This window comes from Perissodus microlepis, chromosome 19 (assembly GCF_051167445.1).
Source record: "Perissodus microlepis isolate ML-2025 ecotype Zambia chromosome 19, ASM5116744v1, whole genome shotgun sequence".
NCBI lineage: Eukaryota > Metazoa > Chordata > Actinopteri > Cichliformes > Cichlidae > Perissodus > Perissodus microlepis.
Window position 1 is genome coordinate 28,731,473 of NC_140479.1, and position 127,620 is coordinate 28,859,092.

The 127,620-nt window shown below is 40.1% G+C and overlaps 7 protein-coding genes, 2 long non-coding RNA genes and 1 pseudogene across 17 annotated transcripts; 6 read left to right on the top strand and 4 right to left on the bottom strand.

The window, feature by feature from the left end:
* Positions 1-15,229: 15,229 nt before the first annotated feature.
* Positions 15,230-17,177, bottom strand: LOC146366291 (uncharacterized). Its single transcript, XR_014798600.1, has 2 exons — positions 16,114-17,177; positions 15,230-15,710 (listed from the first exon to the last, which is right to left on the bottom strand). It is a non-coding gene; the product is annotated as an uncharacterized LOC146366291 (long non-coding RNA).
* A 1,370-nt stretch (positions 17,178-18,547) lies between these two features.
* Positions 18,548-20,607, top strand: LOC146366292 (interferon alpha-inducible protein 27-like protein 1). The gene is made up of 4 exons (XM_084914801.1): positions 18,548-19,011; positions 19,125-19,148; positions 19,400-19,567; positions 19,770-20,607. Exons 1-4 carry the CDS (start codon positions 18,993-18,995, stop codon positions 19,871-19,873), a joined length of 315 nt encoding a protein of 104 aa, XP_084770927.1. The 5' UTR covers positions 18,548-18,992; the 3' UTR covers positions 19,874-20,607.
* LOC146366293 (uncharacterized) lies at positions 19,188-24,857 on the bottom strand. Of its 2 annotated transcripts, XM_084914803.1 has the most exons (5): positions 24,737-24,857; positions 24,588-24,617; positions 22,721-22,882; positions 21,214-21,319; positions 19,188-19,562 (listed from the first exon to the last, which is right to left on the bottom strand). In XM_084914803.1, exons 1-4 carry the CDS (start codon positions 24,744-24,746, stop codon positions 21,219-21,221), a joined length of 303 nt encoding a protein of 100 aa, XP_084770929.1. In that variant the 5' UTR covers positions 24,747-24,857; the 3' UTR covers positions 19,188-19,562; positions 21,214-21,218. The 2 variants fall into 2 exon arrangements, with proteins under 2 accessions (XP_084770929.1, XP_084770928.1); XM_084914802.1 differs by lacking the exon at positions 19,188-19,562 and having other exon boundaries at positions 20,900-21,319.
* Positions 24,858-36,080: 11,223 nt separating this feature from the next.
* LOC146366294 (uncharacterized) lies at positions 36,081-37,746 on the bottom strand. Its single transcript, XR_014798669.1, has 2 exons — positions 37,136-37,746; positions 36,081-36,667 (listed from the first exon to the last, which is right to left on the bottom strand). It is a non-coding gene; the product is annotated as an uncharacterized LOC146366294 (long non-coding RNA).
* A 1,199-nt stretch (positions 37,747-38,945) lies between these two features.
* iars2 (isoleucyl-tRNA synthetase 2, mitochondrial) lies at positions 38,946-53,853 on the top strand. The gene is made up of 23 exons (XM_084914526.1): positions 38,946-39,375; positions 39,877-39,999; positions 40,699-40,852; positions 40,945-41,093; positions 41,347-41,396; positions 41,475-41,584; positions 41,663-41,750; positions 42,054-42,169; positions 42,397-42,566; positions 42,995-43,085; positions 43,244-43,395; positions 43,528-43,688; positions 43,847-43,949; positions 44,709-44,802; positions 49,361-49,472; positions 49,551-49,653; positions 49,937-50,059; positions 50,142-50,273; positions 50,351-50,457; positions 50,534-50,679; positions 50,771-50,961; positions 52,057-52,201; positions 52,548-53,853. The coding sequence occupies exons 1-23, from the start codon at positions 39,097-39,099 to the stop codon at positions 52,691-52,693; spliced, it is 3,045 nt and encodes a 1,014-aa protein (XP_084770652.1). The 5' UTR covers positions 38,946-39,096; the 3' UTR covers positions 52,694-53,853.
* On the bottom strand, positions 53,846-75,347 carry rab3gap2 (RAB3 GTPase activating protein subunit 2 (non-catalytic)). 7 transcript variants are annotated; one of them, XM_084914520.1, is made up of 36 exons: positions 74,960-75,347; positions 72,738-72,826; positions 71,926-72,043; positions 70,611-70,692; positions 70,095-70,142; positions 69,937-70,012; positions 69,557-69,658; positions 69,280-69,379; positions 68,500-68,520; positions 67,886-67,984; positions 67,374-67,522; positions 67,194-67,273; positions 66,430-66,522; positions 66,184-66,323; positions 64,075-64,270; positions 63,832-63,975; positions 62,183-62,265; positions 62,016-62,080; positions 61,494-61,584; positions 61,260-61,381; positions 60,939-61,149; positions 60,753-60,850; positions 60,208-60,316; positions 59,791-59,951; positions 59,510-59,684; positions 59,001-59,177; positions 58,240-58,346; positions 57,780-57,846; positions 57,603-57,673; positions 57,469-57,504; positions 57,260-57,349; positions 56,517-56,732; positions 55,853-55,942; positions 55,551-55,757; positions 55,223-55,387; positions 53,846-54,402 (listed from the first exon to the last, which is right to left on the bottom strand). In XM_084914520.1, exons 1-36 carry the CDS (start codon positions 75,066-75,068, stop codon positions 54,250-54,252), a joined length of 4,140 nt encoding a protein of 1,379 aa, XP_084770646.1. In that variant the 5' UTR covers positions 75,069-75,347; the 3' UTR covers positions 53,846-54,249. The 7 variants fall into 7 exon arrangements, with proteins under 7 accessions (XP_084770646.1, XP_084770647.1, XP_084770645.1 ...); XM_084914521.1 differs by having other exon boundaries at positions 57,275-57,349; positions 72,738-72,829; XM_084914519.1 differs by having other exon boundaries at positions 72,738-72,829.
* A 2,724-nt stretch (positions 75,348-78,071) lies between these two features.
* LOC146366297 (uncharacterized) lies at positions 78,072-89,688 on the top strand. Of its 2 annotated transcripts, XM_084915120.1 has the most exons (18): positions 78,072-78,223; positions 78,484-78,536; positions 79,771-79,846; positions 83,080-83,219; positions 83,499-83,582; positions 83,681-83,737; positions 83,855-84,055; positions 84,270-84,464; positions 85,479-85,533; positions 85,631-85,721; positions 85,811-85,952; positions 86,370-86,474; positions 86,660-86,768; positions 87,027-87,258; positions 87,619-87,693; positions 87,869-87,971; positions 88,577-88,683; positions 88,948-89,688. In XM_084915120.1, the coding sequence occupies exons 1-18, from the start codon at positions 78,073-78,075 to the stop codon at positions 89,090-89,092; spliced, it is 2,121 nt and encodes a 706-aa protein (XP_084771246.1). In that variant the 5' UTR covers position 78,072; the 3' UTR covers positions 89,093-89,688. The 2 variants fall into 2 exon arrangements, with proteins under 2 accessions (XP_084771246.1, XP_084771247.1); XM_084915121.1 differs by lacking the exon at positions 84,270-84,464.
* A 24,886-nt stretch (positions 89,689-114,574) lies between these two features.
* On the top strand, positions 114,575-116,388 carry LOC146366298 (nanos homolog 1 pseudogene; annotated as a pseudogene).
* A 2,985-nt stretch (positions 116,389-119,373) lies between these two features.
* neff2 (neuronal intermediate filament family member 2) lies at positions 119,374-122,403 on the top strand. Its single transcript, XM_084915742.1, has 3 exons — positions 119,374-120,545; positions 121,018-121,142; positions 121,298-122,403. The coding sequence occupies exons 1-3, from the start codon at positions 119,538-119,540 to the stop codon at positions 121,356-121,358; spliced, it is 1,194 nt and encodes a 397-aa protein (XP_084771868.1). The 5' UTR covers positions 119,374-119,537; the 3' UTR covers positions 121,359-122,403.
* A 1,559-nt stretch (positions 122,404-123,962) lies between these two features.
* On the top strand, positions 123,963-125,691 carry mrps26 (mitochondrial ribosomal protein S26). The gene is made up of 4 exons (XM_084915743.1): positions 123,963-124,351; positions 124,624-124,770; positions 124,883-125,006; positions 125,092-125,691. Exons 1-4 carry the CDS (start codon positions 124,131-124,133, stop codon positions 125,221-125,223), a joined length of 624 nt encoding a protein of 207 aa, XP_084771869.1. The 5' UTR covers positions 123,963-124,130; the 3' UTR covers positions 125,224-125,691.
* Positions 125,692-127,620: the final 1,929 nt, after the last annotated feature.

The following is a 127,620-nucleotide window of genomic DNA, read 5'->3' on the forward strand; positions in this document are numbered from 1 at the left end:
CCTGTGCTACTGCGAGTGTAACTACCGCCCCTCCCCCCTCTTCCCAGCACAAAGCACAAGGCTCGCGTGCGGACTTAAGTGGAAAAAAGTGCGAGAGAGAGGGTGAGAGAAAGGAAAAAAAAACAACCCACGGCTCGAAATAAGGAGCCGGCTCGCGCCGTTCACGTCAAAGATCTGGCTCTAAGAGCCGTTTTGTTCGCGACCAACACATCACTAGTTCTCACTGTGTTTAATTGTGTCCTTTCTGTGTTTGGAGCGAGAGATATTTCGAGTCAAGTTATGTTATGTATATATTCAGATGGATGTGTTGGTTTATTTCATTGAATATTTTATGTTTATCTTAGTGAAGCTGTTGCTGTATATATTTATATACTCATGGCAATTTGTTTGTTACTACAGACTGCTGGCAACACTGAGCATCTTGGTGGCAATAAAACAGCTGGCGGTGACAATCCAGCAAAGTGGAAGCCTCTTGTCCTCTTTCCTGTATCCTGACCTATACACCATCTTGTTAGCTGCTAAACCTAAAAGAACTAGCCCTCACCTAGTACTCCTCAACAATACCCGAAATGAGTAAAGAAAATCAACAGCCTATTTATGCAAGATTATTCTTAATTTTATTGGGGGGGGGGTTATATTGGTTGGGTCTGATTATTGGGGGGGTCATAACCCCCCCTGGAAATTACACCCCTGATTCAATGTCTTACAAATAAATGTATCAAACAAAGAAATGTTTTGGCTGTGAGTTCTCAAGGTGGATAAATGAACATGCTAACAGTTGCTGTAATCATGATGGTGATAATCTGTGAGGTGACATTAAAATGGTCAGGCTTCCTTTTAACTGTAAACTAAAAGAGAGAAAAACTAAACACATGGCAGTTATGTTCATTTCTGACTGCACTCTTAAACCTGCCTTATCAGTTGTCCATCTATAAGAACTTGTATTGTCCTTGTATTTAAGTTTAAGAGTACAGTTAGTACTACAAATGCTAAAAAACAATATTATCACTGAAATCACCTAGAGTTTAAATCTTTGAGTTGTCCGAATTGATCAGATACACAGTAATCTGTCATCTAAAGTCGAATAAAAATTAACATCTGGAATCTGCTCTTGTTGGGTTCAGTTAGGATCATAAGGGGAGCGGCAGTGGTGAGGAGAAAAACCTCCATGCAAAATGAGACACTGACAACGACTTAAAGGAAAAAGTGATTTGAGTGTATTCAACCATTTGTCATGCAACACAGAGCACCTGTATAAAAAAGGCCAAAGCCGACTACTTCCTCAGGAGGCTGAGGTCTTTTAACATCTGCAGGAAGCTCCTGATGATGTTTTACCAGTCGGTGGTTGCTGGAGTACTGTTCTATGCTGTGGTGTGCTGGGGGAGCAGCACAGCAAAGAAGGACTCATCCAGGCTGGAAAAACTAATCAGGAAGGCTGGCTCTGTGGTCGGCATGAAGCTGGACACTGGTGACAGTGGCAGAGAAAAGGACATTAAAGAAACTATAAACAACAAAAATGCTCTGATGTCATTCATGAGAGACATGTTTCAGAGGTGTTTGACAGATTAAATACCAGCCATTCATTATCAACAGTTTAAATACTGGAAATCATTTTTGGCAGACCATCAACACATTTACCATGTCTGAGATGATAAGATATCACTTTGTTATCAGTGCATAATGATGCAGTGAAAAAGTAAAAATAATTTAAGCAGAATTTGTGTCATGTGTGACACTCAAAGTGTGTGATCACTTTGAGTTTTCACCTCAAGCCTTAGTGATCACTTTATTTCTGCCAACAAGCAAAATATGTCAGGTTTCAGACCCAATTATGTAAAAGTTATGTCACATTTATGTATCTGTTATCTGAAAACAATTTAATAATAATATATAACTGTAATATTAAAAACAACGAGAACACAACTTTAACCTCCTAAAACCCGAACTCTTTCATGGCATAAAATTTTAATTTCTCTTTGATATTTGGGCTGATTGGGACCCGATTAATTTAAAAACAAAGAATTACCAGATTTTTATTAATTTTTTTACCTGATTTTTGTTTCTAAGAAAAATGAGAGCCACATATTCATATAAAATTTAGATCGAACATTAGCAGTATAATGTCCTTGTAAGTGGATATCAGGCCCCTGTTGAACAAAATTGAGTATTTTGGTCTAAATAACCCAAAATGTGATCTCCACAGATGTGGACGCCAGGTCCTAGGAGTTTAAAATGCTTTCCATTAATTTATTAGGGCTTTATTCAAAAATGCACTATTTGACCGAGTTCATGTGTTTTGTAATAAAACACCACAGCATTAGAAGCACTCAGATTTCAGCCAAGCTTTACTGAAGCAAGACGCTGATACTATTGGCAACTGTTTCCAATTGACAGCAGTATATATATAATTTATTATTATTATTTTTCATTCTAATTTCCATATTGAAGAAGACTACATCCACAGAAGATCTGTGTCTAATTCCCCAAGATGTTTGGAACAACCTACCACCTGAGTTCCTTCAAAAACTGTGCAAGTGTACGTAGAAGAATTGATGCTGTTTTGAAGGCAAAGGGTGGTCACACCAAACACTGATTTGATTTAGATTTCTCTTTTGTTCATTCGCTGCATTTTGTTGATGTATGAAAATGAATGATTAGCACTTCAATTTTTGAAAGCATTCTTTGCTTGCAGCATTTTCCCACGCCTGCCTAAAACTTTTGCACAGTACTGTATGTCATATGTGACCTGATGGAAACAAGCACTTTAAAAAAAAAGTTTCACTTCATAAGAAATGGTTGTTGTTGTTGCTCTAAGATAATGCGGTTGTCACACCACTGTAATGACGATAGCAGTGAAATATGTTATCATGATGCCTGACTCATACTTTACATATGTGCGTCATACTTTACGTGCAGGGATGTGCTGATTAAAGGATTAGGACCAGGTAACCTTAAAAAGGTATTCTTGGCATTACTGAAACAGCAGAAAGTAGCGTGCTGCTATAAAAATGGCGAGAAAAGGCCAATCAATAATGGAGGCGAGACAGACCATCACAGCACTTCATAACGTTCACAGGACCATAGCTTCAAGCAGAGCTGTGGTTAGAAGGAGGTTCATTTTATTTGAGCTTAGAGCTTTTTGATAGATTCAGTTCTATCAGACAAACATCCAGAAACATGCAGGAGTTAAATTAAATTTTTAATATGAAGCTTTTTGGGAAATTGCTCATTATTAATTAATTACTTAATTAATTTTCATTTTAGTTTGCAGGGCAGGAAGAACTCATTACTGTTTCATCTGTCAGTGAAGATTAACTTGTGAGAGAAACAATACCCACCTGTACCTGTCTGATGAACCAGGGTTGAAGGTTCAGGAAGCAGTTAATGAAGGTAAAAGTTTTAAATATGGTGCTAACTTAAAGGGGTCCATGTCTTTATCTGCTCTGCATCTGCTCTGAAATGGGCTGATTTTTATAGCAAGAAAAGTTTCCTTTCCTCCCAAAAAAAGCTTTATGTTCAGACCTGAACAACAGAGGGCGACAGAGATCAACACAAACTGTAGAGTGATTTCTCTGTATTTTTGTGTTTTGTATCTTTGCTTATATTGGTAAATGCAGTGCTGCCAACAGGATTTACGAGGGGGTCACATGTATAAAATAAAGAAAACAGTATCTTTGTGGCTATAGCTTCTGTTCTTCATAACAATAAATAAGTAAATACATAAAATAAAAAGGCTTTGATTCCATTAATGAGAGAAATGCTTGTGATACGACTTGTGATACAACCACAAGTCGGCTGATGAAGTCGTACACGAGGATGTAACCATCGATAACCTCGCATCTGTCCATTACCAGCTGTGTCTTTTTGTACAACCTAATACTTATCACCACACTGTGTTTATGGGACAAAAGAGAAATCATATCTTTCTTTCTTACTAAAACTGATTCGGATGCACAATTTCACAAACTCAGATGAGATATAGTAGCAACTGTGACAGCTTGTCTTGAGACTTTATTCTCAAAATGAATGATTGATAATACTTTTCTTAACGTGGCCCTAATAGTCCATCGTATTATTCTCACTGCAACACAGTCGCATGTTATTGTTTCTTGGATCTTTCAGGTTTACAATAATAAAGCTTTTGAGTCATGGGAAAATTATTATTTATTTATTTTATTGCTGGCTGCTGTTAAATATCAACACTTCACCGAGTTCTTTTGATTCCTCAGAGGCATCTGATGGAAGACAAAACACTGCTCAGTAGACCATTTAACACTTTATTTCTCTTTCACATTACTTCTAAAAGGGAGATGCATCCTGCATGACACGTTGCTGGAGATCTCAAAATGGTGGTGTGCCCCTGACAGTTTTATTACAGAAGTTCTCTCATTCTAGTCTAAACAACAGTGTCTCACTAACTTTCCACTAGACATAGCAGCTGCAGACAGGATGGAGCCTGCAGCTATTCCAGCTGAGGTGAAACCTACAGCCCCCAGGACAACAGGAGCAGAGACCACTGCTCCACCTGACAACAGGAAGAAACACCTGGTTACTGATCATCAGGATGCTTCAAAATGAATACATGTATGGTATGTGTGTTATAGAGATAAAAATAAATAAATAAGCAAACAGGTTTGTCACCTGCATCGGCTGTGACTGTCACTGAAACACAAGAAAGAAAACAAAAAATCTTACCACAGCTCAGCTGGAAATATTAAGACATTTTCTGTCACACTAGAATCATGAACTTATATGATGTAGGGTAGATTTGAAAAAGGCATCTGTACTCACACAGACCCATTATTTCACTCAGGATGAGGAGCCTATAACTGGACTGCGTCTTAAACGGAAGTGTGAGGATCAGCTGTTATTTCCTGGGAAATGAAACTCTTAGAGTGAACGTCACTGGGTCTGTAAAGTAAATAAACTCTCTTCAGTCATCATGGAACAAGTGATTGTGAGGCTGGATTTCAGGGGGTTTGACATATCTGGTTATCTGTCATTTTTCTTATTATGCATTTCTTTTTGTTTTACTCCTTCTGTTGAATCACCTTGCTTAAAAAGGATGTTATTATATGAATATTACTTGTTACTTATGTATAAATGTTACTTGTGTCACTGAAAATGTTTCTGTATTATGTGTGGCAGCAAAAATGATCCGTGGCAGAGCTGTAATGACGGCAGATATACTGCGCTTCTTTAAACTTCTGACCTTCCTCAGAGAAAATTAAGGACAAATTTTAAATAATTAGAGGCCAAAAAGATTCTTCCTCTTGTCTGCTGGTGGAGACAGACACCAACATGCATTTTGAAACTGCTCGATTTTTAATTTCAAATGCAGCATTTTATATCTGTACTATTAATAAGCAGTGTCCTAGTTACTATTTTCTCATCAGCAATTTAAGTTTTTTTTCAGTCACTACTGGAACAGTTCTTGGAAACCAGAACAGAAACGTCTTTATTGCCTTACAAGAAATGTCTTAGGTGACCTGATTTAAACAAGCACTTTGGTTGTTGTGTATTTGTTGCACAAAAGTTTGAGTTTGAGAGTTGTCACACCACTGCAATGACGACAGCATTAAAATATGATGTCGTGAACCCTCGCCCATACTGCACACATGGGCATCATACTTTACATCAAGGTATGTGATGATTAAAGAAATAGGACTCTGTCTTTTCTCATGGTAGTAAAGCTCAAATTTCCTCCTGACATTAATGTGAATCAACACAGTGTAAGTTTAAAACAGGTCAACCATAAATGATGGTTTACAGGCTGTAGCTCTGCCTCATGGTGCTCTAACAACCTCATCTACAGACTTACATTTATCACAATATTATCATAATTAAAAACATGATTAAAACTCACTAAAGGTCACTTGATAGCAATCTGCATAATGACTTCAAACTGTTCTGTATATAATGCAGACAAGAGGTCAAAAGTTATAAACAAAAGGTTGTAAAAGTTGTGTTGGAACATATTTTGGTTCAATATCCTTGTGAACGTTATTTAAAAGGTACTGCAGTGAAGAAAGTAGTGCTGTTATAAAAATGTTGAGAAGAAGCCAATCAACAATCATGACTATCACACTGAAAACGTCATAACACTTAAAGGTTTAAGTCTTTGCTACAGAGAAACTGCAAGTGTTTTTATGTAACATACACACACATGCATCCGAGAGCAACTTGGGGTTAGTATGTTGCCCAAGGATATTTGGGTTATGCTGATGCAACACTGCAGGTAAGGTGAAAAAAACAAAAAGCCTGTCATTGTACTCAGGGTTACTAAAGGTCATTGAAATTCTGCAGATCACAGCTTTGTAGGGAGGGACGCTACAGTACTGCACTTGGGGAAACTCGAGTTATGGTATGTTAAACAACATCGGGTATGAAACAGGTATGATGCACATATTAAACAACTTTATTTTTGGCTGCACAAAAGAGTCACTACCTGTAAATGTACATATATATTCAGTCTGAACCACAGAGCCCGTCATCATTGCCATGTTGTCAGGACTCCTCTTCAAGCAGCAGAACTCTGGACCTGCTTTGTCTTTTTGACCTGGTGGCTGTGTGGAGCACAGGTTGGGAGAGTCTGTACATAGGTTACCAGCCTGGGTCCTGAGTCCTGTCATGGCAATTTTAAATAAACTACAAACACCTGATGAGCATCTTTTTGAGGTGCGTTTATTCACATGTTGCAGCACGGTGAGAGTGCTCTGGCCAAACTGGTCTCTAACAATGGCCACCACCATTGGTTGGTGTGTCGCTGGGGTGTTGGGTTGGTGCATGCACTGGAGCCTGGCCCTGGCACAGGGACTTTCATTGCATCGGTGGAACTCTTTAGTTCTTTTAATTTAATTAATGACAGAAATGTTTCAGATGTGTTTGACAGATTAAATGCCAGCCATTTATTTACAACAGTGGAAATCAGATCATCAACGCATTTATCATGTCTGAGATGATACTGTTATCAGTGCATAACAATGCAGCGAAAACTTAAAATAATTTAAGCAGAATCTGTATCATGTGCGATACTCAAAGTGTGTGATCACTTTGTGTTTTCACTTCAAGCCTTGGTGAACACTTTATTTCTCTCAGTTATAACAAGCAAAATATGTCAGACATATGACCCAAGCATGTAAAAGTTTTGATATATTTATGTATCTATTAACTAAAAAATGCAATAATAAAATATAAATGCAATAGTAAAAATAACCAGAACACAACTTTAAAATGTTTTTCCTTATTTTATTATGGTTTTATTCAAAGTTGCACAATTTGACTGTGTTCATGTGTTTTGTAATAAAACACCACAGCATTACCAGCAATCAGATTTCAGCCAAGTACGATACTGATACTATTGGCAACTGTTTCCAACAACAGTAAATATATCCTCAATTATATATTTGTTCACTCTACCATAATTTCCTGGTCTCAAATGAGAGCAGCCAAAAATCCCACAGCTTCTCAACAGAGCCCACGGCTTGGGTGGCGGCCCCAGACATACCTGCCATACCTGCAGAGAGAAAACAGGCTTCAAAATACCAGACAGCTGATCGAGCAGTTAGATCAAATAACTGAGCTACAGAGAACACAGAGAGGCTATTAGAGCCACAAGAAAATAAATTATTGATCATTTTGTGAAAAAGTCAAAATGTGGACATTACTGTTTCACACACATGGGTTATTTCAAGGTTTTGGAGATTTGAGATTTGCACCTGTGATTATTTCTTTTCTTTTCTTTTGTTTTCTTTCATTTTCTATGAATAGAACAGAAAAGAGCTACATAAATTATATATATATATATATATGTGTGTGTGTGTGTGTGTGTGTGTGTGTGTGTGTGTGTGTGTGTGTGTGTGTGTGTGTGTGTGTGTGTGTGTGTGTGTGAATGTATTGTTTTTTATTTGTTCATGATAAGAAAACTGATATGTGATGCACACAACCTGATGTAAACATGCACCTTTTTAAAGATCGTTTCAGTTCATAAGAAATGGTTCTCATAGTTGCTCTAAGATAATGGGGTTGTCAAACCACTGCAATGACGACAGCAGTGAAATATGTTATCAAGACGCCTCACTCATACTTTACATTCAGGAATGTGCTAATTAAAGGATTAATACCAGGTAACCTTAAATAAGTATTTTTGGTGTTACTGAAACAAGTTGTACAGCAGAAAGCAGTGTGTTGCTCTGAAAATCGTGAGAAAAGGCTAATCAACAATGGACGAGAGACAGACCATCATAACACTTCATAACGCTCACAGGACCACAGATCGTAGTAAGCATGGCTCAATTTCAACTGTAAAGAGAAGAATTCCAATTGCATCTTTGACAGGTCAAGTTGTAGCAAGACAGCAAATGCTTAGACATCAGAATAAGAAAGAGCAGCTTGCCTGGGCCTTGAAACGCCAAGAATGGACTACAAATTGAAATTCACGTAAAATTTCATCACAATCTTGAGTCGTACCCTGACTCCAGTTCGATTTCTGTTAAGAAATAAAGTCAGAAACAGAAAAAGAGATAAAGTGGGAGAGCATAAAATTACTGCAGACGCAGTAGGTGAAACTAATTGGCAGTAGCACTACTTAGCTTGTTGATTACAAGGAAAATTCTATCATTTTCATTAAAATCTTATAGGCACTGATTTAAAACAAAGCACCTTACCAACAAGTAAGAAGTGCAACAAATGATTGAGATATGATACATACTGTATGAGTGTGAGGTCAAATAAGAAACAAATATCTCAATTTCACTGATACACCCGGCTGTTTGATAGGATTAGATTTGCCAGAAAACCCTGCTTGTTTTATCATTAGTTATTAGAATGTTTATTTTATTTGAGCATACAACTTTGTGATAGATTCAGTTCTATCAGACAAATATTCAGAAACATCCAGGAGTTAAATTAAAGGAGGGTTTTTGATATGAAGCTTTTGGAAAATTGCCTGTCATTAATTCATTCTTGTTTGCAGGCCTGAAAGAAATCATCATTGTTTCATCAGTGAGGGAAGATCAACTTGTGAGTGAGTTACACCGAAAAAACACTCACCTGTACCTGTCTGATGAATCAGGGTTGAAGGTTCAGGAAGCAGTTAATGCGGGTAAAAGTGTTAAATGTGGTGATAACTTAAAGATGAAGTGCAGTCTGTGCTGTTGTACTTCAATTACTCTCTGTGTTACTGTGAATTAATGCCCCTGCATCAGGTATAGCAGCTGCTATCATGTTCACCCCAACAAACATCATCACAGTGTCTGAGAATCAGCTGAGTATTGCCTTTGATGGCGACGCTGTCCTCTTCTCTAATGAGTCAGAGCTTGTGTGATGGACTACAAGGATACTTGAAGAATGAAAAGCAAAATGTTGAAATTCCAATGGTATGATAGTTGTAGAATATATATACTGGAAGTGCTGGGTATACAAGTCTGGCCTAAATCTTTGGTCAGAAAGACTGCAGCAGTCCAGGAGTTAATTTCACTGTCTTTAATTAAGCTCCACAGAAGAATTGGTTACATCAGAGCTTGCCATGTTTACTCCAAAGCCAGACATGAACTTATTGTTGTAGCGGATGCTTCATTTACCAATGTAAAGCTGTTTAGAAGCTACTTACAATAAGCTGTCTATTCTAAAGAGCTTGGAAAGAAAGCATGTGGACTTCATTAATTTTCATGAAAACATTTCACCTCTCATCCGAGAAGCTTCTTCAGTTCTAAAACAAGCTGAATACGATTAAATGTTGAGGATTAACCGTCCTCCTGAGGTCTTGACCTTCTCTCTGTCAGTCAGATGACTTTCTGACTGTGACGAAATCCAGCACACCTCAGAGCTTCATTAGCATCCAAACACTCAATATATTTTATAGAGTAATTCAGATGTTGACCAAGTCCTGTGTGAAAGTGCCTAAATCTGTAACATTATGAATTAACTAATCCCTCTCTGTCTTTCACTGGTAAATATCTTAACAAGCACATTGTGTATTTCATCCTTTAATCACATTATCACTATACAAATAATAAATGTCTTTGTTGCCACAAAATCTAGATGTTCAGTGTTTGCCCTTAATTATGTGTGACTGTCATCATATGGAGATAAAAGCTAACACATGAATGAGCCCACTTCTGCACCCTAATAAGTATGAAGGATTAATTTGTTACCCAGATCATTTCAATGGAGAAAAATGTTCTTAAACTACTTAAATTAGCCACTGTGACCATTGCTGCAGAGCACACTGAAAAACACTGATGGGGGCCATGAAGGTTTGTAGTTAAATTCCTGCTCAGTAAGTGTCTATTTAAGATAAACATCATTAACAGAAATTTTAATTAGCTGCTGACATCAAAATGGACCCCCAACTCTCCTGCAGCATGACAGACCTCCCTGATTTAATATACCATAATGCTCAGTGTTATGTTGTCATGGCAATATGAAGTCAAAAAAGTACAAACACAAATGACAGCAGGTTGTAAGAAGATTTCAAGCAGGAAAACTTTTGAGGATTTCTCTTAAATTTGCAAATTTAGATAACAAAACTCGAGGTGGAAATAAGGAAGCAGCTGGTACAAATACATCTGAGGAAAGGACACATGAAGGTGCAGCATGAGGAGACATACAACAGGAGAGAGATGGTGCAGAGATCATCGTGGACCAAGTAAAAGAAGCAGACAGCAAACTGTGAGTAGACAAAACACACAAAGAGCTCAAAATTATTGTGCTGATTGAAGAAAAGTTAAATTTGGTTAGTTTGGGATCTGAAGCTCCAGCTGTGTGGGTTCAATTGTTTTCAAAATGTAGATGAAATTATTTTTAAAAAGAATTGGAGACATATGTGTGAAAATGCTAAAACGCAGAAGGTTTTGAACACCTGGGTGGTTTATTCACAATAGAAAAAGAAAATAGGATGATGCAGACATTAATGTGGCAAAAAATGTCTTGTTTCCTTAATCAGCATAATGGTTTTGGTCTCAACTAAAAAACTTGGGTTGCAGTTTGGTTTCTCTTATGCTCAGTGTGTCAGATGTTTAGTCAGTTCTCAGCATTATTCAATGGTAATGGTACGCTTAATTAATGTAGTTTATTTGAAACATTGTAGGCCTTAGTGAAACTGAGACACAGCTCCTAAACTTTGAAGACAAACAGAAAAATTAGACAGCTTCTGAAAATGTTTAAAGTTGCTTCGGCCTGCTGAGCTGCAAATACAATAACAAACATAAAAATTTGTAATTGAGTTAATTTTGGGATCTGGAAGTTTTGTTGTTTTTTTTCTAATACAGTGTTAAAATGGGTCAAAGTAAAGGATTTTTAAAATTATTTATCAGAAAAAATTGGCTTTTAAATATGAAAATTCTTTCATGAGTGAAGCTGATCAAAAGCTGAAGGTAGTGGCACACCCAAATGTTCACATTGTTTATGGAAAAGTGCCAACTTGGTTTAATCAGTGTGAAAGAGAAAATGGGATGATCCACACAGTCATGTGTGAAAATGTATTATTTTCTTAATCACAAAGTAGTTTTGGTCTGTGCTGATATCTTTGGTAAAAGTTTTCTTGGCTGATAAGTTGGGATTTAACATGATAAACTTACAGTAGATAAGACAATGTACCCCTGGAAGACAGGAGGTATTGTTGGTGAAAAAGGACCTGTGTACACCTGTGTAGATATTCCATTAAACCTCATTCACGATTTATGGTCAGTGTTACTATTAAGCATTTATATTTCTTTACCTGACTGATTAATGTTGTGTTACTCGACATCAAACTAACCTTTATTTTCTTCATAAATCAAGACATTTCTGAGTGGATTCAAACTTTTGAGCTGTAGCGTACATGGCAGTGAGAGTCCATGGTTATTGATTATAGCAGATGATGTAGAGTATCAGGACAGGGACAGACTGTTTAAACGTTATGAGCTGTCTTGCTGCAGAGAAAGTACAGTTAGTATTACCAATGCTAAACTGAGGACACCTTGGGTTTAAACCTTTGCACTTTTTTTTATACTTAATTTATAATAAGACAATGAGGTAATGAACATTTTAAATGCATTTTTATTGAAGCTGGTATCATTTTCATCTAAACAAACCACAAAACCTCTGGAACAATGTTGTTTGGACAGGCGAGACCAAAGCGTTTCTGTCATGGAACAATTCATGGAGGTCTGAGCAGAAACTTCACTATTGCCTTACAAATTGCTTCTTAATACTTTTTCTAAATATTAAAGCTTTTATGAATGTTTGACATGTTTGTTGTTGCTCTTGTTTATTTATTATTTTTCCTACTTATTCTATTTACATTTGTACTATTTCTATTTTTGAAGCACTTTTTAACTTCTGGTAGTTGTTCAGACATAATTGTGACGTCACACCACTGCAGTGACAACAGTAATGGAATGTGATGAAGCCTCACCCATGAGCAGTCCTCCTTTACATTCAGGAATCAAATGAATAAAGCATTAGGGCCTTTTCTTTCTTACTTCAAAACAAGTTCTGTACATTTAATTTGTCAGGGCAGGTTAGTTTGAATGACCTGTTTTTCCTTTTGTTGTATGTTCTGTTTGCTTAGGAGGAAACTTCTCCTTCCATTATTATGAATCAGCACAGTGCTGTGTGCTGCAAGCTGTGGTGCTCTTACGTCCTCATCTGCAGACTTATATTAAACACAGTATGATTAAAATTAAAAACAAGATTAAAAATCCCACTAAAGGTCACTTTACTGTGCGTTCATTGTGATTTCAAGTGTACTCCGGGGTCTTTCACCTGAAGTTGACTGCAGTGCCACAGTTCAGCTAAGAAAAAACACCTTGTGTTGATGTTTACTGAGGATGTTTAGTTTCCCTACAAAACTGTGTACAATGTCTCACAGTTTTGCAAGCAGGGATGGAAGAATACTGTACTCTGAGGAGCTCGAGTTATTGCATGCTAAGCAACATCAGGTATGAAACACCTGTGAAGCACAAAATAAAGAAATGATAGATTGCTTGATAATAACAAACTGTCACTTTATTTTAGGCTGCATAAAAGAGTCACTATCTGTAAATCTATAACTTTATCTATTCTCAAAAAATCCTTAAAAACAAACAATTATAATGTAATCTTAATTGTTCAAGTCTTTGGGGTGTGGGATGTAATACAGGAAAGACAGATGGTACCAACTAGTGTAAAATTTCTTCACATGCTTGAGTCATACCTCGATTCTGGTTTTAAGCCTGTTATGAATAATAGTGAGAAACGGAAACAGAAATAAAATGGGAGAGTATAAAAGGCTTATCACAACAAACACTAGAGCAGAAGGTGAAATGAGTTATAAGAACAACCAGTGATTGAGGAGACAGGACAGGAGATCCTACGAAATGGCAGCACTGGAGATCACGACAGGACACAGTTTCATGAAAGTGTTATTATACTGCATTTAATCCTAATCATTTTCACCTAATCTGGAGTGATGGACTACAAGGATACTTGGAGCATGAGAAGCAAAATGTTGAAAATCCAATGAAGGAGAAATGATAGGAGCACATTTCAACTTCTCATGTTTTAAAACTATCTATATGGATATAGTTATGTTGGGTTTCTGTGATTTTTAATCATTGAAATCTCAGATAGATTACATTAAAATAAACTGATATCAGCTAAATTATCCAAATGGTACGAATTTGATAGGTACAAATTTTCCCATTTGTACCTACCTTGTGACATCTTGAGAGGCGGACTATGGCATCTACAGAGCTTTAAAAACTCTGTACACCTGTGGTATGGAGCTTGATGAAATTGTGTTTGAGGGACGGACTAAGAAAGGTCCCACACTGGAGAAGATCAGGCCTCATGTCTTCTTTGATGACCAGAAGCATCATGCTGACGCTGCATTGAAGGCTGGCACAGTGACATGCCCGGTGCCCTCAAGTAACAATGAATGGGAATTTATTCATTGGAGCCATGGCTGTGTGTGCTTTGAAGTTCTTGTCTCACTAAGAAAAGATTCTGGCACTCTGTCTTTGAGGCGTCCACGGTGGTACAAAAGCAGACAGTAATCAGAAGAGTCATGTTCTCAAAATAGACTGGTGTTAAAGTTTTTGTTATTTCAGCATTTTAAAGTGGTGTAAAGCTACACGGTTACTGAAAAGAAGAAACATAATTTGTAACTATATCATTTAGAAGGTCATATTTTATTCTCAGTCAAAAACATCTGAGTTGTGTATAGCACATGTTAAAGTACCATCGTCACCAGAGGGGCATCTTCTGAATCATGTCACTGCAAAAATGAGTGTAAGACATTATACTGCATAGGACTAATGTTCATGTTAGATAATATATCTTTATAGAAAGTCACCCAGCATTTCTTAAGTCTTTAAACTCAATCATGGTGTCCAATTATCTGATGAGAAAAAAGAGATTGTAACCTGGGAGTGTTATTGGCAGAAAGTAAATCAAGCCTTTTTTTAACATCTCTGAGATGCTCGATCATCACCGCAAATGACTTCATGTGGAACATTGCAAAGGGATATGTTTTTTGTTTTTTTATGTGGCAAAGACGTTTGTGCTTCCACAGCTATGAACCATACTTGATAACCATATTTATTTTATTTCTTTAAAAACTACATCCCTGTGCTGCTCCTCCTTTATCTGGTTTGTATTGTTCCTTTAGAAACGGGAGTCACAGTTCTTGCATAAAAAGCAAAAGACATACATCAGGTATGTCTTTATATATGTGCAGCTGAGCTCTTGATCGTTATCTTTGAAAGCATGGACATGCAAGACATATGTGTATATCTATATATCTATACATATACACAGGGACGAGTGGGAATTTTTTATTTATATATATATATATATATATAGGTTTGAGGTGTGGAATAAACTGCAAAGGAGTTTGAAAACTGGTTTTAGGATGTGTTTATGCGGGGGGACGATTTTCTTGTAAAACAAAGCGCGGTCCTACCAAAACAAAATTGGTAACCACTGCTGTAACACAACATAAGAACACTGGGCCATAGCTCAGCTGGTTTCTATCAAAGACGAATGGCTCACCAGGGTCCATGTCTTTATCTGCTCTGTGTCTGCTCTGAAACGGGCTGATTTTTATAGCAAGCAAAGTTTCATTTCCTCAGAAACAAAACTTTATGTTCACAGCTGAACAACAGAGGGCGACAGAGAGCAACACAAACTGGAGCGTGGTTTTGACTGCAATGTTCTTTCTGGCACAAAACTGCTCAGATGTCATTAATGAGAGACATGTTTCAGATGTGTTTGACAGATTAAATGTCAGCAATTTATTTCCAACAGTTTATATAGCAGAAATCATTTTGGGCAGACCATCAACGTTTTTAACATGTCTGAGATGATAAGATATCACTTTGTTATCAGTGCATAATTATGCTGTGGAAAAGTAAAAAAAATAATTTGTATCATGTGTGAACACAACTTTAAAATGCTTTTCATTATTAGGGCTTTATTCTAAGTTGCACAATTTGACCGTGTTCATGTGTTTCGTAATAAAACACCACAGCATTACCAGCGCTCACATTTCAGCCAAGCTTTACTGAAGCATGACGCTGATACTTTTGGCAACTGTTTCTAACAACAGTAATTATATTCTTTGTTGTTATTATTTTTCTTTCTGATTATCATAATTTCCTGGTCTCAGATAAGAGTAGCCAAAAATCCCACAGCTCCTCCAACAGAGCCCACGGCTGCGGTGGCGGCCCCAGACAGACCTGCCATACCTGCAGAGAGAAAACAGGCTTCAGAACACCAGACAGCCGATCGAGCAGTTAGATCAAGTAACTGAGCTACAGAGAAGAGGGGGAGGCTTTATCCTCACTGCAACACAGCGACATGTTATTGTTTATAAGGCCTGTCCGGTATATCATACTAAGGGGTTTTTTTTGTTGCATGCTTGCAACAAAAAATGCTTGCAGCGTAGGAGCCTGCAGCTATACCAGCTGAGGTGAAACCTACAGCCCCCAGGACAATAGGAGCAGAGACCACTGCTCCACCTGACAACAGGAAGAAAAACCTGGTTACTGATCATCAGGATGCTTCAAAATGAATACGTGTATGATATGTGCAACTTCTACCAGCCTAAGTGATAATAAATTTAAAAAAACAAACAAACAGCTGTATTACCTGCTGCAGCTGCGATTGCTATAGCTGTCACTGGAACACAAAAAAAGAAAGAAAAAAACATCTTACCTCAGCTCAGCTGTAAATATTTTGACATTTTCTGTGATGCTACTATCATAAGCCTATATGGTGTAGTTATAGATAATATTAAAAAAAGGCAGCTGTACTGACATAGACCCATTATTCCACTAAAGGATGAGGACCCTAAGATTAGATTGTGCCTTATAAACAAGTGGGAGGGTCAGCTGTTATTCCTAGGAAACGAAACTCTTAGAGTGGGCGTCACTGGGTCTGTGAAGTAAACAACGCTTCCTCAGTCATTTTGGAACAAGTGATTCTGAGGTTTACTGAAGTATTTCAGGGATTTTGCAAGAGAGGAAGTTGCTTAGTCACCCTGCCTAAAATTTAAAAAAAACAAGTCATTATGGAGAGCTTGTATGGACTTCACTTGGGTCATTGCAAATGTATTTCTATGCTATTATGTATGGTAAGAAAAAATAAATACAAATAAATTTACAGTAATTATACCCAAAAGTACCACATTGCAGTATTGTATTTTTTCCAGTCCATGTTACCTAGGAGGTAAGCACCACATGATTCATTCATTTCATGTTTTTATGTCTCTTTGACCTCCGCGGGGACTGCAGATGGAAACTAGCTCTGACTCCTTCTGTTCTGGCTGAACTGAGGTTCTTTTCAAGTGGAATAGCAGCAGGATCCAGTACTTCCAAACTGATGTCATATTTTGCTATATTTTACAAAGGTGCAGTTCCAGTGAGTGTCATAGCAACCTTGTAGTTCGCAGGTAATATATTTTCTGTTTTGTTCTCTCTCTTTGTTTAAACAAAACAAACAGAGAGAGGAAACAGCAGGAGCGCCTGGTAGATTTAAATATATTCAAATATATATTCAAGTGTTTTAGTTGACCTTGAGGTAGAATCCAACAGAAGGGAAAGCTTTATCCTCACTGCAGCATAATGACGTGTGTCTATCTGTGGAACCAGCACCCCAATACAGGAAGTCTGGATCAGCTCTTAGTTTAAATGTCTAGTCATTTATCCTTCGGGCCTTACCCAATACGCAGTGTAGAGCCTAGATGGAGCCGATGATGAAGGTAACTCACCCTGTTCTAACTGCCTCAAAAGCCCTCTAGTTATTTACTCCATCCTGATAAAAACAACAACAACAAACAAATGGGTCCTGAGTAGCCTTCTGGACCAGTTTTACCAGTCACACCAGTTATGGCAGCTCCCCTCTACATCTGTGCATCTGGTAATTAACTGGGTTCAATTTAGTGGCTTCCACGAGTAAGTTCCAAGGGTCTGTTACTTTTAAATGACTTGAGTAACTTGTAAAAGTTATTTACACAAAGATTTCTACCTTTACTGTTTCACAAAGAATTAAAATGGTGACATCCACAATTTAGACTTTGTGAATAAAGGATATTTTATAAAAGCAATTTAGCAGAGATGTATGATATCAACTATGACTTCTCCCATGAGCTTGAGTGATAAAAAAAAACCCAAAGTAAGGTTAAGTGTCTTACCTGCCACAGCTGTGATCGCTACAGCTGTCACTGAAACACAAGAAAGAAAGAAAAAAACATCTTACCTCAGCCCAGCTGGAATTATTTAGACATTTTCTGTGACGCTATAATCATGAGCTTATATGATGTAGCTATAGACGATGTCAAAAAGGCAGCTGTACTCACTTAGACCCATTATCTCACACAGGATGAGGAGCCTAAGACTCGACTGTGCCTTATATACAAGTGTGAGGGTCAGCTGTTGTTTCTTGGGAAGTGAAAGTGATTCTGAGGTTGGATCTCAGGGGCTTGACATCCATCCATCCATTTATTATGCTTTCACACATTAAGTGGTGTATTTCTGTGATTTTGCCTGAGCTATAAATGAACAAAAGACAGGTTATTATGCAGAGCTTGTATGGACTTTATGGGCTATGCAAATGTATGTCTCTACTATTGTGTATGGTAGGAAAATACAAGTAACTAAATACTAATACAATGATAATATTTTTACCCAGAAGCAGCATAGTTGTTGTGGATTTTTTGAATGACGTGTATACTGCATATCTGCAGTAAACATCATCAGATATTTGTTCGCATGTAGCAAAATCAACACCTGTCTGCAGTCAGAAGTAATGTCATAAGATTATGCCACTTGCTGATGTATGTTAATGTGTGACTTTTGACCATGATGTGACCAATTGTGATAAGGCAAAGCAAAGGGTTAATCAAAGGGTGCCCCTCTGCAGACGGCCCTTAGCCAGAGTCCTGACTGGCCCCTGCCTGTATCTTGGTCGGTACCTGACCCTGCTCTGCTGTTTTTGGCTGGAGGACAAGTGGAAAGTTACCCAGCAGCAGGAGGTGGGGTTACTGGCCCATAAGAAGGGGACAGAAGAGTCATCAGGGCTTTTCCCTGCTGTCTGTCCATTGGGGTTGGTCCCAACCTGCATGCGCCTATGGCAAACACCCTAGGGGAGCTTTTGCTTTTCCTTCTTTTTGCTGAACTTCACTGTTGAATAAAACAACTGGCATAGACCTCTGCTCTTCTCCTGTGATTTTTGTGGTTTTTGACTTTAATTGGAATTTGGGAGCTGAAATCAACCTTCTTCTAACCTGAGGAATTGCTCACACAACCTCTTGAAATTGCGACCCCACACAGTGCAGTGGTGTATTTTGTCCAGTGCTGCTGTTCACGTGTGGGCAGTTAGTATCATTTACTGAGAAATGAAAGTGAAACTTCTATCAATAATTATAAAAAGGAAGGGGGAGGTGCACTGGACAAAATATACCACTGCACTGTGGATATCTGCGCATAACTAGGGATACACTCTCTGTATCATCTGAAGGTGGATATATCATGGACTGGGAAGAAATATGTAAATCCTTCATATTTTACTGTTTATGTTATTAATTATTTTTCATGCAGTGTAATTTAATGAATTTCTTACTCCATGCGCAATTTTGTTCACTCTTTGTCTTTCAATAACAGGTAAGGGAGTCGTTATAGTCGGAGGTAAGCTGTCAGATGACGTGATTCACAATGCAATGCAAGTCTTATAAACGTAAACTTTATTCACAGTTGAACAACTAAAACATTTTACTATTTCAAGAAATGACATTAGCTCATTTTAAATTTCATGGCATGACCACATCACTGTCTTCTGTTTTTATTTACATTTCACAATAAACTTTTTTGTAATTAAGGTTGGTTCTTGTTACTTCTTATTTGAAAATCTTTAAATATATATATAAAATAATATTCAGGAGGTGCTGGCACTGTGGCTCTGGCTCCAGCCATTCTGGCTGCACTGGGGTTCACTCCAGCTGGAATAGCAGCAGGCTCCATCGCTGCCAAACTGATGTCATATTTTGCGGTTGCTAATGGAGGAGGAGTTGCAGCAGGAGGTCTCATAGCAACCCTGCAGTCCTGGGGTAAACCAGATATTTTGATTCACTTAGTAAATTATTTAAACAATATTATTTAGATGTTGCAAAGAAAATTGCTTACATATTTAAATATATAAAACAGATATAATGCAAATCATATACCGTACAGAGAAGCATCAAAAAGAATAGCATAAAAGCTTTACACATGAATAACAAACAGCTGATGGCGTCTATGATTTCACTGTAGGTGTGGGAGGTCTGACGGGAGCTGCCACTGGAGGTTTTGCTGGTGCTGGAGGAACAGTGGGTTGGCTGCTCTCAACCATTTGTAACCAGACTGGAACACGTTAAGATTTACACTATGAACAAATGTTTAGTCATTTGACAGATCTCAAATGAAGCATCATTATAGAAACGTCACTCAGCTTAAAGCAAAATTTGAAAATTAAGTTAAATATATGGTGGATTAAGATTACTGCTATTTTGAATGCATCATTTTTAGGTATCATTGTAGAGCATGAAGCTGTTCGATCTGAACCCAAGACTGATACGATGCATTTTCTGAATTTAATGTGAAAATAAAAATCCATGCAAAATAAAAGCATAGTTATTTTTATTTTAAACATCATAATGTAATGCAGAAATATCAACCACTCCATAAAAGTCCAGAAAATGTGCCAAAATTCTGACTGGGTTGTAGGGGATCAAATACCAGCTTCGCCCAGTGCTATGCAAAAACGCAAAATACAAAACAGGGAAAGCAAAGAAAGTAGAATGAGTTATAGAGCCCACGAATGCCTCAGTTTCCAGAAAGTTTACAATAATCTCCACAGAAAGACTCCTCATAATACATGCATTGAGCTTATCTGCTGGTAAGATTATGGAAACGGGTGCAAGGCTTTAAGAAATCAAAACATGAGCACCTGAATGCTAAAAAATAAATAAATCAGACTCACCTTAGTGAAGACAAAGGCATTAACACCATTCTGAAATTTAGAACTACAATTTCCTACAATAAAGTAATCAATTGATATGAAAATTTTAGTGTAGAACATTAAAAAACATCTGCACATCCTTAAAAAAAAGGGGGGGAAAAGATTGTGTTATTACAGTTTATTGTGTGAGGATTAAATCTTTAAATAATCTTTTGTACCATTACAAATTTTAAAAACACTGGAGCCAGCAGAAACTTTGAAATGCATTTTAATTAAGTTAATTTCAGTTACTCTTATTTAGATCTTTCAACAAAGTAAAATATTGCTTAGAGAAGGAAGGAAAGGGTTTAGTGAGTTTCCATTCCTACACCTGAAGTGATCAGTGGCAAAGCTGTAAGAACGACAAATGTACAGCACATCTTCAAAAATGATAACTCTTCACTCTGGTTTAATATCTTCCTTTATTTTGAACCTTGAATGAATAAACGCTAGAACACTCTTTAGGTTAAACACTTCAGTAACGTGGTATGACCAAAAGATTTCGTTAAATCCTGAAATTTTTACAACACTCTGAATTTGTGGAATTACTCTTTGGTGCACTGAAATGAGGTCAGTGACACGCAGAAACACTTTCACTCATTCACTGAAACAGTTAAAAAATGTATCACTCATATTTCTGACATCACAACAATGCTCATTAGTAGGAAGTGCAGTGGCAACAAATATCATTAGAATTTGCCATGTGAGATTATTTACATTTTTTATTTCCGTATGACACCTGCCAGCAATTTCAGTCCTGCTCCTGCAGCAGCTCCAACACCGCCCACAGCTGCAGTGGCAGCCCCCGACAGCCCAGCTGCACCTTCAAGAGGGAGGAGGGAAAATATTCACAGCTTCAATATGTTGCATCAAGTCAAGCAGCTGAGTTTGCTTATAACTTTATCAGGAATCAAAACAACTGACTGCCACTTAATAGTGGCATCACTGCCCCCTAGTGGTGTCAGATTTTAATAAACTAAAAAAAATGCCCTATGGCTTATAACCAATACCACACTTCTTTTCTGTCAGCTGCTCACTCATGTTGTAGGCACTAAAGTCCTTTTAAGGGTCTGGTAAATGGCCTGCATTTGTATAGCGCTTTACTTAGTCCCTATGGACCCCAAAGCGCTTTACACTACATTCAGTCATCCAACCATTCACACACTGGTGATGGCAGCTACATTGTAGCCACACATAGACACTGGCGCAACCGGGCCCTCTGACCACCAGTAGGCAATGGGTGAAGTGTCTTGCCCAAGGACACAACGACCAAGACTGTAGGAGCAGGGGCTCGAACTGGCAACCTTCTGATTACAAGACAAACTGCCAACTCTTGAGGCACGATCGCCCCACACCACAAGCTTAGTCCTGTAACACAACACAGGACACTAAGGCTGTGTCCTGTAACACAACACAGGTGTCCTGTAACACAACACAGGTGTCCTGTAACACAACACAGGACACTAAGGCCATCCCCATTTAAGTCTGTAAATAGACTTTAAGCTGAATCAGTGTGTACATTTGTAAATGTGTTATCAGTCATTTGTATTGAATTATTCAGTCCCCGAGTATACATATACTGGTCACCACCAACAGGAGCAAGGGTCACCTTTTCTTTGGTTCCTACGGTGGCCCTGAGAGGCCAAATGGACTGCAACTTAAGAAAACACCAGCAATAAGAAAAACGCTACAAAAGCACACAAAACACAACGGAAATAGGAAAAACTAAAACAGAAATAGCCAAAAACACAAAGGAAGTGTTTCTGGGGAGACAATAACCCGACGGACCAGTTGCAGGAACCCAAAACATGGTAGGCATGTTTTATCACGATTCATATAATACTGATGACGGATTTTTAGGCTAATAGTTAGGCTAACACACTTACCTCTAATCTTTTCTTTCCTCACAAAACCGATAGATCCTCCACTTCTTTTAAGTGTCTCCCAGCGCAATTCTTAGCATATTTTGCTAAGAATTGCAAAATATGCTAAGAATTCCAAAAGCACTTCCCTTGTGCTTTTGGAAAATCAGTTTTTTCCTATTTCTGTTTTAGTTTTTCCCATTTCCGTTGTGTTTTGTGTGCTTTTGCAGCGTTTTTCTTATTGCTGCTGTTTTCTTAAGTTGCAGTCCGTTTGGCCTCTCAGGGCCACTGTAGGTTCCTAATAAAGTGAATGTATACAGCACTATTGATGAAACCACAGTAAAGTCAGACAACAAGCCTACCTGCTGACTGCAAAACAGCCACCATGCCTCCAGCTACCACTCCCCCTCCATTAGCCACCGCAGCAGCAGACATCATGCTTGCAGCGTAGGAGCCTGCAGCTATTCCAGCTGAGGTGAAACCTACGGCCCCCAGAGCAACAGGAGCCAAGGCCACTGCACCTACTGCACATGGCCGAGAACACCAGCATCAGTGTGGCTGTTACAAATGATATGCCATGTAAAAAGTTTTTATGTAAGCAGAGGCCTGAGGTACAAGGTAGGATTACATCTTATCCTGGGCTCGCTTTACATGTTAAAGCAAGTTTAGCATATCCAGGGTATCTTTCAGTTATCTGGATTCACTTACCCCAACACTGGCAATCCGGATAAGTGGTCACATGAAGCTGTTATGAAACAAATTAAGTTAATCCAGGGTTCACCCTTCTCGCTCACGTAAAAGGGCTGGTGCTGTTGTGAAGTGTAAGTGTGAGAGGAAAAAGTAATTTACAGTAGTTTAGTATTAAAAGTGCTGTATGAATGTTTGTGCCCTCAAAGGACTTTGGACAGCATGACTGGAAAATAGACATTATATAAATAAATTCTGGCCTATTTGAAGCCAGGAAAGCTGTGTAAGTTTATAGATTCAATATCACAGTTCTGTGTTTGAGGCACAGGAGAATCTGATGATTATAATTAAGGTCAGCAAATACAAGTTTGTGTCCTGTTTCACAATCATGTATTATTGCTGGAGAACAAAGAAAATGTTGTAAAACATTTGCTTCCAACAGGAAAACGTAAAGTAATAAAGTTGTATCTAAAGATCTACATTTATTAATGACATCAGGGAAAAACGAACACAAACTAAACACATACTAAAAATATGAACAGGTTAAAAACATTATACAGATACTGAACACAGCAGAGTATGAGAGTGTGTGAGAGGAAAAAAAGTAATTTACAGTAGTTTAGTATTAAAAGTGTTGTATGAATGTTTGTGCCCTCTAAGCACTTTGGACAGCATGACTGGAAAATACACATTATATGAATAAAGTCTGGCCTATTTGAAGCCAGGAAAGAAGCCAGCAAAAGTTAAAAGATTCAATATCACAGTTCTGTCTGTGAGGCACAGGAGAACCTGATGATTATAATCAAGGTCAGCAAGTACAAGTTTCTGTCCTGTTTCACAATCATGTATTATCGCAACAATAATAATGTAATTTTTGCTGTTGGAAGCAATAAGGTTGTATCTAAAGATCTACATTTATTAATGACATCAGGGAAAAACGAACACAAAAACATTAGATCCTCCTACTGTCCACACACAGAGGTCTGAGGGACTTCCTATGAACAGTGACCCTATTGTCTGGATGATGGTCAGGAGGTGGTGATTTCATGCATAATCTTTATATTTCATTTGAGAGCATAAGTTACAATGCAATGCATTCCACAGGGTTCAAGTTATGACTAAGGATCAGCAGGTATGAAACAACGCCTGCTGACTAATCGGTGTTCTGAAAATAACGTCACTATTCATAGAAGATCCCTCAGACCTCGGTGTGTACAGACAGTAGGACGGACTAAAGTTTTTCAAAAGACTCTAAAGTTTTGGTGCTTTCCCTGAGGAGCATCAGTAAAAAATATATATTCTTACATTTCACTTTATTCCTTGACATTTTTCTTTTCCCTGTTGGTGGTAAATTGTTTACATGCTGCCAAAAACCATCCCTGTCAAGCGTCAGCCCCAATCAAGCCCTGGGTTAGCTTATCAAGCCGACAGCCAGCTTTGTGTGACCGCTTCTCCTGACTGCAGGGTAGTGGATCAACATAACAGAGAGATACCGTGGGTAGGTTGAACCCCGGTGACCACACAGACCGTCCAAAGCCTTACCTGCTCCCCCTGCAACAGCAACGATCGTCCCTGAAACACAACATCAAAGCTCACATCAGCACCGACATTAGCTATCATCATGGCACCGTCACACCATTAAACACATGAGTATCGTTATTTTAAAGTAATACGTGTATTAAAATACTCACCGACACGCATGTTTACGGAGTTCCGCTTTCTGTGTTGAACTGTCTCAACAATAGACTCTGCCACGGAGACACTTCCGGTATTTCTATGCTAACATGAAAAAACAAACTTAACGTTTCCGTTTATGTATATTGCATGATTGTTCATATTTTTTGCAATTCAGATTTGTTTTTAAATCACATATAAAAGATAAATTATTTAAAGATTTTCCCAGTGAATTTTGACATTTAAACAAAGCACAACAGATAATGGAAAATAAATATCATAGTCATTTCATTATAGTCATAATCTCATTTGAGAGCAGTGTTAATCAGAAACCTTACCTGAGTCAGGTGCTGTGATAAAGTGAAGGCAGGCAGTTTTTTGTTTTTTTGGTATATTTGTTCGTCATTGGAAAATACTGAATAGAGCTGTGCTTTTGTTTCTAGTTTTATCAGCACGATTAGAATAATCTTATTGAGGAAGAATAAACCTTCCTGTCGAAAGCTAACACTAGCTTTGTGTGTACCTCTTCTTTGCCAAATGTCACTAAATATCTGTTCAGATAAATTTTAATTATCTTAAGAGTGGGAAATGTTGTTTGTTGGAGAATTTGCAGAAGATGGGTAAATAAAATGCTTTGTGAAGAGAGTCTCATGGTATTCTGTCAGGCCAAGCAAGGCAAACAATGTTTGTCCAGTTAAATGTAAAAAAACAGACCTCAGTTAAAGTATACCAAAGTAAAGCAATCACTCTTGTTTCAGCGCAAACAGCATTCTGTCATAAAGCTGTACTCATAACTGTCTGCGTCCATCCTTTACATCACTGCCATCCTATGGCCACAGTTGGCTATTGTCTCTGAAAGAAGACTTGACACTGCTTGATTATAGAGCTACTGAAATCAATATATGGTAGGTGTCCTAATCAACATCTGTGCCCAGTTAATCATGGCTGGATCTTGTCAAGCTAAGAGGACAGCAGTTTGTAGCTGATTGTTTGTGCATAAATCCATGTTGTGGAAATCCCTGAGATCAGTTACAAGTTGTGTATTGTGTGGAAACAAAGCTAGCATTAGCAAGTAAACAAGTACTCTCATTTATCATCATAATTAGTTTTCTCTTAGTAAAGACCTGGACCAACACGTGTGATATATGAACCTTTTTTTACTTATTTAACACATTAGTAATAAAAAGCTGTGATGATGGAGAGGGGAACCCCTGTCATATATGACTTCATAAGGCAGGCAAGTTGAACAGCTGTAGCCTCCATCAGCACTTTCAGACCAACATCTCTGAGAAATCACTTGTAGAAAATTTAACCAGCTGTTTAAAAATTAACCAATCTCATTGTAGACACTGATAGTTAACAATATCACCTGCAGCAGTAATACTGATCCAAGTAACACCGATTTCTGCAGAATAAATACTTTTATTTTTGATATATTACATAGAATTTGCCAAAAAATAAATGCAGTTTTATGTTTAATGAAGTGTCTGCATAGTATTTTAAACATAAAACAATGATTCTAAAAAAATTTTAAAAAATCCTCAACCACTCTTCATTTTGAGCTAATAATAAATAGTTAGCTGTAGTAAGTAATAACATTTAACAATTCTACTGCCAGAAAGAAGTGCAGAGAGGTGAAGATGTTTGAAACTGGTCAAAATTCTCTTGTTAAAGACTAAAGTAAACAAATGAAGAGTTTCTAGACCGTTTATAATATTTTCCAAAGAAAGTTTTCTCATAGTTGATGCACTGAGCTGATCTGCGGGCAGGATTATGGAAATGGGTAGAAGGTTTTAGGAAATCCAAATAACTGAATGTTACAGTGGCAACAACACCATTCAGAATTTTAGAATTAGGATTTCCTGCAATTAGATCATTGATTGAGATACAAATTTTAGAAAATGTAGGAGAAAAAAAAATCCACACTTGCTTAAAAACAGTCATGCTTTTCAGTCATATGTAGTTCACTAATATTATACCAGCATGCACAGAAAAAGTCACCCAGAGGCACAAAAGGAATGATCAGAATGACACCATCAGAATCCACAGCCTTCAGGCAAAGTGTGAGGACAGTTCAGGGAGCCTCGGGTGTGGTGAGTTTCCTTTCCTACACCTGAAATGATCAATTCCGCTTTCTCCGTTGCTCTTGTGGTACTGCTTCCATGACCCTAACACTGACACTGTCAGAGCGGCACACTTACTGTATTTATAGGTCACGAATGAAAAACGAAACTTAACATTTCCATGTACCTTTCATCAAAAGACAAAACGAAAAGAAGAAACTAAAACATGGTGCAGTTTCCTCAAAATTAATATTTGAATATCATCAGTTATCCGTTTTGGATCATGATTGTTCAGATGTTTTACAATTTCAGATAAAACATCACAGCGATTTTAGCCCATTTTGGGGCTAAAATGAATCAAAGAACCCCCAAATATTTCTTACTTTTTTGACAATATTTGCTGTTTGTGTGACACACTACTAAAAATAAAAAAAGCATACAGTACTTGGTTGAGACATAACATTTTAACAACAAAAGTATAGATAACCCCCCCCCCCCCCCCTCCCAAAATGGTTTGTTCCAGCTCGCCTCTCCCCTACTCTGGCTCTAGCGCTCTTGCTGCCAGAGCGATGGTGGCTGAGACACAGCGGAGCAGAGGTGTAAGTGCCTGGCTTAAAACAGGACATGTTAGCTGCATTTAACCTTCAGTTACTCTTTATATAGTTGGTAGGAGTCAGACCATGTTTCTTTTTAGCTGAAAAACATTACACCAGGTAACCTGCAGTGTTGGAAACGTGTTTTCCGACAATGTTTGCTACCCTACAATCTGTCCTGCTCTGTAGTAAAATCAGCAACATTTGACTGTCCTGTTGCTCCCATTGAAATGTATACAGCCTATTTAAAATCTAAAATTTTAAATTGTCCGCAGCCTGCTGTTGTTACCACTGTCCTGTTTGAAATGGATACTAACTAGCTAACTGACTGAATGCTCATTAACCTTATAACTCCTGTTGTGTGTGTGTGTGTGTGTTTGTGTGTGTGTGTGTGTGTGTGTGTGTACAGAGAGACAGCCAGGTTCATAATGGATATAAGGAAGTTTTTTCAAAAAAAGGAGCCACATTCAGGTAAAAGTGTAAAATCAAATGAAACGTGAATCAAGAATAATGTTGGATCAGTGTTTCAATGTCTTTTATTATATGTTCGTGTGGTTTGGTTATTTGCCTTTTGGTTGAAAGTACACTGAGAGAGGACTTTTTGTTAGCGATCTTAATAGAATTCTTTTCATATTAATGTAATTTTTCATCTAATTGAATACAATCTATTTGTGTATGATTGTCAGTCCAAAGAGGGAGAGAGGAAAGAGGGAACGTGAGGAGAAAATACAATGTCAGGAAGAACCAGGTAAGAAAACAGACAGGGAACAGTGACAGGCAGAAACTGTTAAACTGACAAAGAGAAAAAACCTGATTTTACTCACACAGTCTGGAAGTTGTGTCCTCCCGATATTAAAGCTGCTATACAGAATCTGCTAAACAAACTGGGTTGAAACATTTTGACCCTCTTTAACAACATTCCAACATAACATTATAATTGATTGGGGAGATTAAAATGAATGATATATTTTTATGTGGTTCAGCCACAACTCTACTAAAACCTCAGCCAGTTATAGGTAGGCCAACTTTTGGACCGTCCAGTTGTCTGTATGACTGCCGCAGTACGTACATCACATTTGCACACTATCAGAAAGAGCCAAACAGCCCTGGTGGAGTGAGGAGCTGTACAGAGAAGCAGATGCTCTCTTTATATTCTAAAAATGTTTTAAGCTTGTTTCAAAGATTCTGTACAGCAGCTTTAAATGTTTTCCAAAACCACACATACACTTATCAGTGTTTCTTAAACTTTTTACAGTGTGGACCACCTGATAAAATGTCAAGCTCTCCCAAGGACCACTATGAAAGCATGAAACTCATAAATCTTACAACACAAAATTAGTATTATTAAATTAGTAAAATTAGTATCTGCAGTAAAGATTTTTATTTGTAATAATTTATTTGTAATAATTTATTCTGTTTTGGGAGTGTTTTTTATGTATCTGTATTATATTATACATACACATTAAAAGTGAATCTCTGTCCAAAAAATGCACTCAGTTTACTTTTTACTATGAGCATCATTCATTATTCTCCCCCAGTAATTAAGGTTAGGAAATGTATTTTTTCTATTCCAATCCATTCTTCTTTTGCAGCATTTAAATAACCTTTATCAGATTTGATGGTTTTGTTACAAACTTTTCAAAAAAGTGTTTTGCTTTTCTTTCACAAATGTGGGGATTAAATTGTGTTAAAATGTACAAAACAGTGATGTCATGTTTTGAGGACCCAGGCACAGAGAGACTTGATATGATTTATCTTGCCTGGCTGGGCAGCTCTCTGGGTGCTCAGTACCCCCAAAGCTCTAACCCCCTAAGACCCGAACTCTTCCATGACATGCATTTTTAATTTCTCTTTGATATTTGGGCATATTGGGGCCCAATGAATGTAAAAACAAAGAATTACCAGATTTCTTCTTTTTTTTTTTGCCTTATTTTTGTTTTTAAGAAAAATGAGAGCCACATGTGAGGATATTAATTTAAAATTTTGATAGAACAGTAGCAGTATAATGTCCTCGTAAGTGGATATCAGGCCCATGTAAAGCAAAATTGAGTATTTTGGTCTAAATAACCCAAAATGTGATGTCCACCTATGTGGACGGCAGGTCCTAGGAGGCTAATCCTAGAATCGCCCCTGGTTGAGACGTAACATTTTAACAACAAAAGTATAGATACCCCCCCTCCCAAAATGGTTTGTTCCAGCTCGCCTTGAGGCGACTTTTGTTGTGATTTGGCGCTATATAAATAAAATTGAATTGAATTGAACTCTCCCCTGCTCTGGCTCTAGCGCCGTTGCTGCCAGAGCGATGGTGGCTGAGAAGGAGCGGAGGTGTAGCCGTCGCATTGAAATGTAATTATTATGTGATTGCAATGTTCAAAATTTGGTGTTTAATCTGGATTCATGTTGTGTTGTCGCCACCTACTGGTGGGCCTGAGTGTGGCGCTTTGTGGTGCGCATGCTTTGGGGTGATGCTCAATTAAGCGCGCATGTCACCAGAGACTGAAGGCTCGAGCCAGAAAGAGAATGCTGGCTTGTGTAAAAGGTGGAAATATAGAAGATATGGACTACAATTGCTCATGAATGTTCAGTAGAAAGGCGCACACGGTATGTTGGTGCATTTACTTTGTGTGTATGTTTTATTTGAGTTGTAATTTTTGTTCTGCTGATGTAATATCCGTGTTTTTCATTGATCATTTCACCATAGTTTTTCACGGTGTTTGCTGGTGAAAAGTACTGGCTGAACATCAGTTGGAGCATGGCCCTTTATTCTACTTCGAACATGAAAAACCTTCAGGAGCAGTTACAGGAGGTGTTAGTGTCTGGCTTAAAACAGGACATATTAGCTACATTTAACCTTCAGTTACTCTTTATATAGTTAGGTAGGAGTCAGACCATGTTTCTTTTTAGCTGATTCACCCAGGTAACCTGCAGTGTTGGAAACGTGTTTTCCGACGATGTTTGCTACCCTACAATCCGTCCTGCTCTGTAGTAAAATCAGCGACATTTGACCGCCCTGTTGCTCCCATTGAAATGTATACAGCCTATTTAAAATCTAAAACTTAAAATTGTCCGTAGCCTAAAGTTGTTACCACTGTCCTGTTTTAAATGGAATGAGAGAAGCTGGTTATTTTGTCATATGTGCCGACATTAAACCCAGGAGCCACATTCAGGTAAAAGTGTAAGAACAAATGATCCGTCAATAAAGGATAATGTTGGATCAGTGTTTCAATATTTATATCTTTTATTAGATGTACATGTGGTTTGGTTATTTGCCTTTTGGTTGAAAGTAGAGAGGATTTTTTTTTTATTAGTGATCTTAATAGTATTTTTTTTTTCATATTAATGTAATTTTTTCATCTAATTGAATACAATCTATTTGTGTATGATTGTCAGTCCAAAGAGGGAGAGAGGAAAGAGAGGAACGTGAGGAGAAAGGGCAAGGTCAGGAAGAACCAGGTAGGAAAACAGACAGGGAACAGTGACAGGCAAAACGAACTGTTAAACTGCTTGAGAGAGTTGACCACCAAAAAGTGATAGACAGATTTGCCAACTTCAAGGTGAGGCGACATAGGATAAAATAAAAGAAATAAATCTGCAGAGCCATAGTAGTATCTGCAGTAAAGATATTTTCATACATTGTACCATAGGCAAAGTTGCCTCCATTTTTATATTTTTTTATCAATATTTTGTACATTTCAATGACTCTATTTTTGGAGTGTATTTTTATATATCTGTATTGTATTATACATACACATTAAAAGTGAATCTCTGTCCAAAAATGCACTCAGTTTACTTCTTACTCACTATCATCATCATTCATCATTTTCCCCCCGTAAAGTAATTAAGGTTAGGATGTGTGTGTTTTTTGTTTTTTGTTTTAATTCCAATCCATTCTTCATTTGCAGCATTTAAATAACCTTTATCTGATTTGATGGTTTTGTCACAGACTTTTAAAAAAGTGTTTTTCTTTCCTTCACAAATGTGGGGATTAAATTGTGTTAAAATGTACAAAACAATGATGTCATGTTTTGTGACAAGGACCCAGGCACAGAGAGACTTGATGAATTTAAGAATCTTATGATTTAATAAAGAAATTTGCAGACTTGCATAGAGATGGTAAAATTATGATGACTGATAATGGAGATGAAGACAACAGACGATGAGGACAGGGAGGAACAGGGTTTAAATGCACCAAGGAGACAGTCAGAGGGAACTTGGGACAACTGGAGACATTTAAGGATGCAGGGACTGACAGAGACAGGGAAGAAGTCTCATTGTGACGAGTAAAGTTTATCTTGCCTGGCTGGGCAGTTCTCTGGGTGCTCAGCACCCCCAAAATCTCTGATCCTAGAATCACCCCTGCATCACAGCACGTCAGATAATGGGAAATAGAAAATAAATATTATAATCATTTCAATCTCATTTAAGTGCGGGGCTAAGACTAATTTAATAATTTCTTCAGTTTCTTCTGGCGAGACTTAACTTTGAGCAAACTGAGAACACGTGACTGTGTTGGTTAGTGTTGTTATCACGTGGTGGGATTTTGTACATTCACAGGAGAGTCACAAACAGGACCTCTTTCTTTGCACCTTATATATCACATTTATTATTATTATGATTAGACTTCAAAAATATGTGTAATCACAGTATAAGATCGGGAGAAAACCCTTTTGTAACCGAAAATGACGTATAGCTTATTTCCTCTTTCCTTCTGTAACATCTAAATTACACCATAAATTGCAAAACTGTATTCAAAGTAACGTAACTACGTAACATTAGTGATTTAGCCCTCCTAATAGCTTGCCTGTATTTACACTGTATTGAATTTTATCGTGACATGCACTAAAATTAGCATGACAGCAGTGTTTATATACTTGTTGCTGTGCCAAGTTTCTACATCCTTTAATGAGGCAGAACTGGACATGGGATAGTGGAGATCAATATTAAACTTTAAATTGTACTATAAACTGGAACTTCAAGTTTTCATTTCTGCTAATGTTTTACACTCTTAATGATACATTTGACCTATCAGATTGTTTAGATGAGGTTCATGTATCCTAAAATGAAAATGTGAATAACAACACAAATAATGAAAACAATAGACTTAAAATAAGATCTTTAATCAGTTCATCTCCGCCAACTTCAGGAATATTAAAAAAATATACAAACAGGCACCCCTAAAGTTTGTATTGTGGGTATACTGCAGCGTAATCTCTTGCATTGTGTGAAAGCGATATTAAAAGACATGCTGTATTTTTTTTGTTTTGTTTTATAAAGCTCGCCACCACTAGAGGGCACGATGACACCATTAGTTGTTTTTAATCAGAAACCTTACCTGAGTCAAATGGTAAAGGCAAACCATTTTTGTGGTGTCATTGGAAACTACTGAATGGAGCTGTACTTTTGTTTCTAGTTTTATCCGTAAGATTAGAATGAGAATAATCGAATTAATTAAGTTAAATATTAAACCAAAGTTGACTTTTTTCAAAAAAAAAAAAATTTTAACTATCATAAATTTTGGTTATTATACAGCAGTATTCCACATCCAGACACTAGAGGGTGTTTATAATGCTGCTGGGGGCTCAGAGGAAGAATAAATATAGCTTCATGTGTACCTCTTCTGTTCTTTACCAAATGTCACTAATTATGCATAAAAATATATTTTAACCTTCTAAAGCACGACAGAAAGCTTTTTTTTTTTTTAAAGTCTCATGCCCATTACGTGTAAAGTTCAATAGTCCAATAAGATGTGGCAGTCACTATTATGAATGAGTTGAAAGGGTGGTATCTTATTCTTACACATGGTCACAGGATCGCATTGTGTGTGAAGGAGGTAAGAATGTTTGGCCTCGTGTTTGCATTGTGTTTTATTGCTAAAGCAGTGGTTCTAAAAAAAATTTATCCACCACTCGGCATTGTTTACTAATATAGGAAATATCTAACCAATTTTTCTTTTTAAAGACTGGAGAATATAAGGAACAGTTTATTTCATTTTATTATTTATTTACTTATTTGGTTGTGAGAGGAGGAAGCACTTGCTTGCCTGTCTGTAAATATCATCGCACACCGCTGTTAAATGGTGGTTTAAGGTTGTATGTCTACGGTTTTCGTGTAGTATGTTATTTTCTGGTTAATATTTGTAGTGAGGGGACATTTTTATAGGTCAATATCAAATTCAGAAATACAATATTGTAAGGTGGCTTGGTGAGTCACCAACAGACTGTATATAAAACATTGATTTAGCCACTGGGATGCCATCAATTGTTCTGTGGACTCACATTTTGAAGTCTCAATTTGCTGGGCTGCTGCCATGATTATTTCTTTCTTTATTAAGAGAGACGTGACCACATTTAGTATAATGAGTGGAAATCTAAGTTATCAGCTAGCACTATCTATTTTTTAAGTAAATTGCATTTTTACACAATATGGGTGCATCACACAAGCACCACAACCACTACATAATTTCCTCGGGGATTAATAAAGTATTCTTATTCTGAATTATTGCTATGTAACATCCAAATAAAATACTAGAATTTTATTTAGCAAAAAAAACTTCTTGGTTTTGGATTAGTGCAATTAACTGCATAGCAAATCATACCATTATCCCTCTCCTGGTTTCTTTTTCAGGTGAAGAGCTGGGCCGGCTGCGTGGTTGCTCAAACTGTGGGTGAAGCCCTTCTGTTCCTGGGCTCTAGCTCTCATATCTGTTGCCACTTTTAAGGCCCAGCTTGAGGGGCTTTTCTCTGCCAGATTGCAGGTGCATCATGGTGTGAAATGCCTTGTTTAAAAGATGGTTGGAAAACCTACTTCCACAAGGAAGACTTTCACTCATTTGTAACTACTTACCAGGCTGGTCACTTCTCACAGCATGTAAAAGAAAAGTAATCACAGAGTCCACCCAGAACAGAGTATGTGTATTTTTTAACATAATCACATTAACATTCCAGTTTTTAAAATGTGTTGCACCAAATTAAAAAAGTTTTGTGCAAAACCCATCTCATAGTGCTTCATGGGGCAAAAGGATAATGACCCAAACCCTGCTGCAAAAGCAACCCAAGAGTTTCTTGGTACAAAGAAATGGGATATTCTTCAATGGCCAAGTCAGAAACCTGACATCCAACCAATAGAGCGGGCTTTTGGTGAAACTGTGAATGTATGTGTGCTATCTTATATGACGTGTTTCCCCTGTTTGTCCAAGATAAATTTCTCCCAAGCGAGACAATAACTGCTGATCTGATCTGATCTTTTCAGTTACTCAGTCACCTGTTGCATGATTTTAAATCCAATATTGAGGTATAAATGGGAAAAATGACAAATCGAGTCAATGTCCAAATACTTACAGCCCTACACGTATCAATTTCACTTACTTTTAACAGTAAATCCATGCTTCAGAGAGCAGCCATCACACTTTGATGATATCATCTGCACTGTTTCACTTCCTGCTTTTCTTTGTCAGCCTGATGGTAACTCTTTTCTAAACCTTACCAACAATTGGTATTCAACACACAGAGTTAAACAAAAGATGCTTAAAGATACGTTACAAATTAATAATGTTAACATCATATATAACAAGCCAAAGACCAAAACCTTGTTTTTGTTCCAGGCTGTAAACATGTTTAATTCTGCTCCAAAATTGGACATTTAAACATGGGGGTTTATGGGAAAAGACTCACATTTGGAGCCGGTTGTTGAAAGAACAGCAGTACTTTGAGTCCTGACGTGTTTTTGTCATTTTTCAGCCTCAAAGGTTTCCATTTGTTTCAACATTCAAGTTTTGAGTGCATATTGCTGCTCAGAAAGAGCCTGGGAACAGGAGAAGTGGCTGAATAGCTCAACTCTGAAACTTGTCCTTCACCTTTCCCCCCTCTCCCTTCTTTCATGTACCCTCACCCACCTTTCCCACAAGTGACCAAACACTTTACCTGAACTCAGGTTTCTGCTTTTGTTCCAGATGGTAAGAAATGGGAGGATGAGAGACTTAAGGGGTCACACCTCGGTGGTGAATGTGGCCTCTTCGGGTTTCGGATTATCAAGCAGGAAGAGGAGAAAATGTGAAGATCAAGGAAAAATGCTTATGCAGTTAAACTGCAGCACCTGAAGTAGGCCCTGATTTGAGTTTAGCAGAGAATGAGCTGGACAATGCGGCCTTTGTCTCGTGATCAAAGGGGGAAATTCCCACACAAATCGGGAGGGGGGGGGGGGGTCTCAGGTGAATTCCATCCAGCCGCCGACCTTCACAGATAAGCAGGCGGCTCCTTTATGGCTAAGCCCCTGCAATAGGTGGAGGAAGGCCTCGGCAGCCCTTCATTTATTTACTTGCTCTTGATCAGTTATTAAAATGCCACCAACGTCTTGCTTTGTGAGATACTGTTGCCAGATTGTGGTGGATGAAGAAAACCACTTCTGAAATGTCAGTACCCCACACACTCCAGATGTAATTTGTGCTTTAACCAAACTGAAATAACCTCGCAGCTAAAGCCAGTTGAGAATTAGGCCACACCCCTTCAGCGTATTCTTTTCCCCTTCATCCAAAACGTAAGATCCATCGGAGTTTGAAGCAGAGCCAGGGCTGCATCAGTTGTGGACCCTTGATCTGATTCTCTTCATTCTCAGCCTCCCCAGCTTTATTCAGTTTTAATTTGATGGCTCTATAGTCTACCCTGAAAACTTTAAACACTCAAAGCAGGAAAGAGACGGTCAGTCACGTGGTCTCACAATTTAAAGCTTTATTTAATCTACATAAAAATAAACAGTTCAAGTCACACCCTGAAAGTACAGTGGTCACAATTTAGCTCATTTACAAATCACGTTCAGGCGAATGAAACCAGAATCAAAGACGGTGTACACGAGTCTGAGGTGTTCTCCCACTGCACGCAGGAGTAAAAGGGCCGGTGTGGTGCCAAAGTAGTTTTCAGAGTCCTTGCAGAGCCAGTACAGAGGATAGAAAGAGCAGAATGCTTGAAAGTGAGCGTCGCCTTTTAAGACAAGTTTTCCCACCCAGCACTTGAAAAGTAATTCCAAAACGCGTTTTTGGCTGTTTTTGAGTGGGTGGGTGGATTGAGAGATTAGTGTATTTAGACTAAGCCAGCACTGGATCCACAGTGTAACCTGTGCTGGCTTTTGTGTCCAGCGCGGTCAGTCCACTCAATCAGGACCGGTGGAGGAGAAGAGCGGTCAGAGCCAGCGGGGGGAGCAGCACCATGAAGGCGGCGGTAGTCCCACAACAAGCCCCCGTGGAACTCGGGGTGGTGATGTTTGTGTTGTCCGGATTCGTGCCGTTATTCGCCAGGGCCACCTGAAACACATTTGTATTTAATTAAGATGATTCAGTCCGGGTGATTTCATTTTTAAACAAGAATTTAACGTGCGAGGGAGAAAGTTAATCAAAATTCAGCGTCTGGAGTCATTTCGTTTCCATTTTAATTTGGAAAATAATTTAAGATAAGAGCTTTAAAGCCTCTGTTCAAGACCTAGCCCGAAACTTCTAGAAGTTTGCCATTGTATCCTTATTGCCGCCGTCTGTTCTGCAGGGGACAAACTGATTTTTATATTCATGACTTTTCCCCTAAACATACGAGATCGTAGATGCACTCCAAGCATAACGTTTTAACCTCCCTAATTGAACATTTAGCTCATCTGCGCCATTACAGCGTTTCATGCGTAAACAAATTCCGTTAGCTACAGTTGATTCCCACCTTAACCTAAAAGGTTGGTGAAAGTATGAAGAAACAAAACAAAAAAAGGAGGTACGGATCAAACTGACCTGTGATGTGAGATGGAAAGCCAGCAGCAAAACTCCGACGACTGCGACGCACAGTTTCTTCATGATGGATGGGATTCTGTTCTTCTTGGTAGAGAAAACGTGAATGAAACAGGAGACCAAGCCTTTGCTTTTTTTTATACCTCCCAGTGACGTCATCAACCACGCCAAAACACCTGCCTTTATGTATCATTCTGCAACAAATGCTATTTACTTTTACTTAGCTACGAATTATGCATTTTGCGTTATAGTAAACCGGATAAGAAACAAAAACAAATGAATAGCAAAATTACTTAATGCATATTTAATAAATTAGAGATATAGCTGCCATACTAATACTGCACTATTCCCTGTTTTATATGTGGTCTTTGATGCATTGATCGTGATTTTACAGTGTTCTCTTTTTGAGTGGAGAGCGTTAGATAATGCATGAAATAGCTCAGTAAAGCTTTCTCAATAGAGTGATTAAAACAAGGCTGTCCAGGCTCCCCATTTCTATCTTTGCAGGTCAAATTAAATTCAGTTTGAAGATGAATCACAAGAACCAATTTTTTTGTCTCACTTCCAGACTCTAATTTATCCCTCACACATTATTTAGAAGTTATACCATTTCATATGTGGGGTGCGAATGGTTGTCTGTCCCTGTGTGTTGGCCCTGCGACAGACTGGCGACCTGTCCAGGGTGTACCCCGCCTCTCGCCCTATGACAGCTGGGATAGGCTCCAGCGCCCCCTGCGACCCTGAAAAGGATAAGCGGCAGCGAATGGATGAATGGATGGATGGATGGACAGAACAAACCTCACCCTCTAAAAAAGACATTTTATATAACGGAAAATAGACTATTTGTTAATCATAGTACTAAACTCAACTGGAAAATGTGAATACTACACAAAAATTATAATTACATCTATCTATCTATAAACAGATAGATCTATCCGGAGCCTATTCCAGCTGTCATAGGACGAGAGACAGAGTACACTCCGGACGGGTCGCCAGTTTTTCACAAGGCTAGCCCAGAGAAACAGGCGACCATTGACATTTACACCTATAATCAATCTTAGAATCACCCCTTTAACTATATGTCTTTGCAATGTGGGAGGAAGCTGGATTACCACAAGAGAACCAGACATGGGGAGAACATGCAAACTCAACACAGAAAAGCCCCAGACTGAATTCAATTCAATTCAATTCAATTCAATTTATATAGCACTAAATCACACCAACAGTTGCCTCAAGCTTTAATGTAAGTACCCTACAAAATACAAAAAAACAACAATCAGATTACCCCTATAAACAAGCACTTTTGTGACAGTGGGAAGGAAAACACAAAGACTGCTGTGGAAACACTCAATGGATCATGGGAGTCCACCTACCTGGATTCAGGGTCACCTGCTCCAACCCTAACAATGTGCTTTGTCAAAAGGAACGTTTTAAGCCTTAAAAGTAGAGAGGGTGTCGGACTCACAGCTGGTTTCACAGAAGAGGGGCCCGAAAGCTGAAGCCTCTGCCTCCCATTCTACGTCTAAATATGCTATGAACCACAAGTAAACCAGCAGTCTGAGAGCAAAGTGCTTTGTTGGAGTAAAAAGTTACTATAAGGTCTTTAAGGGGCCAAAATATCAAGATTTGAACCCCAGTGAGGCATAAGTGATGAGCACCACTCCATATTCTATATACATGAAAAGTAATTTATGCGTAATAATTTATAGCAATGTCTTTCTTTCTGCTGTCATGGTTCAAAATAAACAGCGCCACCGGGGGCATCTCGCTGTCACAAATGCGAAAGCTTCACCCATGACCCCGCTGGGTTTCCGTAGCTGTCCTCTCCTGTATTTCTTCCGAAGGAAACAGAGCACGCTAATACAGAAGGGCGGACTAAAACAACACGGAAACTTCACGCAGAAACAACAAAGCTGTCTGTTTTTGCGAGTTAGCAGCTCGGCCGCAGAGCTATTCGTCTGTCCATGCTGCGCCTGCTGTGCCGGAGTTCGGCGGGGAGCCAGACGCTAGTGCGATGGGCACGGAGGTCACAGCGGGGAGGCGGTCTCCTCCTGCACGGCGCTCGGTCTTGCACCTCCAGCCGCCGCTGTCACGGTACCGGTTCGGGTGAAGTTCATGGTCAGCCCGCAGAGAACGGCTCCGGTAACGCACTGTACCGGGATTCAGTGCTTTTGCCCAAGACCGCGTTCCCGATGAAACTGACCGGACAGAAGCTTCTGGACCGAGAACTCCAAATACAACAGGTACAGCAGGCTAACGAAATCTCATTCAAAAATTGTCAAATTCTATTTTTTTTTAATGTCGCTTACTAAATGGTTTCGATAAAGTACAACACACGAATAGTTTATACTTTTGTTTAGCATTTAGTCTTTAATTCGGCATTACTGTTCAGGCTCACAGCTATACCATTGTTACTTTTAACTAGTCCTGATTTCAATTTTGAGCTGAAACATGCAGATCATTGCAACGACAATGCAGTTTAAAGTGCTATTCATGAAATATTAAAGGGATTACTGTAACGTGATTAGCACAAGACATTATAAGAAATTTTACAAAGAAAGTAAAAGAAGAAAATAAAACTATTTTGACTTGAGAAAATTATAAATTAACACAAATGAGTAAAAGTTACAGGAATGGGATTACTAAGCCTGGTCACACGTGATAAAATACTTATATCATGCCTTCATACATATTGGAAATAGCTCACTCAAGATTTAATAGATATTAATTTTTGTTTTTTGCAGGAGTGTGGTTTTGCAGATTTGTACTCATGGCAGCGGGAGAGGAAGGCCAAGAATAAGTTCTGCCTTCATGATGGACCTCCGTATGCTAATGGAGACCCTCATGTTGGACACGCTCTCAATAAGGTAAAAGTGAAACCTTTCAGCTTTCTATCATCAAGTCCTCCTCCAATGAAAATTGGTTTGCAAATATAATGTTATACCACAAAACGCGTGTAGAATAATAAGTGCATTTTACGAGGAAAACAAAAGCATCTTTGTACATAAGGTCACATTCATCCATTCATTTTCTTTCACTTATCCAATTAAGCATTGTAGTTGAGCTGGAGCCTACCCCAGCTGTCACACCCTGGACAGATCACCTACCTGTTGCAGGGCTAACACCATCTGCCAACCAACCCTGACCCACCTTTAGCCTTTTTAAATCCAAAAATTGTGTCACTGTTCATTATAAAAGTTATACTAGTCCTTTAAACATCAACTGTTAAAGATAACATTTTGTACTCCAAGGTTTCTCCTGGATGTCTCTGCATAGTAAGAATCCTTTTTGATAATAGGTTTACAACAAAAGACATCAAATTTATTCTGTTAAAGGAACTCTGTCTGAGCCCAGTTAAAAGGAAATACATTCCAAAGGAATTTGAGACTGGGAAGGTTAGAGTAACATGGAAGTGGTATATTTCACCTACTCTTCCTCCTATAGTGAAAGTTTCCCCAAGTAACAAATTTTTAAGACGGAGCTTTTGGATGCGAACAACGGCGTATTTATTCCTGCCCTCATGATTTGTAAATATTTACTAGCTTCTCAATTATTATTCCATTCAGATCCTGAAGGACATCCGTAACCGTTTTGAGATGCTAAGAGGGCGGCAGGTGCACTACATCCCAGGGTGGGACTGCCACGGCCTCCCCATTGAGCTGAAGGCTCTGGGAGACCTGGGGACGAGCGGCCTTAGTCCTCTGCAGATCAGACAGAAAGGTGAGAAGAAGAAGGAGGAAGTAGAAAGAGGGCTTTTTCTGGTGACTTTTATTCAGATTTTATGCAGCTGCTGTTTGGTTTGTCTCATCCAGCGCGGGAGTTTGCAGAGGGAGCGATAGCCCGCCAGAAAGCTGCATTCCAGCGCTGGGGGGTGATGGCTGATTGGGATCAGTGCTACTACACTTTTGATGGCACCTACGAGGCTGCTCAGCTGAAAGTCTTCCAAGAGATGCACAGTAAGGTGGGTGATGATCTGATCTAAGCATCAGGCAGTGTCACAGTAGAGTGATGTACCTACAAAGCAAGTTCAGCATGACCAGGCTTTCTTTGTGTCAGCTGGATTAACAGACCCTCAAACCCCAGTCAGAGAACATTTTATTTATTTATTTATTTTTTAATTTGTTTATTTAATTTAAACATCAAAATGGGACTCACTGAGATATCTTTAGCTTCCAGTGTATGGTCTAATGTGGTTGTCCCTCTTTGTTCTTCAGGGGCTCATTTACCAGGACTACAAGCCTGTCTTCTGGTCTCCTTCATCCGGGTAATGCAGTTTATTGCAGTTATTACATCTTTGTAATAATTTCTTCTAATCTTGAATCTATTGCTGCAAATCTTACAGAACAGCTCTGGCAGAGGCGGAGCTGGAGTACAACCCCGAGCATGTGAGCAGAGCCATCTATGCCACATTCCCCCTCGTCACGCTTCCACCAAAGATCGCTTCACAAGAAGGTGAAGCACACACGTGGATAAAGCTTTTAGTCATGTTTCACCTGGTATGAAATCTCCTGACTGTGTGTGTCTGTGCAGGGATGGAAAGTGTCTCCGTGTTGGTGTGGACCACCCAGCCTTGGACCATTCCTGCTAACCAGGCTGTCTGCTACATGCCAAATGCCCAGTAAGGAACAGCACCACACACTGGAGACTCGTCCAGCTTGGTCTCATTGCAAAATGTGACAGTCGTGAAAAAAGCAAACGATTTGTTTCTGTTTATAAGATGTCATCATGACTTTATTACCTAAACCTAAGAGATGCGTTTCCATTTCATAACTATAGAGGGTATTTGTTTGTTTGTTTGTTTGTTTGTTTGTTTGTTTGTTTTAAACCAAACATTGTCTAACCCAGGCACTATTATTATGATGTCAGTAACGTGGATAGCGTGGTGGGGTTTTGAGTGAGTTGTTTTCTGTCTTGCTTGCAGGTATTCTGTGGTGAAGAGAGCGGACAACTCTGAGAAGTTTCTAGTAGCAACTGAGCGGACGGCCAGCATAGCAGCACTGCTGGGCACAGACCTGCAGACTGTAGGCACCTTCACAGGTAACACACAGTGTCTGAAGCATCACCTTACCAGGTGCAGACGTGATACTTCCTGCAGTGGAAATGAGCTTTTAACAAAAATAATCCAGGTTGAATTTTGGGGAAATAAAATTCTTCTCTGTATTTTTCCTTCTGCGTCCCATCAGTGGACCCTGCCCCAAAGTTTGAGAACCACTGCTGTTTGAGAAGATGAGCAGAGTTGTTTCTCCATCTTTTTCCTCTCCTAGGCTCCCTGCTTGAAGGTGGGATCTGCAAACATCCCACGATTCCTGACAAACAAGTGCCATTGCTGCCAGCTAATCACGTGACCATGGTGAAGGGAACTGGATTGGTTCACACGGCACCGGCGCATGGGATGGAGGACTACAGTGTGGCCTCGCAGTTTAAACTGCCTGTGGTGTGTTCTGTGTGTAAAAACTAAAAATGCCAACAGTCAAGAAAAAACTTGTGGGTATATGGAGGCCCCAATGAGCCAAAAGTAGGAAGAAATACAGAAAAAAAACATATTTCTGGGGAAATAACTAAGGTGAAAATACAGAAATATATAAAAAATCCAATTGGAAATGTATTTATTTTTTTAATAATTCTTTTTGTACACACACACAGAGACATAATTTCTTAAGTTTTGACTTTTGAAAGCTTTGTGAGTTGGCTGAAATCTGTGAAAAGCAAAGAAAATACAAAAAGGGATTTTCATTAATCAGTATGGCCAATATACATGCAAGGAGATTTTTATTTAACAGTTTGGACCATGTTTGTTGAATAATGTGGCTACAGTATATGATAAAACCTGATGTATTTGTGCACATTATTCTTCTACCAAAGGAATGTATGGTGGATGAAGATGGGACATTCAATGAATTAGCTGGACCTGAACTACAGAAGCTTTCTGTAATGACAGAAGGAAACGATAAAGGTATAAAAACATGGAAAAGAGGGCAGAACACGGGGTTTCTACAGGCTGCTAAAAAGAAATAATTTTTAATAGTATTGTTAATCAAGATAGAAAAATGTTTTGAAAATGAGTTTGTTTCTTGTTTGATGATGGATGTATCTGATGCTTGCTTCACTCAGTGATTTCAATGCTGAAGCAGTGCAATGCTCTGCTGAAGGAGGAGCAGTGCGTCCATAGTTACCCGTATGACTGGAGGACAAAGCAACCTGTAGTCATCAGACCCAGCAAACAGTGGTTCATCAACACAGAGTCACTCAAAGACAAAGCAAAGGTAAAATACATTCAGATGATTTGGACCAGATTAGTTTTTTCTTCTGTACCTGACACTTCATTTCTTCCAGTGAGCGGGAGTGCTTCACATTTCCAGTTTTGTCTAAAGAAGTATGTGTGTGGGATTTTGTAGGAGGCCCTGCAGAAGGTGCGTGTTTTGCCCGAGTCGGCCAGGAGCAGCCTGCTCACCATGCTGGACAGACGGACATACTGGTGCATCTCCAGGCAGCGCAGCTGGGGCGTCCCCATCCCCGTCTTCTACCATAAAGAAAGTGGAGAGGCTCTCATCAACAAGTAAAGCCAACAAACGCATTCATAATAAAACACACACACCAACAGCTGCGTGCACATATTTACTGTATTTGCTTGAAATCTTTTTTTTTTTTTGTTCTTTTTTTTTTTAAACAGTATTTACAAACTGGCAAACATCTGTGATTCTTTGACCTTTACAGATACACCGTGTCCCACATCGCACAGCTCTTCAAAGAAAAGGGCAGCGACTGTTGGTGGGAGCTTCCCATTGAGACTCTGCTGCCTCCCGAGGTGCTCAAGAAGGTGCGTAAACTAATGTGTGGAAACGGCTAACAATCAGATATTACTGATAACAGGGTTCTCACTGTCATCCATGTCATCATTGATGTCATTGCCAGAGGCATCCCTTCCCATCCTCAAGCATTTTTAACTTTGCCGTCCCACTTTTTAGGCAACGGCATTTTGTAAAAACTACAACAACTCTAGGAAAAATGTGCAACAGTGTTACAGCCCTTCTGGGTTCTATTTCTAAACCAGTGTACAAGCTTAGGAGCAAACCTACTGGTGCATCAAACCCAGTGTGTGTCCACACAGGGGGCCGTAAATCAGATTTTTCTTGGATTAACAGGCCTCCATGTTGGGACCCGTTTTTATTAATGACATTTGCAAGGACATCTAAGCAAAAATACACCTCTATGCTGATGATGGTGTCATTCATGCATATGCTTCTTATCTATATCTATAAACCAATATTGGGTAAATTTCCACTTTACCTCTACACCCTTCTGTCTCTACTCCGGTAAGTTACCAGCTACACTTCAAATGGTGGCTGGACTTCGATAAGTCTGGGAAAAGCATTTTCTTACGTACTGTGGACAAGGAAAAACTGAAACTATATCAATTAAGGATTTTAAAGGCATCATAGGGACTGTAGTCAAGGGCACATGGCTTTACTCTTGGCAATGTTTTTTACATTTTTTTTCTCTAAGAGAATATTTGAGATGTTTTTCTCGTAAATGTAAAACTTATCACAGTTTTTCTGTGAATATATATTTGTCTCAGAGTAAAGCAGGTGCAGTGAGTGATTATGTTCGTGGAGAAGACGTTCTGGACATTTGGTTTGACAGTGGAGCGTCGTGGGCAGCAGTGCTCGAAGGTACATTTGAAATTTCTTCAATTTGTCCTGTTATGCAGATCATGTAAAAGTATAGATAGATTTTGTTAATTTTGTAAAAACCTCTCCGGGGACATTGAAAATGATCGTCCCAGAGCAGCAGCACACGTCTGTGACTGAAGGTTTCCAAGTGCCTCTAATCAAACCTCCTGTTATTAGCTTTATTAGCGACAAAGCTACTTGAAGCTACTTTATGTAGTCCCACATGCCAGTTAAGCTGCTTTGCAAAGCATCATTAGTGAGAGTGGGATAGTCGGAGTCCTGGATTAGCACACGTCAGCACATCACAGACACCGGACAAGGTGATTGGATTTATTTGTCTGTTTTTAGAACTGGAAGAAATTCCTGCTCACTGTCAGGGTCAGAAGTAGGAAAAAATGAAAACCGGTTAATAAGTATGACTAAAAGTTAAAACTGGTAATAGTATGGAAACAGTTAACTAGGTGTATATATGTTTGGATAAAGAAGTGAAATCGTTCACTAAACACACTGGGTTAAAAGTTAAAAGTGGGGTGGCTGTAGCTCAGGTGGCAGAGCAGGTCAGCCACTAACCAGAAGGTCGGTGGTTCGATCCCAGCCTGCCTCCTGGCTGCATGCCAAATATCCTTGGGCAAGATACTAACCCCGTAGCAGTCAAAGGAGCTTGCAAAGAAAAGCGTCTGGACTTCTTTAAGTTTGCCTTATAGTTTGCCTTCAAGACTTTGAAAAGGACAAAATTATTGACCGCCTTACATATCACCGCCTTTACCCAGGGGATGCCATACCCTGCATCTACGGACTTCCTAAAATCCACAAGGAAGCTGTCCCACTCAGACCCATAGTCAGTAGCATAAACTCAGCCACTTATAACATTGCTAAACACCTTGCTACCATCCTTGCTCCTCTTGTGGGGAACACCCCACACCACATCAAGAACTCCACCGACTTCACTGACAAGGTCCAGAAACTTACCCTGGATCCAGATGAAACCATGGTGTCCTTTGATGTAGTCTCTCTCTTCACTTGCATACCCACCACGGAGGCAGTGGAGACTGTCAGAAAACGACTACAAGAAGACAGCTCCTTGGAGGACAGGACCAACTTCACACCCGATCAGATTTGCACACTGTTAGACCTCTGCCTCACCACTACATATTTCAAATACAACGAAGGCTTTTACAGACAAAAACATGGCTGTGCCATGGGCTCCCCCGTGTCACCTATTGTAGCCAACCTTTACATGGAGGAAGTGGAAAGGAAGGCTCTTGGCTCTTTCAAAGGAAGAGTACCCAGCCACTGGTACAGATATGTGGACGACACCTGGGTCAAAATCAAGACACAAGAAGTGGAATCCTTCACTGCGCACATTAACGCTGTGGATAAAAACATCAAGTTCACCAGGGAAGACACAAAGGACAACTGTTTGCCTTTCCTGGACTGCGCTGTGCACATTGAAGAGAACGGCAAACTCAACATCGAAGTTTACCGGAAGCCCACACACACGGACCAGTACCTCCTCTTTGACTCCCATCACCCTCTGGAACACAAACTTGGAGTAATTAGGACCCTACACCACCGGGCAGAACATGTTCCCTCTAAGCCTGAAGGGAAAAAGAAGGAACACACACATGTAAAGGAAGCACTCAAAACGTGCGGCTATCCTAAATGGGCGTTCTTAAAGTCAGCAAAGAGGCACAGAAAAGAAGATCAGACACCAGCGAGGGAGGATAAGAAGGACAGACGCAACAACATTGTCATCCCCTATGTAGCCGGTGTATCAGAAAAACTTAGGAGAGTTTTCTCCAAGCATGACATCCCGGTGCATTTCAGACCCAGCAACACGCTCAGACAAAAACTGGTTCACCCGAAAGACAAAACGCCAAAACACAGACTTAACAATGTGGTGTATGCTGTACAGTGCAGCGAGGAATGCCCAGACCTCTACATTGGAGAGACCAAACAGCCACTTCACAAGCGCATGGCACAACACAGAAGAGCCACCTCCACAGGACAAGACTCAGCAGTCCATCTGCATCTAAAGGTCAAAGGTCACTCTTTCGAGGATGCCAATGTTCACATTTTGGACAGAGAGGACAGATGGTTTGAAAGAGGAGTGAAAGAAGCATCTATGTCCACTGTGAGCGACCATCTTTGAACAGAGGCGGGGGTTTACGACACCAACTCTCTGCCATCTATAATCCAGTTTTGAGATCCCTTCCCAGACGCCTTAACGCCCACTCACATCCTGGGCCATCTGACCTCAGGAATTCGCATGATAAGGTGGGGCCAGGTTTCACAATGAACACACCCGAAAGTCTGGCTGATTGGGACCCACACCCAGTTTCACACCTTGGCTCAGGCGATTAGAGGATCATCAGGGGGTCCTTTTGTCCCTCTGTGGGGGGATACTCCCACTAGGTTTATATCTGGGACTCTCCACCATTTGACCTTAGAACTGAAGAAGCTTCTCTGATGAGAGGTGAAACGTCTTCAAGTAACTTAAAGAAGTCCAGACGCTTTTCTTTGCAAGCTCCTTTGACTACGATGACCTGGATGACTGAGAACCTTCACAGACATAACCCCGTAGCACTTTGGGGTCCGTAGGGACTGAGTAAAGCGCTATACAAATGCAGGCCATTTACCATTTAAAATAGCAGAAATTACACACTTTATTAGGTATACCTGTTAAACACAAATATCTGGGATAGGATCAGAATTTGATGTAAACAACATGAAATCAGGGGTCCATCCTGCCTCATGTCAATGGTTCAGGCTGCAGGTGGCGTAATGGGGTGGGGGATTATTATTCAGCACATTTTGGGTCAAAATTTGCCAAGGGGTGTGAGTGGAGTTAATGTTTTTTAATAGCAATTCAACCAATATTAGAGTTGGATCCTGCTCACTTTAAACTGTCTGCATTTTGAAGGTATTTTTGAACTACTACCACATGGCGCAGTAGCTTTGTTTTGCTCCAGGAGATTCAAATAGACACTTATTTGCTGAAGTATGAGAGTTTTTCCATCATCTGTGTGGTTGTGTTGTCATTTGTAGAGGAAATGGAGGAAAACTCTGATGAGCCCGAGTCACGTCTCAGATGGCTCCCAGCTCCAGAAATCTCTGGTTACAGGTTGTTCGATCATTCAGCTACAGGGACAGGCACTCTAGTCTTTGTATTATAGTCATTTATTTTCTTTTTTGTCTCTTCCATCTTCTCTTGTACTTTTTACCTCTTTTTACCTTTAAAATCTTTTGGGATATTTGGTAATGATGTGTTATCACTTACCAGCCAACCCATTTCTTCCTTCCACTCCACCGCAGTGCCTCAGTACTGCCAGTACTCAGTAATGTCTTTTGATGAACATGTCTGTGAAGGTTCTCAGTCATCCAGGTCATCGTAGTCAAAGGAGCTTGTAAAGAAAAGCATCTGGACTTCTTTAAGTTACTTGAAGACGTTTCACCTCTCATCCGAGAAGCTTCTTCAGTTCTAAGGTCAAATGGTGGAGAGTCCCAGATATAAACCTAGTGGGAGTATCCCCCCACAGAGGGACAAAAGGACCCCCTGATGATCCTCTAATCGCCTGAGCCAAGGTGTGAAACTGGGTGTGGGTCCCAATCAGCCAGAGTTTCGGGTGTGTTCATTGTGAAACCTGGCCCCACCTTATCATGCGAATTCCTGAGGTCAGATGGCCCAGGATGTGAGTGGGCGTTAAGGCGTCTGGGAAGGGATCTCAAAACTGGATTATAGATGGCAGAGAGTTGGTGTCGTAAACCCCCGCCTCTGTTCAAAGATGGTCGCTCACAGTGGACATAGATGCTTCTTTCACTCCTCTTTCAAACCATCTGTCCTCTCTGTCCAAAATGTGAACATTGGCATCCTCGAAAGAGTGACCTTTGACCTTTAGATGCAGATGGACTGCTGAGTCTTGTCCATTTGACCTTAGAACTGAAGAAGCTTCTCAGATGAGAGGTGAAACATCTTCAAGCAACTTAAAGAGGTCCAGACGCTTTTCTTTGCAAGCTCCTGTGACTTTTGATGAACATGTTGTTCAGTTGGAAGATTGTAACTGATTAGCACAGCATGAATCTCAGCACCCTGCCTTTTATGACTCCCTTTCAAAAACATTCAGGACACTGAGAGTGTTGAAAGGTTCATTTGCTACATAACTGGATAAACAGCCGAAATAGTGCGAGAAGCAGTAAAAACTTGAAAATTCCCAGCTGTTATCTAAAAGTAGGGATAAAGAAATGAAATTATTAGCAAATAAATTGTTAACTAAACATGCTTCAGTCATTTAAAATGCGTAGTTAAAATTATAAATAAAGTCTGAAGTTATTAGCTTAAGTTTTGCTAGGAGTTGAAATTGCTAGCTAAACATACTAGATAACAATGTATTAGTCATTAAAAAATTCCATAATCATCTCATTGACCCATGGGAGATTAATTTGTAAAGGCTTTAAAGATGTATTAAGAATTTGTTATTATTGTTAGCTTAAAATAGCTTGCAAATGCTGAACTCAAATTTTATACAGTTTAGCTCAGAGCTCAGCTTTTCTCTTGCAGCGGAGTCGGACTCTCGGGCTGATGTTTATGTGGAGGGAAAGGACCAGATTGGAGGCTGGTTTCAGTCATCGCTGCTCACCAGTGTGGCTGTCCGGAACAAGGCACCTTACAAGTGAGCGTGCCTTCCACTCGCCACACAGATGATAATGATACATGGAAAGAAGTGTCTGAAAAATGAATATTGTTGCAGGTCTCTTGTGGTCCACGGCTTTGCAGTCAGTGAGAAAGGAGAGAAGATGTCCAAGTCAGTGGGCAACGTTGTGGATCCTGATGTGGTCATTAATGGAGGGGAGGTAAAACGGATGAAGACTTTTCAACCTGTTCTAGATTTAAAATTAAGATAAAGTTAAATAAAGGACAATTGTTCACTACAATCTACATGTTGTGTCAGAGCTACACTCTGCAAATATAGGACTTCACGCATCAAAGATTTCCAATTGTGATTCTTTGATTTTACCATTTCCTTGTTTGCCACTTTAAAAAACACACACAAAAAAAGATTTTAAATGAAGCTGAAACTGAGAAGATAAATTTGCATTTCTGTGTAGAAACTTTCTAAACTGTCATGTTTGCCAGGGCCCCACTGAGCCGGCCTACGGGGCAGACGTGCTCCGCTGGTGGGTGGCAGAGTCGAACGTCTTCTCTGAGGTCCAGATTGGCCCCTCTGCGCTCAACTCAGCCCGGGACAGTATCAGTAAGGTACTTTAAGGTGCAGTTTATCTGCTCACCACATTCATCTCACCTGCTGCACCTCCTCTCATGGCTGTTGTTTGCCTTCCAGCTGAGGAACACTCTGAAATTCCTGCTCGGAAACCTGCAGGGCTTCGACCCACGACCGCAGGCTGTGGATCCCAAACAGATGCACTACATCGACCAGTACATGCTGCACCTGCTGCGCGAGTACAGCATCAAGGTGTGTTTAAGGTGTAGTCCATCCAACTAATGAAACGAGCACATTTGTGCCCCCTGCTGACGTCTCTTTGTTCCCAGGTTACGGACGCCTACAGTGAGTTTGATGCTGGCAGGGTCATCCGTGTGCTGCAGGCCTTCATAACCAGAGAACTCTCCAGCTTCTACTTCAGTATCATCAAGGACAGGTAACATGTCAGAACATGTTAAAGATTCCTTTGCCTCCAGTAGCTTTGTTCATGTCTTTGTCTCTCCGTCGGTCAGACTGTACTGCGATGCAGAGGACTCGTTGGGTCGAAGATCCTGCCAGACGGTTTTAGAGGAAGTTCTGGATGGCGTGACGAGATCCATCGCTCCGATCTTGCCACATATGGCTGAAGAGGTGTACCTGCACGCACCAGGACATGACAGTACGTGTCTTTCGATTTTCTGTGGTTACTCTTTTACTGCCGCATGCATTCTCCACCACACAGCCTTTCTATGTTTTCTGTGTTTCAATAGAAGGGGAGACATTATTTAAAAGTGGCTGGATTAAAAGCAGCTCTGTGTGGCGGCGACCAGGATTAGAGGAGGCTGTGGAAGGAGCGTGTGCCATCAGGGACTCCTTCCTGTCTTCCATTCCTGGCAAAAACGCCGCCAGGTACGACCTCACTGTCGCCATCGAACCAGGTCTCCTGTTCGAACTCATGGAGGTAAGCTGGCTCTTCATATAAACTGAACGGAAGTGTGTGCGACAGTGCAGAAGGATTGTGTGACAGAAACTCCCATGGGTTTGTTTTTGTGTTGGTTTTGTTAACATCAAAGAAATAGATATAGACTTTAAACTGACCTAGAGATGCTGTATTTGGGTCATCTGTTGTAGTGTACTGCACTAGTACTAGCCCTCTGGTGTAGGATAGTATGTGTTAGTGAACAACCTGCTGAGCTCAGAAAGCTGTGAAAGAAGCCGGCTGCTGGAGTGAAGGGACGTCCATGATTACTCATTTCTTAATCAATTAAATTTAGACTAGTAAACTTGTTTTAAAGGAAGAAGACCCCCCCAGGTGAACATCCACACGCGCTGTAACTTTGTAAAATGTTACAAATAAATGCATCCATAAATTTAAGTTTATAAATATATACATCATAAATTAGTTAATCAGCTAATTTAGTTGCTTTAGTCTGATTTCAGCTTAGTGTGAGAGTCTGCCAACCTCAAAACATTATTTATGATGATGCCAGTTTCTCCTCATCTCATTCATATTCTCACCTTGAAGCAGAGAGAAGAGAAATATTAATGAATTTGATAGGAAGATGTTGCATCACTCTAAGCATGATAAACGCTTCCCAATATACCCGTCTCAAGCATAACAGTGAGAAAATAAATTGTCTGAGTTTCTCACTCATCTTGATTCATTTTGAGCAGAGTTTGGAAAAACGTTTGAAGTACTCACGAAACAACTTGGAATGGGAGAGCAAAGATTGGCCCATCATCACCAAAACCCCATCCAGCTTTTTTTAACGTCACAAACGGACTGAAATCCAATTTAAATATCAATTAATATCTGGCTGATTTTACAAGCTACCATGTCACTTTGCTTAATTACGGCATCAATTACAGACATTACCTTTACCGGGACAGCTGCTGTTGTGCACTGAAATTGAAAAACTGAAATTGTATTTCTGGTGCCTCATATTAGCACTCAGTTAAAACATTGTGCATTTTTTGATTTGTGAAACACTGTGCACTACTTTGTACTTGAATTTTTTAATATATATACTCCTGCCATCATCCACTTTACTTCCAGTCTCTCCAGGAGGAGCCCACCTCCACCACCTCCCAGCTGGCTGAGCTGATGATGGCAGCTCGGGTCAACCTGGCCACAAAGATGCCTCGAGACCTGGATCCGGAGGCTCTGCTGAACCATGGCACCTTCCTCATCAACCTGGAGGGTGAGGACCTTCAGCCTAAAACTGCCAGATAAGAGTAACAGCAGCTGATAGCTGTCACAGCAATGCTTTTTCCCTACCTGTGTGTAAACATGTTTATTTCTGTTTGGAAGTTAACATGGAAGCCTGTGTAGACTCACTCATTCAAGTGATCATTAGACATTTTTGATTCCTGTGTTGTTTTTTCAGTATGCAACCATAGAAATATATATTTTGTCACATAAAGTAAGATTTTGGTGTTGAAATTACTTTTATTCAAACTGCTTTGACAGGATTTTTGCATTTCTATACATTCACAGACCTGCAAATCTTCCAAGTTTCACACCAGAATCTGTCTGTGTTTTATCAGGTGGTGTAATCCGCGAGGAGAGCGCCTACAGTATCGCAGTGACGCCCACCTCTGCTGCCCGTTGCCCACGGTGTCGCCGCTACACCGCCAACTCAGCGGATTGCCTCTGCCCGCGCTGCCAGAGTGTCGTCTCCCAGGCTCACTGATGACCTCTGGCTTGGTTTGAAGGGCTGACCAGAGACCAGGTTTTGCACGCCCATTGGAGGCTGTAAAAAGGACTAGAAACATCTGCTGTCGTGCTGTAGTTCTCTCTCAGAGGATGCTTATTGGAAGAAAAACGAAGCCTCAGCTCAGCACAGGAAGGCAACAAAGCATCTGGTCTCTGAAATGTGTTTTAACAAATGTAAAAAGATGGTCTATAGGTGGGGTTTCCATTCAGAGAGCTTACGTGTGTCTGCGTTCTTTTAAAAAAAATGTGCAAATGTACACTCGTCACCTCTGGTTTGTAGCGTTTATTTCTCATTTTCTCCCCTAATCTAAACTATTTTTGGTATCAGTTGCCAAGTTTTGGAGCTTTAGAGATGTTTGTTGTCTCGTCTATTAATGATATAATAGTAAAACACCTCGTAATTGTGTTAGAGACACAAGTTTGGGTTGTGTGGTTTGCCTGAGTCTCCAGTTACACCTTAAAAAAAATCACTTTATCAGCACCTACAGGCTAATTTGTCAGAAGTGCATTTGGATGTAGCGCCCTCCGTTCTCCCTCCCTTGTGTAAAGCACCAAATAAAATGTGCCTCGGATACGTTTACAGTTCTGGTGTCAGCAAAGCTGTACAATCTTGAATGCACTTTGTCATTTAAAACATTTGAATTTAGTAGATGGTGCTCCTGATATGAACGTCTTGGCCACCATATTTTTGAGGTCCTAAAGGTCCTAAAATGCACTGAATTAATTATTCTAAATTGTAAGCTTGCAATGTTGCTGTAAATGTTGCTGTTATCCAGCTGCAAGCTTCTTTTGTTGGTGCATTTAGATCATACCCGATCATAAGGATTGTGGATATTTTCTTTTTCAAAAATGTATTTCCCTGTTTAGATCTGTCGTATTCTGGGGAAGGCAGATGTCAAATCCAGGTGATTAAACAGCTCTACAAACCAGAGGAGAAATGAGTGTTTGATTTAGTTGCTCCTTTTACTGTATGGGAAAAGAATGCACTACAGAGTCACTGTGTGACAGCAAACCGATGCTGGTGGGTACTTCTCCTTTGTATAATAGCTTATGTTCCTTGTAAACATAAAGAATTCAAAGTTGTCTGACTTATAAATGAAAAAATAAAGAACGGGTCTTCAGACTCATGTTCTCTAAGCTTTAAGAAGCATCTTTATTCTGCATGGGAGCAGCTGGTGTACAGGCACAGCTATTAAAGTTCAGTCTGCATATATAAATAAAAAAATCAGGTCCATTTTTCTTGCTAATACATTTCTGATCTGTGAAGAAGAAGAGTCGTCGTCTGACACGGCACACAGGGTGTCTGACTTTAACGTGAGTACTAACACAAATATTTAATCTCATTTGCTGTCACATGCAGGGAAATAAGATGGATTAAAAAAAAACGATTAAAAGCCTCTGAATCCACCGTGTTTAACACCACCTATGATTACTGAGCAGAACAACAAAACCTCCAAACGGGGGTGAGAAAGTTCTTTATCCTCTTCCTCTCTGACAGTCTCTCACATTCCAACTATCTGCAGCATCTTCCCCTCAGTCCTCTGTGGTGAGGACCTCTACGGCCTCCAGCAGGTGGAGGGCCAGACTGTACTGAGCGTGGTTCTCCGGCAGTATCTCGATCAGACGACCGACCAGCCGGCTGGTCTGGGGCAGTGGGATCAGGGGACACCGCAGCTCACGTGGGTCCTGCAAAATAAACCACACTTCCAGTTAAAAATGACCAGATGATTTATTTAAAGTAAATTACACGTCCTGGCTGAGGGGCAGCGACCAGTCGCCCCCCCCTTTTCTAATTTATTACAGTCTCACCAATGATTTCAGTCAGTTTTTATATCTGTAAGTAATAATAAATCAGCCCATTCTCACTCCCAGGATTTTAATTTGTGCTGCTTTTATCTAATTCTAAATTCAGACAAAACTGACATCATTGCACCAATTTCAGAAAGAGCAGCTCACAGGGCACGGTCTGCTCATTGGGTGTCTCCAATCTTCTAGCGTCATTGTGAACTGACTCACTCTCAAACCACCAGTTTTTGCTCCCTAAACCAAACCAGCAGGAACTGGATATAACTGAACTGAAGTGTAAAGTTTTTGAGATCATTTAAATTCTATTAAAAAGTTTTTTAATACGCCTTAAATGTAACCTATTGTGATTTTAATGGCTAATTATTCATGTTGGACACTCATGACTGTACCAACTTGAGCAAAAGTTAAACAATTTCATGTTATAACAGAGAATCTGTCACTGTGAACAGAACTCAGCAATGACTACATTTTAAAGAAACAAAGAGAAACTGCGGTGCCAAATTCAGTTGAGCAATAGAAAAAAACAACACATTGGCTCTTTGGGGACACCAAAGGTTCCTATTTGTTTCTGAAAATACATAAATGTAGAGTTCAAAGACTCTTACCCTGTATGTTCACTCAACTATGCACTTTAGTTCTCCAAGCACTACTTGCAAATAACCCTTTAGGAAAAGAGCAGGCTGTAGTGTTGGGATCTCACCATCGCCTTCAGCCACGTGCAGAGGGTGGGGGGCAGGCGGGCCAGCAGCTCCATGGCGGCCTGCGTCTGGTTCTGGCTGTGGAGAAGCGAGTAGCTCAGCCTCTGACCTGTCAGCACCAACAACTGGGAGCCCAAAACATCCTTATCTTCCACCTCTAACATCACCTGAGGACGGGGAGATTAATTGCTTTAAGTTTTCGTGATCTACGGTTTGTGGCTACAAATCTCTTCAGATAACCACACCAAACCAATACCTAAATCAAGTAGTCTTAGTGCCTAAAGTGAGTTTAAGCAAGTTTTCGTGATCTACAAGGAAACAGTTTCCAACCTCTTCTGCCCGAAGATCCAGTCCTTGGCTGTAGAGCTCGCAGACGAGATGCCGCCGCAGGATGTCCGGGTTGACCTGCAGCAGAGAGCCGAGCTCTAAACACAGCGAGGGCCACCACTCGGCTTTGGGTCCGCTTGAAGGAAGTGGAGCGGAGCTAGAGGGATCATCTATAGCCTGAACCCAACCGGTCAGCACCCGCAGGAGGAACTGAAACAGAGGACAAAGTGGAACAGCAGGAGATCAAGCGATGGGTGTGGAACATCATTGTCCGATTACCGTCTGCATTTTGTTCCACCTCTTACCTCCTGTCGCACAGAGACCAAACCTGGGTCCATGTCTCCGCTGGGCATCAGCTGGATGGTCGTCAGGTCTCTGAAGAAAGCATTCTTACCCTGCAAACACACATGTGACACAAATAGATAAACATTAGAAATGTCGGCTGGTATCATTTGTGATCTGTATCTGCCAGCACCGGAGTACCATCAACTGCATTTTTCCTAATGGCAACTTAAGACTGGCTACAAAACATGAATCGACCCTTACAGCCTGGATTTGGATTTACAGAAAGGTTATTTGTTTATATAACTCTCTGGTTTACATTGTATTACTGCTTAAACGTTTGCATCATTAAGGATGAGGCCGTTGGAACTGTCAGGTCACTGTGGTGGTCAGCTGTCTGCTAACTAAAATCACTTAACTGGACCTCTCAACTGTTAGCACAGTTAATGTTACAGTAAGCTAACCATACAGTAAACTTGCTAACCCACCTATTTGCCAATTGCTGATAACTTAGTACTGCCTACTGTCATTCAGATGTCGCCACATCTAACTCCAAAAAACACGGAGGTGGCTTTACGGAGACTTCAGAACCTCCAGCGGGTGATGGATGGATTCAAATGCAGCAGTGAGTGTCCCTCCATGTCTACGTTTTTGTTCTAAACTTTGGCAGAGTGTTGATCTCCTCACCTTGCTATCAAAAAGGCTGAATGGTTTGACCTTGACACTGAAGGTCATAGCAGCATGTAGCAGGGATGCTAACAGGCAGTGGTGCTGGACCAGCGGGTAGTGAACACCTCTTTGCTCCAGGGCAAGTTCAGCAATGGAAGCTGGGCCCTCGGCTCCAGACCACGCCTCCTCGATGGACAACTCTGGGGCAGAAACCTCCTCCACCGCCGAGTCCGCCTGCACAGAAAAGGAAAATACGGCTAATGAGAGGATTCATTTTCCAATTTATATTAAACACGATTATACATATTCATTAAGAAAAAAGATCTTGTAGAAAAACCAAAGATATGATCTTATTTTATTCCTAATGCTTACTTTTCAAGCCATTTATTTGATATTTTCAGCAAGAGTGTTCTTCACTACTGCAAGAGTACAGCAGTCATGCAGCTTTTATGTGAATGGCAAGAACAGGAAGAAGTCCTTTTCACACATGCATAGAATAAATCAGGTCTCTGGTGCAGTCTGGGCAGTGAGGGTGGTATTAGTAGCTCTTTTGATCAGGCAGCAGGTGGGAAAAAAAACTAACAACTAGAAAAGCTTTCCCATTATATTAGACTAAAATCCCATTTCTATAAGCCTAAACAACTTCCTACTGTTGTCGTTCAGTGTTTCACTGCCATGCTAACCACTCTCCATGCTATCACTCTGCTGTCTCCTTTACTTACATAAAACTTCATAAAAGAAAAAAGGCACTGATTCCTAACCAACACTCCAGTCACCTCCATGAGGATATTCAGCAGCTGGACGCAGCAGCCCAGGAAGGACGTCATCGCTTTGTCTCCCATCCCAACATCCTGCACAAAAATTCACAGATCTTTAGTACATGCTTTAAATCTGAATATTTGTATGGACTAATATATTTACAGGTAAATAAACATTTTGAATAGAATTGGTGCTGAAATGTAACTCTTACCCGTCGACACAAGCGATCTTTGGGTGCCTTCCCCACCTGTTTCAAAATAAATCAATAAAATAAGAGATTTAATTCTGTACAAAGTCCCGACACAGTGACAGAGCTCAGCTCGACTCGTTATGACCAGAACTTACTTTCTCCATGAGAAAGGTTGCTGCTGAGAGACGCTTGGCAATGAATGTGCTCCACATCATTGTACAAACACCTGTGAGGAGTTAAGACATGCTGACTACCGGGGAGGTACTGTCTTCTAAAGCATGCATTGTATTATTGGATCAATAAAACAGACCGAAAGCCAGTGTGGTACTCACCTTGCTGAATATGAGGACTGGAGACCATCTTCAAATGTTCCACAGACCAGCAGAGATATCGACCCTCCTATGAAGAGAAGCAGGTGTGAGATCAGACTGCAGAACTCTTCAGGTCTTTATGAAAATCTGAAAGTTTGCACTTTCTACTATTAAATACAGTATGTGTTAGTTTGCGCACAGATAGAAGATTTACAATGCTGCACCAAAAAGTCAAAAACCTCAAGTAAATTTAGCTAATCTTCCCTTCAAGTCTGTCTGCTGCTGCTACATTTTCACCAGTGTTGGCTGTGAGTGATCTAAGCATAGCAGCAGGTTTTGAAATGGTGTAGAAGAGCACAAGGAGACAACCTTGGAAGAGACGTATGCTAATGCTAAATCTGGGAAAGCTTTTTCCTTCTTATGGGTGGAGACGTGTGACTTTTTGATAACACGTTGTGTGCGTGCTTGTGTATTTGCACACCTCTGGGTCTTTGTTCCACTGCACCACATACTCCCAGCAGCAGTGGGCGAAGAGAAAATCAGGTGAGAGAGAGTGTGGGAACCGCTGGCATACCGCTAACAGCAACTCTGAAAAACACGGAAGAAAACAGAGGCTGATTTGGATTCAGGCTCCATGAAACAATGTGTACTGCAGAACAGGAAATATGACTAATTTGCCTGTCTTCAGCTTACTGTGATTATTTGATCATTAACCAAACCTTGATCATTATGAATAAATACCATACAATGCTATTGTCTTCTGTTAGCCAAAGAGAACTGTCACACTGCACATTAACTGTAGAAAGATCTTTCTATACAAATGTCCAATTTCTACTTTCAATATTCTTGGACTTTAGCAGACTCATGTGCCCAGCTAGAGTCCAAAATATTTATAGCAATAGACAGTTTTAATTTGATGATCATTGGTTTGACTGTGGTCTATAGGTTGGATGCTTTTAGGTCACCAGACTAGAATTGAGAACAAGCTTACGTTTAATAAGAAAGTTCATAGTGTCATCTGCACAGAAACATATATTACTGATACAGAGGTCCAAAAATAGGCTAAGTAATCGATTTCCATTATTTTACTTTTTGTCTTTTTGAATTTGATTTTTTTTTAAATCACCACAAACAACAACACAGCTGACGCCACATTATTCTAGGATTTTCAAGTTAAACTATATCTCAAAATTGCCCAGAAAGACTAACATACCAAACGTGTGTTAATGTCTCAGTCCTCACCTGCTGTCCTGTCTGTGTCCTCTTGGCTTTTCTCCTTCTCATGTCTTTCTTCTTCGTCTCTCTGCTCCACATTGTCATCTGCTTCTTTATTTCCCCTTTTCTGGAGGATTTCCTTGAGCCGCTCTGGGGAAATGTCTTGTCTAAACACCCACTTAGAGACACTGTCGGCAATACCGCCTGAAACAGACAAAAGCAAACGGTGAATGTATTTGAAATTACTAACTAGGCTTTGGCCAGGCAGTGTATTTGAATGGGTTGTGGCAGTTGTTCCAGATTCCCACACTCCAAAGAAGAATGCAGCCATCAGGGGAAAACTATAGTAAATATCATCAAGACACTGAATTCATGGAGAGAAGAAGTCAAAAAAAACAAGGAGTAACTGAGGAGAGAACAGCGATACAGTGCATTTGAATAAATTTATGAAGTGAGGAAAACCCAAGAAAAGAAACATGACAAGTAAAAAATGAACTCATACAGCTTGAAGTCTCCCTGAACTTATTTTTCTCTACCTGTGCCTCCCTCCAACAATGTTTTAATAGAGCACTGAACTGTAGCGCCCCCCGTTGCTCCTGGTGGAGGAGGCACCAACAGCAGAGTCTGCAGCACCAGCACGTCTTCCAGCTGGCGAACACACACCACCCACTGCTCCAACTCCAGTGACACTGCCTCCCACTCTGACTGAAACTGACACACACACACACACACACACATTAGTGTTGGTTGATTTTAAAGGGGGTTATGTTCCTATTTTTTGCTTAAGACAGTCCTCAAGTGCATGACGCTTCTCTACCTTGCTATCAGCTCGGCTTGTGATGCTAGCTTTAGCGGCACTGTGAGCAACCAGTGCAGCCAGCAGGGCAGCGGCAGCGTTGTGGGACTGAACACATGTAGTGCGGACTTGCTGCCACCAGGGGGAGATCGACTGTGGGTCCCATGACTCCTCGACTGCACCTAAACGGAGGAAGAGAAAAAGAAGAGGCCACTCTTATTCTACTTATTCTTCTTTTCCAGTCTGACGGTTACTTCTTGAGGTTCACATTTCTTTCGATTTCTTGTTGTCCAACTGAAGAAAACCACCAGAGCACCAACCAACATCAGCACATCTAACATCAGAAACATCAGATGAATTAGCCCTTCAACCATTAACATATAGAGTTGTATTATTTAGCCTCGCGAACTACACAAACACGACAAGCCTTACAGGTACCTTTCATATTGCTGAGGGCGACAAGTAGTCTGTGGAGGTTTCGAACATTTTCCTCTGGTTTCTGTAGCAACTCCTTCTCCCGATGCAACCACACACTCAACAGCAAAGACTGACAGAAACAGGAAGTATGAACTGAATTAATTACTGATATTTGTTCAAAGACCTATTTGGAGTATATTATACACCCTATTTTCATGTGAGAACATATCAGGCTCCAGACATGCTGGGTAGACTTACGCAGACAGATAATGAAGTCTGTGTTCTTTCACTCATTAACAGTAAATACTGAATACTGATATCACAATATAAAGTGACCATTACTGAATAAATTACACACCAGTGGGTTGTGGTTCATCTTTGGCAAAGATTTAAAAAGCCTCCTATCAGTATTATGTATGTATCATACAGTAAAAAATTAAAAAGCTATGCAATTCTATATAAAATTGTATGCACTATATAAGATTTGTAAGATTTCTCTCAACAGCAGCTACACATCCTGTCACATCCTGATCCCAGCTTTCACCCGTTCTTTCCCCCCAGCTTACCAGAAGCTGCTGTGGGCTGATGCCGGCCTGCTGTAGTGTGTAACAGACTTTATGGAGTGGACTTTTTCCACACAGACAACTCCAGAACAACAAGTTTCCTGCAAATGACAAACAGGAAAAGTACTCAGTCTGAGTTTTGATTGAGTGTAACAGCATTAATATGCCTACTTATGTTGCCTGCCTTACCCAACTGGTTCCATTCAGTTTCAGACCTACGGATCACCTTAACCTCCTCATCCTCTGTGCACTCCAACTGGGAGAGAAAAGCCTGAGCAGGCAGGGGGGAGTCAGGCGAATCCTGGGCAAACGAAACACTGGGTCTTGGTGTGAACTGGGCATAGCGCTGCAAGGTCGGTGCAACACGGGACAATTCCTCCTCTATGCCTTCAAGGGAGTCCTGCAAGGATGGAAGAAAGAAATACTGGAATAGCACCGAGGTTTCAGCTCACCACCTCTAAAGAAGCTCTTAATTTCTTTAAATCTGTGTGTGTGTGTGTGCGCTCTCACATTTTCAGCGGTTTCCTCGACATCTGCGGCAGAATGCAGTTGCTGGATGTCTGTGTAGAGCTGCAGTAGTTTGAGCTGTGATGAGCAGAGCTGAAGCAACTCAGCATCCACTTCCTCAGGCTCTGAAGTGCAGAAACAAAAGGAGAAACAAGCCCAGGGTGATTATGAGATACGAGTTCCTGACACTCTTTTCTTTCATATTACATTTCTTTCATCAGTAAACGTATACTTTACCTTGCCATTTCAAAGTGTCATCTAAGGCACGTGTGATGTTAACAAGACAAGAGACAGGAGTGTTTTTATTTAACAGAAGAGACTCCAGTGCCTGAAAGAAAACGGAGACACTGAAATTACAACATCATATTCAACTGACAAGAAGAGTTTTAAGTGAATAATGGCAGCAGTGGTGTTCAGTTCGGTTGCAACCACAATTTAAAATCACCTGGAAAATAAAGGATATTTACATATAGGGCCAGTGTGCCCAAGGAGACTTGAACAGGGGCCCAGGATTGAGCTGCTGGACCAATCAGGGCTGTTCAAGTATTTGAAAAGATAAATTACTTGGGTTTCTGTCCCATGTGAAAGAAAAAGTAAAAGTTGCTTCATCATTCTTAGACTTAACGGACTTTTAATTTTAATCTCTTTTTCAATTTATATTTAGTTTTCAGTTGCAGGTTGGTTAGATTTAGGAGAAGTCTGTAATTAGAGTAAAACAGGGCCATTTAAAACAATAACCACATCAGATTTTGGTCGTACCTGCTTCTTAACTGCAGGGTGTTTGATATCTAGTAAGATGCTTCTGGCTTCACTCTCCAATATATCTAAAAGAACACAGAGTCATTAATAATATAATACTGTATAACACATGAAATATATTTGAACATGAAACCTGACATCTCTCGTCATGCACATTTTTAGCTTACCAAGCTCAATGTCTCGGCTCCTTAGTAGGGTAGTGAGTTTCTTTACCAGGTGCATATCTTTGGCTCGCTCGCTCTTCTTATCACTGAAGTGAAAAAGACAGAAAGATGGAGTTAGAGGGGACTTTTGCTGCCGTCGTGCAGTAGGTTTTTTTGTTTGTGCCTTTTGGAGATTTTTTTAAGGCAATTATCTGACAATAATAATAATAATAATAATAACAACTTTATTTATAAAGCTCTTTCAAACAAAGTGCTGTACAACTATTTGAAACTAAAAAGATAAATAAATAAAAGCGATACATAGCAATACACGTAAAAAACACAATACAAGTTAAAAACAGTAAGAATGTAAAAACTAAAAGCCATAAAATTAAGACATGTAGGATAGGGTGAACAAATGTGTCTTCAGCTTAGTTTAAAAACCTCCACAGAGCATGCCTGCCTAATATCTTGAGGGAGGGTGTTCCACAGAAACGGGGCAGGGAAAGAAAAGGCACGCTCTCCAATTGTCTTTTTTCTGGCTCTAGGAACCTTTAGAAGGCCAGAGTTCTGAGATCGTAAAGGTGTAAAAGGTCGGAGAGGTATGAAGGTGCCGTTTAAAGCCTTGTAGGTGAGCAGCAGGACCTTAAAATCTGCTCGAACCTGACAAGGTAACCAACGAAGAGATCTTAGTACAGGGGCAATGTGCTCAAATTTCCCAGATCTTGTTAAAATGCGAGCAGCTGCATTTTGCAGCTGTAGACCTCTAAAACTTTTCTTTGGTAGCCCAGAAAGAAGAGCATTACAATAATCAATACGTGAAGACACAAACGCATGGACAAGAACCTCTGCAGTGTTTCTTAACAAAACTTGTCTGATTCTGCTATGTTCCTCAGATAAAAGGCGGTCTTTGTTATCTCTTTTACATGAGACTCGAAGGAGAGCACCACGTCGAACCACACGCCCATATTTCTCACCGTTTGGTTATGTGTACCAATAACCTGTCAAAGGAGTTTTTGCTGTGAGTAAAATTCACAGATTTTACCTGGATGTTACTTAACAATAATTAGCACGTATCCAAAGCCAGTCATTTACATAGCAAACATAGCCACACAACATATTCTGGGGGACCAAAACAAAACCAGTGGTCAGTTCAGAAAGTCCGTCTTTACAGCTGAAGCGTAAAATACAAATATCACATCTACTATCCAGAGGTCATGTTAGCCACCGTGCCTAAACTGGTCAATCTGAATAAAAAGGAAATAAACTGGATGCCTTAGCCTTTCACGTCTCAATAAAGACATTGCTCATCAATGAATTACTTCTTCCCACTCCTTTTCGAGCACTGGTTGTACTAGAAGACAATATGTTCCTTCCTGTATATAGGCTCTATCTTGTACATATGTATACATATGCTCGAAATAAACGATCATTCAACCTGTGGGAATCCTATGACAAGAACTGATTTTTTTGAACCTCACAGAACCAGGAAGTTGCAGCTCTTCAGATCCAACCTAATGTCAAATATTCATGACTCTTTGTGTCAGATTTAAGAGTTTTTAAAGGTGGGGAAAATCTGACCTAAGAAAGTGGGCAAGACTCTGAAAAATCGATTTTTTCACTGCATTTTACACACCTACATGACAGCCTGTCCTTTTAGTCTGCGTACAAACCTGAGAGCCAGGTGGAAGGGAATGTTCACGGTCCTCAGAACTCCTGTGATTGGATCAAGCAGACACACCTGCTGTGTGTGGAGCTGCCAACCCTGACTGGTCACACTGTTCACCCCCATCAGACGGTAACCAGCATACAGCAACCTGCAACACCGTACAAGCATATATTTTGTTATATTCCAACTTCAGGATCAAATGAGATTCTTCTTCAGTAAGAAAATGTGGGAGCTTCACGGTGTGTACCTGCAATGTTTGCCTACAGTGAAAGCTCCGACCCGAGGCCCCTGTTGCATTGCCCAAACCTCCAGGATCCCCCTACGAGGGGCGTAGATGACGAGGAACAGAGCGTGGCGTCTGGGGAGGGACGCCGAGGGGGATAAATCCCGCTCGCTACGCTCCTCTGGAACCTGCAGCCAACCCAACTGGGCATCTCTGTAACCTGGAGATAAATGTATGATTGGGACATTGTTAAGATTTTATTAATAATGACACAGGCCGAAGAAGGAATCATAGTAAAAATAAACATTACAGTGTTTAGGGCAACTCCTGCTACATTGGGAAGCTCTTTAATGAATTATTTTTAAAGTGGCCCCAGCTAGAAAAGCAGCATAAGATTAAAAATAAATCTATGAAAACAAAAAAAGGAAACATCTTCATCTGATCACCTGTACAAAGATTCGATTATCAGATTTTAAATTGGGCTGTGACATTTTTAATGTATAAAATACCTGATCTACAGACCTATTTTAATATCATACTGAAATTATAAATGCAATGAGATTTCTAGCCCATCTAATGATGCTCAATTTCTCTGGCAACATTCAGATAGTAGGTTAAGAATTAGGTGTTCACAACATGAATGCATCGATCCATCCTGCCTTTTATCAAAGGTTCAGGCTGCTGATGCTGGTGTATTGCTGTAGGGATGGTTTTTTTGGCATAATTTGGGCTCCTTAGTACCAACTGGTCATCAACTGATTATTGTTGATGAGCAGTGTTGGTCAAGTTACTTGAAAAAAGTAATCGGTAACTAATTACTGATTACTTACCCAAAAAAGTAATCCCATTACTTTACTGATTACTTATTTTCAAAAGTAATTAATTACTTAGTTACTTAGTTACTTTTTAAAAACACGATTTACAACCTGAATAGGTGATAAAGCGATAGATCTTTCAGCCCAATTCTACTTTTTCTGCATAATCCATCATACAAAATGTAATCAAATGGAAAAGTCTCTTTTTTTTAAACTTGTTTTATCCGTTTTAATCTTTTAACTTTATGCATCAAGCAAAAATTAAATTATATGCACCATTCTCTGACTGGAAGAAATTAGTTTAACATTTAAACCTATTTTCTGCACATTCCAGCACATAAAATATTTTTTGTGTTTACACTCAGTCTTTCAAATAGATGCAAGTAAAACACAGCAGAAAATAAATAAAATCAAAGACTAGCGGTCCTGTTGCTCTATTTTCACCTGTAAAGCAGGAGTGGGGTAGGCGGAGGTTTACCCTGGTGCAGGTGTGGCGCAGCGGTCAGTGGAAGAATCCGCGAGTTTCTCTGTGAGTTTCCCATTACGTCACAGCTACTCGGTGCTTGCTTGGAAGTTTAGGGTTTTTTTCGGTGTAAAAACAAGTTTTCTTCCCACGCACACAGACACTAATGTTTTTGTCACTTTTTATGGAATCAAACTCAAAGTAAGGTCAGTGCTTCCACGCTTTAAACGCTGCACGCTCATACTCTCTCCGTACTCGATATATGATCCATTGTTGATCTGCACACAGCTGTTGTCACCAACGTCGCACTCGCTTACGTCACTGTCATGAGACATTCTCGCAAAAAAAATCACGGTTTTAGTAACGCGGTAACGCAGCGTTCCTACGGGAAAGTAACGGTAATCTAATTACCGTTTTTGCAATAGTAATCCCTTACTTTACTCGTTACTCGAAAAAAGTAATCGGATTACAGTAACGCGTTACAAGTAACACGTTACTGCCCATCTCTGTTGATGACCATGTCCATTATATCCTTTATGACCACAGTGTACCCATCTTCTAATGGCTGCTGCAGCAGGAAGTGACAAAGCTCAAATCATCATTTTAAACTGATTGCTTGAGCATGACAGTGAGTTCACTGTACTCAAATAGCCTCCACAGTGACCAGATCTCAGTCCAAAAGAGCAACTTGGGCATGTGGTGGAACAGGAGGTTTGCATCATGGGTGCACAGGCCACACATCTGCAGTAAATGTGCGACACTATCCTGCCAATATGGAACAAATTTATGTATGCGTTTCTATTACATATGTGTGTCACTCACAACTAACTGTTCTTCCACGTGTTTACACCTCACCTTTCCACATGCGAATGGCGATGCCCCTGGCCAAGTCCAACAGTGTGACTCGGCCAAAGTCATCAGTCACTCCAGCCAGCGTGTTGCACGGGGACAGACATATCGACTCGCCATGCCGCCGAGAGTCTGGGAGACCAAATCTGCAAGGGAGAGCAGCAAGTGTGTTGAGGTCAGATTAGGTTTTCAGTCTCAACAGCACACAGTCGACGACAACTGGATTTGTGTTTTAGATGTCCCAGTTCGTACCTGATACTTAAAGGGGTGGCAGGCTCCACCTTGGGCTTCTGTTTCTGGGGAGCCTCCTCTTCGTTCTTGTTTTTGTTCCATCCCAACCACCCGCTGAGAGGGAAATGACAAGTGACGATAGAAAAAATAGAAAGAGGAAAAAGAAAAAGTGAGTGAGAAACAGTAAGGAGGAAACTTCAAACACAGATCTTCCGTCTCCAGATGCTTTCCAGCACACTGACCCCTGACTTTGGCTTGGAAACAACTTCTCCACTGGATGAGGCATTTGTCTTTGCCGCCTGTGCGCTTATGCCCTGTGCTTTGATACAAGCTTCCAAAAACTATCCATTTGTCGGATCATTTTATTGAAGCCCAAAGACTCTGGATCGTTTTTGACTTAGTTGTGTCTAAGTATTTGTTTGCTTTTGGAACTTGAAGATAATTTGGTGCCCAAAACAGTGAATGACCTCAGACTTTAAAAACAGATTTATTGAAACCACTTTGAAAGCCAGAGAAAAATTACAAGATTAATGAACTTGGATTTAAAGTTAATGAGCACAATGAAGAGTTTAAATTATATTTATGTCACAACTTAAACATATAGCTGCATAGCAATTGTATAACAGTGGAAATCATCACTGTATGATCTAGGAAAATAAAAATGTAAAAAAATTAAAAATAGGACAGAGAACCTAAGCCTGGGGAACACCGTGTGATTGGGCCACACACACACACACACACACACACACACACACACACACACACACACACACACACACACACACCTGGCAGCACTGAAGAGGGCTGAGGTGAGTTTACTGGCCACTGCCATAGCCACGTGGGACAGCAGAGGCTGAGAACTCCCCTATAAACAGTTAGGGACACAAGAAAAAGGCGATTTTTTTATTTTTTAACTGCAGGCCATTATAGTCATGATACATACCCATTTTTGAAAATATAATTACCTCTATAGCATAGTAAAAGCCCGTGTATGGCCCAGATCCTACAGTGACATACTGGCTCATGGCGGGGGGGCTGCCTTTGACTGAGGCGTTGAATCCCCCCAGGATAGATGCGTTCTTCATTTGATCAAAGACACACAGTGTCATGATGCCTAAAAGCAGAAGAGTTACTTACTGTCATCTGGATCAATCATAAAGATAAATCTTTAGACTCTCCATCTGAATTTTTCACTTTAAGAGTAAATATCTCCGTTGAAATATGTAAAGGTGAATAATATATCCGTCAGATGGATAGAGCCTTTTTTGACTAACACTGGATAGTGTTATCTCTCCAGTTCTATTTGCTCTATTAAAATGAATGAAGGGCTAATTCATCTGATGTTGTAAATGTAAATGACACAGTCGCATCTGCAGATCCAAAACATTATGTTGTTTAATATCATAAGTTAATCCATTATGCAGCAGCCAACCACCAGCATGAATTATCAGTGGAAAGCTCTCAAACAGACTCTTACCCACGCTGCTGTGGTCCACAATGGTGTCCATTTCCTGCAGACCCCACTTCTTATAGGCCAGAGGAGGAGGCTGGATCACATCATTACCTGCTGCTGCAGCTGATCAAAAGGAGGTTAAGTTAGTAAGAAGCAACAACTTTAATAAAACAGTATTTTTTTTATTATCTATTAGTCAACTTTAACTCTACTAAGGTCTAAACAGGGTTTGTCTTGGGCCACAGAGTATTCAGGGTAATTATAGGAGCAGACAACAAACACACAGAGCACTAGAGCAAATGCTGCTGAAGCTTGGCTCCCCAGATAGCAAACACATCTGGACCTGACCTGGGGCCACTTTTGGTTCTAGCAAATGTAGGCCCAGGCTTCACTGAAACGTCACCTGATATTTGTCCCATGAGAGGCAGACCTGTGGGTGTGTTTAAGCAGCCAAACAGACACTAAATCAAGGCCAAATACGGCCCAAAGAAAACTGCAGATGTGGGCCACGTTTGGGCCAAACACTCATTGTTATCTGGGTACTACGCTCCAAACTGTTTATACTTCAGGTGATCGTGTTTGTGGGGTGTGTGGGGTTTGTGGGGTTCTGTATAAGTAGGTTGGTTTCACCTTAGTACCTGAATGCTTTGTGGCAAACACTTTCCAGCCAGCATGCAAGTGAAAAACATCTTCTGTTAACACACTGCAAACAGTACTGAGAGATTATGCATGTTTTGTTTTTTTCAGCTCAGTTTTGGCTTTTGAGAGGTTAACTACAATTGTAAGCACGCTAATCCACATACAGTCAGGCTGACAAGTCTGTTACCTCCCTGTTCAGCAAGGGAGAGAGTTTTCCTCATATGTGTTGCAACTTCTCATCAAAGTGTCTGACTTACTTAGGAGAGCCACTTTATATATTTGATACTGACTATATTAACAGTGGCCATATATATTTGGGGACTCACTGTGGCATGTAATTTATTTATTTTTAAATCTATTTGCAAGTACATTCAGTTTACTTGCTGAGCAATTTTAAAAGTTCAGGCACTGCTAACCAGCTAGCTCTGGTCCATCCTTTGATATCATTTTGTGGATCCCTCATCCTGTGATTGGCAATCTTTCTTCATCTCTGGTGGATCACTAACCAGAACCTGGAGAACCACCTTGTAGAAAGTGCAGAGCAAAAAAAGGACTACCAGCTGCAGTCCAAGATGATAAAGTTGGAAGATATCTGACTTTAGATGAGAGTATCTCCAAAGGGGCAGCTGAATATAATGTTCAGGGGGGCATGCTATATACCCTATTATAAATGCAAATAGATGTGGCCACTTTTTTGTGCACACACACTGCTGCCACAAACAGACACTAAATGGCTGACTGAACTTTCTTCCTACAAAGACATAGAGAAGCAGCCGTACCTCTTGCCGCCTGATTCCTGCAGGCCCGCAGAGACTGAAAGAGGCTGAATCCATCTATGGTGACCATTGCAGCAGAGTAGAGGATGCTCAGCTCCTCGTGCTGCAGACGAAAAAAAAAAAAAATCAACAATCAACATTAGCTCACAGATCAGGATTATAATCTTCATGCTCAATGATAATCACACAATTGAAACAGACTGTCACTTTGATTTTGAATATGAATATAATCCTCACACACACCTCTCTGAATTTGAAGAGTGCTTCAGGTGTGTGTTACCTGCTCAGTTACTCCAGGATGGCGAGGGATCTCGTAAGTGCGACACTTGAGCCTCAGTACCGGGTCCTCGTGTAGCAGCTGGGCAAGGAGCAGAACGCCGCTCTGACGGAACACAATTGATAGTCAGGGCTGGGTGAAAACACATCAACATTTAAAAAATATATCAATGTCATTCTAGCAGAAAATTAAACCATGCATGATTTTTTAAATCAATACAGATTTGCTTTACCTAAAAAGTTTTAGTAAAGCAGTGCCAATGTTTGCAACTTTGCACTCTGATTTGAGCAAAACTGCTCTGCATGAAGGGAGAGACAGTCACGTCACACTTTCTTGTCTATAATTCAAAGAATTATTGAAGACGTTATAGATTAAAAAGGTACCTCAGTGTAGAAACGGACATAACCAGATGTAAAACCCACGACTACACATGTCCAGTCAGGCCGCCCAGTGGAGCTCCTGAAAAATGTATTGAGACATGAAGTGAAGATACACACCCAAGCACTTCCCCTTATTTAGTTCACAGATAAATAAATCTCACCTCTTCTGACTTGCCAAGGGAATACAAATGGTGCTGCTCACACACTCTCTATGAGGAAACAGAAATCAGACTTAGAGTCATATTTTGTCACATATATTTGATGTATTTACATTCTAGCTAAGGTTTTTAATTATCATAATTTTTAATGTATTAATTGTGTTTTGCCTTGTGATAAACTGTCAACTTCTTATTTAATTTCTTCTTGTAAGACAGCAACCTAGCCGGTCTGAAAAATTAGGTCAAAAACTGCTGTTCCTCTAACGGCCACTTGAGACTTTCATGTTTAAACCCAGTAGAAAAAAACTGTTTTGGTTTCTATGAATGCAGAAATTCCTACATTCATCAAAACTGTAGGGGTGTTATTTTAGTAAAGGTCCACTTTTTAAACTGAACTAAGGATAACTGATCTGTCTCACTTCCATCCTCCAATTCAATCACCTGGATAATTCGCCAACAGGAGCCATTATCAACCTTTTCCACAATGACTGTGTGTAAGTTAACATATTGTTTTCTCACCCTTCCTCAGTGCTAAGAGTTCCAGTCCAAGATACTCCCAGAGTCATCTCTTCTCTGCCGCTGTCATCTGTGCGCCATTTAGCTGTAAGAATAAAGAAAGATGAGGCATACTTTATTTACTCAAAAGTTGGGAAGCTCCTTAATTTCTCTGACAAAAATGAAATACGACAAGCAAGAAGAAAAAAGGTACATAAAGCAATCAGAACCACAAACAAAACAACTGGTTACTAAATCTAAAACCCTTAGTTCTGTCCAGGTAAATCTGGATTTGCATAAACTGGACACAAAGTAAGCAGCTACTGCTGTTGCTCAGAGGTGAAAGGTGGCACATAGCCTTTGTGACAAAGTTTGGGTTAAGCCATATATTGACCTTTATATTATTACATTGCATTCATATTATTATTATTATTATATTCCGGATCAACTACATGCTTAGCCCTATTGTCGGGTTGGCTAAAGCAAACAATAGGGGTGTCTTCAAGGACAACCTTAGACTAACTCAACCTATTCTAGCGGGTCAAAGATAAACCAAAAAAAACAAAAAAACAAACGGCAGGCTGAAATGCCAAATACAACTTGATCGTTGAGAAGGCCTTCCCCTTTTCAATCAGGGCCAGAAGAAATCAAAGTCAGTGTTGCAAATCACTAAAGTATGATGGCACCTGTTTTCAAACAAATGCCACTTGTGCTGATATAGCATGCTGGTAGAGGATGCTCGAGCACACTGGACAGTGTCAATAACACTAAGAGGGAGTTCAGCTGTGCTCAGGTTGAACCACTCAGGGGCTAAGCACACAGAGCTAGCCTTTCTTGGTGAGGGGTGCAACAGCTCCCCCTGTGCCTGAGATAGAAGGCCTCTGTGTAATGGAAGAGTCTCTGCATAGTGACAGAGACCTGATGAGAAACTAACAAGCGTATCAGTGGTAATGGGTAGCGCATCCTGATAGTTGTCCTACCGACACCTCATTAGCAATTTGTTTCTACTTTGCTTCGGGAAACACTTCTACTTCCAAGGGTAAAAGTATTACTACACCACACCACGACTAGCTAGAGGAAATTATTGGTGCTGCTCATGAGCTGCTCCTGCTTGAATTTGTGGACACTTTAGTGCCCAATAGTCTATTTGTCAACAGGCTTCTGTGAAAAAGGTATTAAATAGAAGGGTCCTAGGCCCTCCTGACATGAGGGTTAGTCCTGTCGTATGAGAGCTTCTGATGAGGACACGGGATGCATTTCCATAGTGAGACACAAAACAAACAGTATGAAAGAAAACTCCAGAGTCACAGATCAGGGTCTGCGTGTCTGAGAATCTGACCTGAGAGAAAGGCCGCCTTCTGTTCACGGGCTACCACCAGCAGGTCAGCGCAGGGCGACAGGGACACGACACAGTCCTGCAGCCACGGTTCACCCTGCCCGCCAGCATCATCCGTGACCTGCAGAGCAAAGGAGATTTTCAGACCTATGCCACCTTTAGAAGTGCGCACTGAACGCTTATATTCTAATATTATATGACATTGTAACAATAAAATGAGTGTTTGTCCTATGTCACAGCCAATGACAATATTATCAGTAGTTGATTCAAATGTAAAATAGGTCATATTTTTGAATTGCTAAAGGCTTTTTTAACGGACAATGTCTGACCACACCAACCCAACACAGAAGTCCAACACAAACTCCACACATGGACTAAAAGAAAACTAACGCTGATGTGGCTTCAGACAGGATTTTGCAGCATCCATGTAGCATAGATGCATTACAGGTAGCAGGCTGACTGCATCTTGCTTGCTAACATTACTGCTAGCAAAATCACATCTGAGTGAAAATGCTTATTAGCTTCGCTGTCAAAGACTACTAATTTTAGCCATCAGTAAATTGTGTAATGGCACAAAACATTAATGTCTGTAATAGCAAAAGTGGTGGTGGTTATCCAGCTAGCTGTAACTTCATTAACGATATTATTATATGTCATTATACGACATGCATGACACAGCGCAGGACACTGCGCAGGTCTCATCACTGCACACAGACAACTTTAAGAAAAATGACAGAATGACACATTCTTTCCCTGTAAATAAATAGACATCAACTTAAAACACCAATAATGTCACATTCCACAATGAGACAAACCTTTTTATCAGAGGTGGATTCCTCCTCTTTATTATCACCACCTTCCCATGCCGACTCCCAGTCAGAGGTGTCCCAAGACAGCTCATTATCTTCTGAGTAAGAGGCAGGAAACAAATAAATAAATAAATAAAATAAATTTTAAAAATGGGTCAAGTTTGTGATGCTTGTACAGTGGCTAAAACAGAGTGTAGAGAAGAGATGAATGCAGTGACTAAGATAAACTCAAAAGACTCGAAATGTGTGTTGGTTTTTTGAAGCCACATGATGGAACTCCAAGTTATCAGCTAGCTAAGCTAGCAAGCTGCATTCATAGGTACCAGCTATTTAATAGCAAGTGCCAAACAAAGTATTCGAGTATGAGCTGGAGCGCAGATTTTTTTGACAGTCTGTTTGCACAATTAACTGCACAGCAAGCAAAATAATTTCTCAGGTAATTGGGCACCAAACATACTAAAGAGGTCCAGTCTAGGGAGTCCAATTAGCTGAGGTGAACCCTGGCAGACAGTTAGTAGCTACAGCCACCTGAGTTAGCATCCACATGTCAAAGAAGCAAACTTTAAGCATTAATCAGAATCAGAACACTTTAATAATCCCTAAGAAATTTTTAACAAAATTTAAACATGTGAGTTATATAAATATTCATCCTTTGTATCAATGTTATGAAGGAGAAAGTTAGCTATAAAAAAATCAAACCTGTTATATGCAGCAGGATGTTAACATGTTAAGTTCTGCTATACAGTTGAAAGAACTGTAAAGAAGGGGTGCGGAAGTCATATAACTACATAACTGTGGAAGCTAAAGTTGAGCAGTCAGAAGCTCTGTGCCAAAGGGAAATGAACTAATAATATAGCAACAGCGTAAAGCTCAGAAATCAGGAGGAAATCCTGCTGCTTTACGCCTTGGCACTTCAGTGTCCCCATGACGACAGTGTGTGTGTCTGCAGGCATCAGTATGAAATGACGCATGAATGCAACACATCCAAGCACCTTTTCTATCTGTCCTTTCTGCTGAGCATCCTACAGTGACGCCCTCAGGGACCTCATGTGCAATGACTCGCACTTAAAAAGACCTGCAGATTTCTCCTCCTCCGACTGATGGATGCAAACAACAACCTAATACCAGCAATATTTGGTGGAATAGTGAACCTGGGCTAGTTGACATATAACTGTTTGCTACCTGGCGTCTAGCTACAGATTTATTGTTTGGCTAATATAAACACATTATCACACCGAAGATTTAGAATGATGTGATCGGCCAAAAGAACATCTCAGATGAGGCCATCCGTGCTATGAGGAAGTCTTGATACTGAGCTTAATGATCATGCTGTAATCGGCCCATGATTCTTTTCTCAAACGCTGAAATATTCTGTGTCAAAGTTATGTGTCTTGCAAATTGGTGCACAACATTTCAAATTCACTTAAACTTCACATGGTTGATAAAACACCTCCCCCAAAGTCATAACAGGAAACGAGATGTTCTATACTGTGACATACTCCTAACACTTTCACCACATCCATCTTCAGTATGGTCAGAAAGTCCTTCAGTTAAGGGACCCTCACACTTGACAATCGTGAGGTAGGCCCACCCCAAATCATATCCTGTTTTTCTTCTAGTAGTACTAAAATGTACTAACCAGACATAAAACTAACGACTGAGCCTATAAACATATCGGTAAAGTGCTTACTGAGGTCACAGATCAAATGAGCAATAGGCTCATTTTCTCATGGACATCAATACAATCAGACTTCTTTTAAAATAGAGGAGTCGCCCCCTGCTGACCATGTGGAAATAATGTAGGTTTAAGACGTTTCCTTTTCAAATTTGGAAGCTACATTCATCTTTCATATACACCCCATATGTTTGACATCAACAGGTTGTAATATAGTAGCATTTCTGTATTGACTGTATTGACTCTGTATTGAGGTGCAAAACGAGTCCAGGCCTGAACACAACCATACAAGGATTCACCTGCAAACAGCTGCAAGCTGCTTTTGATTCTGGATTCACAAAAGGCACATTAAGGCGGTGAACATTTCATTTATTCAGTTGTAACATGATAAAACTAATCAACTAACCAAAACTAGTTATGCACACTTTATCCGCATTTTCAAACCACTTTACAGCACCGAGGTCACTTTTCTAATGCTGTGAGCTGCTATCTGAGCTACTGTCACTTCAGTTTGAAGCTGCAGAAGACCCCCATCCTCCTCCTGTATCGTTACCTGTTTGACTCTTCTCCTCGACTGGCTCGCTTTTCTCGTTCCGAAACAAGAAGTGCCGGACCGTTTTGAACTCTTGAAGCCGACAGAACTCAAATAAGCTGCAGGACATCCCTCTTCCGTCCCGTCCGGACCCAAGAAGACGAGAAACAGCCTGTTAGCTTTGCTGCTAACAGTCCAGTTGTGGAAGAAATGCGCCCAGTATTACACTCCTGCTATCGCGACAACTTTATGACAGCGCTGTCACAAAGAAAGGATTTTCTAAATGTCCTATACTACCCCCTAGACAAGTACAAACCACTGCCCGCCGCTCTTATTTTTCCCTAAACTTCCCACCCTCAGTCCTGATGACACATCATTAGCATAATAACACTCCACTGCTTCCGGGTTAAAGTTCCGTCACCGATTTCAGAATAAAAACAAAATAACAAAAGCTCATTTAACAAATGAGAACTCAAATATCATCACTAAAAACTCTATAATCATTAAAAGCACAAAATATTACCACAAAATTTTTTTTTAAAAATTGTCTAGAAAATTCCGATTTTCAACAATGTACAATTATCTAAGTTTTCTCTTGTCAATTACTTTTTGCTTTTTATCCTCTACAATTTGTGAGTTTCTTCTCAGGAATTATGAGTTTTCCCGTCAGTATGTGATTCTCTTCTTTTTAATTGTTTTTAATGTGAACATGTGAATCTTATTGTGCATTTATTTTAATTTTTAAAACAAAATTGTGATTTGTTCTTGTAGATTTAGTTTTTACTTAACTTAAGCTTTTTTGAAAACTGAGCAGTTGAACTCATAACCTGATTTTATATATATATATATATATAGACCCATACTGACATGGACACTGCTCTGAATGCATCTAAAAACAAAAATACAAACTAAATTATTTACAGTACTGCTCAAAAGTCTTGAACCCCCATTTATTTACATTTTGTTTCAGAATAGCACGTTATTATTATACTTGACCATTTTCTGAGAAAAAGTTTGTTGTTTATTTGTTTATTAAGCCACTTAACAGTGCCCTGTGAATCATTCAAGGCACCTAACTCGAGAGATGAACTCAAGAGATGAACCATTGTTGTGTCTACACATAACAGAACTAATTTTATATCATATCTTTATCTCTATCATTTGCTACGAGGATCATGTCACAAAAACACAACATTTGTTCCTATTTCTTTAATCAAGTATACAAAATCTGACTAGAAAGCTTATCTAAGAGTTCAGGTTGCATTGAAGAATAAAGGCGGTCATCCAAGAGACTGACTTTCAAGCTCATTAGAATTGGTCTGGCTTTGCACAGAAATACAATGATTTACATTTTCAGTAAATCACTGTATTTCCCATTTTCCTAGCAAAATATGAAGAAATCAGGGGTAGCTCAAGATTTTTGCACAGCACTGAATATAGTGCTGTGAAAAAGTAGTTCCTCCTTAATTGTTTCTTATTTTGTTGCATATTTGTCATATTTCACATGATCAAACAAATGTTCATATCAGGCAAAAGATAACCTATTATTAAATGATGATTTCATTTATTAAGGGAAATAAGTTATTGAAACCAGTGCGAAAAATTCATTTAAAAATTGACTGTACCATAAAGAACTTTGCCACAAGTGGCAATGAATCTCTCACATTAGTGAGTTCATCAGAGGTGGAATTGTCCTAAATGTGAGTTCTAAATGTGATTAGGCACTGTCAATGGAAAATTGTACTTATTAGTCAGTATAATCTTTCAGTGATATAAGTTCGCATATGGTAGAATACTGCATGTAGTTATTTGTATTAGGAAATATTTAACCATATATGCTTAGAGGTGTATAATCAATTGTGTAGTGATAGGATGTGTGATCTTTAGCAGGCTGCAAAGGCTTGGTGTGTATTCCACACTGGAATGCACACCTACATCCTGGGAGCATGGGAAGAGGTCGTACCTTGTTTTATTGTTTTAACGTAGCTATGTCTGTTTTAGTCTAAGTGCCTTTTGTTTAGATTAACTGCTGGACTTCTTCACTGTGTTATCTAGGGTGAACCATCTAGGGTGAGGGGGAGACTACCCTCTTCCTGACCAAGGATGTTCCTTTTGTGCTGTCATGTTATATGACCCTTTGATCAGCAGGACCACACACACACACACACACACACACACACACACACACACACACACACACACACACACACACACACACACACACACACACACACACACACACACACACACACAAGCACCCACTGAAGTATAAATAAAGACCGGGGCAGTTTCTCAGTGCGAGTCTCAGTCTGGAGACTGCCCTTGCTAGCAAGAAGTTCTGTGTGTTTCTCTTCTCTGAGTCTTTACTGAAGAAGTGTTTTAGAGTATATTTCTTAACAGGCACTCAAAGCCTTTATTCTGTTTTTGTTTTGCTCTAGTTTGAGTTCATCAGAGGTGGAATTGTCCTGCTGCATAACACATGTGTTCTTGGAGTTCAGGACATGAAGTGATGGCCAGACATTCTTCCTCAGGATTTTCTGGTAGAGAGCAGACTTCATGGTTTCATCAATTATAGCAAGTAACCTTGAAGCAGCAAATCAGCTCCAAGATCATTACACTATCACTACCAAGTTTGGTAGGTAGATTTTGATAATGTTTTTTTTTTTTCACTGAATAAATGATATCCACATTTACAAATTACCTTTTGTGTTTATTCAGGTAATCTATACCCTGAAGCTGGTTATACAGCGAGACAAGGATCCAAAAACACACCAGCAACTCCACATCATAGAAATTAATAGATAAATAATACATGAAAAAGAAAAGCATGTTTCCCATGGAGACAACAAAGAACAACAATAAACATTGCAAGTGATGCATTTTTCTTACAAATCCTTATAAAGGTTGAAATAAACTACTAAATGAACACACATCTCACCTGAAGAAGAATATCCTGAATCATGAGTTTGTGTTTGCGTCTTTCGAGGCTTGTGACGTCGTGAGCTCTCTAATATTATTTAGTGTCACAGTTAAACACCACTCGCACACAAATCCACTACCACAAGATGGCAGTAATACAACATTAATGATTAAAGCTTTCCGCAAAACGTCAAGGAAGAAGCGCAGGTGGCTAAATGAGCAGCAGAAGAAGAAATCCGACGCCACAAGCAGGAAGCAGGGATCACTGTACTGTAGAATTTGCTTATACAACGACATATATATATAAACACAGCTTCTGGACGACACTTCACAGAAATAATAACATGCCTAGAAAGATTGTGAAAGGTAAGAATAAAGCAGTGATAGTTATTTCTTATTAGGGAGGCCTGACCATCAGTTTCATTTACCAAGAAATTGACTTGTTTGAGCTTATGTCGCTGTTTAGCTTACCAGCTAACGACGTATTATTGTGGCTTTCAGAGAGCGCGAAGGTGACGCTGCTGTGTTTTTACCACCTTTAATGTTAACGCTCCAACGTTACATGCTAGTCCTTGAGTATTTAAATATATGTTTGAAGTTTATTTTTCCATTTCTCTACCTACCAGGTGGGACAGCCATGCCCAGAATTCGAGAAAACTCGAGACTAATGCACACACATGTGAGTATGACTAAAGCCATAAAACTGCTGTGTTGTTATTACAGTGTTATCACAGATGTAGAAAAACAGGTTATTATGACGTTAGGTGTGGTCATGGTGGCTCGTCAGCGTGTAATAAAGCAGACGTCTTGCTTGCAGTCTTACAGCGAACGCTGTTTATTCGGAGTTACTTTATTTCTTTAACAAGCTGCTTTTGTTCCATTCTTTGTCACAGTGATCCCACACTGCTCCATAAATGTTGAGGTCCAGACTGTGGACTGATAGTGTTTGTTTGAAACACACTGGCAATGTCATCCTTAAGACGGTGCTAGTGAGACTCTTTCCAGATGGTATTTGCATGGTAGAGCAAAATGTGAGTGTAGTTTTCTATCTTCATAATTCCATCAATTTTGACAAAATCCCAGCGCCGTTCTCTGAAATTTAGCCCAAAACAAATAGAGGCACTGCTGAAGAAACTCCTGTTATACTTTTTATGATTTTTCTGTCCCGTTTCATGTAATTTGGTATACTTCAGCCACAGCTCGTTTCTGGTCTCTTGAGTTAGGTGTCTCTTTTTTATATTTTTATGTAAACAAACAAAAATATTGGTACAAGAGGGGAAAAGAGTGGTAAATAAGCCAATGTTTTTTTTTTTTTTTAAAAAAAAAGACCCTTCAGAAAGCCTGAAGAACTAATATAAAGAAAAAGGAAGGGTGGCTTAAGACTTTTGTATTGTGCTTTGTGTCCCAGGCTGGTGAAGATAAGATGTACTAATGAAAAAGAAGCTGGGGTAGTAAACTCATAATGACATAAAACGAAGGAACGCTGCAAGTCATCATATTTGAGACATGACTTGTTTAATCATTATCAATTAGTCAATCAACAGGAGAATAAATATCCTAATCCTAGAGACAAATTAGTATCAAATGAAATTATTCATATAATGTCGCAGTAATTTAATAACTCTCTACTCACAATTCCACCTGTTAGCATTTTCTGAACTTCTGACCCCCTTCATGTATAAAAGGATGAAAGATATTCATGTGATAACAACAGAGGAATCCAACCAGCAAACATTTGATTGCAAGAAGCAAGAACCTGTGAAATGCAGGCTGCAGTTCTGCTTTAAAAATACTGAAACTATTAATTACAAACCAAACCAGTTGTAGTTTATTTTACAGCAGATTCATTTTTTAAACATGTAAATATGTTGGATGCTAACTATTTGTTTGTTTCTTTTTTTCTTTCTTTATAGGAATCAATGGTAGATTACCTGAGTGGACGAGATCCTTCTGGCAATTTCCTGAATGCTATCCGGCCTGGCTTTTTTGGTAAGGCATTCTCTGAAACTGCTGTTACAGGTTATGTTAAAGAGGATTCAGAATACATTGAAATCGAGCTTTACAATGGGCTTACAGTTTTAAGCATTGCTGCTCAGGTGTTGTTGTTTTTTTCCTTTTTATATAAACTGAGATTGGTCTGCTTTGATGCAAGTGCAGTGTTGAATAATCTAAGGTTAAATAGAGGAGGGAGGAAACACTGAGCATACATTTGGAAGAGTAAGGAAACAGAAGGAATGGGAAGGGATATCAGACATACATCTTCTTGAGCCATTTGCAGCAAATCCACAATTACAGACTAGCACTGTGCCTATTACAGGGAGTGCAGAATTATTAGGCAAATGAGTATTTTGTCCACATCATCCTCTTCATGCATGTTGTCTTACTCCAAGCTGTATAGGCTCAAAAGCCTACTACCAATTAAGCATATTAGGTGATGTGCATCTCTGTAATGAGAAGGGGTGTGGTCTAATGACATCAACACCCTATATCAGGTGTGCATAATTATTAGGCAACTTCCTTTCCTTTGGCAAAATGGGTCAAAAGAAGGACTTGACAGGCTCAGAAAAGTCAAAAATAGTGAGATATCTTGCAGAGGGATGCAGCAGTCTCAAAATTGCAAAGCTTCTGAAGCGCGATCATCGAACAATCAAGCGTTTCATTCAAAATAGTCAACAGGGTCGCAAGAAGCGTGTGGAAAAACCAAGGCGCAAAATAACTGCCCATGAACTGAGAAAAGTCAAGCGTGCAGCTGCCAAGATGCCACTTGCCACCAGTTTGGCCATATTTCAGAGCTGCAACATCACTGGAGTGCCCAAAAGCACAAGGTGTGCAATACTCAGAGACATGGCCAAGGTAAGAAAGGCTGAAAGACGACCACCACTGAACAAGACACACAAGCTGAAACGTCAAGACTGGGCCAAGAAATATCTCAAGACTGGTTTTTCTAAGGTTTTATGGACTGATGAAATGAGAGTGAGTCTTGATGGGCCAGATGGATGGGCCCGTGGCTGGATTGGTAAAGGGCAGAGAGCTCCAGTCCGACTCAGACGCCAGCAAGGTGGAGGTGGAGTACTGGTTTGGGCTGGTATCGTCAAAGATGAGCTTGTGGGGCCTTTTGGGGTTGAGGATGGAGTCAAGCTCAACTCCCAGTCCTACTGCCAGTTTCTGGAAGACACCTTCTTCAAGCAGTGGTACAGGAAGAAGTCTGCATCCTTCAAGAAAAACATGATTTTCATGCAGGACAATGCTCCATCACACGCGTCCAAGTACTCCACAGCGTGGCTGGCAAGAAAGGGTATAAAAGAAGAAAAACTAATGACATGGCCTCCTTGTTCACCTGATCTGAACCCCATTGAGAACCTGTGGTCCATCATCAAATGTGAGATTTACAAGGAGGGAAAACAGTACACCTCTCTGAACAGTGTCTGGGAGGCTGTGGTTGCTGCTGCACGCAATGTTGATGGTGAACAGATCAAAACACTGACAGAATCCATGGATGGCAGGCTTTTGAGTGTCCTTGCAAAGAAAGGAAGGAAGAAATGGAAATGGAAGAAAGCAGTCTTACATATTTGTTTAATATGTGCGTTGAAGGACATGTCCTGGTCAAAAATGACTCCAAGGTTCCTCACAGCGTTACTGGAGGCCAAGGTAATGCCATCCAGAGTATGAATCTGCTTAGATACCATATTTCTAAGATTTTCAGGGCCGAGTACAATAACCTCAGTTTTATCTGAATTAAGAAGCAGAAAGTTAGCGGCCATCCAGGTCTTTATGTCTTTAAGACATTCCTGCAGTTTAACTAATTGGTGTGTGTTATCTGGCTTCATGGACAGATAGAGCTGGGTGTCATCTGCATAGCAGTGTAAATGTATGCTATGTCTTCTAATGATGCTGCCTAAGGGAAGCATGTATAATGTAAACAGAACTGGTCCTAGCACTGAACCCTGTGGAACTCCATAATTAACCTCAGTGTGTGAAGAGGACTCTCCATTTACATGCACAAACTGGAGTCTATTAGATAGATATGATACAAACCACTGCAGTGCAGTACCTGTAACACCTACAGCATGTTCTAATCGCTCTAATAGGATATTATGGTCGACAGTATCGAACGCTGCACTGAGGTCTAGCAGGACAAGCACAGAGATGAGTCCACTGTCAGAGGCCATAAGAAGATCATTTGTAACCTTCACTAAAGCTGTTTCTGTGCTGTGATGAGCTCTGAAACCTGACTGAAACTCTTCAAATAAACCATTCCTCTGCAGATGATCTGTTAGCTGTTTGACAACTACTCTTTCAAGGATTTTTGATATGAAAGGAAGGTTGGAGATTGGCCTATAATTAGCTAAGACTGCTGGGTCTAGAGATGCTTTTTGAGTAAAGGTTTAACTACAGCCAGCTTGAAGGCCTGTGGTACATAGCCGATTATTAGAGATAGGTTGATCATATTTAAGATCGAAGAATTAATTAATGGCAGGACTTCTTTGAGCAGTTTTGTAGGAATGGGGTCTAAAAGACACTGTGCAATTGTGCAGGCTGCTCAAGAGCTGAAAGTGTTGAGCAGTTATTTTATACTTAATTTGTAGGGAAATGAAGTATAAGGCTACATTTGCACTTGCATCAGACTTATGCTGTGTCACTGTTATTGCATCATAATGCTGCTGGCACCCGTGGGACCTTATTTCAGTAGATTCAGTTCAAATTAGGATGCATGTCATCAGTGACAGTTGCTCGTTAGAAAAGACTGATGGAAATTTACCTATATTTACACTTATTGTGTCCAAGCTGCAAGCATCAGCAAAACGGTGTTAACAGATAACAGATATTTCCCACAACAACCAAAATCGAATTATTGCAAATGTTCTTAAAATGTTGTTATTTAATTCTAAAGCTGCTGTATATCTCCCACCTCTGTTATAGCCACAAGAAATCCAACTAAACTGATAACACTTATTTCATGTATGTATTGAGTGTAACAAGTAGATGCTTATGACACTTTTGTAACAGTGAGGAGGAACTTTCTTTAAAAAGCTGTAGTAGTTGATTTGATTTAGTTCATTTACTTAAAAATGTTGTTATTTACTTGTTTCCAGGTGTTTTGCTTTTTTGTGGTTCTTTTCACCACTTTCGTGATTAAAAAGCAGGGAATCTGGTGTGATCTTTGCATTGTGTTATTGTGGAGTGACGATCGCATTTTTGTAGTTGTCTTTTATAACTTGCAGGTTTAAATTTTTTAAATCCTTTGGAGGAAGATATTGTTTATTCAGATGATGACGACGACGATGACGATCGTTATTATCAACGCAGGGCCGCTAACAGGACATTAGAACCACATCCGCAAATAAAACAGCTCACTGATGAGGTATTGCCCTTTTGTTGCACTTGTTGGGAAATGAAACAAGGAACGATCTCTTTAATATTTGTGTCTGGTTTGTAATAGGACATATCTTTCTCTCTGACTCACGTACTCTGTGGGGAATAAACCAAAGCATTGAAAAAACTTTAAGCAGTATTATATTTATCTTTTAAAATGGTAATTTTATCCAAAGCAATTTATCTTGTGTGCACTCTGTCAGATTTTAATCTTTTTTGGGAATTTATTGGAACGTTAGTTGACACTGCCTTTTTTTTTTTTCACCAGGAGGCTGATAGAATTGCAAAGGAGTTAATAGAAGAAGAGGAAAGGCGTAAGGAGAAAACTAAGAAGAACAAGCGTAAAAAAATGGTCTGCATATGCATACTTATTAGGATTTAACGTTCTAGCAATGCTGGCGTTTTGCTTTTTTTTTTTTTTTTACCAGAATTTTCTGTCTTTTGTTGCAGCGTAAAAAAGAAAAGAAGCGGCTAGAAAAGGAGAGTGCAGCTAAAGACGGTTCACCTGTGAGTCTATTTTTATCCTTGTTGTGTGTACATGCAAGTGTTTGAGTGGAAAATCCAGACAGAAAGGTATTTTTAAAGCTGCTCTGATTGTTTGTAATGCTGTTTATGTTATTTCAGGAGGAAGAACAAGGCAAGTCAGATTCCTCTGAAAAAGAAGATGATGAGACTATAATTGAAAGTAATGCAGAAACAACTGGATCCTCACGAAGCGATAAAACTCAAAAGGCAACTGAGGCAGCCAGATGTGATAAGACTGGTGCTGATACTGCAGAAAAAAATCTTGTGAAGATGAATGAGAACGAGGAAGAGGAGCAAAAGGTCTGTCAGAGTTGTAAATTTCAGTTTTTTGGAACAGAAAGGCAACCTTTTCTTTTAATGCATTGGGGAACTAAGTGGTAGAGCTTTAACAGTATCAGATTATATGCAAATATGTAACACTATTTTTCATGCGTATTTTAAATGACAGTCTTTTCACAAGAGCACCTTTCGGATGATTATCCCCAAAACAACCACCTTGTTTTATCCTCCGTAGGATTTGGATTTAAATAATTCATATGCTGCTTCTGCTGAATCGGCGCCTGAGCAGATGTGGATTCAGAAACAGAAAAAAGGAGGAAAAAAGGCGGAAAGTAAATTATCTGCTGTTCAACAGCCTGAAGTGGAAAATCCAAATATCACTGAGGAACCTGAAGTTAGAAAGAAAGAGAAAGCTGAAACCAGTAAAGAGGTGGGAATCTTGAAAACATATTCTTATAGGTCAAGACTAAAGTCTGTTGCTCCCAAATTGCTGAATGTTTTGACACTTAACCTGGAGACTGGTTGGTGGCAACATAAATGTATATTCCCCAACTGGTTGACAAATGTTTGCTTGTATGCAAACAAGTCAGCATCTTCCATGCAAACATGAGGTTATTAATGTCATAACCTCTGTTCTCCGATAACTCAAGTATGTCACTATGGGTAACATTTCCTCTGTGTTGTCCTCAGAAGCTTCTGTTGTTACTCTGTTAGCCAGTATTGGCTGGCAGTTGTAATGCTTGTGTCAAACAGTGGCCGTCCTCTTCCCTATGAAAGGGGTTGACATAGCTCCAAGCTCATGTGGAAAAACTGTCTCAGTTCCCGTATATTTTATGTACAGGGGAGGAGAAAGTTGGGGGAGTGGAAAGAGAGCATTGGAAAGTTTGTTTGCTTCATTGGCTTGCCTGTGCACACGGTTGCACTTCTCCATAACTACTTGACAGTCACCAAGGGGTCACTGACCGGTCTCTAGGCCTGCTTGAGTGGGACTTTAGCAGTCAGTCTTAGGACTGCCAGTAGTGTTGTGTTCAAAGTTTTTTTTAGAAGGAAGTACAGGAGAAATATCTGTCGTTTTAAAAGATTTAATTTGCTTTGGCTCCTTTTTCCTGGAATCACAAAGACAGACACAAAAACACCCCCTGCCTAGCCTTGATCATTTTAATATTACTGATTGTAGTTTGGGACATTCTGTTCGGACTCCCTTTGACACAGAGAATATCCCTCTAACCATTATCTAATGTGATGTGTAAGCATGCTGCAAAACCCTCTGCGCTCCTACCTCAACCCTCAGTATTTCAGCTCAGTCATACTGCTGGATGAAGCTTTTGTTAGCTTTTACTAGCAACCACAACGCAAATGTGTTTGTTTTTGTTTTTCAATTCAAAGTACGACTTTGAAAATATTATTCATCAACCAGACTTTTTTGGGGGGGTTTTCTATACAGAAATCAATGGATCCCATATTAGAGGAGTATGCAAAGAAAAGCATTGAGTTTGCCAGTAAGTGACATTTTCCATCCATCATCATTGAGAGCCTTATGTTAAAAAAAAAGTCAAAATACAAAGAGGACACAACAGTACTTTTTCTCTTTTCCAGACATGGGGAATCGTTTGGCTGCCTCTGGGCAGTACGAGAAGGCAGTAAAATGTTTCACTGAGGCTATTAAATTCAACCCAAAGGAATTTAAGTAAGAACATTGACTTAAATTGACATCATTAGAACTACCAGGAGCTGTTAACTGCTAATGGCCATAAATGTTTGTTCGCTGTGTTTCAGGTTATTTGGAAATCGGTCCCTCTGTTTTGAAAGACTACAGCAGTATGAAAGTGCTCTCACGGATGCTGACGTTGCACTCTCCATGGAACCAAACTGGATAAAAGGTTTATTTAGGAAAGGGAAAGCTCTCTGTGGTCTTAAGGTAAGTTATCCAGTTAACACAGCTTATATTTTGCTGTTTTTTTCTTTTTGTTGTAGCTGTAAATATGATTTAGATGGGCATTTTGACACTGAGATCTCTGGGGATTAACATACTTCTGTGGAACAATAGAGGAACTGCAGATACTTGCTTGTGCTGCATTGCATCATACTTGGGTGTTTTCTGTTATTTAGCATTCCCTCATTACCAGCATAACAGGAGTCCCTGTGTGAAGAGCCCGGTGCTATTAAACAGTAACAGACTGCATCCTCCAAAATGCCGTGTGGCTGAATCAGAACCTCTTTAAGCATGCTCGTTTAAAAACTGAAGACTTGGCGGTTTTGTTTGTGTAATAACGCAATCCTACAACTTGTTGTAAATTCCCCAACTAATTTCAAATCCTAACATTGATTCTCCCAGAGATACTACGAAGCCTCACTGATTTACAAAGAAGTCCTGAGGCTGGAAAGTACAAGTGCTGAAGCCGCACAGGAGCTGAAACGAGCACAGACGCTGCACCTCATGGTAGGAGACGCTTTGCAAAAATGGAAATGAGACAAAACAAAAGTCTGATTCATTGGTTTCCCTCCCACAGATTCATATGAAAAGCTCTTTTTGGGATACACCAGTGTCACCTGTCGGTGTGTATGTGTTGGGCTAATAAAGTAATCATTTGTGGCTTTAATGTCTGTATGTTTGTATGATTTCAGGAAATGGGCTTCAGCTGGGCAGTGAGCTCTGAAGCCCTGAAAACTCACGGTACACTAGAGGAAGCTGTGGAAGCTCTGTTTGCCAGTGAGAGTAACACAGGTCCTGGAGGTAAATAAAATGTTGTAACAACAACAGCGTCCTGGTATATAAAGAGTGCACTACAACAGTCGGCACTGTTAAGACTACATTCTTTGCCATGATTGAGTAGGGTTAGTCGATTTGTGAAAATTGCTTTTGTGTTTAAAAAAAAAAAAAATCTACACCTCGTCTAAAAGAACAGTGTTGTCACCACTTGTGATTTTGTGTTAAATCACAAAAATATATAAATTCCAGTCAAGTGTGAACATGACTGTACTGTTTGTTCAGCCTGCACAGCTCCTGCCACCAGCAAAGAGACAGCAGACCCACCAGCAGGGCTGAAAGATGATGACGGTGATGATGACTATGATGATGATGATAACGATGACGATGTGGGAGAGTGGACTGTCCTACAACCAAGCCGCCCACGAATGCAGCAGATGAGAGAGTCTGACGCGTTTGGCCAAAACAGATCAAAGTCTCAGTCGCCGACCCCTCGCTCCAGGAATGGTCCAAAACCGTAAGTCCTCATTAATATGTACGCGAAAATTAAAACAAAAGGGTGTTTATGAAATTATAGTTTTCTTTTTGCAATATTTTAAGGGCTTTTTTTGGGGGGGGGGGTGATAATCACTCTGCAGGTCTCCGACTGATTTGTCTCACCTTGGATGTGCTATGTATAAGTTTGTGTATGTAGTCGGAGTAAGGATCTACTAAAGAGTGTATAATGCTGGAAGACTTGACTTTAATGTGACTGTAAGTTTGATGTTGAGAGGAAGTGGGCTCAGATTTCCTTTCAAGCTTTTAACGTTATTTGCTTAATCATAGAGCATATCAATTTAAAACTGAATGTTTTTATTCTTGCCGTTTTGTTTTAAAGAGAACTTTTCCCTGTTTGGACTGGATTATTGGCGCCTACTGTCACCTATGTAAAACTCCACGAGCTCTTTAGCAGGTGAGTTATGGCAATGCTATTGTTGTGTGAGGATCTTCCTCAGCACTCTCATGTTGTAGGCTTGAAATTAGAAAGAAAAACCAAAACATGATCTGAGCAGTTGCTGGATCTTTTTTTGTCAGTTAAGTAGTGAGTTCATCGATCATTTCAACACTCGCTCCTTTCTCCCTCTCAGAGCTGGGGCCATCTACAGCATCAAGATGCTCCTGGAGCAACAGTGTGCCTTTGTGAATTACACCAGAAAGGAAGATTGTGATAAAGCCATCCAGTGTATTAATGTATGTATCCATTTGCCATTTGCAGTGAGTTATATGTAGTTACATTCAGGGACAAAACCCGTGTGTGTGTAGTGTAGAGCAGCATGAGTCACAGGCAAGACAAGACAGTGAACTTTGGATTGTGATGCACATTTAGATTTTTTTTTCTTCGACTTGGCACTGTGATATGAAACCTAAGGTTTGTATAGTATGAGTAAAGTCTGACTGTAAGTCCAGTGTTGTAGGTTTTTGAGTCTGTGGGTTTCCAAGAGTCTGCTTATGCTCTTTGTTACACTGCAGTGCAGCTGGCCAGTAAATGCAGAGGCAGCAGACATCTCTGGTAAACTGGTATTTAATGGAAGACAAATATAAGCACATAAAGTAATAAGACTAACCTGTTCTGTCTCCACGGCAGCTACCTGCCATCTACACACTGCACTCACGCCTGTTGGTGTAGTCTTCTTTATTTATTGTTACAGTAGTGGCCCCACTAACGGTGATCATAGTTCACGAAAACTCTTAGTGCATCTGTGTTGCACCAACCCGAATGATAAATCATTGATAAATTACTCAAGAAAACCACGGTCACAGTAATCGATGATTAACAAGGTCTGTTCACTCTCCAGGGAATGATTTTCGAGGGGGCTCCGCTGACGGTGCGATACCCTTACAAAGTCCACCCTGAACTCGGTGGGTCCAAATTAGCTGCTACTGACCGCTGCCCTCGCCCAAGGTAAGGACATTCTTCCTTTTACTGAGAAAAGCACTGATTCACTTTGTCACAAGATTAGATTTTATTCTCCTTTGATGAATTGAGACGAATAAGACCTGATTACTTTATATTGTATTACATCAGGGCCTGTAGTTTCAGATTATTTCTGTGATTTTTGGACTTTTTAAAGAACAAAGAATGTATTTTCTTTTTAACTTAAATTTTATCATTCATCACCAGAACTGATTTTTTTAAATGATTTATCACTTGTTTTTCATATTGTAGCACATACAAGAAGGAGTGCTTTTTCTGGAGGACGACAGGATGCACAAGGGACGACTGCACCTTCAGACACGTCCCGGAGCACAAGAACATCGATAGGGAAAAATTCACCAGCAGGCTGGGATTGCATGCAGCAATTCAAAAATGATCACGCCAATGAGAAGCACGTGGCGTTTCCTCTGAGTTGACGCCGTGATCATGGCACCCTTTTTTTTTTTTTTTTTTTGTCATTGTTCTGGTTCACAACACAAAAAGTTTCTTTGAATTGTTTATTATTAGATTTTGGTAAATCTGTGCATCACCATCACTGTATGTGTCCAAAGGAGACCTGGATCAACATAGTACTACATTAATATTATAATTATTCATGTGCCTTCTTAGAGTGGCATATATATGCTGTAAGCGCTAAGCAATCTTTGGCAATGGTTTGCTTTCAGGAATTCCTGATTCCATTTTGTTATAGATTAGATTTTAATTTTATTATTTAAATTAGATTTAACAGATTTTTTTTCTGTTGATTTGAACACTAGGTGGCAGCATTATATCTAGCCTTGAACTTCAGGGCTGCAAAGTCTTTGCTTTCGTTTTAAAGGCTGTGATTCCTGTTTGGGTATTTTATTTGCACATTTATTGTGCAGCGTTTCATTTTGTGTCATCTTAATGCTGGGCAGCAGTTTGTTAATGTGTGAAAAGCTCAACAGTTGGATTCTGTTGGTATGAACATTAAAGGTTTCTAATGCCCCATCTGTTGTCTGTGTGTTTCAGTGTGGTTATGTTTGTATAGGAGCTTTTTGCAAAAACTGAACATAAAAACAATATACACAAAAAGATAAAGAACTATACAAAAAGAAAACTATACAAAAAGATAAAGGAGAAAAATGATAAAGGAGTACATTGAATAGAAACCAAAAAGCTTTTATAAGATTTGGCTTATTTTAGCTTAGAGTTCCAGTTTTGTCACCAAATGAAACAACAAAAACAATGATGATCATTCCTCAGTTTGGGGTGTGTTTACTAACTTATTTCTGATTATTGATTGGGTTTTATTCTCTTTTTGAACTTTCCTTGAACAAATTATACAGCCTCATTACTATTCCACAAGTCTTCCCCTTTTCCAGATTTTTTTTAAATATTGGCCCTGACTCTTATTTCCTCTGAGTTCATTCTATAACTGAAACTTCAAACAACCATTAATTTGTTTTGAAAGTAAAACATATTTACATTTTTATATATTATCAGTGTAATGTATGGCTATCTATATATATATATATATATATATATATATATAGATATATATATATAAATATATATATAGATAGCCATACATTACACTGATAATACTCCATTATAGAGAAAAAGAAAGAATGAATTATGCATCGGAAATGTGTATATATATATATACGTATATATATTTTTAAATTTTTAATATATACGTATATATATATATATATATATATATATATATATATATACGTATATATATTTTTAAATTTTTAATATATACGTATATATATATATATATATATATATATATATATATATATATATATATATATATACGTATATATATATATATATATATATATATAAACATATATATATATATATATATATATACGTATATATATATATATATATATATATACATATATATATTAAAAATTTAAAAATATATATACGTATATATATATATACACATTTCCGATGCATAATTCATTCTTTCTTTTTCTCTATAATGGAGCAATTATAAACAACTTGCGACACTATTTTTTTTTCAGTGTCATTTGTCATAAAGTGAAGGACATAGTGGATCTACTAATTGGAAATGAGATGGTTTAGTCTCTAGCCCAAGTCCCTAATCTATGTGTTGCCGTGTTCCTGGGTACGCTAATGAACCAAAATTGTACCAAATGCACCCCTCGATGTTTGTGGGATAGTCAGAAGGATCTTAAATGACACAGAATAAAACACTGTATGAATAAACAAATGTGTCTTTAACTCTTTGTGCTCATTTTCAGTAGAAAAGCTATGTGTAAGTACTAGTTTATTTGGATGGAATGATTTAGACACATTATACGAGACCTACCATACCAAAATTGAATAAACTTGGTGAAGTTGAGCATCGGTAAAGGAAGAACTTGTTACATTTTGGTCCAGATTACTTTTTTTTTAAACTGTGGCATGGAGCTGTGGTTTGACTACGAGTTTTGGAAATGAGAAAGGAAAAAATCCATGAGTAGAAGATCAGAATCTGCTAAAGAATCATGCATTTCAATTCCAGCCACAGCAGCTGTGCATCCTGTTGCATTTTTATTGAGTTAGAAGTCCTTCTCAGTCACCTTAGGCCAGCCGAAGTTGCCGAGTTTCAGTGAAATGATAAGTAACAATTGCCCTTGAGATTTTATCAAAAGCAAGATTCCTCTAAGCTTAAAATACCTCACTTCAATCTGCCCGAGCTGTTAATGTGGGTGGGATTTGTGTAGATCCCCACTTTGCTAAGACCCAGTATGTTTGTTATTTGACTCATTTTGACTCAAGGTCATTTTAGTGATGCCTGTTACACAATGTTTGGGGTGTGAATTACAAAACCTTCCCAATGTTCTCAAAGACCTGAGGAGTTGCCTAAAGACTCTAAAAGTTCGGGAAAAATAGTTATTTCACTGTTTAAAAAAAACACAAGTGCTTGATCTGGACCTTGCAGGCAGAACAGCTGTACTCGTGGGCATTAACTGGCTGATGGTGGCATACCTCATGAAGCCCTTTTGATCTGTGTGAGATTTGAGAGCATGAAAGGCCTGAAATACTAATAACATGAACTCTGGTTGAACCCATAAACAGCTCTCTGACATGCGGTTGATACATTAACAACTTGCAAAATGGGTCTATATTTAATTTTACTGGTCCGCTTGCCTTTGGGCCCGTGAGAAATCTGTTTAAATGCAGATAAAGTCTGATAAGAGGTTAGGGTTCACAAACCGGCTGGAATCAACATCCCGCCACTCTGAGTCCGGACAAAGCCAATCCCTTACTTAACTAAAGCAAACACCAGGAAGATTAAGTGCATCTTGTTAAGCTAGCGCGGTTTGTAGAGCTTTTAACAGAAATTCCTCCTCCCATCCAATAGGAGGAAAAGGGAACAAAAGAACACAGTAACAGACGGAACCAGCAGACACGACACGCTGCTCTCCCTCTACTCTACTTTTTGATATATGGCTATGCAGTAAAAAATCTTCCTCACTCCTCCTCAGGAGAGGTTTCAGTTGCACTAATTGAATGCATTGCTTTTAGCATAGGGACACAAAATCTAATTTTTATTCTAATTCTGTGGTTTCTTGCTGCTTGTAAATAAACTATTGATGTGACATGCAGAAGGAGATGCCTCATCTTTTGTATCAACGGTGTGATTTGCTTCACAGGCACCCAGAATAAATGCTCCAATGCAGCATTGCAGCCAGCCGGTTTACCAACCCCTGCTTGAACCTTATAACCTTCCCAGCAGGGCTGCTGCTGCTGTGTGCTTGTCCTCTTTAAAGGAGCGACACTACAAACACATCAGTGTGTGGACTTTGGAGCAACCCACCAAAGTCCAAATCCTACTTTTCCTCACTGCATTTTTCACATCAAATTCTTGCAGTTAGCTCAGTCAGCCTCTTACTGCACAGTCAATAAGAAGCTACAGTGCCACAAAATATAAATTTTTATGTTTTTGCATAGGTTTCTTGATTTACTTCTTTCTTTATGCTCCTTTCACTGGCTTAAGGCTCTGTTGGAAATGCCTTGCATGTCTGTGCAACAACCAAGACTTTGCAACAATATGAATTAAACTCTGACAGTTGAAGGGGTTAAACTACATGCTGCCAAGTGTTAACACAATACGCCCACACAGTCCTAAAAAAGATTACAAACTGTTCCTTTTTATTGGTTTAGCAATATTTCAGCTATGTTACACCTGTTCAGCTGCTCATTAAAGCAAATAGCTAAGCAGCTAATCACATGGCAGCAACTCAGGTATTCAGACATAGTCAAGATGACCTGCTGAAGTTTAAACCGAGCATCGGAACAGGAAGAAAGTTCACATAAGTGACTCTGAACGTGGCGTGGTTGTTGGTGCCAGACAGGCTGGTCTGTGCATTTCAAAAACCGCTGATCTGCAGGGATTTTTGCACACAACAGAGAATGGACAAAAAAGAGAAAGTATCCAGTGAGCAGCAGTTCTGTATGTAAAAATGTCTACAGGAGAGTGGTCAGACCTCTTTGAGCCTGATAGGAAGACGATGGTAACTCAAATAACCACTTATTACAACCAAGGTATGTAGATGAATGCGCAACACATTAAACTTTGAAGTAGATGGGCTCCAGCAAAACACTACGCAAGAACAGGAAACACTTACATGGTTCCACCAAAACTGGTGAAATAAAATATTGGAAAGAAGTTGCCCGGTTTGATAAGTCACCATTTTTCCAGCAACATTTAGATGGTGGGGGTCAGAATTTCAGATAGAGAAGAAGAAGGTATGGATCCATCGTGCCTTGCATCAACGTTTCAGCCTGCAGGCACCTTACTGCCACCAGAGCATCGTTCAAATGCTGCAGCATACCTGAAAGTTGCTTTCGACCATCCCTTTATAACCACAGTTTAACAGTCTTCTGATGGCTTCTGATAATGGACAATGTCACAAAACTGTCTGTCTTTTCTCAAATCATCTCAAATAATTAGTGCAATACTTATTTACTTGGTATCAATCTGATACCAAGTAAATACAGGGGCAGTGATGCTGATACCATTACTTTTACAGATAGTTTTAACTTATAAAAGCAGCATATGTAGGGAAGAGCACTGTGTTGTGATTTATGAGTTGAATCATCATCAATTGGCAACTTCCTTACACATTTTAATGACCTCTAAATCACTGTGATTTTTACTTTCCACAATATTAAGTGAATCCAAGTGGAGAAAAGAGCAGAATAAAGACAGTATTCATCTTCTGAGGTAAGTCATTAGGATATCCTCAATCTTTCAGCTTTTCATGTACTTTGAAACTGAGTTTTATGGAGACCTGAAATGGAAATGTTCCTGCCTCTAAAGCACTTTAGAGGCAGCCTTAATGTGCCAAAGGCTAGAAATAAAATTGACTTCACAGTCAACATAAAGAGGTTCGGGCATTTTTTTCATTTCCAAAACAATTCATTTAACTCAACTGAGTGGGCTACATACTGAACTTGGAGGACAGAAACAAAGTATCAATCGTATTGTTCTAGCATTGAACCAATACCAGCTTTAATATCGAACACCACAGATGTGGTGGAAAGGGAGAGTTACATTACTGATGTGCAGCTAACAAATCTGCAGCAATAGAGTGATGCTATCATGTCAAAATCTCTGAGGCATGCTTCCAGCACCTTCTTGAATCTATGCTACAAAGAATTAAGGTTCTGAAGTCAAAAGGAGGCTAGCAAGGCTAAAAACGTGTCCGGTGAGTGCATACTGTTATAGAGACAGACGTTTTTGTCTTACCTCTACCTTTATGTCACAGTAAGACATTTCAAAACACTGAAAAGCATTTTAAGAAAATACTAAAATGACTTGTTATTTTAAAAAAGAAGACGCTTAACATGCTTTAATCAAAACAATGACAACATGTGCATTTGGACCAATTATGTTGGACAAAGGCTTTGTTTCACTCCTTAATAAACATAAACAATTCCTGAGATCAACATAATGTTGTGATGGTAGCTGCACACCGTGGTTGAGTGCAGTCTTTTTCCAACCCTTGGTGGATTCCTTTGTCGCACTGTGAAATGAATACAGTAACTACCACAATGAGAAATTGACCTTCCCTTTAATCTAGACAGAGGCCCCCTTAACAAGTTGAAATAGTGCAAACCCAATTAGGGAATTGATTGCTTGCTTTCATTTCCCTCATTTGCATCAGGGTCATATAGGGAAGACAAATTAATGCCTGGTCTTTTGTCCACACTGTCGTTGCTGCTTGAGAACTATTTATTGCTAAGAAATGAGCAGGGGGGAAAGTCTTTTGTCTCCCCTTGACAAACTCATCAGTGATAATCTTCAGTTAAACACCAAAAGAAGGAAAGACCTGCTGAAGCCTGAAGGTCCTCACAAGTTTTAATGTTGGGACAATTTGATGGATCATTTAAAGGACAATATGAGCCTTTGTGATTGTTTTAAAAGCTTATCCACAACCATTAATCACGAGACTATTCAAAAGAGGTTTATAGGTAGCAGAGGCTTAAAGAGAACCCTTTCTTTCTGCCACAAAAACAACACATTCGTCCATTTTTTCCACTCTCTTCTACTTCTTTTGTCTGTCTTTTGCACTCGGCTTCTAGCCCATTAGCTCCCATAAATTATGTAAACCTTTGGATAAGGCTTTAATTTAAAAAAGGCAGCTATTTCCTAAAGCAGCAGGGCCACTGTAGATTTTACACTTGCACACACAAAAGTAAAGAATGCGTTTGTTTGTTTTGCTGTGGCTTAATGCACATTCAGTACCCTGTTAGTATTAATAGCTACAGCAGGTAAGTCTATGTTGGACTGAATCAAAATAAACTATAGAGCTTTGCCCTGTGGTAGGTTACTGTTGTAGTAAAGGTGGCTGACTCTATAGGTTTTGGACACCAGTGGAGCTGAATGTTATAGAGACAACTGTTGCTTTTTGGCTTTTTCATGGGAACTCTTCACCATAAGAGAAATTTAAACCTTATCTGACATCATGTGCATATTATCTGTAGGCTTATTTGTGGTTCCCAGAGGTTCAAAAAGTTGAATAGGAGACAGACCCTTTAGCACCTTCTTTACTTTTAAAGTGAGACTTCAAACTTTCCTTTTTGATACAGTTAAAGCTGAATCGGGGAATTGTAACAATCCCTCAGTTATGCTATGACACGCTCAGGATCCTGGGAGTCTCCCCATGATACACTGACGACTTCCCCTCTTCCTCTTTTCACTCTCAATGTGTTTATATCTTACTAACCTTTGTCTTCTCTCCCTCCCATAGTTTGTTTTGTCCATCTTTGGTTTCCTTTTTTCTCTTCTTTTTCCCCTCACCACCCCACCCAAGTCTGGTGCTACCGGAGGGCTCTTGATAGAGGGGTGCCAAGCGCTCACTTATGGGGGGGAACATGTGATTCTGGAGGTTTTCTCTCTAATATTGTAGTCTTTACCTTCCAATGTAAAACACCTTGATGTGACTGTCGTTGTGAGCCCTTCTTGCTGTGAGGCAACAGTGCTAAGCACGTTGTAATGAGTTTGTTCTATCTGAATAAAAACTAATTGGAATTCCTTTTTTTTTTTTCAGGAATTGCCTGGATTGTTAGAAAAAGCCTCTAACAGTGTCTCTAATGTCTCTAAATGATATCCAGTGATATAGAGCTTCTAACGCATGCTGATAATGGGTAATATAAAAAAAACTGTGACATGGCTTTTATAGCACCCAAGTTTTTATGTTTCTGCATTCACATCTGTAAGGCCCACTCCTGTTTTATTCATCTAAATAAATTATTCAAGTGTGCAGGCTTCTTTGTGTATATGTGCATAATCTGTATGTTTACACACATGCAGACTACAGGCTGCCAGGGAGGATAATGCCACTGACTTCCTTTGTTGTTCCGTGCTGATAAATGACAGTTTAAAGGTTGAATCTCTCTCATCCCTTCCAGACGTGCGCAGGCACAAATTCTGAGCTCGTCACTGTGTTTTGGTCTTTGTCGATGTGATCGATTGAGAGATGGCAGGTATGGGGAGCGTGGCGGCATTAATACGATTAGACTTGTAAACAAAGAAGGCCGCCGGGTTTTTCAAGGCCCCGCCGCTCACAGCGTGATATAAAGCTGGGCATGCCTTCACCTGCGTTCCCTTCAAGTATTTACGTGACTTAACAGGGGCAGAAATATGTGGCTTCTGTGGAATCATTCAAACATGCAGTCGGGTTGTATTTCATCCAGCAATCGACCTGCATATCTGGAGGTAGCATGTTCAAGGCCATGAAAAATGTCACGGCCTGTAAATCCTCCCATTGTGGCCTGAAGGAGTTTGACTGCCAATAATTGCTGCCCACTTCCATACATCACCAGTTCTCAGACCTGTAAAACACGAACGCTTCAAGTCTCACACAGACCTCGTCCAGTGGCTGTCTCCTGTTTTTTGTCAAAAACCAGAGATTAACGTGTACAACGGCGAGCAAAATAACGTCACCATTCATTTGCGGGTTATTCCTTGGACAGTGATTTATAACAGGAGACACTTGTAATAAAATGTAGCCCTCCAGGTTCTTATTTTTTCTTTTTTTTAACCAAACTGCATGCATCCTGTGCAAATGAAACCTGTTTCCTTTAATATAGATAATCCTGAGTGGCATGTCAGATCAGTTAAAGGCTTTCATTAAAGAGAGCTGGTGTTTATAAAACAGAACAGTAATTTCCTTCTGATGTTTTTCTCACTCATTCCTCTAAGACATCAATCTAGCCAAACCTATCCCGCCACCACACTAAGCTTTATTGTTTAAACACCTTGTGCGAGCAAGAAAAGTCAAACAAGGCAATTTGCTGTGTAATGTTTACCGCCCAGTTAAGAAGCACTGAGGAGGCTTGTTTATCTCTCTTTTGGTTGTAGAGCCTGTGTAGCAACCAGGATGTCTGGGACGATTTAAGACTTCCTCCTGCCCGCCTGCTCGCTTTGCCTGGTTGAAAATGCTGCAGAGGTTCCATCTATTCCTCCCGTTGTAATGAACCTCCCTGGGGGCCCCGGGCGCACCATGTGAAGACGCCTTAGTACCAGAGCGATTCATTACCTTGGAAATGTGAGCTTTTGTTCCGTTTTCAGCAGAGCCCCATTAATCTTGGGCTGCCTCCTGGCATGCAGGCCAGGTACTGCTTAGGTAATTACAGTTAATCATCATTCAGACGTGCACATGGACCATGGGATCCTCAGCGGACTCAGCGAAGGAGCACGTGTCACCCTCCCCCTTGCTCTGTTGTTTACCTCTAACTGTAACCCTGCATCTCAGCTCCTTCTGTAACCAAATCGCCAGAGTTTTGATAATTGTGTCCAGTAAGATTTGGCTTTGCGCAACACTAAACATCCCAATCTCCGCTTTCCCACCCCCCACCTCAAACATATACGCTACCCAGCTGTCACTGCTGCACAGTTACCGAAGCCTACTGTTCACCTGCCGTTTGTGATTGTGATTAATGGACAGATTACAAGAAGGATGATTTTTCAGGAGCAACAAGCAGAAAGAGGCCATCTGTATTTTGGCTTCCTGCAGCCGAAGGACGTGCAGACGACTTCATCACTCAACATTATCACTGTCTCTGAAAACTGCAAGAACCGTGGTAGATAAAATGTGCTTTTATGTAGAGTGGGAGGCTGATATGTATATTACTCAAAAAGCTGATTTGTACATAATCCAGCTGGCCACTGGACTCAAACCCAGGATATGTTATCAGTTTCTCTGATGACTATGATGATCATCACATCAAAATTTGTCCAACACTTTGGTATTTGATCATACACTTGGCCATTATTAGAAACATCTTTGGGTCATGGTCTAATTGTTTGGTTGCTTAAATGTTTTCACTTCCAACCTGAAATATCGTGGTTGATCATTAATCCTGTTTATGCGACTTGATCTTGATAATGAAAGATTCATTCATCACATCACAAAACAACATAATAGGTTTCCTGTGCTGCTGTGAGTCATTTGCTACAAGTGTTGCATTTTTACAAAAGGTTACTATTTTATTATTTTACAACAACAAAAAAGCACTTTATATGGTGCTCATTCCCAAAAGAATATCCATTCAAAGGCTTAAAAAAAAACCTCTGAAGAGTCTTTATCAGCTCACTGTCACATATTCCTCTAAAGAGCAGCCACAAACTCTCAGGGTATTGATTAACATTTTAGATGTGAGCTAAGAAGAGAAGCAGTGTGTGCTGTTCTGCCAGTAAAACATGCCCCAAATGGTTTGTTGTTTGAAATTTGAATGAAGATAAACTTGGCGATTAAAAGGCTTCAGCAGCAGAATGAGATTGTTCTATAGACTGGCTGACCTCCTTCAAGGGAACAAAAACAAGCCTAGACTAATTCAAAGAAGACGGTGATGTTGTTTGCTTTGCTTGATTGAAAATGGTTTTAAAAAGTAAACAAACATATGAGCAAAAAAAAAAACCCCAAAGAAACAACAAACAAAAATACCAACCCCACCCGTTCAAGATTACAATGATCACAAAGTAGGCTGAGGACATTCAGGTCCCGTCTGCTGGAAATGAGAAATGAAAGAGGGCAGGGCCCCGTTATAAGATGTCAAAGGAGACGGGGAAAAAAGCTTTTGTCAGGGTTGTTTCACACCTGTTGGGTTCTGTGTAGCGTATGCAAAGGAGGAAGACGCTGAAGATTTCCTCACAGTGTGTGTCTCTCCCATAGAGCCACAAACCTTGTTGGATCCGGGTCAGATCAGATAGCGCAGAAGGACAACAATTTGGCAGACAATGCCATTGAAAGGTAAGTATTCTAAACATCTTTTTTGTCTAGATGCTGAGTCCAAACTCTGTTTGATATCAGCCACTGTCCCTTTAAACCTTCTTGTTCATAACAGTAAAAAGCCAAAGAAATGGCCCTTAGCCAGGTACAAAGATACTGATACTTGAGATGCACCGATTATATCAGAATAACAATTTGGCTTAAGCATTTTCCCCCCTTGTGCTTGCAAACAAAAGTCTTTATGAAGTCTTTCAGCTATTCAGCATTTAGTCATAGCCAGATTAATGTGTCAGATAAATACTGGTCGCTGACATCCATGAATGCTAGCGGTATCCAACTACCCACTGCACTAAATGACATGCTCTTTCATTTCCTCTACACCAGGGATGTCAAACCCATTTTTGATCTAAAGTGTGCCGGACCAGTGAAACTACATGATATCCATCCATGATAACCATTCACACTCTTCTTCACAAATGAGAATTACTGTGTGTTTGTGTAGTGACCTCACTGCAAAATCGAATTTCTATAGGTCGATAGTGTCATTTAATTGTTTAACTATTACTTAATTACTGTGGTAATTAGTGGTATGTCTTTATCAATAGGAAAACATGCAATACTTTTGAAAATAAAATGAGAAGTTTAAAATCTATGCACTCCAAATCTGTCTATGTGAGCAGGATTGGAGTCTTTGCTGGGCTAATTCCAGCCCCCGGGCCTTTTGTTTGACACCCTGCTCTACACCCTTATGAGCTTACTAAATTCATTATAAGTCATTATTCCAGAGTTTCAAAATGTTCCCAATAAAGTGTTTAATTCTGTATGAGCAACACAGTAAATAACTGGACACCATATTTGTGCCCCATTCCTAAACTTGGTTTAAAAAACGATGGTTTAAAAGAACTCTTAAGGTGCTTCCTGCTTTTGGATGTTTTGTGGGATTTATTCAGCGGGAATGATAAGGAATAACACGAACCCAGATCAGTAAAAATGTGAAGTATATAGAATAAGAATAACATAGAATAAAGACATTATCTTTGGTATTAGTTAGAGCGATGATTATGTAACGCTGTTTCAGCTTCTTTGACAGATTTCAGGATTGAACGTTACAGGAAGGACAAGTTAAGATAACACCTTTCTCAGTGAGGCCTCGCCGGCTGTTTACCTTTGTGTCCTCGCCCCTGCCGCCTACAACCGCAAGACACCTGTCCCTTTGTGTGGCACTTTACACACACACACGGTGTGCACACATATCCACTGAAACCTATGGGGGTTTCTGCCCAGTCATTTGGCACATTTTTGATGTTGAATCAAAAAAAAAAAAAAGACAAAATGAGGGAGAGGAGGGAGAGGGAGCAATCTAGGCTTTCCACTCCAGTGAAAGGCACTCTTTGTTGAGCACCCCCACGCACACACACACTCACACAACCATCCCTCCATTTCCACCCTTCAACCCCTCCCCTCTCTCCCCTCCAAAGCCTGGGTGGATTTTTCATTAAATGCTATCAGAAATGTGACTGGTCCTATTCATGGGCAGATGGAGGGCTGGCTGTGCGGCTGGAGACCAATGCCTTCACTGGAGAATGACAGGAATCTGGCCTGTAGGTGAAGATCCGGGCAGACTTTAAAGGACCTGATAAAGGAAGAATAAACAGCAGGAAGCTGCTCTTGTTTGCTTTTTATTTCCTCCTCACATTGCTATTTCCACTGTTATTTTTCTCTGTGTACGCAAGAGGTCCTTTTCCCAGTGCTTAATATGTTTGAAATATTCCTTCAGACTGACGTGTTCTCTCTCCGATTTTCTCCACTAAGTCCTCTTTTGTTTGCAGAGACAAGACAAACAACCTCACCTCTTTTACATTAAGTGGCAGGTCAGTGTTTTACTTGGCTCCTCCAAGTAAGACCTCCTCGTCCTCGTCCTCGCTTTCTTTTTTTCTCCTTTTAACGCTACTTAAGATTTAAGAGCACTCTCCCTAAACAAAACAACATATTGTCCCACTGTCGGCTCAGACAAACAAGGTGACTCGATCCATCCGCTGTTCATTTCTCACCGGAGGAAGCAGATGAACCTCTCATTATTGTTAGAGAGCGCTCGATTATGTCACATGACAATGGGAGGCAGCGGGTTGGAAGAAAACACAAACAATGATTTCCGCAACAGCAATTTAATCCTCCGCCGTTAAAACCTGACACAAAGTGGACAAAGGCGAAGAGGCTGGCACGAATAAACCCCAAATCTGAAGATTAAGAGGGGAAAAAAGGGGGGGATCTTTTGTGTAAAAAGGCCCTTTATCTGCTTTTGAAGTCGCTGAGACCTGCCAGCCCGTCCTCAGCTCCTCTTTGTAACCGGCCCCCATGTCCCACAGCAAACCACCGCCTCGCTTTCATCTGCCCGTCATCTTAGGGGGCAATTAATGCCATTCAGGTCTACACGCAGAGGGAGAGAGAGAGAGCGAGGAAGAGGGTGGGAAAGATCATCTACTTGTTGAAGCAGGAACTTGACAACAGTTTAGCCTAGCCTAATTCGCTGCATATGAAGGAAGGCAAGGGAAGTTTCATGATCTGATCGAATTGCGCTCCCCTCTCCTCTCTCCTGTTTTTATTTATATTTGATTGGGGCTTCTGTTTACAGTGAAGCAGCGTGGAAGTCAGCCAGGCTGTTGCTTAATGAATATTTCACTGCCTCCACACAATAAGCCTCCCATGATAGCCCCGTGAATAAGGTCCCGCTCGGCTCTGCAATTCTGCCATGCAGTGTGCAATAACTCCGACTCGTGCTTGATGAAGCTGCGCGCGAGGAGAAGCCTCGGGTTTTACTGTTGACCTTTCTCGCTCTCTGCTGTAGTTCCTTTACTCTGGGGACTCCCACTGTTTCTCCTTTTGCTGCTCTAATGCAGTGGCCCGGGCCCCAGCGTCTCCGAGAGGCAGGGGAAATAAAGCCTCCATTTGCATTACGTAATTTCATGCATTATTCAGAGCTTCAGAGAATCATTTCACCTAGACAACTCCTCAGAGGGCAGTGAGGAGATAACTGTTAGTGACAGGACTGGCTCATGAAATGCAGTGGCTTAACCATGCAATCTGCAGATATTACCCTGGCCTCGATTGGAAATAGACACCGACACGCTTGCACAGATGCGCTCTTAGAGAAATACACACTGGCTCAGTTTCTCTTTCTTTCTTTCTTTTTTTTTTAATCGCAGAGGAGGAACAAGTGATATCAGATGCACATTTTCCTGATATAGCTGTTTTATGGTGTTGTTGATGTTTCAAGGGGATTTCAAAAACCATGGAAAACTACAAAAGAGATAAGCAGTGCTGCATGCGTCTATCTTTTTCTTCTTCTGCTTGAAAAAAAAGCACAAAAGAGGGAAGGGTTTTGAATACTGTTAGATAATGATGTTCTATTTCTGCTCGGTGCAGCTCTTCTGCAGCTATTATGCGGTAGCCTTGTCAAAACGGGGTGCATGTAAAGATTTTATTGTCGTAATCTGTCTTTTTTTAATAGGCCGCATTAGTTTGAAAGTGAAGCTCACAGCAGCAGTGAGTCCATCACGAGGCAAAAAAGAGTGGAGACAAGCCAATTAGTGCAATCAAACAGCCACTGGAGCTGGCAGAGCAGGCTGGATAGCGGGGCTGCTCAGAGAAACTGGACATTGTTTCTTTATTGTGCGACGCTCACAACAGAACTGAACAGAGCCGCAGAAAGAGCTCGTAGCTCCAGTAGCTCTGCAGTTATCACAGGCAGAAAACACTGCAGCACAACGCTGCTGAGACATAAAGCCTTCCCCTTCTAATCATAGACAATAGAGTGTATTTCATTAAGCCAGATAATGGTGTGTGCATTTCATTACCATAGATAACTAGGAATATTTAGATGAGGGATGAGGTGCTCATAAAGCGCCAGTTGGTAGCCATGGTAACCTGGATCTTGGCAAACAAAAGAGTCGGGTAGAAATGTTTGCTAGGGGAAGGAAAGAAAAGGGGAGAAAAGAGGGAAGGAGGCAGACAGAGAGGAACCGCGGAGCTAAACACGGTCCCAGGCCAAAGCAACCAAGCCGAACGCTTCCATGTTGTTTTTCCTTCCTCCTCTCTGAAAGAGACTCAGGTGACCGCCGTGATCCTCCCTTTGTTCTCAAAAGTTAAATATTCTTCTCTCTGTAGGATACCCTGGATAATTACATGCTAATGTAGCCGCGGGCCAAATAATAAACTTAATCACCCAAATGTGGAAATCAATGTGCGGTAAGAAAACCTACCCATCCATCGAGCTCCGCTTCTGTGGTTATTACAACCCCCACGTGCCCCGTTCGCACTGCCAGTCAAACCTGACTTTATTTCGAGTGAATTTCAAATGGAGATGCTTTCAGACAATAAGAAGGGCCTTGGAGCCTAAATCAGTCCAAACCATGACCTTGACCTTGGGAGATGGTTTTTCATTCATCCTGTTTCAGGGCTGTCAGTTTGAGAACAAAAACCAGGATGGTTTATATTACTGTGGATGATGCTAAGGCAATAGAAATTCATTTCTTTTTGGCAGCGTGCAACATTAAGCTCTGCTCCACAGATGCGAGTCTATCATTGTTAATGTAGAAACATCATTTGGCAGCTCGAAAATTAAAGGTTGGAGTAAATGACAGCTCAATGCAGCTGATTTGGCACCGGCAAAATAAAACATTGATTACAGCCGCTCACATTTTTCATCATAAATTGCCCAGTCGAGCTTCTATACACTATAATTACAAGCTAAGTCACCACTGTTTCGAATAATTGAACAGATTAAAACATTCATTTTACGCTATCCTCTCACATATTCCTAAAGGAACATTTTTTTTAAATGTGGCATCAGAAAACACGTACAGGAAAACTGCTTTAGTTCTAGTTGTTTTGCCATTTTTAGTTACTCCGCTTTCATTTACAGTACTGTGCAAAAGTCTTGAGCCAAATCTCATTTCAATATTTCTTCCAATTAAATGTAAAAACAAACAATCTTGAGCAGTAGTTCTCCAGGTTCTCTGCACAAACAAAAGAAGTCGTCTCAGGTCCAAAAAGCAATCTACAGCAGATGAACAGTATCTGAAAGTCATGCACTTAAGAAACAGGAAAACATCCAGCAAAAACCAAGAGATTCATCTGAACTGCCTGCTACATCAAAGCCTCATTGCAAATTGTCATACCACAGGACTTACACTGATACACTGTGATATTTTAGCACTTCTTCTCCACTCACCACTTTTCACTCCCCATGTATTTATACAGCATTTTGTATGGGACTAAAGTCACTAAAAGTCCAGGTCTAAGAAATACTGACTGTATATCAGTCTGAACCTGACACTCCTGTGACCAGAAACACTACAACAGATGATGCAGAAAAGAGAAAATAACTACACACCAGCTACACATGGAGTTCAGCCATTAGGTGAAAGCAGATAGGACTCCATATGGTGGGCGATCATTTTCTTGTTACCCCAGCACTCCACATTGGCAGGAATGTAGCACTGCTGTCAGACCTAAAAAAAAATCAGCTTTTTAAACATTTATTTATCCTGGGAGATCTTTTGGAGCGCATACTGAGTATCATTTCTCTAACACCCTGCCTCACATTCAGCTGCACTCATCCATATTTGGGGAGCCTGACTGCAACCTTGATCTGAAAAGCTTGAAGAGCAAATTCAGTTTTTGAGCTCTATCTCGATTAACATTTTAAGATCTCATAAAAAAAAGGATTTGCCTTCTAAGTAGCCTCATCAGGATTATGCATGATTTTAAATTGCATTTAATATAAGACTGGAAATCAGTTTAGACTGAATATGAGTTTCCAGATATGACACTATGTCATCAAAACTCACTTTATAAATAGTATTCACTACTAGCCTTGAAAAACCCATCTGAAAATATGGGCTGTATAATGCACCAGCTTGCACAGGGAGTATTCCCCCATTGTTAAAAAGCAGGGAGGAACCATTGTCCTGAGATGAGAAAACGATTTTCTCAGATAAACATGGGAAACCAACATGAAGTCTGATATTTCCAGTTAAAACAGGAATGAAACCACAGGTGAAAACACACACACAAACCAAAATGAAGCCAGCCTGTGATAGTCAGTCATGATAATGTCGATTCCCCTGATGAAGTATGCGTGGGTGTGTTTGCAGCACCACACTCCAGTCTTGGCCCAGAGTAATAAGATCAGCCTGCTTGGGCCTGACAGGCTGAGCCTCTCTCAGGGTGGCCCATCTGGCCAGCGCCCAAGCCTCAGCGCCCAAGCCTCGGCGCCAGCCACCGGCTCTACTGTGCAGGGACCCATCTGTGGTCCTGTGTGGTATCGACCACAACACCACCAGGCCTGTTCTCATCTGCACATGGGTCCACTAGTCTGCATATACATGTGAGCTGCAGATGGGATCGTAGGTAAACTAACAGCAGCAAATTGCTCTTAGTGATTGTTTTAACCTGAGGTTTGATAAGTACAGCAGCAACACAGAGATATGCGAGTTGTCAGAAGAGGAAAAGAACAGCGAAATGAAATGGGTAAATTTTAACCTCGAACTAGCATTAAGGTCACTAAAACATTTAAAGGTACGTGCAGAAAGTCCAGCCTGCCATAGGTTTGAAGAACATGAGAAAGTATTCAAGATTACAAATGACAAACTCCCACAACCCAAAGAACCCTAAAATGTGTGTGTACCTGACACCACAACAACACCACGCCCGGATGGATGATTCTGTAGATGTACCTACAGACAGGTGGATTTAATGTTGTGGTATATTTCCATACCATGAATAACTGTTTTCACATTTTATTTGAGTTGAGTTAAACAAGGGGTTTGTACCTCTTTAACTACTGAGATAAGCAAACTTTAGTAAAGTTAGTAGATAGAACTATTTTTGTTAAACAGCTGCTGACTGTGGCTTTATGTTCAACAGACAAAAAAAGAAGTTCTCTTTTGATCTAACAGGGTGAAAAGGTAATTATTGCGCAAGTGATCATTTAAACAAGTAACTAAAAACGGTGTATTTGATGGTGTATTTTTTATTATTGGTGTCAAAACAACCAACCTGTTCGCGTATCTGTACCACCTATAATGAAATCTGACATCAGGAAAAAGCAGGTATTGATGTCAACTCCAAAACAACTTATTTTTGGATACGTAATTTCATTCTTTGATATGTACAAAGGACCACTATTATGAACACAAAGACTAAATAAAAAAATACAAAGCTTCATCGAATTATATTCCCCTGCTTATGAATAGACAGCAATAGAATAAACATGACTGGAGGTGTAGACAGACTGCATTCACAAACAATAAAAAAATATGTTAAAAACAAAACAACATCCTACTTTCTGTCTTTTTTATTTCATCAGACCACCTCCATCAGGTCCCAAACCTCCACCTCAATATAAAAGCTAGATCAAATGTGACTATGAAGTATCACATGATAGATGTACAAACCGAGAATGACTTTCCCATTCAGCTATTTAAGCCACAAACCCAAATGAACCCAAAGCTGTTCCCTTTAAGTTTACAGTTTCTTTGTAATTCAGTTTCAGGAAACCAAATGCAAGATGAGAGAGAGAGCACTGACATGACAGCAGCTGCATAGCTGAAAGATCACAAGAGACAGCCGAGCGTGTGCTGATAGGGCCAAAACACATCTGCCTCAGAGATCTAATGGTCTGGAGGTAGGAGGGATTGAGTTCACTGCATTTTAGAGCTAAACTAAAGGGTTTAAGCACGGAGCAAACAAAGGACAACACTTAACTTGCAATAAGCAGATAATCTCACAACTTCATACACAGTGCACTGAACTCACTTTTACTTTACACTGTGGATGCATGCATATGGCATTGTTAGCGGTGTAACCAAATTTATGTGCTTAATCAGTTAGCTTCCAGATGTAATGGGAATATCACCAACATACTGGACTAGCTAAACAGAATGATAGCGCTGAATGCCTGAAATAGTTTTGTATATCATCCTCCACCTGTCAGTTCACTACACTGAGTGGGCAGCTTGAAACAGTCTGTGTTCACCATATGTCAAGATTTTGAAACTGGTAAAGGAAAACTCTGACCTGCTAGTTGTCCTAGGGGGAAAATTGCTAGCATATTAATAGCAATACGCTGCAGACTATGATGAAAGTTTGTATGAAATTTCACGAAAAGCTATGCAAAAGCTCCTGATGGTTTCTAGCCTGAACCAAAATGATAGACTTGGCTAACCAACTGCTTTTGCCACTGGCCAGTACACCAATTCAATTCAATTTTTCAGTTTAATTTATATAACACCACCCACAACATGAGTTACCTCAAGTGCTTTATACTATAAGGTAAAGACCCTTGAAAACCTCAACAATCAGACCACCCCTTGTGACCAAGCACTTGGCGACAGTGGGGAAAAAACAGGGGGCAGTTATCTGTTATCTCTGTGACCGGTTGGGGGTGAGGTGAGGGAAACAGGGCAAAACACATGCCATGGAAGAGAGACAGAGATTAATAATAATTAATGATTAAATGCAGATTGGTGTATAAACACTTAGGTGTCAACCATCATCAGCAAGGAAAGTGCAACACAGACAAGACTTATTATTGACTCTAGTTCAACTCTTTCTGAGGCATCAGTTATTCATTTTTTTTTTATTATCATGACTGTTTTAAAAGCTTTTTCTGAAAATTAATCTATGAAAATTGTGAAAAGTGTGAAACCAATATCTGTGCAGCTACTTTTTAAGTTTTAGGTCAATTGCGCTGACAATTTCTCTGCAGATCACCTCTGCAACTGAGGAATTCATTACTAAGACTTCAATCTGCACAGCACTGGAACCACAGGATATTAAACCTTTTACCTTTACAGTCTCACCATCTTATAGTGCTTTGTTACAAACCATTAAACTCAAGACGACTGCATTTATTTAAAGCATCGGTGGCCACAATGGCAATTAAAGCCCAGGCATTATGCTCCAACCATAAAATAGATGTAGATATCAGCATTGTTTTAGCGGAGGCTCTTTCTAGCCCGGCTAAAACACTACAAACGGACTTCAATCACCATGCAACCCACTCGCCTGGCTGCACAGTTTAAAAGCTTGACATGATGTGTGGGACAATGGTGGCTCTCGAATGCATTGTGAAAATCAGGGCCAATGGAATTTTCCCTGCATCATTAAAAAAGGATTGGCCTGCTCACTGCGTCCATGGGAAGTGCCGTTAGTTAACCCAACAAAGGTGCTCTGGCTGGACCCCCAGAGATGAAGGGCATCGCAGGGGCTCAGTGAATCCACTTCTAATCCCCTCTGCCCCATTGTACCGATACACTCTAAGCCCTTTGACCACTTCCCGCTCTAATCTGCAGATTTGGGTGAGTTAAACAACGTACCTTCTTCTCCTCCTCTGCTCTCCTTGTGGTGACATGTTTAGTTACAGCCAGTGACCTCAGCAATGGTCCCTTATTTAGCAGTTATATATATATATATATATATATATATATACATAGGCAACTTTAAAATGGTAAATGGCCTGTATAGCACTTTACACTACATTCACACACAGGTGATGGCAAACACAGCTGCCCCGGGGCACACCGACAGAGGCTGCCGGACACTGGCGCCACCAGGCCCTCTGACCACCACCAGTAGGCAACGGGTGAAGCGTCTTGCCCAAGGACACAACAACCGAGACTGTCCGAGCCAGGGCTCGAACTGGCAACCTTCCGATTACAAGACAAACTGCCAACTCTTGAGCCAACCATCGCCCCATCATGGAAGGTACTTTGCAAAGCAGGCACAAAATGAAAATAGCTTCATCTGCCATTTTATATCATATTGTTGTTTTTACTTCATCTGCCATCGTTTTTTATGTGGTGACATAGTAACACACTTTTGGCTTTTGGTCAGACAAAATTAGCCAACTGTAGGCTACACAATTAATTTCAATTCAGTTTCATTTATACACCGTCAAATCACAACAACAGGGTGCTTTATATTGTAAGGTAGACCCAACAATGATACATACAGAGAAAAACCTAACAATCATATGACCCCCCTATGAGCAAGCACTTTGGCGTCAGTGGGAAGGAAAAGGTCCCCTTTAATAGGAAGAAAACTCCAGCAGAACCAGGCTCAGAAAGAGGCGGCCATCTACAGAAATGACCTGGAATTAGCAATAATCCCAGCCTTTCTTTAAAGATGTGTAAAGTAAAAGAAGAAGAAAATTTGCTGATCTGCTGACTGTTTTATAATTTATCAATGAATAATTTTGCAATATCTGTATATAAAACAAAGAAACTGCCAAACTCCATTGGGATAAGGTGGAACCGTCGTAGGTTTGAGGTGTATGCCAGAGATATCGTTAATTTTAAAACACAATACATGTAACTGCTGATTAATTAGTCCAGCTCTCAATTTTAAGGAATGGATTTTAAAAAGTGTATCATGGAATCAGCTTTAAATAAAAAAAATGTCCACCAATCTCAAGGTGTACATGCAGATGAACAGTGCTTTCAGTCATACCACTTCAGCCATGTTGAGAGGGTATTAAGTACGTGTGTGAATACGTGAATGCGTGCTGTTGAGGGGAATGGGTGGAGTCTTGGGGTAAGTAATAGCAGGCGGCATTCAGCGAGTTGGTGGTCGTGACAAAGCACTTGACAGGGCGAAAGACACCCCCTAATTTCAGGTTGACCTTGGCTTGTTTAGCGCTCCCTATTGCTGCTGGTGACATTGACACGTGTCTGGGGTTGGGCTGAATCTAGGAGCTGGGGGTCTTGGTGGTGTGTGCAGATGGATGACCGTTAGGGGCGCAGGCTTATATTCCCACGAGAGGAGGCAGAGGTCAGGGATCAAAGCCCCAACTGATTCCCTACCCTAGTGTGTGTCTGGGGACAGACAGTGATTGGGAATGAAATGAAGCTCGGGCTGGCCACATTATGCAGTTTATGTAATTAATGCAGCGGCAGGAATGGCAGGGGTCGGCAGGAGCGGTGGGTGTTTGTGTGCATGTGTATGTTAGCATTGAAGGGAGTGTTGTGTGTGTCTCTTGTGCCAGGCTGCTGTAGCTTGCACAATGAAGCAGTGCAGCTGGCACGAGTTACACACACACCACCACACACACACACACAAACACACTAGAGTCTAGAGAGGTCTTTTAATTAACGGATTTGTTAATTTTCTATTCAACTTGACAGTGATGAATGGGGATGCAGCGGCTGCCCATCTCTGCCTCGGCTGTAGAGCAGACAGAGCTGCCTGGGAGGCCTCTGGGTACCATCATCTCACTCTGAAGCCGTATTTATGCATGAAGATTTTTTTTAACCCATTGCAAGCCAGAATCCCTGCATTTATTGTAGCTTTATCCGTGTAAAACAAAGAAAAAAAAACACTAGCTGTGACTCGCACTCTGCAATGAGCCTGTGTGGAGGCCAGACAGGGCTGTGAAGTAAACACAGTTAAACAATGGCCACATTTTATGTGAACAAAGCAACATTTGTTACTGCTGGTTGGCTACAATGGAAGTAGTGATTACTTATTGTTATCTTGGCCAGTTACCAGTTTAAGCTTATCGTTCATTGTTTTCAAGTGACTCTTATTGCTTAAAATGTAAATGACACATTTCAGTTCATCTTGTTATGTGGCCATTGTGGACAATTTTTTTTTTTTTTTTTTAAAAAGCTCAAATATTAGAAGTTATTGTTTCAAATATCAACTCTGTCTCCAGCGAATGAAACCTAGTAATTTACCACAGCATATTTCTTATCAATGACCTCCATTTAAACGCAAAATATAGCAGTAACAAAGGCAACGCCCCTTTGTGTTTTCCTTAGGAGCATATTGAATGTAAGAAAATCACATGTGCACAATGTTAGTTAATACGAAGTAAACTGTACATAGGATATATCAGAGGTGACGATAACTTTTGATTGTATTACTTCTGCTCTAAAGTTGCACTTTACACTCATGTTCAAAGGTTTTTACTCCAAAAAACATAAATCAAGTACCATAGGTTTATTCCATCTTTCAGAGAGCAGACCAGCACTGGGCAGCAACTATATTAAAGCTGCAGTAGATGACTACCAGTGATTTAAAATATGTTAGCTTCTCTTAAAGACGTAACATTTAAATCCACAATAAGAGCCACCTTGTTTTCTTTTGTCTTTCTGTGTGGGGTTTGCATGGCTTCACTGTGCCTGCTAGTAAAGCTGCTTCCTCCCACAGTAAAAGACATGCTCTGTGGTTAATTGGTGATTTCAAACTGGCCGTAGGTTTGGATGTGAATATGTGTGCTTGTCTCACTTTCTGTGTTGGCCCCATGACAGCTGGGATAGATTCTGGCAGCCCCGTAAGCTTAAGCTAAGAAAATGGATGCAGTTAACTGCACCATGACTTACTAACTAATCAAACATTCTCTTCTTTACTGCTTTACTGTGTAAAGCATCTATGAGCTGACCTGTCTTTTAAAAGGCTTTTTATAAATGAACTTGCCTATTCTCCTCTCATGCCAGAAACCTTTCTGCTGTTGCCCTGCTTTCAAGTAGTGTGAGTCTGAAATGAAATCTTCTAATGTAAAAATAAATAAATGCATTTCATATTCATTATCAATACTTCCTTTGTTGCTGCCAAACACGTTTTGCATTAAGAATAATAAAGGGTAGTCCCAAAGCAGCAGAGCCACATGTCATATTGGCCCCCGCGCAATTTATCCATTGTGATATGGCAGCCATTCATCTTTTAAATGCTCTCTCATGATTTCCTTTGTGCATGCAGAGCTGGAGGTGACCTTGAAAAGAGACCATGTGGTGTATTCTGATGATAATTTATTCTCACATACAAGAAACTGTCTCGCTAACATGATTTTCTTCATGCTTTTGCGCCGTCTTACACTCACTGGAAACTTTTGCAGCAGCAGCGAATGTAATCGCTTTTAAAAGAAGCCTTCCCAGGATTTATAGGCCCGTGCAAATTTTGGATGCACGCATATTTTCTTGAAGATTTTGGCATGATTTAGAATGAAACTCGCCCCCCCTTTTGTGACCCAAATACAGGTCTTATTCCACAATATATATTCCCAGCGGCTGAACATGAACCTATAAACAAGCACATTTATAAGGCGCGCCAAAGTGGCTTACAAAACGACGCCGTTTCTGTTTTCCTGTAAACGAATCGCAGAATCATATCCACAGACTAAGTCTTAATCTGCAGCAGACCGTTACGAGTTTTATTTCATCAATGAAAACCACCACAGTCAGAAAATTAATCTGAGCTCCAATTTGAAAATATAAGACATGCAAATGACTTCTGTCTCAATTTTCACTGTCCTTAATATTTCACTTGAGGGTGTGACAAAAATAGTAACACTGTCATTGTCCCAGCAGTCGGCCAGTTATCAAGCTCTTTTTTTGGGCGCCCTCCTTACAGGGCTTTGACTGACACACACACACGCGCGCACACACACACACACACACACAGATGTGGCACACTCCGTTTTAATGCATATTAATGAAGTTAAACGGCCTGCTACAGGGACGAGACAATGGAGCAGAGGAGGACTGGTTGTGAGCACCAAGCCGTGGGCTCAGGGGAAGCAGAACATGTGCAGCTTCATGCAGAAGTGACAGGTTCATCATCGGTGAAGGATGGAATCTGCTACAGTGGTCAAGCACAAGATGTTTTTTGTGTGTGTGCGCTTAAAGGTCACTGCTTCTTGAGGCCTTACATCACTATGTCCTACACTTTTTGAATTTTCCTAGTTCCACTATGTGGCACTCTTTTATTTTTTGTCTCTTCAGCTACTGATGTATCCCCAACTCATTCAAACTAGAAAGTGATTGTCATTAAAGTTGTATAAGGCATTGCAAAAAACAAACTTTTGGGACTTTTAGTCTAAGGAACAAGCATTAAATCAATTCTCATATGCACAAAAGAAGAGGTTTTGGTTGCTGTAGCGATTCCTCTATCCATCCATGGTTATAAGACTCATTCATAATGTGATTCCAGTATGAGATATAGTAGGACAAAGTCTAATATGACCTATTCTTTAAGACACATCATAATCTATTGTTCAGGGCTTGTGACCTCCCTCCCTAAATCAAAGAGTTCCTACTTGTGACACCTTGTGACAGTTTTGGCATCTTTGTGACTTTTACTTTTCAGGCTATGTTATATTGATATTAACAAGCCACAAGATGAAGATTAAAAAAGAAGCTAAACAAATATCTTATTTAATGTCATCAAAAGTGCAACAGAGCGCAGATGGAAAATTCAACCCTCCTGCCACGATTCTGTGGCTGTGGAGGAGACAAATCTGACAAAATAAGTCAAGTCTGCTGTGCTGAATTGAGTCTTTAAGAATGAAAATATAAGCATGTATCATTCAAATGTAAGGCGATTTGTCGATTGGTGTGACACAAACAAGGCGAGATTATTCTTATGACCCTTGTGTTGTCCTCGGGATTCCCATATACTTGTTTGCCATTCACCTAGGGGTCATTTTTGACCCGAGGACAACACAAGGGTTAAATATGATGCTGGTCTGAGCAGCACTGTTATTAAAAACCAACCAACTACACAAATCCAGTTTGACAAATATCACAATATCTGCATAGATAACAACTTCACCAGGCTGCACTGTAAATCTTTGGTCAGAAAGATCATTCACACTCTTTAGAACCACAATCTGTACTCTCGGTGTGAACTGCTACCATCGGGAGGATGATACAGAATTCTGCAGAGCAGAATGATTTTTTAAGAACTCCTTTGACCCTCTATCACGTAAAATTTTAAAAAGCAGCTTAGAAAAAGTTGAGGATACAAAAAATACACTGGAAGACAGGTCAAATCCACTCTGATCTATCTATCTATCTATCTATACTAAAAAGCGAAGGGGGGAAAGTAAATTGACAGGATGTCATAAAACCAGTCACATATTGAGTTCAACAGAGTAACAGCTGATTTCTTTCAAACCCAACCAACAGGGTAGCTTACTTTCTTTTAACACAAAGAGATTTCGGTGCTAATCGTCATATTATGGGAGGGGAAATGATTTCCTAGCTCAGTCACTCCCTGCTCTGTAGACCCTCCTATGGGGCCACAGAGAAAATCAACTTGAACCAAACCACGCCCCCGTGTTTTATTCTGGGCAACTTAACAGCGCCTGCATGCTCAATGTTCTGCAAAGTAGACCCAGCAGGAGCAGAGAGAGGAACCCTCCACTGGATCCTCATGCTGACAGCCATCCAATCCAAAACGCCTATTCACTAGTGTGGACGTTAAACTGTGCGGCTCTGACAGGATGGATTTCTTAGACCGCGGTTACCTGGACGCGCGGTCTCCTTATGATTACACCTTTAATTTTTGGAACGACTACCTCGGGCTGTCGACACTTGTCGCCAAAAATAAGATCAACAGTCCGCCCTTCAGCCCTAACTCTATAACCGAGTCTCTTAAAGCGACTTTGGGACTGGAGGACGATTCCCCGGTTTGCTCCTGCGTAATTGGGCACGGCAGGGACACCAACGACGGACCCTTGGACTGCTACTGCGCGGCCCCGAGCTCCCCGCCGATCTCCATCTATGATCTCAAAGAGCGCATCTCGCTTCTCAGGCCATACGAACACCTCGCTAGTGATTCGCAGCTGGGGGACAGAGATTCCCCCTCGTACAAGGGAAGCTTCTCTGGCTTCGACCTGCTCGCCATGGACCGAAGACGCAAACAGGCTCAGAGGGGCAAACCGGAGCCCAAAGTGTGCGTCTTCTGTCGGAATAACGGCGCACCAGAGGAAGTTTACGGCACCCATATCCTGAAGACAGTGGACGGCAGAGTGCTTTGCCCCATCCTCCGGGCGTACACCTGCCCCCTCTGCAGTGCCAACGGTGACAATGCGCACACCATCAAGTACTGCCCGCTTTCTAAAGACCAGCCGAGCCAGAGAGTGGCAAAGGGGGGCAGAGCGATTGGCAAACGGCTGAAAATCTTCTGAGCGAGCAGATGAAGTTAATGACGTTTGAGTGGCACTGTCTGAAATTACTAATGTCTATGGCAGTAAAATCGCTCCATTTGACGCACAAGACAAGTCTGGAAAAAGAAAGAAACGATCTGAAGAAATAAGATTTCTATTCTTTTTTTTCTTTTTGTACATGTAACAGCTTCATTTCCAATGTTTCTGTCTATACTGTAACTGTGGGCACATAGTTTACACTTGGACGCACTGCGCGTAATATAACCCCCAACACTCTTTAAAGACTTGGTGATTAAAAAAATGAACCAAAGTACTGTACAGATCGACCTGTGAATGATCGCCTTCATGCTATAATCAGAAGTTGCTGTGTTTCAAGTAACGCAGTGCCAGTGCAAACAGCCCAGAGTATGTCAGCGGGCTGCTCTTGCCAACATAAATGAATATGCAGCACTCCTGATATGAGGTGAATGTTTAGTCCCACAGCCCATTGGCCCCATGGATGTAAGAAGTGTGACAGGCCGTGCAAGAGATGCAAGAGCTACTTCTTTATGTCCTGCACATGTTTTTTCTCCCTTCCTTGAGATCTATGTTTTCTACCAAAGGAATACACTTTTTGTATTGCAACTTAGCCTAAAGGTAAATTTCTGTAGTTTATACGTCGCTCATGTCTGATATTCTTTATGTGATTTCGTGTAAATAGGTATCTTACACAATTCAAGTGAATGTAAAACACTGGAGGTGAGATCTGACTTTCATTTCTGTCATATAGTTCAAGTACACACTGACTTGTTTTTGTTTTGTTTTTTTAAACGTGGAAATGTGCACCTGCAATTCTTGTAAACGTACAAACGATTTTAGCAATGAAAAGCCTGACATTCCAAAGTCTATCTGTCAACTAAAATGTTTTATGTACTTATTTTTACCTTATGTACCACTGGGAAATATATTCGCTGTAAATGACCTCTGAATAAACATGGAATTTGCAGATTTCTTTGACTGTACGAGACTCGCTGACACGATCATGATTATGGTAGCTGTAGGCAGAGCCTGCAGCAGGTGATGACAGCATCTTAAGTTGAGCGTATGCTGTCAAAGGTAAGTGGGGAAATACATTTATTCACAAAACTATTTCATCTGGAACCATCTACAGCTGCCACACTGGCATGCAGTGCAACTGCGCCACCTAGTGCTCAAAGCCTTGAACGCTTGAATGCAGATATCACTAAAAACGTTTTTAAATCTTTAGACAAAACTTTATGATCCACTGGAAAAGTGTGTGTACTAAGTCATTCTTTCTCTTTTTATTTTTTAAATTTATGGTCTATGTGTATCTTTTAAAGTCCGCTCTGGTTGATAACATTTTTAAGCGCTGATCTTATTACAGAAACCCCCTAAAATCTTCATTCAGATGAGTATGTTATTGTTTTTCACATCCGCCAAGTAGGTCATGTGACCGGCTCAGTTTTCTGCCTAAGCATCTTTTTAGTCATAGAATTTGTAAAAAATAAATAAATAAATAAAATCGGAGTTTCAATCTGAGTTTTGATCCAGGAATTTTTTAAGGGATTTATTATTATTTATTATTATTTATGAGGTAAAATTATATCTTATCTTATATGTACATGTAATATTGTCACAAATACATAAAATTAAAAAAAAACAAAAAACTGAAAGATGTTGTCTTGATGTTCTCAAGAAAATATTCCCAGCTAATCTGGATCCAGATATCCTACTGAATCTAAGGACTGAATCTAAGTTCATGTGTGGTGTGGAGGAATGCACTCTAGGACTGGTCTTTATTGCTTAAGTGACAACTTTAAATATGGAATTCACCCTTCCACACCTGAACCATGAAAGATTTCCCAAAAAATCTTTCATGGGGGGGCACATGTGATATCATGTCATGGTTGAGGAAGCAGATAATATCACTTCACCCTCCACTGGTCACGGCAGATGGTTGGATGTCCCTGAGCCTGGTTCTGCTTGAGGTGTCTTCCTGTTAAATAAGAGATTTTCCTTCCCACTGTTGCCAAGTGCTTGCTCATTGGGCGTTTGATTATTATGTTTTCTTCTTTCTAGGTCTTTACCTTACAAAAACACCTAGAGGCGACTGTTGTTGTGACAACTGAATTATATAATATCATTAATGGCTGTGTTCAAACATCTCAGTGAGACATGACAGGACACAGAAACAAAAGCAGCATAAGGAGTCTGTTATTAAATGGTTTACATTTTAAAGCCTTATGTTTTCTTCTAAATCAAGACTATATTTTGTTCAGGATTATTCACAGACCCTTTTAGCCGAGAGCATTTTCATTGTAAAGAAAGTGCAAAGAATTACACCTGGTAGGCATTTGGCAGAAACTCCTAAATAAAACTTGTGCAGTAAAAGTCGATAGATTTCTGTAATAACTGTCACATATTTTATGAAAGATATTGGCTTTTGATACATAACGTTGTTTTTACAAATCAATTTGAATTGAGCTAACGCACTGGCCACAGCAGAGACTTAGAAATTTAACACATTTAGCTTCTCTCTACTATAATAACACTTATGCATTTCACACAGAAATATGTAAAACAACAATCCAATAGCCTCTATTGGGGACTACAGTAAACTACAACATTTCCAATAATGTTACTTCCATGCAGTCTAAAGGCCGAATGCTGCCACCTAGTGGCACAGTGTAGCTTATCTGTGTTTTTTAAGGTTTGAACATAAGTTAAAATGTGATGTTTAAAATACTCATAAAAGCACCAAAAAAAAGAGTTTTCCGCCTAATAAAAAAAAACTTTAATATAAGCAATAAAGTATGGCACTTCATTCTCAAAATGTTTTGTGAGTATCTTGCCTTTAACAGGATGCTGGATGGATTCTCAAAGTAACAGAGTTGGTTTTTTTTAAATGTTTTGCAGACCTTGCTGACATCTGTAGAAACATTTGCTGTGAAAAACAGAGTAAAGTGTTTTCTTTAATGGGCAATAAACATGAGCAGCAATTGTAACCATTCGCTAGATCAGCCTGATGCCTCTTTTTAAGTAAATACTAAGGCTGATTAGGCATAAACTCTGACTCATCTCTGAGTGTTAAACAGCCGGAGGGTTTCTGTGTGTCAGCACATACAGATACTGTAGCACTTTCTTCTTCAGTGGTGTCTCCCACACACACTGTCAGAGTCAGGACAGCTGAAGAACATCCCTGACTCATCAGTTTGCAATCTAATTAGATCAAACAGATATGTCTAAAGACACTCTGGAAATAAAAGCAGTATAAGGGTATTGTAGGAGGGTGTATATCTACAAAGCAACAGCACAGATGGCAGTTAAGAAAGACGACAATCTAGAGGAAACGTGAATAAGTAATTGTTTGTTAAATATCTCAAAAAGCAATAAACCAACAATGAACCATGCGTTCAGTTCCTATTATTATTATTTTTTAAATGTAGTACACGTCCACCACAAATCCATCTGATGTCATCTATGTATTCATCTCTGTAGTAATTATTAAATATTGTTCCCTGGAGCATTAAATGCTTTAAATGCCTGTCTGTTCCTTATGGTATATGCCCTTATTCTCTCTATTACTAGTACTATTGATTTTCTCTGACTGGGTTGGGGAGAAGTCTTTGTTTCAAGTCATTTTCATATGTTCTATCCCAGGTTTCTTTTATATTTAATCTAAGCAAGTACCCTGCTTGATAATGCAATTGAGCCTGTGCTGAGTGTATAAAGTAAAGTAAAATACCACCTTTGGGAATTTATAGAGGGATAACAATGATTGATTTCAATGCTATTTTGGAGCACATTAAATAAAAATCTGCCCTACTGCACATTCACTGCCCGCTGTGGCTGAAAGTGAATCTCCAAACCAAGCTGCTCTCGCTTCACTGCAGCAGCCTGCTATTGGCCTGGTGAATGCTGACAGCGCTGATGTTTCTCTGTGTTGGAGGGGGGGAGCAACGTGACTCTATAAAAGCTCAGGATCTGCAGCATCACTGAACTGGTGCAGTGCAAAAGCGCTCACTCATCCACACCGATGGTGTGCAGAACAAGGGGGACATAAAAAAAAAAAACCTTCTGAAACATACATTTCCTTTTCTTAAACAAACAAACAAAAAAATCCACAACAAAACTTCATCATGAGCTACGATTCCTTCTTCTCCACCCGCCGCCCTTGGGACAGCTACAAAGGCTCCCGAACCACCACCAAATCCTCCGTGTCTTCATCTCTCTACCCTTCTTCACGAGCTCCTCCATCTGGTAAGAGGATCCTAAGGACCTCCTCCTCTTCCTTTCCAGATGGATCTCAGAGGATGAACCTGGCTCAAGCCAGCTCTCTAAACACAGAGCTGCTGGGCCTGCGCTCCCAGGAGAGGGCACAGCTTGTGGACCTGAATGACCGATTCGCCACCTACATTGAGAAGGTGAGGCACCTCGAGCTGCAGAACCGAGCCCTACTGGCTGAACTAGATGCGCTGAGGAGGCGGCAGAACGATCCATCCCGTCTGCAGGCGCTCTATGAAGGTGAGGCACGGAGTTTGAGGGCCATGATTGACTCAGAGAATGGGGAGAAGATGAGGATGGAGGCAGAGAAGGACTACCTGCGCGATGTGTATGAGCAGATGAAGGAGCGCTATGAGGAGGAGGCACAGCGGCGCATGGATGCCGAGGAGGCCCTGCAGAGGGCCAAAGAGGAGGGGAGCAGGGCCGTGGTCTACAACTGTGATGCAGAAGCCACTGTGGCCTCCCTGTGCGATGAGATGGTGTTCCTGAAGAAAGTCTTTGCAGAGGAGCAAGCAGAGCTGCAGGCCCAGCTGCAGGTGGCCAACATCAGCATAGACATGGAGGTGTCCCGGCCTGATCTGTCCACCGCACTGCGAGACATCAGGGCTCAGTACGAGCGGCTGGCGCACAAGAACATGCAGGCCGCCGAGGAGTGGTACCAGAGCAAGTTTGCAAGCGTGGCAGAGATGGCCAGCAAAAACAACGAGGCCGTGCACGCCATCCGGGAGGAGACCATGGAGTACCGGAGACTGCTCCAGTCCCGCTCCTCGGAGATCGAGGCACTCCGGAATGTCATCGACTCCCTGAATAAGCAACTGGAAGATCTGGAAGAAACACAGGCGAAGGAGGTGGAAAAGTACCAGGTGAGGCAAAGAACCAGGGAAATTAGAGCCTGCATAGGGAGAATGGAGCTCAGCCTTATTCTCCAACATGCATTTTAGTTTCAGACTTACAGCCTTCTTCCTTTGGCTATTTTTAGCGTCTTTCTTCTGAAATAGTGCTGCAGAGAACTGAAAAGGTGGTGTTTACATGGTTAACCAGTACAGCTAAAATGAGAGGAAGCTCAGAAAGCAGCAAGAAGAAATAAAGTTTCTTTCATCTACAGGATGACATGTAGATATATTCTCTGCAGCAGCTAACCCTCCCCGTGCTCTACTGCACAGCAGGAAATAATGACAGGCTCACAGTGCAGGTGAACGTCTGCAAAGTTAAAGTCGAAACAAACTGGGAGAGCACACCAAAGCAGCTACTCTTGCTTACCATTGCCCTGCTTGAAGCAGACTGTTGCTAACTGTGACACTTAAACTGAGCTGAAGTGGTTTTTTACTTTTACAGATGAGGATAAGTGAGCTGGAGCGCAATATTGCTGAAGCTAAGCAGGAGATGGCGCGCTACCTGAGAGAGTACCAAGACCTTCTCAATGTGAAGATGGCCCTTGACATTGAAATAGCAGCATACAGGTGACACACACCCTTCTTCCTGCTCATCTACACCAACAGTGTTTGTTTTCAGTAAAGTTTCATGATCTTTTTTCTTACTTTATCTTAATTTGTCTTACTTCAGCTATATATAAAGACATAAACAGTAAACAATCTGTTTTCCTTTACTTTCACAGGAAACTCCTGGAGGGGGAGGAGATTCGTCTGGCGTACCCTTCCCTTCCTGCTCTAAATTAAAACCCTAAATGCCACCGACCCTGGCATAAATCGAGTATATCTTCTTACCCGTTCATCTTTAAGCTGAACATCCTGAGAATTCCTCCCTAACATGACCTCTCTCCCTCTTTCATGCTCTTCCCTTCGCTTTCCCCGCAAAATTAATTTCATCTTTACCCAAAAAATCCCAAACTACAAATCAAAGCTCACCTTTCTCAAGACCGCTGTGCCCTTGTGCTAAACAAGAGGTCCACCAGAAGTCCCCCTTCTTCTACACACATTCTGACACTACACATCAAGTAGAAGGCAAACTGCGAAAGGCAGAGTGGCTGCACTGCATTAGTTACACGTCTGCGTTGGACAGCAGCATTGTTTTGGTGGAGTTCCTCTCAGTCAGACACGTATGACATTCAAGACAACAGTAGAGTTAACCATCTGACCTTTCCGAACCCTCGTTGTGCAAACACCTGACCAATTGTTTGTTAACGAGGATGTAAAAAACCCAACCTTTAACTCTCAGTGCTTGGATTTTATATGTGTTTGAGCTGATTTTCCTCAAGGAACTCTTCCAATCAATGAATGTCCTGCATCCCTGGTTTTGTCGTAGTAGTAGTTGTATTAGTAGTCAGTGAACCAGTAACCTTAAAATTTTCTTTTCATTATGTTATCGACTCATTTGTGTCCTTTTTAGTTTGTCTTCCTCTGCATTGACGTCTACACAAAAGCTGTAAGTAACAAATCAGAGTGAAATTGGGCCTTCCTACTTTTCAGCAAAAACCAATCTGGACATTTAAATGCTGCAGAAGACTAATTGTTACTGGTTCCACCTTATGATCACGTACTGTGTCTTTGAGTCTAACTACACTAGATTTTTTTTGTCCTGTAAGTTCATTCCCAGCTAACCAGTGAAGCCGAAAGATAACTGCAGGAGCTCCTTGTTGTTTGTCTGCTGATCGTAGATCTATGTGGTGCTTTACATCTGTGAAAGTAATACAAAGTCTGCATCTGTAACTGGTGTACCTGTAACAGCCGGCAAAAAGCTGAATAAACATATAACTCACCTACAGCACGTGTCATATTTTTTAGTTTCATTTCACACCTTTAAAGATGTTTAGGAGACAAAAAGCTAAAGCACACACCCTGACATCAATGCAGCCTAATTTTAGCTCCAGATGCAAGTAAATAAACTTACCTGTTAGGCGTTAGCAGTTGAATGACACCTTCTAATGTCCAAAATACATATTAAAGTTAAAAAACTTTTAATCACCAATTTACAAAGCTCAACATCATTCCTTAGTAACACAAATGTGTCCAAAATAATGTCTCATTCAATCATATTTGGGGTTTTGTCAAATATTAAAGACATTCTGGGAAATTAGAAAATAAAATGTGCAGGAATGATAAAATAATTGCAACTACCATTTGATACCTGAGACCAGGTTTGTTTTTTTATTTGTGTTTAAGTCTGCTGTAAATATCCTACTTGAAAATCCCATATAACAGTAACAATGGTGCCATTTTGCTGTTTAAGATTGCATTCCCACACAGTTTCTTTTTACTTACAGCTCTCAATGTCACCGACCGACACACAGCGGCACTGCACCATTTCCCATCATTCCATGCTGCTGGTAAGGCGTCTCTACCTGTAATGTGTTGATATATTGCCTCAGCAGGATCATCAGTCACCGGTCTGACATCAGGCGTCAAGCTGCTCAACCTTGAAAGAAAGAAGAAGAATCACGAAGACAACAAATGTATACATACAGCTATATTTCCTCTTAAGTGGGCTGAACTAATGAAGCTATTGCCTAAAAAGCTTTCAAAATACACATCAAAATTTGTTTCTTTCAATGTAAAGAAGCTTAACTACACATTTAATCTCTCAGATCTTTTTAAAGGTGTAATTTCAATAATACTTCCTGCAGTAAATCAAAGAAACATGTCAGCTGGGCTTACACTTTAAAGGAAATAAAGAAATGTAGGACTTTGTCCTGTATCAAAAATTATTTGTGAATTCACAGAAACAATTCCATTACTTTTTAACAACTAGGAATTTCTATTGTAAATAGTGAATAGGAAGGAGCGTTTCTGTTATTAAAATGAATACCACGAACAGAAAAACTAATTTTCTTGTAATTAACCTTTATCCAGTAGTCTACTTACTCTGGTGTATGACAGGTCATAAGTTATCTCTTCTTCAGTGAAAACACTAAAACCAAAAACTTAAAATACAGTTTAAGGTTCACCATATATGGCCTCCTCCTCTGAAAGTTCCACATTTTCCACAAAGGAAATGGACTGGACCATTTGGAGGGCTCTTTTTGTCCATTTGACACCCGCTCTGATTTATAATTATTCACAATTCTTAATTGAAATACTCCACAAACGTGAAATTATTATCCCACTGAAAATGTCAATCCGACAGATATCAATAAAATAATATAAAATATTTTTCGTAGAAATGGCTTTACTCTTGTGTCTCACATTTAATATATTTAGAAAACAGCGTGTATTAAGCTGTTTAACCTAGTTTGTTATCTTGATAACTATTGATAGCTTATTCTGTACCTAACTAACCTTTGCTAACCTCCAGGAGGCAGTCAAGCATGCGCAACTCGTTCTTTGCTAATCACTTCCGCTGGTCAGAGGGCAGCAAAATGGCTGCCGTGTTTGGTCGATAACATTTGTGCCCTAATGTTAACCTAGACCGCAGATTTCAAACTCAAATGCTCTAATTAAGCCTTACATTTAGCATCTAGGAATCGGCACCTGTTACCACATTTAGACGCTGACATGTTCCAGGTAATCGGCGGGAGGAGCGTGCAGGCGGCGCGGCTCTTAGCGCCCAGGAGCGCCGTGCTCGTGGAAGCTGTCCGGGGCCGAAAGTCTCGCACCGACCCGGTAGCCAAGTCCAAAGAAGGGCGAATTAAAGTGCCTCCCCCCGTCGATCCGGTGGAGATGGTAGTTCTCAAAGAGAGATACACGGAATACAAGCTGATCATGAGGGCGCTCCGGTACGTTTAAATGACAGTATGTCAAAATCAGTTTCCCGTGACAAATAGTCACTCCAACTTAGTGAGCTCCCTGTCAGTCTTAAAGATATTCTGTGTTGCTTTAAAAAAGCTGAACTCGAACACAACTTTGTAAACAATTTGTCGAACCTCTTACACACAAATCTGTGACTGAGGGTGTCTCAGAAACATGAAATGATACATGCTTGGTGTACTTTACGATTTGGAGTAAAGACAGTGTGATTGGAGTATTTAGTTTTCTTTATGTGTGTCAGTTTGGAGTTTAAGGAGGAGGTGCTACGAAAGAAGTACGAGGAGGAGACGGGCTCCCAGGCGGAGGAGAGGGCGAGGCAGGAGGCGGAGGAGCACCGAGCCCTGATGGGCTGGAACAACGAGGAGAACCTGCGCATGCTGAAAGCCAGGTGAGCAGAAAAGATGATGACATGAATACACTCTTTGTGTCTTTCTTCCACTTGCAGAATGGAAACTGTCTCATTCTAAAAGTGATGTTTTTTGGGGGGGAAATCATTTCAGAATTCTGAGGGTCCAGAAAGAAGCAGAGGAAGCTGAGCGCAAGAAGATTGAAGCTGCCATTCAGCGGGAACAGGAGCAGCAAGAATTCATCAAAGAAAAAGAGAGGGAGATTTTGCAGCTGCAGGTAGGGGTTGTTTCTCCATCCAAACTATGCAAGTAGAGCAAAGGGAACATAGTGATAAACTGACAAAACTTTCATTTTCTTTCAGGAGGAAGTAAAGAACTTCATCACCACGGAGAACTTGGATCAACGAATCGAGGAGGCACTGGACAATCCAAAGAATTACAACTTTGCCGTTAACAAAGAAGGGAAAGTCATCAAACAGACAGTCCTGCAGTGAAACGATTGGATGCACAGACATGACTCTGTTGTGGTCCGGACTAATCCGGCAGCTCAGTGATCCAACTCCCTCTGGAGCATTTCAACACCTTTAAGCTGGAAAAAAAATCTTCTTTTAAAAAACATTTCCAGCGTGGCATCATCCGCTTACACCTGGACCTAGTAGTTTCACCTCAAGGTCACACAGCCTTTATTTTCCCCATGTGTCTGCTTTATATAGTCCCTTATTTAAGTCATGCGTCACCACAACATGTAATCATTGCTGGCATTTGTCATGAGTTTTAGGGTAAATTAATGTAAACAGTATTGAAACGGCTGCTGAAGAACGGGACTTCATTTTTCTGCTTCATTTTGGAGGCTAAGGACACACCTACACACCTACATGGTCAGGATCTGTTTATATTGACTTCATGATGATAACTGGTCTTTATGTTGAACCATGGTATTAAAATGTGTTTTCTTACCTTGATTGCACATGAAGTTTAATCTGATTTCAATATGCACAAAACTTAGGCGGGTCTCTCCCTAAAGGTTCAAAACCCTGATCTGTGCAAGTACAATCTGAGGTTCAATGTTAGCTCTACATTTCCTGTGTCAGGGATTATAGTCCAGTGAAATAATTAGCACGACTCAACAATGGTGCATTCTGCATGCTGAGTAGGATATTGAGTCGTATTATATACATGCATGCATCCTCTGGTAACACTGAGCAAGAGGTCTCATCCCATGTACCGCCATTCTGAGACAATGTTACCTGAGAGAACTTAGATTAAATCGGCTCAAAAGTAAAGCTCAGTCGCACAAGTAAAAATAGGACAGCAGCTTCCATGTAGCTACACAAACTATAAATGAATACATTAGTGGCTTGCGGTGACTAAATGTTTGTTCACGATCTGACTGAGCCTCTGTCAGTGACAGCAACTCCAGGGGCTTCGACTCAACTGGCTACCAGCTGATTGTATTCTGGTTATGTTCCTATACAAGAGGAAGGTTGCTGAGTGGAAAGGTAATCGTTACATGTGAATTTCTGTCTATGCAGACATCAAAAATATTGGATTTTCGATAATTTTTCACAGTTATTTGCTTTACTATCACAAACAGATTGCATGTAATTGCCAAACTGTTTGCCAATAGAAGCCTGATTCCATCTTACAACAACATTTATGGCAGTTTTGGTGACAATCTTATTTGCCATCCAAAATAAAAAAACCCAAAACTGAAGTGAGATAACGTTATGTCACTGGATAAAACAGATTCTGACTAAATTTAACTGAGGACATAATTTAAAGTTGAAATAAGGTGATAAATCATAATATATTTTATTGCAATACTCAGCATATTGCAAAATGTTGAAATTTGCAATAATATCATATCGTGGGGTATCTGGCGAGTCCCACCTCTAAATGTTAAATCTGAACAAATTTTCAGATGGGGAGGTGTGTAAAAGTATCCCCAGTGACGCTCAGGCTTCAGGCTGCTTTTTAAAGGCTCACTTTCAGCTTTTCAGCTTCCTTTTTCCTGCTTTTGGCTCCTTGTGATGTCAGTAAGAGTCCATATCCTAAATATGATCTTCTCAAACACAGCAGCCTTACCTACCTGCTGTTTACCCTTAAAGAGAGAGATGAGCTAGTATGGCTTGTTTCAGATAGACGACAGACCGAGGTGCTGCTCCAATAAGGATTAGTTTGAACTGTGAATCATGTAGAGCTACCCTAGTAAACCTTAGAGGGGGGAAAGAGATTGAGGCATCCACTTGGAGTGGATGCACTTTTAGCTGCAGCCCTCTGGGTGGCGCCCATCTCTCTGCATGGGCCTGTCTGATTACTCAGTAGAACATTAGCCAGCTTATGTGTATGACACCGCTCTGCTGAAGCGGCGTAATCCTCTTCTGTTAGGCCAGGTGTGCAGGCTGATGAGATGATGATGACAGGCAAAAACCTCAAGAGAAACCCAAGCAGCCAGCAGCAGCTGAAGCAAGAAAAGGCCACCGATAAAATTACATATAAACACAGTGTTCCTTTATTGTTTAGTAAACCTGGAGGATTTTCCTTGTTATTTCTTTTAATTTTTGGTCCTCATGCTGCATTGATAGTGCACAAAATGATTAGGAAATTCTGCATTTATCCTGTTATTCCCAAATAGCTTCATTTTTAAACCACGTTTCCATGATATCATACATATTAACCTGTTCTAATATGTAAGCAGAAACTGTCTATGGTTCCATATTCTTCAGTGGATCCCGTACATTTCTGTTTCATATATTATGTATCACTGTACATTAAACATTTCTGTTAATAAGCCATTTCAAAGTGTTACCTTTCAAAGTGTTAGGAAGCTGCGATGGCCTTCTTTGTGTGTTTTCTTACACTATAGACACAATTAAGTGATTAAATAATCA

What these genes read in the sequence shown, in the direction of transcription:
- LOC146366292 (XM_084914801.1), top strand. An exon ending in GGGAGTCGTTATAGTCGGAG is followed by an intron (nt 19,149 to 19,399) that starts GTAAGCTGTCAG and finishes AATAATATTCAG; the next exon opens with GAGGTGCTGGCACTGTGGCT. An exon ending in AGCAACCCTGCAGTCCTGGG is followed by an intron (nt 19,568 to 19,769) that starts GTAAACCAGATA and finishes ATTTCACTGTAG; the next exon opens with GTGTGGGAGGTCTGACGGGA.
- mrps26 (XM_084915743.1), top strand. Translation starts at nt 124,131, where the DNA reads ATGTTCCAGGTAATCGGCGGGAGGAGCGTGCAGGCGGCGCGGCTCTTA. An exon ending in CTGATCATGAGGGCGCTCCG is followed by an intron (nt 124,352 to 124,623) that starts GTACGTTTAAAT and finishes TATGTGTGTCAG; the next exon opens with TTTGGAGTTTAAGGAGGAGG. An exon ending in GGGAGATTTTGCAGCTGCAG is followed by an intron (nt 125,007 to 125,091) that starts GTAGGGGTTGTT and finishes ATTTTCTTTCAG; the next exon opens with GAGGAAGTAAAGAACTTCAT.
- neff2 (XM_084915742.1), top strand. Translation starts at nt 119,538, where the DNA reads ATGAGCTACGATTCCTTCTTCTCCACCCGCCGCCCTTGGGACAGCTAC. An exon ending in AGGAGGTGGAAAAGTACCAG is followed by an intron (nt 120,546 to 121,017) that starts GTGAGGCAAAGA and finishes TTACTTTTACAG; the next exon opens with ATGAGGATAAGTGAGCTGGA. An exon ending in ATTGAAATAGCAGCATACAG is followed by an intron (nt 121,143 to 121,297) that starts GTGACACACACC and finishes TTACTTTCACAG; the next exon opens with GAAACTCCTGGAGGGGGAGG.
- LOC146366297 (XM_084915120.1), top strand. Translation starts at nt 78,073, where the DNA reads ATGAGCAGCAGAAGAAGAAATCCGACGCCACAAGCAGGAAGCAGGGAT. An exon ending in TATCCGGCCTGGCTTTTTTG is followed by an intron (nt 79,847 to 83,079) that starts GTAAGGCATTCT and finishes TATAACTTGCAG; the next exon opens with GTTTAAATTTTTTAAATCCT. An exon ending in CACAGACGCTGCACCTCATG is followed by an intron (nt 86,475 to 86,659) that starts GTAGGAGACGCT and finishes GTATGATTTCAG; the next exon opens with GAAATGGGCTTCAGCTGGGC.
- rab3gap2 (XM_084914519.1), bottom strand. Translation starts at nt 75,068, where the DNA reads ATGTCCTGCAGCTTATTTGAGTTCTGTCGGCTTCAAGAGTTCAAAACG. An exon ending in CGAGGAGAAGAGTCAAACAG is followed by an intron (nt 72,830 to 74,959) that starts GTAACGATACAG and finishes CCTCTTACTCAG; the next exon opens with AAGATAATGAGCTGTCTTGG. An exon ending in CAGTCCTCATATTCAGCAAG is followed by an intron (nt 57,674 to 57,779) that starts GTGAGTACCACA and finishes AACTCCTCACAG; the next exon opens with GTGTTTGTACAATGATGTGG.
- LOC146366293 (XM_084914803.1), bottom strand. An exon ending in TGCTGTTGCAGGGGGAGCAG is followed by an intron (nt 22,883 to 24,587) that starts GTAAGGCTTTGG and finishes GGCCATGTGCAG; the next exon opens with TAGGTGCAGTGGCCTTGGCT. An exon ending in GGCTGTTTTGCAGTCAGCAG is followed by an intron (nt 21,320 to 22,720) that starts GTAGGCTTGTTG and finishes TCCCTCTTGAAG; the next exon opens with GTGCAGCTGGGCTGTCGGGG.
- iars2 (XM_084914526.1), top strand. Translation starts at nt 39,097, where the DNA reads ATGCTGCGCCTGCTGTGCCGGAGTTCGGCGGGGAGCCAGACGCTAGTG. An exon ending in AAAGATCGCTTCACAAGAAG is followed by an intron (nt 41,585 to 41,662) that starts GTGAAGCACACA and finishes GTGTCTGTGCAG; the next exon opens with GGATGGAAAGTGTCTCCGTG. An exon ending in TCCTGTTCGAACTCATGGAG is followed by an intron (nt 50,962 to 52,056) that starts GTAAGCTGGCTC and finishes CTTTACTTCCAG; the next exon opens with TCTCTCCAGGAGGAGCCCAC.